At 37.8% G+C, this 144,179-nt stretch overlaps 1 protein-coding gene and 1 long non-coding RNA gene across 3 annotated transcripts; both read left to right on the top strand.

The window, feature by feature from the left end:
- Positions 1-35,420: 35,420 nt before the first annotated feature.
- rell1 (RELT like 1) lies at positions 35,421-119,646 on the top strand. The gene is made up of 8 exons (XM_039751279.1): positions 35,421-35,646; positions 60,865-61,047; positions 76,802-76,876; positions 84,916-84,970; positions 109,962-110,207; positions 111,498-111,651; positions 116,717-116,752; positions 119,196-119,646. The coding sequence occupies exons 1-7, from the start codon at positions 35,607-35,609 to the stop codon at positions 116,738-116,740; spliced, it is 777 nt and encodes a 258-aa protein (XP_039607213.1). The 5' UTR covers positions 35,421-35,606; the 3' UTR covers positions 116,741-116,752; positions 119,196-119,646.
- Positions 119,647-121,916: 2,270 nt separating this feature from the next.
- On the top strand, positions 121,917-140,049 carry LOC120527643. 2 transcript variants are annotated; one of them, XR_005633389.1, is made up of 4 exons: positions 121,917-122,589; positions 136,020-136,335; positions 138,971-139,021; positions 139,158-140,049. It is a non-coding gene; the product is annotated as an uncharacterized LOC120527643 (long non-coding RNA). The 2 variants fall into 2 exon arrangements; XR_005633388.1 differs by having other exon boundaries at positions 121,921-122,589; positions 138,971-140,049.
- Positions 140,050-144,179: the final 4,130 nt, after the last annotated feature.

The following is a 144,179-nucleotide window of genomic DNA, read 5'->3' as shown; positions in this document are numbered from 1 at the left end:
ACAACCACCTCTCATCTATGGTGCCATTCCTTTGACCACTGAGTCTTCTTTATACTGCTTGACCACCTGCCTGCTCCATGTTAGAGTACCACTATGTTGCTGTGGGCTTATTCATACTGATTCCACAAATTAAAATCAATCATCAGTAACAAATTGGTGTCAGTGGATCTTGTTATCCTGAAACTTTCATGATGTGAACATGGGATATAGTTCTTCAGTTTCCAATAAACTATGCTTTAAGAGGAATGCAACAGATACTTATCATTTAGAGCAGTTGTATCAATTGATAGTTACTTCACTGTAATGCAATTAACAGTCAAATCAAATGCAATGTGTGAATTGCATTTTGAAATAGTAATACTTTGATGTTAAGTTATGTCAGTTCTGTGAACAAATGATCTTTGGTTTATGTGTATTGTATTCAAGCAATTGGAAAAGGTTTTTGTTGTTGTTATTGTTGCGAGTTTTGGTTGTAAAGTTTTGAAAAATTAAACCTAGCTTCTAAAACTAGGGGCAAAGCCACTGTAAAAACTGTAAACTGCTGAAGGGCATTGTGTACTGCCCGGAAAAGGAAGGAGGCCAGTGAATAATGAAGGGAGAATTCTCTCATTCATGCGGTGGAAAGTGATGCTATGCAAGTCAAACACTGAAGTACAGAAAAAAAACTCAGACTATTTTGCTTTCCTACTGTTTCAAATGATTACATATTGCATGTTTTTTTAAAGGGGAGTGCATTGCTATTGTTGGTATCTTTCTGGTTTATTTTGCACATGATTATAGGTAATCTAGACAGCAAAGAGGCAGCTTTGTGGTGTCTTTTACTTTAATTCCTAGTAGTGTTATGACTGGATATTTATTCAGATCTGTATGTTAGTATTTACTGTACCTAGAAATAGACCTTATGTCACCCCATGACTGACTGTAAAAACAACAGATAATCTATTCACTTTAATAATTAACATTAATACTGTAAATATAAAAAAGCCAAATGTGGCCTTGAACTAGGGATCGCTTCATTATTTTGTTATCATTCTGAAAGAATGTACACACAATGAATTATAATGTAATAGGCCAGCTTCACTGAATTGTGAGCCATTGCATTGAATATGAAATCCCCCTTTTGTCCTCCATATTATTTGATTTTCATATTTAGCTCTCTGCAATTGTTACTGATATCACCTTTATCCATTCAGATTAAACAATTTCCTGTTAATTCTACACAAGATTACATACCAATATGAAAGTATGACATGTGCTTTATTTCTGTAAAATTTAATTATCTCTAGCAATAAATATATATATTTTTAGATTGCATTATAAAATCAGTCTGATAGGTGTGAAAACCAAAATTACAGAATGCACAAAACCATAAAAATGTAATTATTCAAAGTATAGTACATAGTATATTGATATTACTTCAATAGTCTGTTTTTCAGGTCACATTTATCCACTAGATTATTTCCTGTGTTAAAATACCACCTTGAGCTTTTAATTGCTTATGAATTAATTTATTATTTATGAGTTATTAGACTGTGTTTTTAATAGCCAAAACTGAATTGAAAATGAGCATACTTCCACATTTTAAATAACATTATCTAGGGGTTTGTTTAGTTTTTTTTTTTAATTAACAATAGCCATAGCACTCATAATCATAATGTTTCATGTAATAGTACAGCACAACTTTGATCTCAAATAAATGACTTTATTTGACAATAATCACCTTTCAAATTAAGTATCTGCCAGATCAACACAAGAATGTACACAATTACTGTAAAAAGGTTTTCTCTCCTTACCTCCACCAAGTAAATTTTGCCCACTGTCCTCTGACTCTGACCCCCTTAGGAAATGCAGCTGTCTCCTTTTAAATCAGACTCTGGAATGTTTCTGGTGTCGTAGTAGTGGTTATCCGGTACACTTCTGTGTCATATGGAATACTGGGCAGACTTCCCCTGGCAGTGCCCTTTTTGCAGCACACAAGGACCTCAACAGGGCTGCTCTTCTACACTCCAACTCCCATACAACCCTGCATGAATTCTAACTGGGACCAGCTTGGACGGACAGTGCCACCAGCTGTGTAGGGGAATACCTCTGACATCCATGTTTGCCCAGTTCATTTATTATCTTTTAACCCTGAATGTGATAAGGTTCGGTAACCATCCCGGCCAGGTTGTAGCTCCTTCCATGCTGTCCTTCCAATTATGGCCTCCTGGCTGGTTAAGACATCCCTCTACATGTATATCCCAGTTGGCATGCCATGACACCCATAACATATCATGCAAAAAAGCACTTACTGTAGTTGCCGTGTCCATATATCTGTGACATTAACCTACTGCAAAGTACTTAAAGTAGTCTAATAATGCATGTAATTACATTTTATTATCACTGTCATTTAATATGAGTCACTGTTACCCAAACATTTAATAAACAAAAAAAGGAAAAACGCTCTAACATTTTGTAACTTGTTTGAATCTGCTTTTATTGTCATTGGAGCAAGTTAGTGTTCTTTTTGGATGCCTGAGGTAAGAGGATGGAACTTACTAGGAACAGAGTGATAGTCTATCCCAGTGCGCACTCACCGTTTCACTTTAGTGCTTCCAGCCAACCTTATCTGTACGTTTTTTGGATATTGTAGGAAATCAAACATAAGATGAACATGCAGACCCCACACAAACAATGACTAAGCTAGGATGTGAACCCAATCTTGTGGAGCTGTGAGGCAGCAGGGCTAATAGACTGAGCTAAAATAATATAACACGCTAGAGTAGATGTAAATATTCTAAGCTTTACTGACACACTGATCTGTTTTTGCTATTTATTTGTGTAACAATGAATTTATATTCTTTTAATTTGGTATGTATCATCACCATAGTTAAGAAATTGCGTAGTTGTTAATAATAGCCTTTCTTACATTACTTTGTGTAGTAGATGGCAGCATAGCAAGGCAATTAAATCTGCAGCTTCATAGTTTCAGAGTTCTGGGTTTAAATCCCTTCCTGGTCGCCATCTTCATAGAGTTTGCATTTTTTTCTCCATGTCTCCTTTTCTTCAAATATACAGTACTAGCCAACCCGCGGCGTACTATACGCCGCATAATCAGGCCGGTTTTTTAATGATTTTTAAGCACAGGGAGAAAATTAACATTTGAAAAATCGTAAATGTAATAAATCAGCAAGAAAAGCAACATTGTAACAATGCACGGAATGAACCAACACGCAATCGTCAATGCGGCGCTCAGGCGCGGAGGGTGGAACGGGAGGAGAGGAGAAGGACGTCCACTCCGCTGCCTCGGTCATGCTAGTCTGCTGATTTCTCGTCCAGTATACACTGCCTGCTTATGTGCCCACCTCCAACTCGTCACTCGAGTCGTTGTCGTCTTTGCACAGTCGAGATGCAGCTGTGACTCACGTAGACTTTTCATTGCTCTGTGCGGTTTTGGATGCCTTTCTATATACAATCAACCAAGACACCCGACCACGGTGGTACGGAGGTGGGAGGGCGGTGTGTACAAAGTGCAGGAGCATCTAAGAAGACGCATGTTTGTCGTGAATGCGAATTGCTGTATGTAGCGTGTAAAACAGTTTGCTATGGTGCACGCAGTCGTGCGTCGTAACCAAAAACTCGGTTTTTAAAGACTGGTTACTTCATTGTGTATACGACTGTAGGTGAATGAAAAGATGTAACTCTGGAGAGGGCAACATACAATACAGCGTTTTACACGCTACATACAGCGATTCACATTCGCGACAAATTGTTTTACACGCTGCATACAGCGATTTACATCCGTGACAAATATCAGGCACTAACATGCCTTCCAATGAGGAAGCAGAGCCTGGGGACTCGGAGGTGGGGTCCCCCATCTCTGGGACTGAGGTCACCAAGATAGTTATAAAACTCCTTGGTGGCAGGGCCCCGGGGGTGGATGAGATATGCCCGGAGTTCCTCAAGGCTCTGGATGTTGTAGGACTGTCTTGGGTGACAAATCTCTGCAACATCGCATGGACATCAGGGACAGTGCCTCTGGATTGGCGGACCGGGGTGGTGGTCCCCCTCTTTAAGAAAGGGGATTGGAGGGTGCGTTTCAACTACACAGGGAACACACTCCTCCGCCTCCCTGGAAAAGTCTATTCGGGGGTTCTGGAGAGGAGGTTCCGTCGGATAGTCGAACCTCGGATTCAGGAGGAACAGTACGGTTTTCATCCTGGTCGCGGAACAGTGGACCAGCTCTACACCCATAGCAGGGTCCTGGAGGGTGCATGGGAGTTTGCTCAACCAGTCTACATGTGTTTTGTGGACTTGGAAAAAGTGTTCCTCTGGGAATCCTGTGGTGGTGCTCCGGGAGTATGGGGTACTGGACCCCCTGATAAGGGCAGTTCGGTCCCTGTACAACCGGTGTCAGAGCTTGGTCCGCATTGCCGGCAGTAAGTCAAATCCGTTTCCAAAGAGAGTTGGACTCCACCAGGGCTGCCCTTTGTCACTGATTTAGTTCATAACTTTTATGGACAGAATTTCTAGGCGCAGCCAGGGTGTTGAGGGGGTCCGGTTTGGTGGACCCAGGATTCGGTCACTGCTTTTTGCAGATGATGTTGTCCTGTTTGCTTCATCAGGCCGTGATCTTCAGCTCTCTCTGAATCGATTTACAGCTGAGTGTGAAGCGGCTGGGATAGGAATCAGCACCTCCAAATCCGAGACCATGGCTCTCAGCCGAAAAAGGGTGGAGTGCCCGCTCAGGGTTGGGAGCGAGATCCTGCCCCAGGTGGAGGAGTTCAAGTATCTCGGGGTCTTGTTCACGAGTGAGGGAAGAATGGAGCGTGAGATTGACTGGCGGATCGGTACGGCGTCTGCAGTGATGCAGGCTCTGTATCAGTCTGTCGTGGTGAAAAAGGAGATGAGCTGTAAGGCAAAGCTCTCAATTTACCAGTTGATCTACGTTCCTACTCTCATCTATGGTCATGAGCTATGGGTAGTGACCGAAAGAATGAGATCGCAAATACCAGGGGCTGAAATGAGTTCCCTCTGCAGGGTGTGTGGGCTTTCCCTTAAAGATAGGGTGAGAAGCTCAGTTATCCGGGAGGGGCTCAAAGTAGAGCCGCTGCTCCTCCGCATTGAGAGGAGTCAGATGAGGTGGCGTGGGCATCTGATCAGGATGCCTCCTGGACGCCTCCCTTGCGAGGTGTTCCGGGCATGTACAACCGGGAGGAGGCACCAGGGAAGACCCAGGACAAGCTGGAGGAACTATGTCTCCCGGCTGGCCTGGGAACGCCTCGGAATTCCCCCTGGAAGAGCTAGAAGAAGTGGTCGGTGGAGAGGGAAGTCTGGGCATCTCTGCTCAAGGTGCTGCCCCCGTGACCTGACCTCGGATAAGCAGAAGAGGATGGATGGATGGATGGATGGATGGATGGATTTCTCCATGAATAATCTGATTATAAAAACTGACCAATTCAATCTGAGAGCAGTAGGCTGACACATTAAAAATAATGTGTCTTAAGTTGTCTGATTACTTTTTTATAGTATCAAGTAACCTAACACAATACCTACCTTATTGAAGTAAAAATACCTGTGTTATTATTATTCCAGCAGAACTAGGTTTAAAGCAAGAGGCACACGTACCTTGTCCTTGCAAGGCTCAGTCACACAGCCAGGAAGAAAAGTGTGCATTGTGCAATCTGGTAACAGAAACCTATAAATAAAGCATTAATTTGACTAAAAATATTTATAAAACACAAGAAAATTATCATAGGCATCATGCTTATTTTTGGATTCAAAATGGCCGATTATAAGGTGCAACTCTTTTTTGTACTCCATAAGAGTACTTGATTATTAAGAATCCTTAGTAACACGTTAATAACACCTTAACCTGATTATGTGTGTATGTAAACACACTGAATGAGGAAGTGGTCATTCTAATTTCATTTTAAGGCCCAAATGCTATCCATGGCGTGAATTTTCTCATTTTCTCTGTAACTGGGCAAGAGGTGCCCTCTTGTATTAAATCGAATAAGTTCTTTCTGTTTCAGTTTAAATGTTCTCCCTGTTTTAGTTTTAACTTGTAAGTTGAAACTGGTGTGCTAGGAATAATGGCATGGATTTGTGTGTGTGCATGTGTTTGAGTGTGAATGTTACTAGTGAAAGGCTGGTGTCATGATCAGTGTTGGTTCCTACTTTGACACTAATGCTGCTGAGATAACCTTTGGCTTCCTCACAATCCTGCAAAGGAATAAGGGGGTTCATCAAACAAATGGATAGTTGGATGGAAGGAAGAAAATACATCTCTATATGAAATGTTTGCCAACAGAGCCAAGTAAATTCTTCAAGGATTCTTCAAACGACTCAGTAGGTTTACTATCCTAATTTAGGTTATGATGGAATTCCATAGTCTGCAGAAACATTATTATAGAAGCTGTAGCATTTTACAGTCTTACACTAGATTTTGGCTAAACTGAGTTGGAAGAAATCTGACTGTGTGTGGAAATTTATGGAGTAAATATTCTGACGAGTGGTAGGGGAATTTGACAATTAAATACCAGATCATCAAGTAAACCTAAATCTACAAATGAAAAAGTCTAAAACTGCAGCTATTGCTTATGCTTTAGAAAAAAATGCTACATTATTTTGAACAGACTAATAAGGTAATCAGAACACTAATTTTCCTACCAACAGTCTAATAAAATGTTTACAATCAAATGCCAGGTTTTCTCAGCGACACTCGATCATCCTGTGGGCCAATGACAATAAAACACAATTTAATTCTTAGTTGCAATGTTTCACACCTTTGGTGAAGTGTAGTGTCTCACTGAATCCAACAAATGAGTGTGAGATATTTTATTTATACACTGTTATACCACCCAGCATTTAAAGAAATAACAATTACTACATTTTAAAGCATCCGTTTAAGCAGAGAACAATAATATTGTGGCTCCAGCAGCTCACTTAAGGGGAAACATTACTTTTATGTGGGTAAGTGCTAGAAGACAGAGCTGAAATAATAAACACTAAACTGTAAAAGTAACTTTTATAAAAAATTTCGCCAAAGTACAGTTATCTGCAGTAAATCAAAACTGGCATCTACAGCAAAGAATGGATACTTTTAAGAATAAAACTTGCTTATTATTCTGCATGGTCCTTTAATTACTTGTTCAAAAGAAAGTTAAAGGTAGGCCATACAGTTGTGAAAAAAATAAGTATACCACATGAGATGTTTTTTCTTCTTTAACACATGTGGATATATTGATATTTGATATTCATTTAAATAGTATCTTTAGATAAAGGTATTGTAATTGGAAAAGAAACAACGAAAATCTTCATGCAGAATTCCTTCGGCAATGTTTGAGCAGTGTTTTGTGAGCACCATTTAAGATCAGCATTTCGATAACATTCAGATCTAGACTATAACTTGGCCATTCCAGAACTCTTCATTTCTTTCTTTTCAGTCATTCCTTGGTGGATTTAATGGTATGTTTAGGGTCATTGTCATGTTACAAGGTCCACTTTAAGATGAGCTTCAGTCTCCTGACAGATGGTCTTACATTATCTCAAGCATCCTCTGGTACAATAATGAATTCATAGTAGATTCTATAATGGTGAGCTGCCGAGACCTTAATACTGCAAAGCAGCCGCAAACCATAACATTTCCCCCATCATGTTTTACAGTTGGTATAAGCTTCTTCTGGTCTAATACTGTCTTTGGCTTTGCCAAACATGTCTTTTAGTACTGTGGCCAAATAACTTTGTCTTTTATGCCTCGTCTGTCCAAAACATTCCAGAAGTCCAGGTCTTTGCATAGGTGTTTATAGGCAAATATTTGTCTTCCACTGATGTTCTTTCTAACATTATGGAATACTTTCCATGTAGATTTAATTTGTGAAGTCTCTTTCAAATGGTAGACTCGTGCACTTTCTTAATCAACTGTGGCAAGAGCAACCTGTAAGCCTGTAATGAAAAGCTGGGGTTCTTAGAGCGTTCTTTCAGCATTTTGCAATATGTTCTTGAGCTGATCTTGCTAGGGTGGCCTGGCCTGGACAAATCTTCTCCACTTGTAGATTATATTCTGCATAGTGGAATGGTTGATTTTCAGTTGTTTAGAGATCTTTATCTATTCCTTCCCAGACTCATAGGTATCTATAATTGTCTTCCTGATGGTTTGATAAAACTCTTTCCATCTAGACATGGTGACAGCACACACTTCAACAACAAAGACCAAACTAAACTAAATGTTTGAGGTTTAGATAAAGCCTCCAAAGTCCTCTCTAACAATGTTCTATTAATTTGCAGTTTATTCCAATTTTAGGTATGTACATTATGTACATTACCTGTGTCCTTCTTTTAAGTGGGACAAAGCATATGTGTCCATGCACAGCTACTGTATACCTTTTAATAATTTGTACAGTCCTTCAACTGTAAATTGGACCAATTGGGTTTAATGAGAAATCAAGCAAAATGACACTTTTTATTGGCTAATTAAAAAGATTACAATTTGCAAGATTTTGTGGCAGCTCAGGCCTCTTCTTCAGGCAAAATGTAATCACTGATAATCATAATTGATTACATCTTGCCAGAAGAAGGGGCCTGAGCTGCCATGAAAGCTTGCAAATTGTAATCGTTTTAGTTAGCCAAAAAATTGTGTCATTTTGCTTCTCATTGCATCCATAATGGCTAACGCGGTACAACACCCTATACTATTACCAAGTGGGTTTCAAAAGGAGACTATTAGTTAAGAACACTTTACATTTAATATAAGGTACTTTAACTTAGACTTTTGTTGCTCAAGAATATACTTCTGGTTAAAAATTTTTTTATTTGAGAAGATGGGGCACAAAACAGATGAGGTTTTACTTTTGTACCGCAACACATAGAGGATAATGGAAGAAAGAGTCTTGAATGGTCTGAATTGCAGTATGCTTGGATGGTAAGACTGAAAAAACTGCATCTTTTTTGGATTCTCAGAAATGTACTTACCAGAGTGAATGATTTTATAACAAGTTTAATAAACAATGAAAAAGTCATAAGTTAAATGCATATTTTATATCAACCTATTAATTATATCAGCAGTTTTGGGTGGATTAAAGATGATATGATCAACACAACAGATTGCAACAAAGTATTACAAATTAAAAAAATCTAAATTCTGTCAAATGCCTTCTCTGTTCCTTTCCTATGATTTTGAAATGAATTAAACTGGCACTGTGTACACCTGGATGAATGCTTGCCTTTGAGGAGTTCTAATTTCAACCGTATACTTAGATATGGTGTGAGGGATTCAGCTGTGTTTAATTTGCTAAAATTTTTTCTAATCCTTATATATGAATTGATAACAGAAACTGGAAAAGCATTATAAGGCCTCAGTGACACTGAAATCAGGATTGGATTCATATCTGTGAGTTCCAGATAATTAATATTTTAAACTTATTACCAATAATAAATCAGATTCCTCTTTGCTGAGTTCTGGGAAACACACATGATTTGAAAATAAACTGATCGTGTGATATTTGGTTTGTGATCTTTTTTTTTTTTATATATAACTAGCAGAATACCCGCGCTTCGCAGCGGAGAAGTAGTGTTTTAAAGAAGGTACGAAAAAGAAAAGGAAAAATTTTAAAAATAACGTAACATGATTGTTAATGTAATTGTTTTGTCATTGATATGAGTGTTGTTCTCATATCTATCTATCTATCTATCTATCTATCTATCTATCTATCTATCTATCTATCTATCTATGTTGTTCTCATATCTATCTATCTATATATATATATATAGCAAAATACCCGCGCTTGGCAGCGGAGAAGTAGTGTGTTAAAGAAGGAAAGAGAAAGAAAAGGAAACATTTTGAAAATAACATAACATGATTGTCAATGTAATTGTTTTGTCACTGTTATGAGTGTCGCTGTGATATATATATATATATAGCAAAATACCAGCTTCTTCAGCGATGTCATGTGTTAAAGAAGTTATGAAAAGAAAAGGAAACATTTTAAAAATAATGTAACATGATTGTCAAAGTAATTGTTTTGTGTATTTGGTGGCAGCGTCACGAAGTTGTTTTCGGTAGCTGCATCAGAAAATGTACCACGACGTCTGACACGCCTCCTTTTTAGTGTTTTCTCACAGCTTGGATTGCTGCTGTCATATATATACACACACACACACACACATACATATATATATAATATACATATATATATATACACATACATATCTTCATATCTACATATCTATATACATATGTACACACACAAATTATATGTATGTATGTATGTATGTGTGTGTGTGTGTGTGTGTGTGTGTGTGTGTGTGTGTATATATATATATATATATACACATACATACATATATACACATACATATACTTGTGTGTATGTTTGTATGTGTCTATATGTGTGTGTATAGCTTTGGTCACTGAGTGCAAGGGAAAAATAATGAAATATAGTCTATAAGTTATTAAACAGTAAAACATTAACGTTTTAAGAAGTACAGGTACATTGAGCACTACTGGAGTGGTTGTGGGTAAACTACATTTTAAAGACTGTGTAACAAAACAGGTAAGTAACTAACAGCAGCTAAAATGTATATGGATCATCTCTCGGTAGTAGATCCCTTTTGAAAGGCGCTACACGACGGCTGTGGTATAGAAATTACATTTTCTATGTGAACGTTCAAATTTGTGCCTCTGGTAATGTGCCTTACCGCAATTAAAGAAAATTATTTTTGTGTCCTCTGCCGTGTTAAGAGAGAAAGGCTTTGGTTTGGGATAAAAGGAAAAAAGGTGTAAAGAAAGGAAAGTTGCCTTTTCTTTTATATAGTATAGAGAGATGTGTTCGCTGACGTTATGATCGCCTTTTGGCGACAGTCGCGGTGGGTCTTGTGTAGACTGGTGAGACGTCCCGCCATTAATCGGCTGTGATGGCACTGTGAGTCCTCCACTCATGCGTGTGTTCATAATCCGAGCTGAGGACCTGATAATCGTATACGTGCAAAGAAAGTGTGAATCGCCTTAATATTATTTTGCCGTGGTGTAGAAAAGGGTCCCGTGTTTGCACTTGTCTGGGCTATAGCTCAGGGGGAGGATGAAAAAAATTAAAAGTGCTCACTTTGACTTAAGGCAGAAGCGCAGTCAGCGTCTCAAAGGCCGGCACAGCTATGCACGCTGGCTGCTCGACTTTTGCTGGGCAGGAGACCCCTTTTGTACACACGCTCATGATATCAAAAGTCTCAGCTCTTTGGAGGTAATTCATATATTATATATATAGCAAAATACCCGCGCCTACGCAGCGGAGAAGTAGTGTGTTAAAGAAGTAATGAAAAGAAAAGGAAACATTTTAATAATAACGTAACATGATTGACATTGTCATGAGTGTTGCTATCATATATATTCCTGCCTAAATAAGTCACCCTCGCGTCGCTCTTACTTTTTTACCGTTCATTTAATCATGGCTAGTGGCGGAAAAATTATAAAATGGAAGGAGGATGGCTTTACCAAAACAATTATTGATGGCTTAATCGATTATTCATAAAGCTTGAATTGGTGATCTGTTTTTCTGTGTTAACCTCATATTTTTCATACTTCTTCTCAAACTAAGGTGGTGCGAGGGTAAAATGAATCGGGATGCGCTGATCAATGTAATCGTGTACCAGGAAATCATGCATTGACAAAAGCTCCCTTTGCTTGTAATGCAAAGTGTGATTAAATGCATTATTTTTCAACGCTTATGGAGCACATGCATCAAGCTTCTCAGCTGTGCTTGTGCTAAGAAAAGGAAAGATTTTAAAAATAGCGTAACACGATTGTCAATGTGACCTTTTGTAAGTAGTGCCTGGAGGATTCAGTGTGTTCAAACTCTAGAGACAGCGTGTGTATTAACTTGAGGTAAATGGGAGGGGAGATGATGACGTGACTCCCCACCCGCTTTAACTGTCAATCCCCACAAACACAGTCTCGAATTTGCATAAGCACACCCTTCACCTACAATTTTAACTTAGTTACAAAGTGATCAAAACTCTCGCTTATATCCCGCGTCCTCTCATTAAACTTGTATCCCGCATTACCTGTGGGCATGTGAAACGCCAGCGTAGCCTGTCTATGAACTTAATTTAAAGTTTAGGTTTACACCTTGCTTTCTTTCCGAGGTAGCAGCACTCATGAATATGGTAGTATATGCCACTCGCTCGCTTCTTATTGTTTCGCTGCCTTCTCAATTATATAATGCATGTTTTCTTAAGCGCTTTTTGTAGGTCTTCCTGGTTTTCTACTGCGTTGATAGTCAGTTCACGGATTACGTGGGAGGCGTGATGATGTCACACTAAACTCCGCCCCTACGTCTTTGCAGCTCTACTCCATTACAGTTAATGGAGAAAAATACCTTCCAGTTATGACCATTAGGCATAGAATTTCGAAATGAAACCTGTCCAACTTTTGTAAGTAAGCTGTAAGGAATGAGCCTGCCAAATTTCAGCCTTCTACCTACACGGGAAGTTGGAGAATTAGTGATGAGTGAGTGAGTGAGTGAGTGAGTGAGGGCTTTGCCTTTTATTAGTATAGATTTACTATAACATGTCCTTTACAGGAGTTTGCATGTTCTCCCCATGTCTGCATGGGTTTCCTCCGGGTGCTCCGGTTTCCTCCTGCAGTCCAAATACATGCAGGTTAGGTGCGTTGGCGATTCTAAATTGTCCCTAGTGTTTGCTTGGTGTGCGGGTATGTGTTTGTGTGTGCGCGCCCTGCGGTGGGCTGGCGCCATGCCCGGGGTTTGTTTCCTGCCTTGCGCCCTGTGCTGACTGGGATTGACTCCAGCAGATCCCCGTGGCCCTGTAGTTGGGATATAGCGGTTGGATAATGGATGGATGTTCTTTACATCCATCCACTCATTTGGTTTTTCAGTTCTGGATCAAATCAGTGACCAACATTGAAAAGGGTGCTAGTCCTTATGAGTACACATGCGCACATGGTCACTAACAGTAATTTAGAGTAGCAAATCAACCTAAAATGTATGCATGTCCTTCTGGTGTAGATAGAAAAAAGGACTTCCTGTAGGAAAACTTTAAACAGATTTATTGCATGTTTTAAGTTAGAAGTGAATTATTTATATCTTAAAGCATAATAGAATATGGTAAGAAGAGTGAGGGTGGCTACAGCCCAGTCATTAAAATGACATTTAGTGCTCCAGAACATGCATGAGAAATAATCTATTGAATAAGTCTTCCCTGGCCTCGTCAAATAATTATGTGGGAAGTGACCAGGATTTAACTTAAAATTTTATTTGCTATATTTACCAATTCAATCACCCATCCATCCAACCACCTACAATATTCTATAAACATGAAATTGAATACAGTGTCATAGGCAGCTGAAACTAACCTGGAATGGGAACTCACACACTCATATTGACACTGTCCCAATTTAGATTTGTCAGCCAGCATGCTTTTGGACTGTAAAAGCAAGACTCCACACAAACACTGGGAATATATGTCCACTCCGCATAAAAGAAATCCTTGTTAGGATTTAAACCAATAATAAGACACAGCAATTTGCCTGCCTTATCACTCTGCTGCCTCCTGTTATTTGATACATCATAATTCTTAGCAGTTAGAGTTTGTTCCCCTTTTAATAAATACAAAGGAAAAATCTAAAGAGAAATTAAAAGTATACAACACAAAACAGTCTTGTGTAAAATGCAGCACTGCAAATATTTGTTTTAACTGTTTCGTTCTTAATGAATAAAAGGTAGCATGATTTTAATTATTTTTATTATGTTTGGTGTTAAAGAGTTTTTCAAAACCCACAGATTTGAGATTTCTTGACTGATATATCGAGGAATACTAGAGGTACTGTTCTCAATATGGTGATTTTGTTACACAATTTAACACAGTTAAACAAACACATCACTATTCTTTTTTAACCAATAGTAAAAATATAGGCTCTGAGTTTATGTATGTGTGCCTTGTGGCACCAAAAGACCAATTAAAAACAAAAAAACTACAAACAATACTAAGAACTAATTAAAAAAATAAAGGTGCAAGTCCCTGTTTGACTGCCTGATAATAAATTTTTTGCCATTTGCATTCACTAACAGATCAAACTCATGGCCCTGAGACCCAGGAAAATCCAACTTGACTAAAACAACAACAACATTTATTTATACAGCACATTTTCATACAAAAAATAGCTGAAAGTGCTTTACACACTGAAGAAAAAAAAATAAAAGACAAAATAAGAAATTAAAATAAGACAACATTAGTTAACATAGAAAAGGAGTAAGGTCCGATGGCCAGGATGGACAGAAAAACAGAAAAAAAAAGAACCTTAACAATCAAGACCACTAAAATGAAGCATCAAAATGTCACTTAAGCAATAAGTGCTTCATCAGCAATAATTGATTTCTCGTTAAGAAACTGGGCTGGAACAAAAACCTGTAGCCACTGCGGCTCTCCAGGACAGATATTGCCCACCCCTGGTCTAGATCTTTTGATTTCCTCTGAATTTCCATTACTCTCTTCTGTATTCTGTAATTTAAACTGATTACATTACCAATGGCCATTAGAAAATCAGAATCCTCACCATAGGTTTCATGTATAATGCCTTGCATAGAATTTACACTAAAACATAGCGTACGGACAAAACTAGAAATGTGCATACACAGATATAAAATTCAGATGCATAAAACTGTGTATAAGCAAAGTTCCACACACATTCCCTTTCAAAATCCCAATCAACATGAATTTTAATGCACATGTACGTGCCGTACCCTGCCCACAGCGCAAGTCAGGAACAAACCCTGGATGGGGCACCAGCTCATCACTACTAATGCGCCGCTGTGGCTTCACATGTTTAATTATTAACAACAAATGTTAAATGTAATACACATACTTTAATACATGTTATCATAAAAATGGAATTGAGTATAAATTCTAGTATTCTAACAGCATAAAGCTCCAAGATGATAGATCTTGGAAATGTAAATCAGCTTAGAAGCTAGCCCTCATCATCTGTACATATGCTCTCACTTCTGATTCTTCCATTTGCTATGTCTTCTAACAACGCTAAAGCAGCTATGATAGTTGAAATAGTTTGGCCATTCTGTGTAACATTATATTGTAATAGAATGTTTACAATCAAGGGCCTTAAAAATGTAAATAATGTGCAATTAATTTTGATGTATTTGATAAAATCCGAGTCATGGATGTGAATCTAAAAAAGAAAGGGAGACGACACAGAAACAGTAGCACTGCTTTGACGCTGGGTGCCACCTGTTTGCAAAACTAAACAGAAACATGCGTACGCATGATGTGAGGCTGTTGTGAAAATGTGCATGGCTTTATGCCAACTTTAGTTTTTAAACATCACGACATGAGCGTAGAATAAGATGTAAGCAACATTTCTGTGCGTTCACACCGTTTATACTTGAAGCCCCCTCTCTGTATATCCTATATTGTTTTTTTTACAGTTCACACGTTTGAACTGCTCCTGCACAATTATTTAGCTGGGAGTTCAAAATTATTGTTTCACTCCATAAATATATCATTAGCATTGTATACATTTATCTGAATGTAATGTATTTGTACTAACATAATAGTAATTACTACTAGTAAGTGCACATAATTCTATTTAGAATGTAAACAAAGGGGCTAGTGGCTCTTGGTGGCATCTCTCAGGATGGAAGTTCATTTCTGCTGCCTGGCAGGTTTTTGATGTTTAATTTTTTTTTAATTTCATATCCAAAACATTTGTAGCTTGGAAGAAGAATTCCATAAAGATAGGGTTAAATGAGTTGAGTTTCTAGGAAAAAGCAGGCAGAGACATGTAGCAACAGTAACTACAGCAAGTGTTAAGAAATTGTCATATTTGTTTTGTTATTTTTAGCAAGTCTTTTCATGTTATATTAAAGAATATAAGCCTTTTTAAATTTGTCATGACTGTCTACAAAACAATGTCGGATTCTAGTCATTAATGTACTGTATTTTACTGTACATTTGTTATTAATTGTGACTCCCCACCACCCTTTAATGATTGATAATCTTCTTCCTCTTCTTCGGCTGCTCCTGTTAGGGATTGCCACAGCGGATCATCTTGTTCCATATTTTCCTGTCCTCTGTATCTTGTTCTGTTACACCCATCACCTGTATGTCCTCTCTCACCACATCCATAAACCTTCGCTTAGGCCTTCCTCTTTTCCTCTTGCTTGGCAGCTCTATCTTTAACATCCTTATCCCAATATGCCCAGCATCTCTCCTCTGCACATGTCTAAACCAACGAATTCTCGCCTCTCTGACTTTGTCTCGAAACCGTCCTAGCTAAGCCAACCCTCTAATCCTGTCCATCCTCGTCACACCCATTGCAAATCTTAGCATCTTTAACTCTGCCACTTCCAACTCTGTCTCCTGTTTCTGGTCAGTGCCACTGTCTCCAACCCATATAACATAGCTGGTATCACTATCATCCTGTAGACCTTCCCTTTCATTCTTGCTGATACCCGTCTGTCAGAAATTACTCCTGACACTACTCCCTACATTACTCCACCCATTCCACCCTGCCTGCACTCTCTTTTTCACCTCTCTTCCACAATCTCCATTACTCTGTACTGTTGATCCCAAGTATTTAAACTCAACCTTCACCAACTCTACTCCCTGCATCCTCACCATTTAACTGATCTTCCTCTCATTTACACACATGTATTCTGTCTTGTTCCTACTGACCTTCATTCCTCTCCTTTTTAGGGAATATCTCCACCTTACCAGGGTCTCCTCAACCTGCTCCCTACTCTCGCTACAGATCACAATGTCATCAGCAAACATCATAGTCCAAGGGGACTCCTGTCTAATCTCATCTGTCAACCTGTCCATCACCACTGCAAATAAGAAACGGCTCAGAGTCGATCCCTGATGTAATCCTACCACCACATTAAATGCATTCGTTACTCCTACTGCAGACCTCATCACTGTCACACTTGCCTTGTACATATCCTGTGCAACTCTTACATACAGTACTTCTCTGCCACTCCCGACTTCCTCATACAATACCACAACTTCTCTCAAGGCACCCTGTCATATGCTTTCTCCAGGTCCACAAAGACACAATGCAACTCCTCCTGGCCTTCTCTATACTTCTCCATCAACACCCTCAGAGCAAACATTGCATCTGTGGTTCTCTTTCTTAACATGGAACCATACTGCTGCTCACTAATCATCACCTCCCTTCTAAACCTAGCTTCCACTACTCTTTCCCATAGCTTCATGTTGTGGCTCATCAATTTTATCCCACTGTAGTTACTACAGCTCTGCACATCCCCTTTATTCTTAAAATCAGTATCAGTAAAGTGTGACTGAAAACATTTTCACTACATTTTAACATTCTCAACAGCAGCTGCATGTTCAAGTTTATTTGTCTTTTATTTTTGCTTGTTTTCTATATAGCAAATGAACCTCATGGGCTCAAGAGCTCAGACTCAGTTCTTGAATATCCTCCTACACTGGCTTCATAGACTACACACCGAACACTGCATAAAATGGAAAAAAGAAAGTAAGGTTAATATTATTCACTAAAATATTTGTATGATACTATTTATGACATAGTGAATTCACCAGTTAAGCCAGCTCATTTCACATTATTGCTAACATGGGAATCACTGAGGCAAAGTGTTTATGTTGCTGCCTCACAGTTCTGGGAACAACAGCAACATACCACCCATTTTTATTCTATAGCTATGTGGCAGTAAAATACAGGAAAGATTAGTGCTCTTGATGTAGTAGTATTCATTGTACAGTTGTCCTCTCTTTTCATTTTTGTATTGTAATACTTAGTTTGTCGAATGATAAGGCATTTAATCTAGTTACCCATTATATTTTCCTTGGCTGTTACTGTTACCATATATTCATTCATCCATTTTATATATCCGCTTTAACCTGAGCAGGGTCATAAAAGTAAAGGGGAAATTGAAGGGCAAAAGGTAGGAACAATCCTTAGACAGGGTGTTAGTCCATTGCTGAGTGAACACACAAACACTAGGACCATTTTAGCATTACCGATCCACCTAACCTGCAACTAGAGCACCAGTAGGAAACCCATGTAGGCACGGGTAGAACATGCAAACTCCATGCATGCAGGACCCAGGATGCAAACACTGGTATCCTTAATTGTGAGGCAACAGTGCTACTACTGTGCCATCATGCTGCCTTACATTATGTCCATAATTTTTATTCCAGCAAATACATCTTTTAGTTACTTCATATTATTTGATCAGAGAGGTTAAGCATAGTTTAGCCTATTCAATAATAGGACTGAAAGTCTACATGGAAAAAAACACATTTTGTTAGCATTTTAATGTCCATTAAAACTTTTACTATGTTTGTGTTAGAAGGCAACATTTTCAGATTAGTGGTGATGAATTGTTATTTCTCAAGCAGCATCAACATTTTTTGAAAAAGCATTGGTGAAATGTATGATGTGTTGAGGGTAAAGATGTCACCTTCACATTAAAACATCCAAGAAGAGCCTAACTACTGATCTGTGGTATAAAGGGTGACAGTAAAGGAGGTTTAGAAGTAAAACAAAAAGTAGTCAATGTGAGTCTCTGTTACATTTTTTATCTGTAGCAACCTGAAACAATGTAAAAGCACTATATGCTCTATATGGCAAATTTATTTAATTTGATTGCCATATTGTGCAGGGGTTCTCATAGTGATTTGTCTGTCTTCACTTACAGTAGGATAACCCCTATCCTGACAGCATCAAATACAAGGCAAGAACCAACCCTGTGGTACCTCCATAATAAAGTGCATAATTAAAAGGACTGAATATTCATGTCTTTAGGGTGTGGTAAGAAAACAAGAATATCTTGGGAGAAAAACCCACATCGAAGCAAGAAAAATGTTCAGACACAACAGGGACAGATATCAGACCTGAAATTCAAACCCCCTCATGCAGCTGTAGTCCTGTCGATGTGGGAAAGAGAAATATACACAAAACTTGCATTTCAAGTTACTGTAGCTCAGTTTCTATATTGCTTTATTGTTCATCATACTTTCTAGGATTTGTTTTCAAGTGACAGGTGATAGTTGTTAATTACAGGAGGGAACTGTAACAGAAGATGCTGTTGCCATATCTCAAAACCTGCTTTTCAGGTTGTAGCATGAATCATTTGTGTGGATAACCAGTGCCTGAATTAGAGGCACATAAGTACTGGTATTCTCTGTTTATACGTACATTTGATCAGAGATCATGGTTTGTTATTCATGATGCATTATGCATGCCAGTGTGCTAACAAAGAACAAAAAATAAAGATGTGCCAGTGCTCTGTACCAGCTCAGTTCAAGCCCTGTGGATAAATTATCTATTTAAAAGGGTTTCCATTACCTTTAGGTGAGAAGAGGATTTTGCCTTCCATTGTTGTATTTTTAAGAATTAAACATATTTTCAGTGCCTATTTTCTTCACCTTCTTGTCCCCTTCAAATGCCTGGAAATAAAATTCAATAACATGTTTTACAATTCTCATAAACAAGCTATACCACAAATTCAAAAATAAAGTAACAGCTGAAAATAATACTGTATGTGTCCATCTTCCTTGTAGTAACATTTCTAAATTAGTTTGAGCATTGCCAGTTACCTCTAAATAACACACTGCCATAAGTGGCCATCTGTATTACATTCTGATTTCATAAGAATAATTTATAGTTTTTATATAAGGTGAACAGCATGGATAGTCATTTTAGAACAAACATTTCTATGACTTTGTAGTAGTTTTTTTATTTTTGCTATGATTCAGCAATAGACAGAATGCCAGTGTAGACAAGCCGACTCCTAGGTAGTGTGGTTATTTTTGTAACTGCCACTAGTCTGCACATTTCTCTTATATTATTCTGTACTGTTTTTTGTTTTTTCTTATTCCGTACTTGTTTTTGACGTCACTAAATCTACTTCTACCATTGTTTTTTGCAGTTTTGGACATTTTAATCGTGCCAATATCTTTTGTTTATTCCCACGACATCATCTTGAATTTCATAGACATTGATATTTTCATGCTAGTGGTTGCCAGGTAGTTGTTATGAAGTGACATCCAAGGCTGTGCACCATGTGACATCACAGGTCATTATATGATTTCTGGATTATCTGAGTTTGTGGATACTTCTGAAAATAAAAAATAAAAAATCATGTCTGGGTTTACAGATTTTTGGCAACAACTAGGTTCTGAATGTTGACCACAACATTAGGATTTTTATTTTGGCTTTAAAGCAGGTTACTTTTGGTTTGCTTATGACTCCTGTATCTCCCAGTCTTTCTTCTCTTTGTATTCGTGGCGGGCCTTTTCCTATCTCAACAGTCATTGCATTTTGTTTGAGGTCAAGCCCCTGCAGCAGCACTATGAATACGTTATAACTTTCTGCAGGAAGACCATTAAAAAGAGAATTACGTAGTCCATTCTTGAAGGATTCTGACTATTTACCACACTTGGAACACATCATTTACACTTGCAAAACCACCCTAATTTCAATCTTTCAGCTTCCAAATTGGAACTACTCAAGTCTTACTTAGTTGCATTCTAGGACACCAAACAGCATCAGAAATTGGATTTACCAGGACATGGGAAGGAAATGGGATGATTTTAGGAATGCAAAAAGTGAGTGCATAGGTGAGCTCTTGTACCATATAGAAAGGAACAAATACCTGCTTGGTAAGAGAGAGATGGTGTAATAAAGCTCTTAAATATTTATCTGATTTGCACTTATATACCCATTGTGGGGTTAGTGACTTGAACAATGTTATTTAGAAATGAAATTACTTTAAACTTTTAACTGTTTTTGGTATTCAGTGGCAGGTATTCAAGGGGGAAAAGGCACTGTGCTCTACCAGATATTACTGCCACCTTATAACCCTTGGACTTGGTTTAATAGCTATTTATGGTATCTGCTTGCAGTTGAAAAATTTGACATCGGTTTCACTGGAAATAATGAATTGCCCTGTTGGATGTGTGCAGGTTCCACATATTTTTCCATGGCATTGTACACTACTGAAAGAGCATTATCAAAGATTTATGGTGTATGAATCCACTTGCTGTATTACAAAGATAAATCAGTATTACATATTCTTATAATATGTAAATGGCTGGAACCCCCTAAACATCTTTCTAAATGGTATTAATGTCAAGCCATATATCTTTGACAAAGGTGTATTTCTTCAACAACATAAATGGAAAAGACATAGGAATGGTGACAAAACAATTAACAACTTGCTGCCCCACCAGGATGGTTATTAGACTGACTTCCCCACTTTCCTATCTGACAAAGCGGCACAAAGTTTTTTTTCATTTCTCATCTCATGTATATCTCACTAAACCTTAATTTCTCCTGTTCCTTGACAGTGTCTTTTTTCTAGCTAACACCTATAAAACCCAGCCTAGAGTTTAAGGTGGATACAGAAGTGCCTTGTGCAACTTAATGACTTCTAGCTCACAGAGGTATATTTTGACTCCCGAGCCCTGGGTATGCTTTACATGTAAGGGCATGCAAATTTTTAAGAGCAGGGCCTCATGTGCCTTATCTCACGTTTGCCAGCTATTCTCCCTGAGGAGTTCTAGTAGGCTTCTGCTAATCTTCTAGGGCTTCTACATATTTCTTGTTCTTGCTTCATGTCATTCTTAAAAGTCCCTCATGACAAATTCAAAACTTACTGGCCCTGGTGGTTCCTGTTTTCAAACACCCCTGTACAGAGAGCTTCCTCCCCGAGTGATCCTTTTTGATATTGTCCCTGGCCTGTACCATACTCTTCTTTAAGAACACCTTACAAATGATAAAAGTTTGTTGAAAATGGATGCAGTTAGAAACAAATTCAAACCTCAAGTATGATACCTCATATTTTACTAATATGAATGCCAGATAAAATTGATTTACTTTATTATAGTATAACTTTTGGCAAAGCATACCCGAAAATAATCTATACTAATAAAAGGCAAAGCCCTCACTGACTGACTGACTGACTGACTGACTGACTGACTCACTGACTCATCACTAATTCTCCAACTTCCCGTATAGGGAGAAGGCTGAAATTTGGCAGGCTCATTCCTTACAGCTTCCTTACAAAAGTTGGGAAGGTTTCATTTCGAAATTCTACGCATAATGGTCATAACTGGAAGCTATTTTTCTGCATATACTGTAATGGAGTTGAGCTCGAAAGCCGTGGGGGGCGGAGTTTCTTGTGACATCATCACGCCTCCCACGTAATCACGCAGTACGTAGAAAACCAGGAAGAGCTCCAAAAACCGCTGATGAAAACATACATTATATAATTAAGAAGGCAGTGAAACAATTAGAAGCGAGCGAGTGACATATAAAACCATATTCAGCGGCTCACGTGAACTGACGCAGTGCGCAGACAAAAAGCAACAGTTCCAAAGAGTGCTGAACAAAAACCGAATTACACTGCTATGCTCAAATAAACAAACCACACGCCGTGGCGCAATACCGAGAGGGGATGCACTGAGTATGTATGCGCGCTTCACGATTTATTTTAGCCTCGCATCCCCTTGGTTTGAGACGTATGAAAAAATATGCGGTTAACGCAGAAAGACAGATCACCAATTGAAGCTTTATGAATAATGGATACTTTATTTGTGATCAATGATTGTTTTGGTAAAGGCATACTCAGTGTATTCATTAGATGAACGGTAAAAAAATAAGAGCAAGGGGAGGGTAACTTATTGAGACACGCAGGCAAAACCACAATAGCACGTGGGCTCGATGTACTGTAGTGTGCGTCAACTCGATCTGAATTGCACGATCACATTTGAAAAAATATATCTTTTCAAGTTCTATTTAGTCCATATGTGTCAAACTCAAGGCCCGCAGGCCACATCCGCCGGCGGTAATTATATCCGCCCGCGAGATCATTTTATATATTATTGTTATTAATGGCCCGGGGATATGAAGCGCTGGTAACACAATAAACTACAGATCCCATAATGCAGCGCTTCAGCTGCCTTGCCAACACTTACCGCGTTAATCAAGTCTAGCTTATGATGCTGCAAGTTATTGCGAAGCTAGCCCACACGATGCCAAAGAGAAAAGGTGATTCTGAACATAGAGCCTTTAAAAACCGATGGGAGGCTGAGTATATGTTTACTGACATTGCCGGTAAACCCGTGTGTCTCATTTGTGGAGCTAATGTGGCTGTAATTACAGAATTTAATCTAAGACGGCACTATGAGACAAAACATCAAGATAACCTGAAAGACCTGAATGCAATGCACAAGATACAGAAAGCAGAAGAGTTAAAGAAGAATCTGACACTTCAGCAGACATTTTTACCCGTGCAAAATCACAAAGTGATTTCAAGTGAAGCTACTTTTATGGGAGACACAAATGCACCAGTGCAACTTGCCCCACTTTCCCTGTTGCCAAGTAATGTTGAACCAAGTTGGCACAATGGTGTTCCCAAATACGCACTTTGCTGATAAACTGAGTGCACTGCGCACTGAGTTCGCACGGCGCTTTGGTGACTTTGAAGAACAAAAAAAGAATTTTGAGTTGTTTCGCAACCCATTTGCCGTCGATGTGGAAACTGCACCTGTGCAGATTCAGATGGAGGTGATTGAGCTGCAGTGTAATGGCACACTGAAGGCAAAGTACGATACTGCACGGCCCGCACAGTTTATTCACTCCATTCCCGCAAAAATGCTCCAGCTCCGTCTACATGCGGCTCGAACCTTGTGCATGTTTGGTACCACATATCTGTGTGAGAAGCTCTTCTCAGTCATGAAGACTAACAAAACAGCACACAGGAGTCGCCTCACTGATGAGCACCTGCAGTCCATCCTGAGAATCTCCACAACACAGAACCTCACACCAAACATAAACGAACTTGTTGCCAAAAAAAGATGCCAGGCGTCCAAATCTGATAAAATGACATAAGAGCAAAGACAACTGAATGATTTGATTTGTTATTGCTGAAAAGAACAAATTTTATTTATATTTCCAGGTTTTGTTATGCACCATGTTCATATTTGAATTTGTATAATTTTGACAGGATATATTTTTATGGAGAGCAAAATCTTTTGGGATATTTAAAATTTAAGTTTATTTTTATATAAAATTACATAAGAGTAAAGAAATTTGAATGTTTGTTCTTTTAACGTTTACTTTATTTCTAACTTGTATAATTTAGACAGGATATATTTTATGGAGAGCAAAATATTATAAGTTATTTAAGGTTTGAGTTGATTTATTCCGGAATAATATTCTGTCGACTAAATAAAAATTCCTTCTATTTAAAATTTAAATAGAACTTGAACAGATATGTATATATTTGTTTATATATATGTGTGTGTATTGTTGTTAAAATACCACCACACGTTTATTCACCAACAATATTTACAATAATTGGTCACTCAGACCCAGTCACGTGCACAATACCCCAAACACAGTCCTGGCCACACAATGCCTTTTCTTTGGGCCGCCTACACAGCTCTCCTGAGCTTCGTCCTTCTTCCTCCCGACTCCAGCCTCGAATGAAGGGAGATGACCCCTTTTATACAGGACCCGGATGAGCCCCAGGTGTTCCCGGCATTCCTCCTCTAGCCACGCCCCAGCGTGGCGGAAGTGCCGGCTGTCCTCCCGCAGCTCTCCGGCGCCGCCCCATTCTTCCCCAGCACTTCCTGGTGTGGCAGAAGTGCTCGGGTAACAGGTCCCCAAGGCACTGGGGCGCCTCCTGGCGGTGACCACGGGCCCCTACAGGCCCCCAAAGCAACCAGGAAGGCGACCCCCATGTGATCCAGGGTGGGCGCAGACCCACATCCGGTCCCTCATGGTGTCCCGGCCGGGTCATGGCCCCTGGCATCCCTGACACTGCCCCACAGCCAGCGAAGATCACTCGGGGGAAAGAGCGACCCGTCCTGCGAGGGCAGCGCAGCCCCGAAGCGGGTTATACTCCAGGATAGCCGGGGTCCAGCCCCGCTCTCCAAGCAGGGACAGGGGCGGAGACACAGCCTGAGCACCACCACTTGGTGCTCCCCTGCGCCTCGCACAGGTTGTGCTCCCCCCTCTTACCGGCACCCCGGGCCTCCTCATTCGCACCCTCCGAGGCCTCCGCGCCCCTTTGGTCGGAGTCACTCGCTCCCTTGCAGCCTCCTCCAGCCGTGGTTGCACCCGCGCACCAGCAGAGAGAACCGCTGCCAAGGCACCCTTCCTGTGCCACACACGGGCAGCGTTCCCCCCTCCAATCGGCACCCCGGCACTTGCCTGTTCGACACCCTCTCCGCAGCTTCCGTGTCCCTCTTAACGATGGGATCGTCGGCACCGCCTGCGCTCTCTGCCGCCTCAGGGATTCCCTCTGCCCCGCAGAGGGCGGCCAGCACCCGGACGCGTGCACCCAGCACCACGTCCCAACCTATCGGAGGAACCGGCACCCAGCCTGCCATTCCTTCTATCACTCTGGGACGCCCCGACAGTTTGAGACTCCTTACTGCAAAGAAAGAGCCTCTTTCCCGTCTGCGTCCCTTCAGTGCGGCGGGAGACCGCGGCCGACTCGGGGCGGAGGGCGCTAGGACCCGGGGCACTCAGCAGCCCATATCCAGGCAGCGTCCTCACGGACTCCCCCCTCACCGCACGTGCAGCCCGTTGCGCCAAGCACTCTCCTGTCGGAGGGCTGCTTACTTGAAGCTGATCCTTAACATCACAGCCATGTTCAGCAGACCCTCCTGCATGCTGTACGGAGTCGGTTGTACTCACCGTCTCCACTGTACCTCCCTGGCTGGAGATTCCAGCGTTGCGCCGTCCCGTTGTCGGTAACGTCTTCAGCTCCACGAGCGCCTTCCTCTCCAGTACCAGCACATAAGCCCGGAAGGCACGTAGCATCTGTAATAAATGCTCCGCAGGCTGAAGGCACGCCTCCAGCTCTGCCAGAGCAGCCGGCAAAGACAGGAAGTTAACCGACGCGGAGCCTACCTGTCTGTCAGCCTCCGACGCCGGCCACTTCCTGTGGGCCTTCTCCTCCAGCCCAATCGGGTCTCCCCCCTGCCCGTGATGGACATTCCTTGGTCCTGCCTCTCTGCAGTCATCGGCGGGCACACAAGACACACTGTCCAATCGCGTGCCTATCAGGGGGAGGGACTTCTGGTCCGCGGCCATCTTGCCTCCCATTCTGCGGCGGCGACGTGCTTGCCGGCAGCCTTGCTGTTGCCAGCGCCTCTCGAGCTGCAGCGTCTCCTCCTCCGCAGCCCTCGCAGCAGCCGGAGCCCCGCCGACCAGCATGCGCCTGCCACTGACGTGGGTCCGGGAAGTCCCTGCCTGGAAAGAAGAAAACACGCCCGGCCCCCACGGGCCGGCTGCCACTAGGCAGGGAACTCACCTCCCCGGACTCTTCAAACCGAGGACACCTCCTCGGCGTGGCCTTTCTCGACGCCATGCCGTCCCGGGCGCCTCCAGCAACAGCAACGGACCGCTGCACTCCTGGTAGGCACGCCGCCCGTCCACATCAGGGAAATATGGCCTTCCTGCGGACTCCTGGCGGTCCGTGGGGTTCCTTTACCCCGCGGTACGTGGGTGGGGTACCCTGCTGCGCCGGGCCGTCCACAACAAAATTTTCTAATTCAGGTCCCCTCCTTGAAACAGGCGGAGCATCCTGCCGACTACACCAGATGTGAACCCGGCTCGGACACAGACAGGCGGACATGTTGTTAAAATACCACCACACGTTTATTCACCAACAATATTTACAATAATTGGTCACTCAGACCCAGTCACGTGCACAATACTCCAAACACAGTCCTGGCCACACAATGCCTTTTATACAGGACCCGGATGAGCCCCAGGTGTTGCCGGCATTCCTCCTCTAGCCACGCCCCAGCATGGCGGAAGTGCCAGCTGTCCTCCCGGCAGCTCTCTGGGCACCGTCCTAATACTTCCCCCCAGCACTTCCTGGTGTGGCGGAAGTGCTGGGGTAACAGGTCCCCAAGACATTGGGGCACCTCCTGGCGGTGACCATGGGCCCCTACATGGTGGAGCTTCCATGCCCTGTACCCGTGGCCCCCCAAAGCAACCAGGAAGGCGACCCCCACGTTATCCAGGGTGGGCGCAGACCCACATCCAGTCCCTCATGGCGTCCCGGCCGGGTCATGGCCCCTGGCATCCCTGACAGTATGTATATATATATATATATATATATGTATGTGTGTGTATGTATATGTATGTGTGTATATGTAGATATATATATATGTATGTATATATGTGTGTGTGTATATATATATGTATGTTTGTATGGTTATTTTTATATATTTTAAGCCCTTATAAACTCTCCCACCCTGTTAACATTATTAGAGCCCTCTAGACATGAAATAACACCCTTTAGTCAAACGTTTAAACTGTCCTCCATTACAAGACAGAGATGACAGTTCTTTCTCACAATTAAAAGAAAGCAAACATATCTTATCTTCAAAGGAGCGCCGTCATAAAGGAGCTCCGTCACGAGCAGAGAATGTCAGAGAGAGCGCTCGCAAAGAAAAGCAAACAATCAAAAAATCAATACGTGCTTTTAAGTATACAGAAGCACCGCGATAAAGCGTCATTTTGTAGAGGAGCGTCCGTGTCCTCTGTGCAAACAGCCCCTCTGCTCACACTCCCTCCGTCAGGCAGAGAGAGTGAGAAAGATAGAGAGAAGCAAACAAGCACTGCACGGGAAGCATATCTTATAGCATTGAGGAAGCATGTAACCTAAATTAAAAGACCCATTGTCCGCAGAAAGCGGCAAACCAGCGAAAAATCTGTGATATATATTTAGATGTGCTTACATTTAAAATCCGCGATAGAGTGAAGCCGCGAAAGTCGAAACGCGATATAGCGAGGGATTACTGTATATATATGACAGCAACACTCATCACTCACAACAGTAACAAAACAATTACATTGACAATCATGTTACGTTATTTTCAAAATGTTTCCTTTTCTTTTTCATTGCTTCTTTAACACACTACTTCTCCGCTGCGAAGCGTGGGTATTTTGCTAGTTAATATATAAAGCTGAGAGTGTGTTTGTGAGTTTGTCCATTATGCAAATCCACACCATTGAAGCTATGTTCGCAAAATTTTGCACAGATTGCCCATTTGTAGAGGGGAAGACCATTGACTTTGTTTCGTTCAAAAGTTTTTTTTAAGCTGGGAATTTATTTAGTGATCACTCCTGCACTTTATTCTACCCGGGCAGCAAAGTGTACTTCTGCTAATACAGTACATGCATATAACATATGAATTTTTTTAGAAAAAAAGAAAAATAATGAAGAGTAGAAGAGCTCTTCCAAAAATTTAAATATAACTACTCCTTTATCTCATTCCGCAAGTCAATGTTCACAAATATGCATATAAATTATGATATTATAAACCATTTTCATTATACCATCTCCTCATGTGTGCAAATTAAAAAATATCAAACCGTTACTCACACATTTACTTTACAGGGAGAGACAATCAATTTTTCTAGCATGGCATTCAGACTGGCTAGGCTAAAACAGAAATTCTACCAGGAGGTATTATTCAAGTACAGATTCAACATGAACATGTAGCAGGAGGTGTGATTAATGTTAGTCTTGGCAGAACGCTGAGTGACACTCCAGACGCTTGATTTAATGTGGTTCAGTTTTCAATCCTTCGCCATACTTTAGAACTGTGAAATTCATTTAGTTGTGCTGTTTGAAGATGAATCACTACAACTGAGCTGTGACAGACAAAACAGAACAAACATCATTCGCTGCCAATACAGCTTGTTTTTCAGTTGTGTAGTGGAGGTGGTTTGTGACACTTTCTATGCAAGAATGTCAAGGTTTCCTCAGTGATCCTTTTTTTCTACACCAAGGTAAAAGAAATCCTCATCAGAACCTTTTCTGCAGTAGATACATAATCTGTAAGGGGCGTCCTATTCATAACAAATAGCACAGGTATCTTAATTCGCCCAGCTATCCGTTTCCAATTTTTGGAAACATTACTGTAATGAGTTATCTTGGAGCTGCTGCACTGTGAGGGTGACAGGACTCAGCTTGAAAACATTTAGAATTAGTAGTCACAGGGGGAATTTGCATATTGTATAATGAAAAGATCAAAACACATGTCTGTATTGCAGTGCAAGTTAGAGTTGTGATGAAATGCTGCAGTACGCCTCTTTCTGCCAAATATTAGGGGTATTCACCAATCAATCATCAGTTTCATGTTATATTGAGCTCTGGATTACTGTGAAAGCACTTGAAGTTAAAGCTGGACATGGTGTCAGCTGCCTGCAGAATTATTCGTTATTAAATGTGTTTAATACATTCTGAGGGTGCAGCGGACAGAGCCCATTCTGGCCGTACCAGGTACAAAGCAAACACCAGCACAGTCCACTACAGACCATAACTACACCTCCTTATATGGGCCAGTTTTACAGTCATCATTTAACCTAACCTGTACTGTATTTGGAATGTGAAGGGGAAAAAGCCATACTGTATATATTGTCCATGGAGAGAACAAACAAGCATCCATATAGACAGCATGTGGGTCTGTATACAGGAAATGTGGGGCAGTAACCACTTCACCACCATGCAGAACTATATGAAGAGTATTTGAAAAGGGAAATGGTTACATACAGTCGAAGACATACAAAAGAAAACAACGGAACAAGAACAAGGAACAGGCTAGACAGTAGTTGTAAATAAGCAAAGGCTCAAAACCATGTATAAGAAAACATGAACAAAGGGGTACAGGAAAACCAAAGACAAAAACAAGCAAACTGAGAGCACAAAAGAGAAGTACTACAAGGCAAAGAAATACCAAATGACCCTAAATAAACTTTAAAATATATGAGAACTGCAACATAGAGATCTGTCAGCAATGTAACTTTACAGTATATGCATCACTCTGTCTGTCTCTAAATATGCAGTATCTTTTTTAACAGCTCAGCTTTCTGGGTACACACACTCAGCAGGAGTACAGTAACCATGTTTTCATCCCATACATTTTACAACTATATCCATATTCTATAAGGCAGAAAATAACACACACACACATACACACACACATATTGTCACACATATGCGCATGGGAGGCAGCTAAAGGGCTCGGGTAAGGACAATTCTGAGACATACCAGGATGTGGCAGAGTGCTTTTTCTTCCTTGCCTGCAGGCCATTCCCGGGGGATTCCGCCTGGCTCTCCTGATGTCACTTCCGGGACAGAGCCTATCGAAGGAGACCTTGCCGGCTCCGGCCCCTGTGACGTCACGTCCGGGCTCGAACCAATGGCTGAAGACCTCAATGAGCCCGACCCCTATGATCTCACTTCCTGTCTCCCCCTTTAAAAACCTCACCCTTTTCCCTATACCCTCAGTTCTGTATTGGACTCGGTTTTGTGCACAGCAGTGCTATCATTTGAAAGACAATTTGCAGCCAGGAAAACAAATTATACGGGTGGCTGCCCCAAACCTTGCTTTGTCTTATCGTGGCTTTTGTGACAATATATATCTTGAACTTTTTGTTTTGTTAACAGTAGCGGTGGTTTAATCTAATAGGAGCACACTGTGGCCCTGTATTGTTTTACAATGCCTGTTTGGTGCATCACAGTTTCACATTCACCATAGGTTAGAGGCTTAGGGGTAACACAAAGTCTGGAGAGTCAAGCTGGTGTTATCGTTTGGCTCAAGATGCACATGCATTAATCACTAATGTGAGAGGAACCATTCTCCAAATAATATACATTTTTCTTACATCCACTAATCCAATTTATGGTTGCAGGGGGCCAGAGTGTAAGACAGTATTGGCACAAGTCCATTGCTCATTCACAAACACGCCCACACTGGGCCAATTTAGAATATGCTGTTAAACAAGCACATTTTCACAGATGTAGAGTACCTGGGAAAACATCAAACCAGACACTGGAAGAATATGGACATTCCACAGATTTTAACACAGGACAGTGGATCTGTACAGTTAAGAAAGCATAGTGAGTATTGGGCTGTTTCTGTGTGGTATTGATTTTTTTGAAGCTTTAGAAGCTTTATTTGCAAACTGTTCATTAGATAGATAGATAGATAGATACTTTATTAATCCCAAGGGGAAATTCACAATGGTGACTGGTGTGCTGCTTTTTTAAATTTGAGATTTTGAGAAATATATTGGACTAGAATAAACAGTCTATCACTGATGCAGTTTTGAATTTAGTTTTTTTTTAATGAACCAACATTGTTAGTACACTTAGTGGTGCATGGCGAGGTGATATAACAATATCATATCAGTATAAATTAAGCTATTCCATTACTGGTTATGGATTGCCATAACTGGAGAAAATCTGTACAGTATGATTCACACATTAAAAGCCTGTTTTAATAGTGTAACCTTGGTAGAACAGCAGGACAAGGATGGGAACAAGCTTTAGGCCTAGAAAAGTTTAAATTAAGTTATTTTGTTCCTGTGAATCTGTCTGTATCTTTGTGAAATACAGCTAGTTGTTCAGTCATGTTTAACTACTGTACATGTTTCACCACGGACTGTCAGACTGTTCTGAAAAAATGAACCTGTTCAGTGGCAGCTATCTAGTCCTTTAAAAATCATCCATGTCTAGTTCAGTAGTAGACGTTGTTATCCTGCTTATTTCTGTTCAGTCACTTGTCTAATAGTGTAAAAGCTGTTTTGTGGTTATCTAGCTAGACAGCCCCCAGGTGTCTGTGCTTCTAATTGCCAATTCACAAAAACTCAGCAGCAACCCGTTTTATCCCCACTCTGTCTTGTTTCTGTTTGCTTCTTCATGTGCTTAGCCTACATTCAAGCTGCTTTGTTTCTAATTGTCTTTCTAGATGACAGCCCACAACCAGTTGTCAATTGTCCTGCTTGCTGAGATAACCTGTTCTAACTAATAAGCAGTTCACATTTAGTGACCTTTAATCCAATCCTCATTTCTCACTTCTTCTTTTCCTAGCCCTAAGTATTGGACATTCCCCTATAAAATACTATTTAAAAAGGTATATTCTTATTTTGATACACCAAGCTTTGTGTTTTTTGGCCACTCCAAAGAAACACAAATGACTCATCAAGCATACAAACAATTACTTTTATCCTCTCTGCTGGATTGCAACACCAGGGAATAATCAATAAAAATACATCTGACTTAATTCCCAAGAGTTTATGATACTTTGGTGGTGTAGTGGTGAGAACTGTGTTATGTCATAGCTCCAGGGATATAGGTATGAATCTTGGCCCAGTCAATAATCCTGTGGAGTTTGCACATATTCCCTTTGTCCACCTAGGTGCTCAGTACATACTCTGGTTATAACATAATAGTCACATAATAGTTTAGTAAATATTTTTTTTCAATCCAGTGAACCAGGCATGATGTTAAATTTATAGTACTCAGCATAAATGAATATATCCCTATGAAAATTAATATTTGATTTATGGTTATTTATATATATTTTATAAAAATAAATTCCAGAACTGTTTTTTGTACTGGCAAATCTCATTTGCATCCAACACGCCAGGTTTGCTGGACATTTTTTATGGTACTGGATCTCACTGAAAATATTAATTCTAAAGGGATGATTTTCTGAAAATCTTTTGGGGTGTACCCATTTTTATGGAATAGTGTAAAGCAAGATAAAAAAAAAGAAAGTTTATTCAAATAATTCTGAAACCCAAAAAGCAGAAGAACTAAGCTACCAGGAAGTCATGCACAACATTCAGAAACAGTACCCAATTATATTGTGATGGATGGCCGGGACCCATGCCCAGCCAGATTGCCCCTTTGGCACGGGATCAGGGGAAGCAGCCATGAGATGCACATTACTTCCCCCGGAACACTTGGGTTGCATCGGGCCACAATTAGGTTACACAGGAGCCCCTCCTTGTTGAGCTCTGTGGCCACCGCCAGGGGGAGCTGCAAGGCTTCCAGTTCCTGAGCCCATGTAGGCTGTAACGTTGCCACACCCGGAAGTGCATCCTAATTAGGCCAATTACCACATGGAGTGCTTCCGGGTGGGCTATAAAAGAAGCCTGCAGCCACTAATCAAGGTGCCAGAGTCGGGATGAGAAGGACAAAGCTGCCTGGGAGGAGTGGAGGAAGAGGAGTATTTTTACGGTGTTTTGGGGTTTTTCTGCTGGTGTGTTTTGGGACTGTGCTGTAGTTGAGGGACACGGGGAAAATGTGATCCCCAGCGGAAGAAAAATAAAATCTTTTTGCTGATTTTCACCTGTGCCTCCGGTGTCAGTCTGTGTCGGGTTGGGTGCCTATATAGCATCTTTCACAATATACATATCAAATCTGAAAACAGTCAGACAAAAAAGTAAAAAGTCAAAGACAGGTATCAAAAAAGGAACCAAAAAGATAATCAAAACTCAAAAAATAAAAATGAATCCAAAAATTTAGTACCCATTAACCACAAGAAACAATGTTTAAACCTCTATATGAGGGGAGCTCAAATGCTTGAGAAAAAGCAACATCTTGGTTCCCCCAATCTTTGTCCTCCTGTTCCTCCATCATGTGACTGCTATGGGATGAGCCCTTCTCCATTTCTTACAGGTCATATGGCACTCCATCCAAGGTTGGTTGCTGCCTTGTCCCTGATTCTGTTGAGATAACCTCTGCCACAAACCCCTACCCAAAACCATGAACTGCATTTTGCAAGTTTGAGAATGGTATCTCATTATTGTGCATTTCATACGAGAGTCAATCATGTCATACTATGTCGTTTTATATCTTGTCCAAGAGCTGTTTGGTCCTACTCAGCCACCATGTTAGAGATGCTTAATATAAATAAGTTATAGGAAGGGAAATGGGAAGACAAGAACCTGAAAAAGAGGGTAGAATATATAATGATTAATCTGTAAGGGAGCCGACGTTATTTTTACTAAAAGTTAAAAAATCCTCACTAAATGAAATCTGAATAATGTCAAAGGTCTTACTTTTCTTTTGTTATGTTGGGAAAGAAACATCATCACTAGGGACTCACAAAAAGCTGCATTCTCCAGCAAAGGGAAGATAACCCGAAGTTTAATTAAACACAAAAGATTTGATGACAAAAGTTAGCATTTAATATCTGGAAACAGAAACTCCATAATATTTAATTTGATCCTGTTTACATCTATCTTCACCTCTGAGCTTATTATCATGCAACAGTTGGGGACTCTATACTGTGTGATAACTTACATAGACCATATTTTTCATTCGCCGGTATGTGTTTAGCTATACTGTTCACTCTTACTGTGTTTGCTTTAAGTTACAATATTCATAACTAAACTCCTGTAAGATTGTGTTCCCATCAGATGTAAGTAGAAGCAGGGAATCATATGAGCTGAAGCTGTCTTTTTAAACCAGTTAATTTTCTTAGTTGACCACCTCTGAGAACAAGCAGGGCCTATTACATGGCTTCTGTCAGTGTTCCAGTAATAAGTAGGTAAGGTGGTGACTCTTAATAGACCTTGTATGAGTGTACAGTACAGAATGACCAGGGGTGGCTACTTACTGGTTTGTGCACAATTTTCTTGGTTCTGCCCATCAATTGCCCTATAATGACCTCAGTGAGCACAGAAATTAATAAATGGATTTATTGACTGACGGGTGGATGGATTACTAAAGTTGTTGTGCATTTGAATACCATATTCATTAAAAATATGTACAATAAATGTGAAAATGTTCAAGATGAATTCATTGTATATAATTAATGGTAAACATGTGTTACATTATACATGTAAAAACTTGAGGCTGAAGAAAACTGAAGCACATTTCTCAAAAAAAATAAAAAATAAATCCCACATGCATCAACATTTAATGGCTTCAAGGAGCACTCAGAAAATGTACATTAGACAAACAGAACAGATGCATGCAGCACACAGAATGCACTCATTCTTCAAATTAAATGCTCAATTCATTTACAAAGCTGACTGATAAATTGTTTTAATTCCTAGTCCCGGACTCAGAACAAAACCTACTGTATGATGGGGATGCTAATCCATCGCAAGGCACCCTCGTACACACACCCACAAACACTCACACTGGACCAATAAGGAGTTACAAATAAAGCTAAGTTAGTCATTGCCAAGTTTTAACGTGCATATCTCTTACCGATATGAACCTGCCACATCCACTTACATTTCTCTACTCGTCCCCCAATGGAGCTGTCCCACTTTGGCTTCATGGGATGGGTTTAATAATTGGTGCATTGCCTGTTGTCAGGACTACCGACATCGATCCATTATCTTTATTTAGCTCAGTCTGGTTTTACTTCCCATTTTTGGAAGTCACTTTACTATATGGTCTGAATGTTGCCTCTCAATTGACTCCACTTTCACGGCCGTCGTGCAATTTATAGTATTGTTAATTATCTCCATGACATTTTTAGACCCCTCCTTGGCCTTAACAAAACGACCAGAAATGACGTTTTACCGTTTGACTTCCCTTGTGGAACCACGGGGTACTTGGAGACCCATCTCTGGAAACGCGCCGTAAATGTGCACAGGGCGCCTTTAAGGCTTGGCGGCTGAAGTTGCATGAGGAAGTCTTGAGTTGCGCGTCACTTGCGTGTCAAAGAAATCAGGCGGGAGGGTAATAGAACGCAGTACTGAGAAGTACGAGCGACAGGAAAAAAAGTAGTGGAAAAGTTAGCCTCGCTCCTGGCAAAGGAGAGCGAACTTCATGTCTTCTCATTCGCCGGAACAGACCATTGGCGCGACAGGTAAGAGTGTCAGTTCAGAGAGTTGTAAACGGGCACTTGCCAAAAAAATGTTTCCTACGGGGGACGCGAATATTACAGAGGGAGGTTTCTCATTTTGTATTTGTTAGCCAGACAGGCTGTTGCATGCACCTGGGTTTCCTGTCGCCTCGATTAACCGACTACCCAAATTCATGATCAGAATAAATAAAAGCTATGGCTCCTCAATTTTTCTTTGTAGAGAGGACTTTTGAACTGCTTTGCTCCAATCGATTGCTGCGCGGTTGTCAGTGCATTTCAAAGTAAACGCGGGGGCGCATCAGGGTAGAGGCCACCAGGGCAGGCGAGAAAGGCGTTGGAAATTATAAACCGGTTTGTCCTGCCACTTTCAGGGAATGCGCACCCGTTGGCAGTTTTGTCAGGGTTTCAAACATTCACTAGCATTTTGTGAAGTTGGGCGTAGTGTGCAGAGCGGAATAGGAATTGGTGTTCCCGTCGTTGTATCGACTGTTCGTGACAAGCTTTTGTTTATTATGACGTGAGGATCTCCGGTCTGATGGCTCTCACAATTCTTTTCCTGTCAGGCCGCCTAGTTACTTAACTTGGACAACTTCTCTCTTTTTAAGTGTGCGTTTTATAAAAAAAAAACATTTTGGTTAACAAACTATCCCTTTTAATTGCCGATTGTTTGTTTTAAGTCCTATTTTGGGTGATCAAATCATCGATTTGATCTTTCAGAAAGTTATTCTGATTCTGTATTGCTGTTGTCCTAGTCTTGGGCAGTGCATGATGTGCTACAGTCATGAATGTATTACAATATTAAAGAAATCGTATATTTCCTAAGCCACCCGTGCAACCAGTGTGATCGATACTCATTTGTTTTTCAGTCAAATGGCAAAGTGCTTATGTTAATAAAAACCCTAAATCACTTTGACGCTCGAAAGGAACGGCTATTCATCCAAAACTTTTTTTGTCATGTACTTTGCATAATATTTATACAGTTTTAGCAGTGTGCTTTTAAATTGTTGGAAAGTACAGCATAGTGTGTAAATTGCAAAGCTGCCAGCACTGCCAGTCACTCTGTAATGCTGCAGATAGGCTGTCCACACTACAGCTGTCAAGAATACATTTAAATAATTGAATACTCATCAGATGTACAATGTTAATTAAAACGTTAATCCAATTTCAATATCAGTTGACCCTTTTTACACTACAGTCATTAATAACTTCACGAGGAACTTTCCATTCCCAATTTGATTACAAAACAGAAGAGTGTCAAATTTAACAATGGAAGTATCATTTTTAGAAATAAACACATATATGACGTATATGAGAAATAAGCACTGGTGCACAACAGGAGTGTACTTGATAGGTTTAATGTTAACATGAACTGCACAAATTCAGGATAGGCATGGTCATAAAAAGAAAAACAGATTAACATAGTTGTACTAAGAGGCATAGTAACAACAGGACAATACGCATCAAGCACAGCTTAACAAGAAAACTGTAAATCAGGGTGCAAAGTAACTATAGACGGAGACATTTAAAATTTGTTTAGTAGAAAAAGGCAAGATACTTGTCTTATTGGACCTGGCACTGACCCTGGTCTTCCGAATGAATTTGTATTTCTCACTCACAGAGTGTGGACTTTTCCAAGTCACTTAACCTCACCACTCAACCTGAAGAAAAAATGTATATATGGCTGTCTTTAAGGTGGCTATCACTGTATGTATGATGTACAATAAAGATAATTTACTTATTTGGTCAAAGCATGTTGTACCATATTATGGGGGAGAAAAGAACAAAGAACATTGTTGTTGCAGTTGTGGAGCTGTATCACATTACATACTATGTTTTGTTCTTTTGTATTCATGTTATGTCTAAATTATCTCGATTTAAAAAAAAAAAAAACACAAGCCAAATTCACCAAGGATCTTTCTGTATGGTTACCTCATTTTCAGTTCATTTTTCTTTTTTGTGCACTATATTGTAGGAAATGACTCTGCAAATTACTTTGGCACGCACCACATCACATTATCAAGTCAAAATAAATGTAACCTTTTTTTTTTAATAAGTTTGGCCTTATCATTGTACTCTCCAAAAGTTGTACCCATGACACCCCTGTATTTGTAATGACTGCATTACAGCATATTTCTTTAAACACATTAGGTTTTCTTACAGTTTTTATTTACGTGAAGTCATAAGCATGAGGAGGAATAGAACCACATTACTATGAGAAATATTTTGATGTCTGTTTTAGAGTAAAATTCCAACCATTCCATTTCAGGCCAGAAAAAATAATAAGGCATGTTTGAATTTCTTTTTAAGAATTGTGTTTTCTATTCTTCTGCAATATATATTTTTTTTCCTTTTTGCTCATATATTGCCTTAATATAAACACATGCTAAAGGGTTTATAAAGAAGCATAATTTAATCTGAGTATTTTTTAAGTGAACTATTTGCTCTCCTCCATGTATTCTGTAACCAATTGTTCTCATGTTGTACAGTCTTCATGTATGTTTTTTGCCATTTTAATTAGGGTTTTCTGTAATAATTTCACAAGTTAGCATATAAATATTAAAAGAAGTGTTCACTTTGATCTGTAAAAATAACAAGTAACTTTTTGCACTTTGGAGAAAGGAAAGCTATACCTTAAAGCAGGGGTCTTTTGCTTTTCAAAATCAATTTCATTTCGTGTGTGTTTATGCATTCAGTCTTCTGTGAAAAGAACAATACTGTAGTAAATGTGGGAAATTAATTATTTGAAGCAGAATACTTGCTCAGGGTGGTTTTGCTTTAGATTATAATGCCAGTAGATATTTATTAGAGTTTATATCATCTGTTCCTTATCCAATATACTGTAGTGTAAAAGGGTTTTTGTTTAGTTATTCCTGCCTTGTAGTCCAGACATTTAAGTTTAGTAATATACAAGTTAAGTAATTATTCTTTTGTTCACTGACTGCAGTCAAATAGATTTGAGTTTATGAGTTTTAACTAATGGTGTTCATACTTGTGGTTAATGTTAACTCACTAATAAGTGATTGGTTGCAGGATTTTTATTTTGTATCTAGTGTTTGAGTTTGGGTTTAACAAAAAAAAATAATTCTAGGTAAAAAAAAACCTGTAAACAGTACCAGCATTATGCAGTAACATTAATTATACTTTCTGTAATACCTTGATTGCACAAGTATAGTTTCATAACTAATATTGATGAAGAGCAAAATAAAGCAGCAATTTTAAAAGAATTGTTGAAACTTTGTGTGCTAGTTTTTTTTTTTTTATGTCAACCTACTTTATGATTTTTTTTTTATTTATGCACTGCATAAATCTGCACTGCATATTTTCACTCACATTTTTTATTTCTGTTAAATGAAGCCAAGTTTGATGAGCAGCATTATGTAAACTAACAGCTGGTATCCTTTTTTTTCTTCTGGACAAATTCCATATTTTGAATATACTTGCAGGATTAGCCTAGTTTGTCAGAGTGGCAAAGTAAATGTGGAATAAATTGTTTATAACAAGTTGTTATTATTAAATAAAAATGTATGTGCTTAAGGGCAATCTGAAATATGTTTTGGGATAATACAACAATACGGTGATTAGTAGTACAATGTCCATGGACCCTGCGCTCAGTCTGTGTCAATGTGGAATTTACAGTTTCTTCCTTTCTTTACTTTAACTTTCTCATTTCTCAAAGTTCTTCATGGTAGCTTAAATGAAAACTCTAAATTGGCTCTGTAGGAGTGAGTGTAGATATGTGGATTTGAACATGCGTATGTGTGCGCACACACTTAGAACTATCAAGTAAGTAGTATTGGAGATACATGGATGGGTGGTATAATGGAGGTGAAACTTTTTGCATATTCATTTTAATCGTTTTTCATTCTTGGGTCTCTAGCTTGGCCCACATATACTGGTCAGGCAAACAAGACTTATACTTTGACATTCTTTTTAGAACAATCCTGGGCATTGAAAGGTTTTGGGGAGGCTACTGAAATGCATAAACCTTCAGAGACATGGTACGCTATTAGAGAATTCTGAAATGATGAATATAGTGTTATCCCATGTATTATTTGTAAGCACAAAGAATCTCTAAATCGGCTAATGAGGATGGTGGAAGTTACAGGTAATATTAGATCTATTTGGGTCAGAAATTGTGTATGTAGGGTAAATTAATTATGACAGGAAATGCTATAAGTTCCTGGAGCTTATGTAAGGGTCGGGCTTGAATACCTCATCAGTGTCTAGTGGAATGTTGTGGCAGTGCCTTCTGTCCTGTGCTGTCAAGTGCTACAGCTGTCACTGGATGGTATCAGTAAACTTCAAATTGGCAGTATTCATCAGCTGTCTCCAGGCTTATACCTCTGATTGGACTACAAATTTTTTTTGGTTATAATAATAATTTTGGTCAAAATTTCCATGTAGGAAAATAATTTTACCATAAGATGATGCCTACTTTTTTGCTCCTATCTCCCGTTTGACTTCTGACATGTGAAGACTGGCGGGTAGCAAGTACAGTATATATCATATTGCAAAGGATGCACCTCACTATGCAGCACAAATAGCAAACAGAACAGACACTAGTTTTGCATTCTTCGACTTTCCTGTTGATTTTTTACTGAACTACTTTGTAGGACGACTTACCCGGTGTAGTCTGTATTTTTTCTTTGTCATAGCCTTGTTCCAATTGCCAAAGCAGTGAGGAATTCAACTCTGCAGTATTTCATGGTTTTGTTAAATCTGAAAAGTAAAAGTTTATTCGTTTGTTTTTATTAAAACCCTCTGTTTTAAATTTGAGAGAATGCTAGTCAAGTCTCCATTTTAAAATAGAAGGCATATTAACCACAGTCAAGTAGAGATAGTCCACTTAATAAAGTACTTGCAGTCATGTTCTCTATATGTGTATGCTTTTGAATGAGGTGAGGTTAGGAAACAACGCATTGCCGCACCCACCACATGACAATCCAACTCAGGATCCCAGATAAGGACCTGAATGTAGCCATACAATGGGTGACACCTCAGCACCACACTAGTTGAGATGGAATGGAGCAGTGTGAGGATTTTTTTTTTTTATGGTGGCTGCAGTGCTAATTCTTCCACAAACCCCCAGGCTTTTCCCTGCAGGTTGGAGGGCTTTCTTGCAGGGCTGGATGCAGATTAACATCATACCCAGGACGTTAGCAATTGCAGGTTAAGTGTCTTGCTCAAGGGCCCGTTGAAGTAGAGTCACTTTTGGCATTTACGGGATTCGAACCAGCAACCTTCCGATTGCCAGTGCAAATCCCTAGCCTCAGAGCCACCACTCCGACCCCCCAGTATATATATTTAGATCACCTTCATTTTATTTTTTTTGTTCATCACCTTTCATAATCTGCAGTGTCACTAAAGTAAGAACAATATGTTCAGTTCTTTTGTATTTGTAGTGCATTACTGTAACAAATACCCAAGTTACTTAAATGACAGTGAGTTGAACTTCTGCCCTACTAAAGTTTATCGCCCTGTATGTTTGATGTTAGTTGTATATGCAATATATTTGGAACTCCTAAACTTGTAAATAGCAAAGATATAAAGTGAGAGAATTCTGGAGATGAATATGAATATATATATATATATATATATATATATATATATATATATATATATATATATATATATATTTTATTTATTTATTTATTTAATATAGCATTGAACACAAGGCAGGGGCCAGTTACGGACAGGATGGTAATTTACTGCACATGCTCATGTAGGGTCAGATTATACTTGTCATTTAGCCTAACCTTCCTGTTTTGGGAATGTGGGAGAAAAAACATTACAGAAGTACCTATAGTCAAACAAACACATACAAGGAGGAAAACATACAAATTTCACACAGACCATGACTGGATGCAATAATTGAATCCAGGGCATTGGATTCATGAAACAGAAATGCAAACCTTTGCTCTGTAGTGCCATGCATATACATGTGTGTGACTAGTATTATGTTTTACATTAATGCTTTCAAGTAGGGATGGGAATCGATTAAAAAAAGTAAAGCTAATTAATCGCACAAATGCATGTAATTAATCTAGCATTAAAAGATGTAGTTATAAAACTTAATACATAAATCATGAAGTAAATATACACTGAATCACAAAATTAATGTAGAATCAGCACAAAGGAATTAAAAAAAATAATAATGGCTTAGTTTAATCTTAAACAATAACCTTAAACCTGAACTTTTAACAAAATACTACTTGAGCAAGTACAACCTGAATTTGAATGCCTTCCTCAAAGGCAAGTTGAAAAGAAGGCAATGAGAAAACGAGGCCAATTTATTAATTTTCAAATTGGCATATCATATGAGAAACTGACATGTAAGTAAAAATGACCGAAAAGACTGTTGATTTTGAATGCACTGCTACAGACTGATTTAATTGAAAGAATGCACATCTCTTAAAAGGGCATACATTAAAACTTGTGCTAAAACTCCTCAAGTACTATCCTCAATTGTTCCTCACCATCGTCTACTTGATAATTATTGTCCAAGCAAGTGTTTTTTTCAAATGGTGCACCGTGGAAATAACAACTGTAGTGCCCCTGGGTCCAGACCTGAGAGAAGTACACTTCTCAGGTGGACCAGTCAAGGAGGACTGGACTACGTGAAGAAGCAGACATAAAAACAGCTCTGTGTTTGCCGTTTTGCAGACACATCACTTGGAGCACTTTAGCAGCCAGGAGACATGTCAGGGGTCCATCTGCCTGGGTGCATGTTTGCCAGAGCAAATTCAATATGGGGCTGCTTTTTTTGCCACTCACTGACTTGCCCTTTTTGGACAGTTCAGCATGTCAAAGAGACTTAATACTTTTTGTGGTAGATTAAATTGTGTTGTGTCTTGGGATTTTTTGAGTTAGAAAAAGTGTGCCAGAAAAAAGGTTGGAAAACACTGCTCTACCTGCACATTTGCTCCTGGCACTCTAAAAGAGATCTCCATAACTGCTACCTCTATTAAAAACTGACATTTTGCGTTTCTTGGATGATTATATTGTGTTTTTTGCATAAATCACTGAATATATTGTAAATTTGAATCATGGGTAGGGATAATCATTACAATTCAATTTCATAGAATTTTGTCATTATGTTAGGGCAGTCAGCACTGTAGGCTACCTGGTGGACAGGCAAGTTAATACAGCAGTACTAGAGACTTATTTTGATTTTAGTGCCATTCAAAGATAACTTATTTAGCACTTATGTGATGTGACATTGATTCGATCTTACAGAAACATGAAATGAAAAAAAAGTGTAATTTTTTTACCTTTGCAACTTTTCTTTAGCATTGCACCAGGACTGCCATAAACTCGCCTTTCCATTCCCCTGCATCTATGTCAGTTTGTATAAATCAAGAAAATGATCACCAAGGCTATGTACTGACATGTGGCGTATCATTGTGAACCACGTAATACACAATTTTAAACCTTTAAAAGACTTAACTTTTTTGTATTATTGTTTCGTAATGTTAAACAAAAAAATTACATGAAAATGCCACCCTGACCAAAGCACTGCCTGTGGCGGTTACCTTGTTGTTGTTAAATGTTGTCGCTTCCAGGACCAACCTGTTAAACAGGCCACATTAATCAAATCAATGTGTTAACTTTCACCAGGCCTACTTTAAACACTTCAGACTAAATAGCACAACAAGCACTAATGAAACTTATATGAAACTTACATTCTATTTCATGAAATAATCTGAAAGGGCTTACAGTATATGTCCACAGTAACAGTTGTGTATCTATAGCTATTAGTTTAAAAGCTCATGTTATGATCTGCCACTTACTTGGGTACTCCTGCATTTCCCACATAATTTATTGCTTATTTGATAAGAGCATTGTGTCCAAAGTGCAGATAGTGATGTTTAAAGTTTGTAGGGAGGTACAAGCAGATCTTGTGTTTGTGCAGTTTAGAAGGAGGGGGGGAGGGAGAGGATAAGGATGGGAGCACACAATGAAACACCTGAATTGGAACCTGAGTGCAGCGGGTGACACCTCAGCACCACACTGAAGCAGTGTGAGGTTTTAATGGTTGGCTGTATGTTGCTGGATGTAGATTAACATCATACCCAGGACGAAGCAATTGCAGGTTAAGGTCCTTGCTCGGGGGCCAAACAGAGTAGAGTCTCTTATGGTGTTTACGGGATTTGAAATGGCAACCAGAGGCAACCTTCCAATTGCCGGCGCAGATCTCTAACCTCAGAGCCACCACTCCTTAGAAGGAAAATGCACTCTAATAAATTCTAGGCCCCCTGGAATGAATGGACCCAGAACAACAATGCTGCTAGAGTTTTCATGTACAAGAGCAACACAGTTTTATCAAGAAAGGTCTACCATCCAAAAATGTCCAAATAAGTAATTCTTTCAAGCTTACATCAACTCCAACACTGTCGCCATAACACTGAACTATACACTGAGCACACACCCAACCTATCATTCATGTTTACCATTCACCCATTGATGCCATCAAATACCAATGTATGATCGAATCTACAGAAAGATTTTTCCCTTGCATCGTGTTATGTTTATTTTTAAGACGTGCAATATGTTCTCTGCACATGTGATTCACATTTATATGTTGTGATGGACGGCCGGGAAGCCCCTTCTCTATATGTTCCAGGGGAGCAAGCTTGGGCTGTGCATTACCCCCCCTGGGGTGACTGTGGTGCCTCACATACCCGCACGGCTCCGTGGGAGATTCTTCACAGCCCTGTTGGGATCCAGGGTGGCCACCAGGAGGTGCTGCAGGGGTTCCTGGGCCCACTTGGGCTGTAGTTCAACCACACCCGGAGGTGCAATCGGAGGCAGGTGGTCAAGCACCTGAAGCACTTTCGAGTGAGTTATAAAAGGGGCCAGCAGCCACCTCTCCGGGAGCCTGAGTTGGGAGGATGAGGAAAACGCTTGCCGGGAGGAGTGGTGGTAAAGAGAGTAGTGTGCCTTTTGTTTTGGTTTTGTGCTTTTGGGACTGTACTGTGGCTGAGGGGCACAAGAAGACATGTCCTCCCCCTGAAGAAAAAAATAAATCCTTTTAGTTTAATTTTAACGTGCCTGCATTGTCAGTCTGTGTCAGGTCGGGCGCATATATAGTGCCTTTCTTACAATGTCTAATAGATTTTTTAGGAGGCTTTTCAACTGTAGATGTTTAATCGTAAACTAAAGCTTGCTCTTCATTGGACCAGGTTAAAGAGAGCACCTCTGATGTTTGCAGTTCAAAATCACTGCTGCTATTTTGAGTGTCGCCTTCATTAAGTTTTGGATTGGTTTAGAAATGTGACAATCAGTGAGGTAATTATTACTACAGTTTTAAAGAAAATTTACTCATGGTTGGCTTTAGTGTGACTACAGGGAGACTTACTTTAGCATCAATAGACATGGTCTAAACCCATATTCATAAGTGGAAAAGTTTAGTAGTTTGTACTGTTTTGTTTTAAATGTATGTTGACATCTCATTAAACAAATCTCCACGCAAGTTTTATATCTTTTATGTTACTTAACCCATGCGTTTTGTAGTGATGACTGAGAAAAATTTTTAATCTGAAGTTTTAATGGTGAATGACAAAAAAATTAAAAGCAAATGATGACCAATGCTGTGTAACAGCAAACAATATGAAAAATGTCCATTGAAAAAAATACTTGTATCGCATAATCCATATGTCAGTTATCCAGTCATTTGTTCACAACATGTGAAACACATTCATTTTTAGCTAAATTATTGTTAAACACATACCTCCGAAATAAATCAGCTTATAAACAGGAAGCACAATTCTCATGGGAGTGAGTCTTTGAATTGAAGATCCACTATTCCCCCTAATTAATCGGTCAAGAGTGCTGTCTTAATTCAAAACTTCATTAAAACAGACCCTCCCACATATACAAACAATTGTGAACAGTATCAGTTACAATGCATTTGTCAACCAGTTTTAACCAGTCACTATTGACATGCTGTTTATAGAGTTTGTCTCTGCCCATTGTGACAACATGAATAGCAAATGCTTTTCCTGCACCATCTTTTGTGTCATTTAAGATTTTGATAGCTTCAAATGCTCCTCTTTTTTTTTTTTCTCTTAAAAATGTTTTATACTCATGCTTTGGAATCTTTAGTCAGAGACTTTGCTGCATAGGCAAAATCTAAGAGCTTGTGTAAGATGTAGATTATGCCGGATTTAGTGCTATTAATATAGATTATTGCCAGGATCTTGATTTATTTACTTACCTTCCAACAGCATAAAGTCACAAGTATACTGCAGAGCTTCCTCTGTTTGATTGTCAAGGGCATACTCACAAATTACACGTGTAATGCCACGAAAAATACTTGCTGACACTTTAGTACGCGAGCAATGGTACGAGAATGCAGTTAGACTTATTTTGGGCGCATACACCACGCTAGTGTTTAGATCTGGACGGTGTAGCGTTGGCAAGCTCTGTAAGCCGTGCTGTTTCTTTGAAGGACAGATGATTGGCAGGATGACACCGGACTTCATCTTGTATCCGAATGGTGCCATCTTTTGCCTTTACGCCTGGTGCAGCTGCGTTGTTCTTATATGTGAGTGGACATTTCTTGCGGGGAGGGCTTCTGTTCTTTTTCTCCGATCTGAGTTCATCTCTGTTATAGCGTGTCTTTATTTGAAAACAGCAGAGTCAGATCAGGGAGAGCATGAACGTGACTGAGAGAATAAAACTGCATAAAAAAATGCTAACTTTGACAAGCACTATAAATTTACAGCGGCTGTTACAGACGCAAATCAAATGTATGTTTTTATTGTATAACATTAACAATAATAGGAGCTCTCTACTCAAAACTGTAAACTTGAGAAGCTGCCAGCATTGAACCCAGAACCTCTTGATTGGGACTTAGCAGTTCTTAGCATTGCAATATGCAAGCTGTCACATCAACTGCCTACCATAACCTACTTTCTTTTTTCTTCGGTTATATTCTTGAATAAAAGCGCACTTGTTTTGTTATACTTTTTGTGAAAGTGTTTATTGGCTATTTGGACTTCAGGCATCACACCTTATACACATGTCGTAAAGACGGTCCTTGGGTGTGTGTGGGAACTGTTAACATTTGAATCTGATGATTGTATATAGCGTGGAACTGACCTCTCTGTATTATGCTGTCCTATGCATCTCCTGGAGTTCAAGAGAAATACCAACATGCAGTAACAAGATCAGAACAAATACCAAACGCGGTCACTAACTACAACCGCATGAAGGTATGCAAATAAATATAATGTTGCATTAGTGCAACAATGTTTTCCGAAATGTACAATACAGGTCATAAAATGAATTACAGTAATCCCTCCTCAATCACGGGGGTTGCGTATTTTTATATAATTTAAGCCCTTAGAAACTCTCCCACACTGTTTATAAATATTCTCCGCACAGTTATACAGTAAACCCTTGTTTATCGCGGTTAATCCACTCCAGACAGATAAATGAATTTCCACGAAGTAGGATTCTTTATTTATAAATCTAATATTTTCGTAGTTTGAGCATTGAAAACCTGTTTTCAACCTTCTAAATACGTTTTTAACATTATTAGAGCCCTCTAGACATGAAATAACACCCTTTAGTCAAAAGTTTAAACTGCAGTTGGAGCATTGAAAACCTGTTTTCGACCTTCTAAATATGTTTTTAACATTATTAGAGCCCTCTAGACATGAAATAACACCCTTTAGTCAAAAGTTTAAATTGTGCTCCATGACAAGACAGAAATGACAGTTCTTTCTCACAATTAAAAGAATGCAAACACATCTTCCTCTTCAAAGGAGTGAGAGTCAGGAGCAGAGAATGTCAGAGAGAGAGAGAGAGAAAAGTAAACAATCAAAAATCAATAGGGCTGTTGGGCTTTTAAGCATGCGAAGCTCCGCGATAAAGTGGCTGCAATTTTTTAGAGGAGCGTCCGTATCTTCTAAGCAAACGGCCCCTCAGCTCACACCCCCTCCGTCAGGAGCAGAGAATGTCAGGGAGAGTGAGAGAGACAGAGAAAAGCAAACAATCAAAAATCAATATGGGCTGTTAGAGCTTTTAAGTGTGCGACGCACCACGCAGGAAGCATATCGTATATCATTGAGGAGTTTAATTTAATACGTAATACGTGCTCTGATTGGGTAGCTTCTCAGCCATCCGCCAATAGCGTCCCTTGTATGAAATCACCTGGGCAAACAAACTGAGGAAGCATGTACCATAAATTAAAAGACCCATTGTCCGCAGAAATCCACGAACCAGGCAAAAAATCCGTGATATATATTTAGATATGCTTACATTTAAAATCTGCGATGGAGTGAAACCGTGAAAGTCGAAGCGTGATATAGCGAGGGATCACTGTATTCTAAATGTCATGTATACCTAAGTCTCTCTTTTTTTGTCAGTGACATCATGGATCAGAAGGTGCATACTTTCAGCGTGAGCAGGAGCACTCAAGAATAAAACTGAATAAAAAAAATTCACATCCACAGTCATTCTCAGTCACGCACACCATTCACATCCACATCCACAGTTTTCCCAGTCTTGTTCATGCACAAGATCTGACACGGTTTTCAAATAAAAAGGGGGTGTAACAAAACAAGTTTGTTTGTTATACCACATCTTTATCTGAAAACGGCGTCAGATCCAGGGGGTGTGTGGGAGGTTGAACATGAGTGAGAAAATAAAACTGAAAAAAAAAAAACCTGCTAACTTTAACTCTAAATTTACAGATGTAAATCAAATGTATGCTTTTATTGTATGATATTAACAATAAGAGCAGCTTACTACTGAAAATGGTGAATTTGGAAAGCAGCTGCTATCGAAACCGCGACCTCTTAATTGGAAAGCAGCAGTTCTTAGCATTGCACCACGCAAGCTGTCGTATCAACCACCTACCATAACCTGCTTTCTTTTTTCTTCGTTTAAATTCTTGAATAAAACTGCACTTGTTTTGTTATACTTGTACCTTTTGTGGAAGTGTTTATTTCATATTTGTATTTCAGGCTTCACACCTTATACATTTCATGTCTACATTTTTTCAATTATTACTAAAACATGAAAAACGTTTTTGTGTTAACTACGTTTTACATAGATTGTTGTTGATACGGAACACACATGAATTGTATGTATTCCAAATGATGATGTACTATTTTACCCTATAAAGCTCCAGCACTTCACTATAAGATAAACACAGAGCACTGAGAAACTTATTTGCGAAATGAACTGCAGCGGTGGGCGGGGGGATGGGATACCAGGCTGCTTGCTGCTTATCGACACATTTACAGGACAAAAGACATTGACGGAGAGGTGAGAAAGTTTTTAAGGTGGGTCGGATTTATGAGGTTTCTCGTAGGCTCTGGTAATTCTCGTGTTAAAGGAATGCTCCATCCAGCAATATTTTTTAATGTTACTTAACCCATGTACTTTGTAGTGGTGGCCAAGAAAAATGTCTAATCTAATGTTTTCATGTGGAATGACTATGAAGATGTTCATCACATAACAGAACTGAATGTTCTGTACTGTCCAACGACAAATCATGTGAAAAATGTACATAGGAAAAACAAAATATTTTGTTCCTTGTGTTGCATAATCCAAATGTGTTTTTTATCCAGTTGCTAGCTCAAACAAAACAAATGCATTTCTTCTTATTTTTTATTTTTTTGCTAAAATATTGTTAGTTACTTTTTGAATTACCAGTGCATACATAAACATCTAACCCAAAGACATGGGAGAGATTTCTGAATTGTTGACAGGACTCTTGACCAACAAATGACTGGAGGACGAGGGTCTTTAAGTCAAAAAGTCTCTACTGTAAGTCTTTGGGTTTACTGTTTATGTATGTGCTGATAATTCTGGAAATAGCTAACAGTATTTAAGCAAAGAAAGCATTTATTTTGCATGTTTTGTGTCAGTGACTGGATACAAGACATGTGAATTATGCATCACAATTAATATGAGATGTTTTTCCCATTAATGTTATATGGAACTAGTGACCATTGGATTCTGTTTATGTGATAAATGTCTTTCTCTCCTTTCTGCATGAAAACATGAGATAAAAAGTGTTTCTCAGCCGCCACTACAAAGTACATGGAGTAAGTAACATAATTTTTGGGTGGAGTATTCCTTCGTGCATATTGTACCTGCTAATATGTGCAATTAGATTAAAACAAGATCCACAAGTTTTGCAAAAAAAAAGCAATTAACTTTTAAATTAAATTAAATTTGTTCATTCAACAGTATTCAGATACCTTCTTGAATTGTTTGTGCACTGGGACTGTTTTTTCAGTTAATACTACAGACTGCTAACTGCTATTACTTTAGGGCCATTTGAGCATTTTGTTTTTTGTTTGTAATTTTAACAATGTGACACAAGGCCTTCTCTGATAAAACAACAGCCTTGAGATACAAGTGTAGAGGCTGATTTAAAAGAAATAAAGTTAAATCTTTCCTTCCTAACTATAGTATCTGTTCCTGAATAGGTAAGTGACATTTATGAATTGCTAGATAACTAGCAACTAACTAAGGTCTTTTTGAACAGTATACCTGCTACAGCTAAACATCAAACAACTGATGCCATTGTTAACAATGATATTAATCAGAATGAGATATCAGTTCTACAGACTAGACTAGACTAAAAGGTACCAGAAATGAAAACTGGATGGTACTTTGTATGGCAAATGACCATAGGCCAATTCTGATGGGCATGCTTAGGCTGCTATGATCAACAAATAGGCAGGCTTTAAAAGACACCTGGAGGTGATCTGTGCATCAGTAAGCAGAAGGAACATCCTCAAAAGATAAGATTTAAAGTCTGTCTCTGTCTGACTTCTTTATATAAAATTTGTCCAGTATTTAACTGTCTCCAAGCTCAGGGACTTGCTTCAAGAAGAGAGTTTCAGTTGTGAAAATCTGACACATGGAAGAGATCTGTATTGCATTATCTGGTAGTTATGCATTTCTCTCAGAAACTTCAGAACACAAAAAAATGAGTCCACTAGCCAAAACAAGCTAAAAAAACTGGTAGTTCTACAGATTTAAAATGATGAGGAAAGGAAACACAAGTTCTCTCCACCACATAAATAAAAATTCTTCAGTAGGCCTTGGATCTAGCAGTACACCAGTTCACTGAATGTCAGACACTATATTAAAATACTGCGCATTGTGTAATGCTTTATCTCTATCAAGGTAAGCTTAAAATATTAATAGACAAGTGGAAATAGAATGTAAAATCAAAAACTATCCCCCTGTTCCTTAGCAAAATCAGGAACCAAAAAGAACAGCCAGTTTGGGGCAATATATTTTGTGTCATCTGTCTTTTGTCCTGGTTTTTATGTTTACACAATAGCAATTATTCATTTTTATTATCATTGTGTTTATCCTTACATTGTGTATACTCTTGTAAGACAAGTATGGCCCAGCTACCTTGATTTAAGTTGTTCAGGAGTCCTGATCCACAGAGAGAGGTAAAGAAAATTTGAAAGTAGGAGTATTATTGAAAATCTCAGTATCTAATTAGTTTTGCAAAAAGTTTAATATCCTCTCCCACTTCCCTACATCAGCTCAAGATAGTTAGTGCAAAATATCACCAAAACCTTGCTTTGCCAAAGTCTCTCTCAATTCAAGCCAGGCTCTGTTAAAGAAAATTTAGGTAACTGTGTACTGCTTTGCTTTTAAATAAAGTGAATTGTCTTAGGCCTTGTGAAGCACTTTGTTATTATCCTTCTACCTGTAATAATAAATAATGAAGGAAGAGAGAGACTAAGATGCCATTTTCTGACGTGTTTGAGGTTATACTTGCACGGTTGCACAGAACACAGATAACAGGCCTCTAGACTAAATTATTCCTGACTTTTTTTAAAACTAGGAAACAGAAAAACAGAGGATCTAGAGTTATTCCATTTGACTAATCAGACATTGCAATTGGTTAGTGATTAAATAATAAAATGGTATGCCATGTAAAATATATTTTAAAGAATTTTCACAGTATAAAATAGCTTGCATTTTCTTCTAGATTAATAAAATAATAAGCTAAATGGTTGTTAAATGTATTTTGCTATTGTCTAATTGCATGTAGTTAGGGTCTGAATTATTTTATAACAGTGACTTTATTGTCATTCTTCTTAATGTTGAGGTGATTTTTTAGGCCTTTCTGATTAGTAACTCTCACTACTGCTGTTATCTAGTGTGGGGCATCAAAAAGTCTGTCTCAGTGGAAATGCATCAGTTTACTTGAGCTGGAGCCAGACGTTGGGGAAGCAGTTTTGCACAATAAATATCCTATATCAAAAAAATACATTTGCTGACACTTTGATTCTAAGATAAAATAAAGAGACTGCTTTATCATTTATTCAGCTGCTAAAGATCAGTGTCTTACTAATTGTGGTTACTGAAGGACTGCTATTAAAAAAGTGGTAACTTACTGACAGTGATGGCAAGATTACTGCTACAACAACCCTGTGCAAAAACAAGCTAGAAATAGATTTCCTTTACTTTATAAAAACTACTTGGGGAGGGTGTTACAGGCTAACAATGAAAATTATTAAAGTGATTCAACACTCTGTTTTATTGGCTTTAGATTAACATCTGAACTCATGTCTCTCATCTGAAATATTTTTTTGCACCTTAAAATGTCAGTCCATCCATTTTTCTAAATCTGTAGAATCATGGATAGTTTGGATCTATCCAAGCCAGCATAGGACACAAGACAGTAACAATCCCTGGAAAGGGTGGTAGTTCACTGCATGGAGAATGCACATAAACACACAGGCCAATTAACATCACCAGCCCACCTAACCTGCATGTGTTTATAATGTGGGAGGAAACTGGAGCACCCAGAGGAAACCCACATGTACACGGGGCTATAAAAGATAAATTGTGCAATGTCATATTCTTGTGCAGACATAACAAGATAAGCCATCTTTTCACCCCATTTAAAAACCCATTTTCAAATCCACACTAAAAAAACTGACTCATAGAGAAGGGAGTCTGTTAGCATAGTAAGGGGAACAAGGAAGTAACCAATAGTGCAGAAACCCACACAAGAACTTAGTTTAGTTTTGTAGCTCTAATTTAGTTTAATTGTTTTTTTTCTACATGTCACAAAGAAAGCAGAACTCCTTTATTCCACCCTTAGCTTTTGTAAAAGAAGCTAAATATATAATGCATAGATATAGTAATCACACGATATATAACTCAATAAAAAGTAATGAATAAACAATGTAGTAGTCCAGCATTAATTTAATGGTATAGTTGGGCATGTTTCAGCATACTTAAGATTTTAGAGCTCATCTAACTGCAAAGTCCAATAATTTCTTGCTATCTTGGTGATGAATATTGTCACATTATTCACAAGGATATGGGAGAAATTACTACTGTAGTTTTTAAGCCAGTTACAAACGTAATCCAACCAGTAGGAAAATTGCGGCAGCCAGAATCATACAGACATGCAGATGTGGTAATTTACAGGAGGACTGGCACATGCTCAGGGACAGAGTAATACAGTGTAGCAATACCCTACCTCATAGACTTCTTTTGACTGTATGAAAAAACCATCATATTGTGAAACAAGTAAAACTTTGTGGAATACTCTTTCAATACTGAAAAAAAAAACTGAATTGTAATTAAGCATCTGTGAATAAAGAAACTAACAAACTACAATACTATGATGCACATCCCTCCCAGTTATATATTGCAAATGACTTTTCAAATATAATTATCCCTTGCAATTTGTGGGTGTTACATATGCAGGAGCCTTGGAAATATGAAAATCTGGAAATACAATTTGGGCCCATGATTAATGCATATTTCAAGTTTATTGCACTAAATAAGATACAAAAAGTTGCAAGAAGTGTGACATAGAATTATCACTGTGCAAGCAAATCATATGTGTGAGGCTGTCTGCCAAGACAGTGATGTCCCCCAGACAAACTGTATAGTCCAGCGGTTCTTTAGTGAACTGTAACTTTACAATATGTAACTTTTTATAATGACATTTTGTGTATATTTATGGTAATAAGTGACAAAAATGTGTATTACAGATATAACATAAATCCAACAAATCACGCACAAAGCGGAAACCAATCACAACACAGTCCAGTATTGTAAATGATGGTGTAGTTTTGAAGTAAAATCCCCTGTGAGCAGCGTTCTGAAAATGATATAAAGTTTTGTCTTACCATGATACCAATGTATGTGAAGATCGGTAGAAGCTGGGAGTGCTCCTTGACAAAGATGCTTTCCAAAGAAGATGAAATCACTTAAACAAGTTGGCACAGGACAAGAACATAAAGCCAGAGAAAACTGTAAAGCGATGGCTTTAATTGTAGTCCAGTTCTGCCGTGAATTGTTGAAACAGAAAGGCCCCACCAATTGCAACCCTGTCGGCTTCTTATGGCTCACTTCTAAAACTAGTGACATTACTTTTCAGCCAGCAGCCCTCAGGACTACCACTGAAGCTGCCTAATGGAGCAGTACTCTTGAGGTTCTTGGAATTTGCAATCCATTTAAGTTGTGCTGCTACTTAAAACTCACAAGGGCCGACCTGTATTCTCCTTTGTTTTACAGCTGTCGTTGTCCTTTGACAAACCAAGGATAAAAACAATCACAGCAAGCTGCAGTGTAGCTCCACAGAAAACTCCCTGGAGTCTGCTTTCTCATTGGATAGAAACATGTCAGCATAATCTTCAAAAATGGAAATTATCCAGCCGGAAATAATGTTTCAAGAAGTGATGTGAGCATATGGCCATGCTAGATGGTAATTTGAAGAGCTCTGTAACATCATTCCATCTTCCAGAGTAATACAAAATGTATTAGAGATTTTGAAGGTTTTTATGTTAATTATATCATATATTATATTTCATGTTTATATTTTAATGTGTTCGCCCTATAGCTGTGGGTCCTGCAATAAATGACTTGTCTGCCTTTTGTACTCTGGCAGCAGTGCTTCCCCTACAAAGTTAGCTGTTTTCTCTTTAGTTATATCCAGTCCTTGACTCTCATGGTTAATGATGCAGTTAGTATGCGTGTTGGGATGAAACCATAAAATATGATTTTTTTTTTTTTTTTTGCAGGTTATTGTCTAATTTGCATTTAAAGGAACAGTCACCAGTGATCTTGAAGGGCAACAACTCTAGAATTTAACACAGTTTTGATATAATTTCACTGTGTTTCTTTGAAATGAGAATAGTTTCTATGACTATGAGAATTTTTATGTTTCTCCTTTCAAATATTAATGTGGGATGGTATAGTGGTTAGTTCTGAAAATTAATTAATTAATTAATTGCTTAAAATGTACTAGGATATTTTTTTTTCTCTATTAATTTCTTAATTGTAAAACTGAGAAAAATAATACACTACCCTAGGTATTTAGTGTCCTCAATGGAAGAGAACATTTCATAGTGTTTTGCAATACTATACCAATAAAATATTTCCGTTAACATCCATCCATTTTCCAACCAGTTGAATCCGAACATAGGGTCAGGGGGTCTGCCAGAGAGAATCCCAGCCGCCAACACAGGGTGCAAGGCAGGAACCAATGCCAGGGCGCCAACCCACCGCAGGACACACACACACACTATAAGCACGCACTAGGGCGAATTTAGAATCGCCAATCCACCTAACCTGCATGTCTTTGGACTGTGGAAGGAAACTGGAGTACCCAGAGGAAACCCACACAGACACGGGGAGAACATGCAAACTCCACGCAGGGAGGACCCGGGAAGCGAACCTGGGTCTCCTAACTGCGAGGCAGCAGCGCTACCACTGCGCCACCGTGCTGCCCTTCCGTTAACATTATGTTGTGTTTTTATAATAGCATCGCTAAACATGTGCATTTAGGATTGCTGTTAAATTCCAGGTGCTTTTTTAAAGTAGATAGATGAGAGGAAAATAAATCCAAACACCATATGTCAAAATTTTGAAAACTCTTTTGAAATCATAAAGTCTTGTAGAGGCAATAACAAGAGACATCATTATGAGCACCATTGGGTTTAACTGTAATTTGTGAATTAGCTCAGGGAAGCATTTTTTTTATTCATCTGTTTGTACTATACACATTAATATCAGTAAACATCAGCATTGTTTATTTGTTTCTTTGCTGATGGCACACTGTCTTTCCTTCCTTTAGCTTACATAATTATTTTACTGTTCTGTCTGAGTTGGTTAAGAATGTTTTAGGTCTTGAGAATCTATATCATTCTTCTATTCTTCCAAAATGTTTTTTTTTCTGCATCATACTCTTCTTGATTGTTAATGGCACATTAAAGTTGTTACATACAGTATGTACACATTGACAAGTATGAACTTAACTGGTATGCAGGTACGCATGCGGAATAAAAATCATGAATACTTAATGTCATTTGTGTCACTATGGCTTCTTTGCCTTTGCATACCAGACAATCAGGTCATAAACACCTCCTATCACGTCTACACATACTACTTTGCAAAGAATTGGCAAAAATGAGCCAGAGCAGAAAAAGAGTTTTTTTCTGAAAGTGGCTCCAAGATGTGCCGTGGGCTGAAGCAAATGATGAGTGCATGGAAATGTGCTGCATGTTTCTGACAAAACAAGTGCATTTTGCAAAGGCTCAAAGGATTTCAATCCTCCTTTGTTTGACAAACATGACAAAAGCAAGGAGTACTTGAATTGTGGTACAAGCTATTCTAATAAACAAGCTAGTCATGAAGAACTATCCAGGCTCCCACTGGATAGATGGAGAAACAAGCAGAATGAAGAACAATTGTAAGCTATGTGTAATATATTTCTAATCACCTTTCAATCAATCAGTCAATCAACATTTATTTATATAGCACATATTCATACAAAAAAATTAGCTCAAAGTGCTTTACAAAATAAATAGAAAAATAGAAGACACAATAAAAAATAAACATAAGTCAACATTAATTAACATAGAATAAGTAAGGTCCGATGGCCAGGGTGGACAGAAAAAACAAAAAATAAAAACTCCAAAAGCTGGAGAAAAAAAATAAAATCTGTAGGGTTCCAGACCACAAGACCGCCCAGTCCCCTCTGGGCAATCTACCTAACATAAGTCAAACAGTCCTCTTTGTATTTAGGGTTTTCATGGAAGGACCTGATGATGATGGTCATGTAGACTTCTGGCTTTCAGTCCATCAATGTTGGTGCATCATGATGCTTTGAGTAGGTGGTGGTGGCGCAGGCCGCCACCACAAAGAAACCGGAAAAAGAAACAGAAGAGAGAGTTGGGGTCAGTATGGATTTTAGAGCCACTGTGAATAGTTATTATGAAGAATTGAACATACAGAGTATCAGGATTAAGTTAAAGTGAAGTTATGAGAAGGCCATGTTAAAGTAATGTGTTTTCAGCAGTGTTTTAAAGTGCTCTACTGTATTTGCCTGGCGAATTCCTATTGGCAGGCTATTCCAGATTTTAGGTGCATAACAGCAGAAGGCCGCCTCACCACTTCTTTTAAGTTTAGCTTTTGGAATTATAAGGAGATACTCAATTGAGGATCTGAGGTTACGATTTGGAATATAATGTGTCAGGCATTCCAATATATAAGATGGAGCGCGATTATTTAAGTCTTTATAAACCATAAGCAGTATTTTAAAGTCAATCCTGAATGACACAGGCAACCAGTGTAGTGACATCAAAACTGGAGAAATGTGTTCAGATTTTCTTTTCCCAGTTAGGATTCTAGCAGCTGCATTCTGCACTAGTTGCAAACGATTTGTGTCTTTTTTGGGTAGTCCTGAGAGGAGAGCGTTACAGTAATCTAGTCTACTGAAAACAAAAGCGTGAATTAATTTCTCAGCATCTTTCAATGATATAAGAGGTCTAACTTTTGCTATGTTTCTTAAGTGATAAAATGCTGTCCTAGTGGTCTGATGAATATGTGATTTAAAATTCAGATTACAGTCAACGGTTACCCCTAAGTTTTTTACTTCCGTCTTAACTTTTAATCCTAGTGCATCAAGTTTATTTCTGATAACCTCATTGAAACCATTATTGCCAATTACTAAGATTTCAGTTTTCTCTTTATTTAGTTTGAGAAAATTACTATTCATCCATTCATTCAGAAATACCAGTAAGACATTGTGTTAGTGTATCGAAAGAGTCGGAGTCATCAGGTGCTCTTGATAAATACAGCTGTGTGTCATCAGCATAGCTGTGGTAACTCGCGTTGTAACCTGAGATAATCTGACCTAACGGAAGCATGTAGATTGAGAAAAGCAGCGGACCCAGGATAGAGCCTTGTGGAACACCATATCGAATATCATGTGTCTTTGAGATGTGATTACCACAACTCACAAAGAATTTTCTACCTGCCAGGTAGGATTCAAACCAATTTAAGACACTGCCAGAGAGGCCCACCCATTGACTAAGGCGATTTCTAAAAATATTGTGATCGATGGTGTCAAATGCAGCACTCAGATCTAAGAGGATGAGAACAGATAAATGGCCTCTGTCTGCATTTACTCGCAAGTCATTTACTACTTTAATGAGTGCAGTTTCTGTACTGTGATTTGTTCTGAAGCCTGACTGAAAAAAATTTCATAAAGCTAAACACACACATCCTATGTCTTCCTTTGCTGAGGACATTTCTTTACTGGAGCGGCTAGGAGTAAATGTCCGAGGTACATGTAATTCATATTAAGGGGGAACACGGATCATGCAGACCATTGCGCACACTATCAGTGGGGAGTTAAGAGCCAGGTTGGAGTCTGTTGAATTTTGAGCACTGTTTTTTGTTGGATCTGAGGGCATAGCTAAAACCAAGCGGGAGATTGTTAACATTATGTCTGTGTCCAGCAATGGAGAGTTTACAATAGACTTCCTCGGACTGATTGAACTCGGTACTGACCGAACTGAGCAGGCCATAACTGATGGACTTGTGAGGCTTACCAAGATGCAGGCTTGGATGACTGGATGACAAAGTTGGTCACTGTGTGCCCTGACTTTGATGCTGTCAACACTGATATGTACAGTGGCATTGTGCCAAAACTATGGCAACTGACTGTGGTGGCAGACCCTCTTTTGTACATTTTGCGCACCGCACACACACTGGAGAACGGCTCAGAGTCCGCTGATGACAATGTTCTTTACTGTGAGACCTTTACTTGCTCTGTGTTAAGCTACTGCAGTTTTATTTACAACAAGGTGGAACAAAATAGCATGGCTGTGCTAAGGACGTTGTGTGAAGAATTTGGGATCTCCTTTGTCAAACTGGGTAGGTTTCATAATATCAGATGGTCTGCATGGTGGCATGAGACATTGTTAAAAATATCAAGACTATTGCCCGTCATTCAAATGCAACTCTCCACAAGTGATAGCAGTGACGTTTTCAGTGTTTTCTGGTGAACATGCTTGACATTGGCAACATTTTGAAGACAACATCTATTAGGTTTTAGAAGGAATAGCTGACTATTGGAGAATGTAAGGATGAACTCATGGTAACCATGGAGAGTTCACTCTTCTGCTTGATGGTGAAGGCCACTACAGGATCACACACTGTTCCTAACCCTGATGCTGACAGGGACAAGACAAACTTATTCAGGAGGTTAATTGAAGAATTTGAAATCAGATATGACTCCCTCAAGTCGTGATCATTTCTTAGTATTTGATCCATCAACTTTGCCTCAGGAAAAGCAAGACCGCCATAGTTTGCACCATTCTTCAAAAACATGATGCCACCTTGCAACTTGACAGAGTGACCACAGTGAAAGAATGGATGCGCATAAAGCAAGCAGGAAAACGCTTTGCAGCATCCTCTGTGTGTGACTTTTTTTTTGTTCTTTATTTCGCCTTATACAATTTCTTGTATTAGGAATTTGTTAGTTTTCGCATAGCCCTTGGGGTCAGAGCGCACGGTCAGCCATTGTACAGCACCCCTGGAGCAATTGCAGGTTAAGGGCCTCGCTCAAGGGCCCAGCAGAGTAGGATCTCTTTTGGCAGTGACGGGGATTCAAACCGGCAACCTTCGGGATACCAGCACAGATCCTTAGCCTCAGATACTTGGTCCACATAATAAATAGAAGCAGTCTAAATGCTTACTCCAATATCATCAATGTGGTTAAACTGTCTCTTACGCTGCCTTTGAGCAGTGCAGCCAGTGAGAGGGGATTCTCACATCTAAACATAATAAAAAACAAGTACAGATCTTGTCTGTCAAATCATTGCCTCACAGCCCTGATACACATTCACCTCTCATAGAAGACCACAAAGACATTTGACCCAATGCCAGCTGTTGACCTGTGGATGGAGACTGCTAAGAGGAGGCTCAACCAGGAACAGGGAGGTGCATCTGCACCATCTTCATCATCCATAATGCAGGAAGCTGAGTTAGAGGACTGTGAGGTAGACACCGAGGAGGACAGCGAGGAAGACTGCATTTACTAAGACCTCACTACATATAGGGTGAGTACCAAACTACATCTCCTGGTACTCACCTGAGTAACTCACTGAATAAGTTACGTGCACCCCTGCACACTGACTAACTTATCACAGGAGTAATTCTAATTCTGAAATGGTAAAATGGTAAAAGAACAGATTAAATCTTAAAGGAAAGTTCTGTTCTTCACTTCCGTGATTCTCGGAAAAACTCGGATGAATGTGTGCACTCAGATTACATTAATGAAATCAAAACATGAGGACTAACACATGTGAACTTTAGATAACAGTAAATTTAAATGTTGCTGTTAAACTAGAATGTGTCTTTAAATTGTGGCCTTTTTAAATTTGATAATGGATATTAGAAAATATGCCTGCTTTTCAGGGGTATGTGTATAACACAGCTATTCTTAAAATTAATTCATGATATGTACAGTGCTTACTAACATTTTTTAAGGAAGGTAAAGCCTGCATTTTGAAGTTTTGCTTTCTAGAGTTGCGTGCAATATTTATTACTGTGATCTTTATTAAGCTGTAACTTTACTGAGTGACCTTATAGATGCTTTGTGGCTTTATCAATGTTTGATACTCTTGACTGTCATGCATGTTACGTTGTTAAGGGTCTGTGGTTAGGTGAAGATATTTATTAGAGACTATTCAATGAAAAGTCGGTCAATATGTATGTTTTATAATATTACAAATACCACTACTGTTATATAATGCTTTACATTTCTGCCATTCCCACAATGAATTTTGCAGATTAAGTTAAATTATAATGCATTGCACTACGCAGTCAAATAAAACAGTGAACAATGTTATTGTTGCTGTTGTTTATAATTTTCTTTCATAAATTTTATTATATTTTTTGTTTCACCTACAGGAAATCAGACTTCTTCCAGTAATGGGAACACTGCGCATACTGCATTTGTACTTGTTCCAGTGTTTTTTGTAATGGGTCTTTTGGGAATCTTCATTTGTCATGTGTTGAAGAAAAAAGGATATCGCTGCACAACAGATGCTGAGTCAGAGGAAAAAATCCAAGAGGAAAAGGCTGTTAGCTTTGGTAAGAACTAGTTTTGTTTTATGCATGTGGGTAGAATAGAGAAGGCAAAGTGAGTCAGTATTTGTAATTAATCTTAGTAAAGTAAAACATTGCCTTGGGCATAATGAGTACATATCCATTAGTTATACTCTACTATCTACATTATCTGTTGAATAAACTAATATTTGTTTGTAAGAAATATACTAGAATTTTTGTATGCAATACCAGTACCAGTGAAATTTTAGGATGCTCTATACCAGCAACCTGTGGTCTGATGATTTGCCAGGGGTCAGCTAAGACCATTGGAAATATGGGTTTTGTCTATTCTGATGTGTAAAACTTGTTATTGTACCAATTTTTTCCATTGGTAGTTACTAATTTTTTACTATAATTGTCATTCGAGGATAGATGTCGCAGACATTTGAATCAGAATAATTTCAAACGTTTAATTGTCGTAACTTTATTATATTTAACTGTTTACCTTACTGTACATCGAATGGTGTGAATGCAGGGATTTACGCACTTCTTCTTCCATTTCCAACAACATATCTTTGCGAAACAGGGTTTTCCAGCTTGTTGGTTATCAAGTCTAAATACAGAAGTAGACTTGTTGCAGAAGATGATCTTCGTTGTGCTCTTGCAAAGACTGCCCGAGAATTTCTGATATGGTGAGAAAGAAGCAGCCTCAACCTTCACACTGACGTTGGCTTTTTATGTGAACTGTCGCAACAATTTTGTAGCAATGTAGTTTACTGTTGTTTTAAGATTGTTATCCATTCTGTGCCATGCTTTTCACATTTTCACATAAGTATACAACATGAATACGGTGAATACAGTTCAATACACAATGAAGAAAAACAAATAAATGTAAGTCATAAAGACAAAATTTTGTTTATTTGTAATTAGAAATACATTTTTTACAATATATAATTATATATTGTTTTTGATATTAATCACTACGCTTTAATTATGTTCAATTTGTAACAATGAAAATACATCCTGCATAACATATATTTACATTACGATTCATAACAGTAGTAAAATTACAGTTATGAAGTAGCAAGCATGGGAAATTGTATTAAAGGGCCGCGGCACTAGAAAGGTTGAGAAACGCTGCTCTATACCTTTCAGTAAAAACAGCAAAAACAAAAATCCCATTCAAAGACTTTTTATTAAAGCACTTTCATTTGCTGAAGGGAACAATATTGTGCCCTTTTCTGTAATACAATATAAAATATATAAATAGTAACAGTTACAACAGCTTTAAAATTCTCTATTATCTAGAATGAATTTTCTGTGTGCAGTTCTGTGTATTATGCAGACCAAAAATTTAAAATTTGAAGAGTTATATTTAAAGTCACATGCATACATACACACCCACAATGTCAAACCTGCTTTAGGGTTGTAGGGCTCGAAGCACTAAAGCGGGATTTGAGTGTTGCTTACCCTGTTGTCTCTATTAACTTGTTTACTTTAATCATCAACATTCAGGTTTGTTCCTGAATGACACAGAGGTAAAGAATAACATTACAGCAGAACAAACGTCTTCATAATTCAAAATGTAATTTGCCTTCTTGCAGTTTAAAAGAAAAACAAAAGACAATTTCCCTTTGGGATTAATAAAGTGTGTCAATCAATCAATCAATCAAATACCGTTATCATCAAAGTGAAAAAGTGTGATATATGAAAGAATTGAGAGTCTTTTCATAGTCATGTTAAATGTCATAGAAAATATATTACAATTACAAACAGCCTCTGGTTTCTTTTTAAAATATTCCCACATTTAGCACATCTACAGATTGAATTACAAGTGTTATGTTGATCTCTGCATGATTCTCATTTATACACATTTTTCTTAGATATATTTCACAATAGGCAGAATATACAGTATTAGTGTATCACAGCTGAAACAATGTTAAATATTTAGCACATAATGATTACATGTTCTAGGATTAAAGGGTTGAAGCAATTACAGCAGTGTCCAGTTTTTAGTGCTACTGATTTCTTGAGGTCATATTTTAGTATTTGTGTATTGGAAGGGTTTATTTTTCAGTTCTTCTTTTTGCTAATTTATTGTTTAAAAGGGTTAACTCATTATTTCAGTTCACTTCAGTTTTTTTTTGTATGTTGCTACTCACCAAATATTGGCTCAGAGTGCTGTAACAAGTTCACAAGTAAAATACAATTACAAACTTTACAAATTATTATTTACAAAATGTAAGCTCATGAAGATATATTTAAACACACAGTAAAAAGTAAAAGCAGCTTTAAACATAAGTGGAACCTAACAATATCTGTCCATTAATATTATCATTGAACTATGGCCAGTCAGCAACAGAGGAGAGGGAAACAAAAACTCCTGGAGAAAATAAACCTATATGGAGTCCACTGTCAGTTATAACAAACAACTTCAGACACTGTCAGAGCCCAGGGGACCTAGGCCAACTGGCCATCTACTCCCTTCTGGGCATTGTAAAGTATAAGTCTGTGCTGGGATGTTTTAATATGATGACAGAATCATTCTGACACTGAGCAGCAGCACTGGGAAGATAAACAGAATAGAGGAGGGTTAGTATTGGTTCATAATTATTGTATTAATTATGTTTATGTAAATGACTAACAAACAGAGATACAATAAGCACAGTTAATCAGCAGCTCTAATCAGAGTATGCTAAACTAAACTAGTGTGTCTTCAGCCTAGACCAAAAAGCTGACACCTAAAGGACATCTCTTTTAGTATATGAACAGGCAGATCATTCCACAACTATGGGTTTTAAAGTTAAAAAGTCAACCACCAAATGTTACTTTGTTTGTCCATTAGAATCTTTAGTAGGCCAGCATTTTGAGATCTTAATGTGTACTCTGGTTTGTAGGTAATGATAAGTCCAGACAAGTAAGCAGGGCCTTGGCCATTTTAAGGCATTATATGTAAGAATGAGAATTTTGAAATCAGCCCTAATCTGGAAGCCAGAGTAAGGACCTAAGAACAGGAGTTACAGTTAGAGTTTGTACTTTCTACGTCTTGTAATGAATCAGCATTTTGAGTTAACTCAACACAGCTAGTGAATATCATATCAGTATATTTCTAAATACACTAAATACGTTAATTTCTCTGTGTCCTTCTTATTTAGAAGCAGCTTAATTTTCCAGTATTTTTAAGCTGGAACAAGCAGGTTTTCAATTGTTTTGTCATGTATGTTTTAAAAGACATGCTGGTGTCAAAGAAAATGCCAAAGCTGTGTATTGATATTCAGTAAAACTAATATTTAGACTATCCATCCATCCATCCATTATCCAACCCGCTATATCCTAAATACAGGGTCACGGGGCGCAAGGCAGGAAACAAATCCCGGGCCGGGCACCAGCCCACCGCAGGGTGCGCACACACACACACCTACCCACACACCAAGCACACACTAGGGACAATTTAGAAACGCCAGTGCACCTAACCTGCATGTCTTTGGACTGTGGGAGGAAACCGGAGTACCTGGAGGAAACCCATGCAGACTCCGTGAGAACATGCAAACTCCATGCAGGGAGGACCGGGGAAGAAAAACCCGGGTCTCCTAACTGCAAGGCAACAACGCTTTAAAAAAAAATTAACAGAATATAGATAGATGCCTGTGTAAAGTTTGTCAGGTAACACCTAAGTGATGAAGTAGACCATTGGAACATTTTCTCAGTTTCTGAACACTTGCTCTGGATAGATGAGATGAAAGTGTAGCTTTTAGGTCCAATTCCAAACATCATGTTTTTGAAAAACCAAAAGCATCTAGTTACCAGTTGTAAGATATGATGGAAGAAGTATTAAGGTTTGGGGCTGCTTTTCTGTCTGAGGGCCTAGCCACCTTACTACCGTAAGTCAATGTAGTTTATACTATACCAGACATTACTTGAGGGGAATGTGAGGTCATCTATATAAACGTAAATAAATGCGATGAAACTGAATTATAAGTAAACCTTCTTGTAATGGAGCAACCCAAAACATTAATGGAAATGCAAAAAGAACTATTCAAGAAGATTATGGAATAGGCAAATCAAAGCCTATAGCCTAACCCTTAAAAATGATGCTGGAGTACTTCAAACAAGCAGGGCTCCAGACTGTGACTAAAATGGTTGCATTGCAACCAAAAATAATCTTTGGCGATTATCATTTATACTTAGTTCGGCAGTGGCAATCAAAATCATTGAAACTTTAAAGTAATTATATTGTAACAGATGCAAAAGGCCATTTTTTTATTGTTGAGTGTACGTGCTATTAATATGCAGGTATGTGTCTGTACACTGGGGGTGATGTGTCTAGTTTATACTTGACATGCCTGTGGCAGGCTGCATCAATATCTTGTTGGGGACATAGGCTACACAACAAAAATGGTGTCATACTTGGAGATGCAAAAATGTTCCCAGTAGACTCCCGATACGGACCTCCAGAGCTCCACTCCATTGAGGAGGTTGTCGTTTTTTATTATACATCATTGATAGGACTTAATTTACACTATGATTAAGATTAGGGTTGGGGGAGGGTCATCTGATTCAAGTCAACTAAACCAAGAAACAAAAACCTGCAATGCAATTGGTTATTAAGCGGAGCTACTGAACTACGGAGCTGCATCATTGTTTGATTTGTATCTTTTGATTTAACGCATGCTCCATGCAAAATGCTATCCTGTCTGTTTTTAACTTGCGCACAACGGTGTCATGCGTTTTAAGGTTGCAGGTTTTTGTCTTTTTACTGGGGTGCTATGTGATTGATTTCTGAGAGTAAACTTTGATAAAATACCACTTGTTAGTTGTTACTTCACTCATTTTGGTATGCAGGGTACAGGTTTTGTTTTGTTACCAATAAATTATTCAACGGGAGCTCATCAACAAAGAAACATGGAATAACAGATTTAGTAAAATATTAATAATAATAAAATTATAATTAGTGATTCATAGCTTAACAACCAAGAACTCTGTACAAAGGCATTTAAAGGACAAATTGTTAAATGTACTAATCCACTTTCATGCCATACATGGTGTCTTGCTCTTAAACATTTACTCAGATAGTTTTTTTCTGAGGGGAAATATATAATATAATTTCCACGAAAAAGGCTTTGTTGTTGAACTCAAATTGTTCAAAATGTATTTTAAGAGACTAGTCAGTCTTTTGCGTCAATTTCATATTTAATGTGTCTCTCCATTCATTGGAGGGGACACTCATTTCCATAGCTGAGCATTTGTCACTGAAATGCTCTTTTTACAAAATGAACACTAGATGGCTAAAATTAAGCTAAACCTATTTAAAAAGACTGGAAGGAACAGTTGTTTCTAGCTAGAGTAGAGCCATAGAAATGCCTGTCGCCTGTGTTCTGCTTACAAAATGAATTGAGAACACCTAAAATTCTTAAAAATGTATTTGATATTTAAAATGTCTGTTAAATAACTTTCATGTCTACTGTGGCCTTCTCTCCCATCTTCTGGGGGATTGTCATTTTCATGACTGGAACATAGCTGTAGAAATTTGTGTCTCTTTGCCTGCTACTTGCATGATGAATACTGAAAATAATTTAAAAAGATTAAAGGACATTTGCTATGTCCCTTCCATGTCTGCTGTGCCCAACATCCCATCCATATAAGGGGATGTTTATTTCCTGGGCCAGGCTTTTGCCATAGAAATGGGTGGCCCCTGTCTTCTGCTTTCAAAATGAACACTGCACAGCTGATGATTAAGAAAAAGTCTTATGACTACAGCAGATATTTAAAACAAACTACTTTAGCACCAAAAGCAAGCATGAGATAAGAGTAATCAGTGTGGAATTATCCTGTTTTATACACACAGCAACTGCCGTGAAGACCCAACATTGGTTGTCCCACATTTACTGGGTACATTCTGGTTTTCTGCACTTGGATCACAAAATAACACCTGTGCATCACCATATGGAATACCTGGCTGCAAACTCAAAAACACTCACTTTAAAGGGAGAGCATAGCACAGAAAACTGAGAAGTTTCCTTGTGTGGCATGGCTATAATTTATAATAATTGCTGAAAACTTTGTTTGGAAAATAAAATTATCATTATTGCATCTGGCCTAAAATAAAAGAAAAATGTACATTTTCATGTGATATTTGAATCTACTGTCCCAGGAAGAAAGCTCCAAAGCTGAATGAGAGATCCATAGTGAGACACTGGATTAGACAGAAACCTAATCTCGGCTAACCATAACTGTCTTGCAGGATAATTTGACCCAAGCTTTCATAATAAACAGCATACTGCATGAGTATGAAACTAAGATCATGGAGGGCTGCAGGTTTTCATTCATCCATTAATGCTGCTAAAGGAAGATGCTTTTTTCCCCTTATTTAAATGGACTTGCTTTTTAAGATTCAGTTCTCTTAATTATCTTTTTTTGCTCTTTCTTAAAAAAAAAACAAACACCCAAACAGTGATATACAAGGTTATCTAATAGATGACCAATTAACTTTTGCCTCCATCATGTGAAATTTGCTTCAATAAAATATTTTAAAAGAACAAATGCAGAAGAAAATGCAGATCTGCTATGGTCCACACAATATTTGGATGGTGATCTCAGAAAGAAAAAAAACACAATCAGCTGTTTTGGAAATATTTGGTGAGATGGAATAAGAACACCAACAAAACATAGAATTAAAAAATGTGTTTCATTAACATCAAGAATTGGCTTATAATTAAGAAACTGGCTGGATCTAGATGGGTTGCACTCTGGGAACTACGTTTGAGACCCATCAGTTAGCTGTTCATCTTTTGACTTGCCTTGCATGTTTTTATTGTTTGGTCATTTTACCAAGGAATAAAGAAACAAGGGTCCTAAGTCCTAAAAATCAAGTGAGTTAAATTTAAGGCAAGAGAAGTATGCTGTATTAGCATCAGTAATTAGTTACTAATTAAGGAAATGACTTTCAAAAAAACCTGCAGACACTGCGACCCTCCAGGATCTGTATTTGACACAACTGGCCTAGAGTGTTAGAATTAAGAACCTGTTTTTTTTACAGAAGATAGGAAGTTAGTACGGTTAAACCAGTTGGAGAATATTTAAATCAAGTTTACTGCAGAATAAATGACACTGCATTTAGAGATCAAAGATGAAAGTGAACTGTAAAATTGAAATTTGTTATTACTTATAATGAACTATGATTGTCAGGTGGCGAAATATCATCTATTTGAATATTTTGCAGTTATACAAAACTTCACTTGTGATTTATTTTTAAAAAGCATAGGTTTAAAATTAACTGCTAACCTTATGGTATTTAAAATGTAACAAATGTATAAAATTTATAATTAAATGTCTAAACTTTTTTAGAATATCTAGTAGGTAACACATAATTTAAGTAGTGATCAGTGTTGGAAAAAAGTGAATATTCTTTTAAAGGTTGAATTTATAACTAAAAACTCTTCTCTTCCATTGCAGTCAATACTGTACTGCAGATCAAATAAACTATTGATTTTTGTAGGGCAACAGTTCATATTTTAAGGTTTCCACATCATGACCTTTGAGATGTTACACAGTAGTTACCACTACTTTTAAATAGTGAGATTTTTCTGTTTTACTCATGAAGTGGTTTGGATTGTTTAGAGGTAATTTATAAAATAAATGTTATTTAATCACTTATAAATGAACATTTTATTTATTTTCATTTATTACTATTGTGTTTCATTTGTTTATTTATTTTACTTGAAAATAATTTTTATTCAAAATATAAATTCACCAAAATCTTACATTTAGATAGATACTTTATTAATCTCAAGGGGAAATTCACACAATTCAGCAGCAGTACACTGATACATAACGAAACAATATTAAATTAAATAGTAATAAAATGAAAAATGAAAAAATAAATAAATAAAATTAATGTTAGCATTTACTCCCCCGGGTGGAATTGAAGAGTCGCATAGTGTGGGGGAGGAACGATCTCCTCAGTCTGTCAGTGGAGCAAGACAGTGACAAAGTCTGTCACTGAAGCTACTCCTCTGCCTGGAGATGACACTGTTGAGTGGATGCAGTGGATTATTCATGATTGACAGGAGTTTGCTTAATGCCCGTCGCTCTGCCACAGATGTTAAACTGTCCAACTTTAATCCTACAATACAGCCTGCCTTCTTAACAAGTTTGTCCAGGCGTGAGGCGTCTTTCATCTTTATGCTGCCACCCCAGCACACCACTGCGTAGAAGAGGGCACTTGCCACAACCGTCTGGTAGAACATCTGCAGCATCTTACTGCAGATGTTGAAGGATGCCAACCTTCTCAGAAAGTATAGTCTGCTCTGACCTTTCTTACATAGAGCATCAGTATTGGCAGTCCAGTCCAATTTGTCATCCAGCTGCACTCCCAGATATTTATAGGTCTGCACCCTCTGCACACAGTCACCTCTGATGATCACAGGGTCCATGAGGGGCCTTGGCCTCCTAAAATCCACCACCAGCTCCTTGGTCTTGCTGGTGTTAAGGTGTAAGTGGTTTGAGTCGCACCATTTAACAAAGTCTTTGATTAACTTTCTGTACTCCTCCTCCTGCCCACCCTGATGCAGCCCACAATAGCAGTGTCATCAGCTAACTTTTGCACGTGGCAGGACTCAGTCATATTGGAAGTCTGATGTATATAGATTGAACAGGACCGAGAAAGTACAGTCCCCTCGGCGCCCTGTATTGCTGAACACAATGTCAGACCTGCAGTTCCCAAGACGCACATATTGAGGTCTGTCTGTAAGATAGTCCACAATCCATGCCACCAGGTGTGAGTCTACTCCCATCTCAGTCAGCTTGTCTCTAAGGAGCAGAGGTTGGATGGTGTTGAAGGCGCTAGAGAAGTCCAAAACATAATTCTTACAGCACCACTGCCTCTGTCCAGGTGGGAGAGGGATCGTGTAGCATATAGATGATGGCATCCTCCGCTCCCACCTTCTCCTGGTATGCGAACTGCAGAGGGTCGAGGGCGTGGCGGACCTGTGGCCTCAGGTGGTGAAGCAGCAGCCGCTCCATGGTCTTCATCAGATGTGACGTCAGAGCAACAGGCCGGAAGTCATTCAGCTCACTAGGACGTGATACCTTTGGGACAGGGTGATACAAGATGTTTTCCAAAGCCTTGGGACTCTCCCTGTTCCAGGCTCAGGTTGAAGATGCGCTGTAGAGGACTCCCCAGTTCCAACGCACAGGCCTTCAGCAGTCATGGCGATACACCATCTGGACCCGCTGCTTTGCTGGCACAAAGTCTTTTCAGCTCTCTGCTCACATGGGCTGCTGTAATTGTGGGTGGGGATGTCTCACCTATGCTGGTATCAGCAGAAGGATGGTTGGAGGATGCAGTACTCGAGGTGAGAGTGGGTTACTGTGATCAAACCTATTAAAGAAGTTGTTCATTTGGTTTGCTCTCTCCACGCCTGTCTCGATGGCGGCACCCGCTCGAGCTGCAGCCAGTGATAATCTTCATCCCATCCCACACTTCCTTCATGCTGTTGTTCTGCAACTTCTGCTCCAGCTTTCTCCTGTACTGCTCTTTCGCCCTGAGCTGGACTCGAGTTCCTTCTGCACGCTTGAGCTCATGCTGATCACCACCTTTAAAAGCCCTTTTCTTCTGGTTCAAAAGGCCCTTGATGTCACTTGTAACCCATGGCTTGTTGTTAGCATAGCAGCATACTGTTCTTACTGGAACTACAATGTCCATACAGAAGTTGATGTAATCAGTTGTGCATTCAACAGCCTCTTCAATGTTCTCACTATGTGACCCAAGCAATATATCCCAGTCTGTAGTTCCAAAGCAGTCTCTCAGAGCCTCTCTGCCTCAGGGACCACTTCCTGAATGAGCGTGTAGTTGTAGGTAGCCCTCACTCTTGGTTTGTATTGAGGCTGCAGCAGAACCAGGTTATGATCTGCTTTCCCAAGCGCAGGCAGCGGGGTGGCGCTGTATGCGTCTTTAACGCTTGCATACAGTAGGTCGATAGTCCTGTTTCCCGAGTGTTACAATCCACATACTGGGAGAAGGCAGGTAATGTTTTGTCCAGCGTTACATGGTTAAAGTCTCCAGCGATTAGCACAAGTGCCTCAGGATGCTGTGTTTGTAACTTAGCAACTGCAGAATGGATGATGTCACTCGCCATCTCCGCGTTCGCTTGAGGGGGGATGTAAACAATAACAACAATCACGTGTCCAAACTCTCTGGGCAAGTAATAGGGACGCAGACTTACGGCCAACAGTTCATGTCCCTGCAGCAATTGGAGATTTTAACGTTTACATGTCCTGAGTTGCACCACTTTGTATTGACATAGAGAGCAAGTCCTCCTCCTTTCTTCTTTCCGCAGGTACTTGCGTCTCTGTCCTCTCTAACTGTGCTATACCCGGTAGCTCCACGTTAGCATCTGGGATGGTAGTTGTTAACCACGTTTCATTAAAACACAGCAAGCTGCATTCTCTATAGGTTCTGATATTTTTCACCAGCACAGCCAGTTCGTCAATCTTATTTGGTAGTGAGTTCACATTTCCCAGGATCACAGAAGGCACAGACGGTTTATAACGCCATTTTCTCTCAAGTTGTCTCGATTTAATCTTATCTTTTATCTTTGCGCTCGGCTGCCCGATATCGTCTTCTTACCTCGTCAGGTAAATAAGGAACCACACCGACATAAGCATTTCTTCTCAGTGCTTTAAGCTAACTACTTGAATAGGCGATTCTCGGAGTGTAAAAATCCATGTCAAGTAGTAAAATAGTAAAAAGTGTCCAGGGAGCAATTCCACATAAAAGAAAGTGGTAGAAGTGATCAGTGAAATAGAGAATATTTAATGTTACTTTGCGAGCTTTTCTTCTTATCGAATACAGTCTGAGTTTTTTTTATTTCTAAAAGCAAAAAATTGACAGGCTATGAAGACATTCACCCCGGAAAGCAATTTCAGGCAGCTGCTGCCTAACCTGATCTGTTAACAGAAAAGAACAGGTGGTGTTGATTGTAAAGGAAGAATTTGTAGCAAACAATAGGTTTTCTATATATGGAGCATCTCAGGGGATAGAAAATAATGATATACTGTTAGAAAAGTTGACAAATATTTTTGGTTTCTCAGTTGGTTGTAATTTATGGCAGTCTCTCCATCTAATTATAATTCTAAGAATATAAAGTACTGTAAATGAACCCCAGACCTTTATGTTTCTTTGAATTTACACCAAGAAATCAATGTTAGTGACACATGAAGACCAATATAAAAATATACTGAAAGATAAAGCTGGCAGCTTTTTTTTTTAAGGCTCACTTTCAGTATTTCATGATTAATATTTATGCACCTATTTCTGATATTGTTTCAGAAATGGATCATGTGTGGTAAGTGAAGATGTCCTTAAATCTTGTTAAAAATTCCATTTCCAATTCTAAGAATTTGATTTAAGACAAGAATTAAGAATAGAAAATGTGAATTTTCTTAGTGTAACTAAAGCCCTTTCACACTATACACCAAAATATTTTAAGTTCTACACAACACATTTTCTCACTAAGTTTTAGATTAATTGAAAGCGAGACTTTGTAATAAATAGCATTCAAAACTGAAGCCTTAAGAAAAATCTGGATAAGATATTAAACTTGATGGACTGAATGGTCTCCTCTCTTTTGTCAAATTTCTTATGTTGTTATATGCAATATTGAATTTGTTTGCAAAATTGAAATATTTCTTGTATGTGGCTCTACATATTTTCATAATCTTCCTTCACATCGTGTGTGTTGATTACAGTCTGGAAAGTTGTCAAATGTTAACAACAAATTATAACCCAGATTTAAAAAAAGAGGTCATATGCGTGGTTAGAGTCATAGAATTAATATATTTTTCTCACAGTCAGACTGGATGCTAAGATTGGGGCAGGGTGCTAAGAGCTACCTAGAGGGATAGTAAACTTTGCAGAATATGCTGGTCTTCTGCACAGGCTCTGTAAAATTGTTTTTAGGGTAGAGAATTTGGAAGCTTTACATGGAATTTAATCAGTGAATTCACAGGCCTAGGAGGGAGTGCCCACTTTGTCAAAGAATAGACTGTGAATTAGCAAAGGGACTTCAAGGAGTAAGCCATCCAGATGGAGCTGTATGAGTTGCTTCGAGGAGGAATCTCCCTGCACTAAGTAGAAGGATGAGGAGCATTGTGGCATGTGGAAGTGTGTAATTGTTGGTTTGGCAGGTGGTCACAAGGTCCAGGCAATAGAAGGAAGTTTATTTGACTGCTCATGTTTTGTGTACGACAATAAATATGTCCAACTTACTCAAATATAAATTAAAAGTTACTTACACCTCTTTCACACAACCACATTACACCACAGGTTGTAACTCCAGATATTGCGAAAGCTGCCACCTGGGGTTACTAGATGTTTATCCCAAGTTATAATTAACTTTCACTTGTAAAATGAATAATGTCAAAATTTACAGTATGAATATAAAAAGTTCTGCATACATTCAGACACCTTTCACCAGTTTATCAGTTCAGAGTTTGTTGTAGCATAAAATATTGATTGTCAACACTTACTGAAAATGCATTTTCTACAGTTTGCAAGTGTGTATTTTCAAATCAGTTGTCCATATATTTATAAATGTGTTCTTCTGGTGAATAGACTGGTACCAGCATAAAAGGACTACTTACTGCCAGGCTTGAAATTATATTTTATTTTATTCATAATAGCAAATTTTTTAATGTTTTTTTTGGGAAAGAAATTTAGTTTATAATTTAAGTATTGAATACTTTCAACATTTTAGCAATAAATGGGACTACAAAATATACAGAATTCTTAGAAAAGGAAATAGAAGCTTTTATCAACAATATTTTTTCATGAAGTTTTCACCTTTTAAACTATTTAAATCCTCCCTGTACCTATGGACAGCGTTAATGAGATGCTTAATCATTTAAAGATTACTGGGTTATTGAAGTACTTTTAAGATTAGAAAAGGGTAAAATAAAAAATCACCCGGGTAACATTTACTGAGCAGCGCTCAGTGGATATCATACACCCATAGCAAATATTTTTCAGAAATCATTGTATATGGGGAAAAAATTCTAAAAGACTGCCAATTTTTTACCATTATACTGTATAAAACAGTGATTGGTTGACTAAAATAAATATAGGCTTAACTTGTACAGTACTGCAAGAAAAGTATCTGCAAAAAATGTAAATTGTAGATGTGTTGGCAAAAGGAGATTATGTATACTAGAATGCCAAAATTATACAAGAAATCAACAAAGCACTTAATCACGACTGCATAAAAACTCCTTTATATTGATTGTTAAATACATTTTTGATAATGTACCTCTAGAGAGGTTAGTAATCAAATTGCTGGAAGTGGATATTCAAGGTGCAGGTAAAATTAGCATAAACACAGAAAGCTTTAGGCTAGGGCGTGGGGATTTTGTACATGATTGAATGGTTTTAAAAGTGGGTTTCTTCAGGGATATGTGTCTGATTGTGCTGCAAAAGCAATTGAAATGGCTGCAGTAATGTTTGGGTACATTGCTAGATGTATAGAGTTCCTGTAAACTAAGGTTATTTGTAAGCTAAATAATACACCCATGAGGTATCGCCTGGGGTAGTAAATGCAAATGGTCTCAAAATCTCTAGTAGCGCTACAGAAAGTCCAGTGAAGAGCTATTACACAAATTGCATAATTGCAGAAATAAAAGATATGAGCATTGAGAAGATATTTACAGAATTTAATGATTTAGTTCAGAAAGATGTGGTGACATGATTAAACTCCTCGAAGGCATACATACAGTTTGAATGAGTTCCTAAACAGGTGTATGCTTTTTTTTTTTTTTTTTCCTTGCCTTACTCAATAAGTGATCACGCATGTGTGTACTGCTAAATTTAGATGAATAGGAATTAAAAAGTCATGATCTGCTGAATGAACTGCATCCACTAAAACTTCACATGTTTGGACCAGTAAATAGTTTGTGGCAGGGACATGGGTTACATTTGACATAATGAATGTAATTTATTCAGATTGATTATTTTAATAGTTGACCATTTATTACAATTATTTAAACATACATATAGCACATATTAATCATTAATTTGCTGCTGTTATAGCTTTGTTTGTCACTTAATTGAAAGAGCAAGAATTAAGAAGAGAACACACCTTCAATGTACACAAGGATAATTTGTAGTTACTATTCAGTGTAGCAGTATGGTGTTGACAATGAGATGAAACTTAGCTTCCTGGAGGAAATCTTTCTGCATAAAGAAAGAACAAGAACATATACACCAGCAATCCAAATGGCTAGATAAGAAAATAACATTCGGTTTACTCTGGCAATTAAAGTAGCATTGCTGTTATGTGTGAGGACAAGAGAAAAACAATCAAATTATTTTCATAAGGGTACCTGCAGAAATTATGAGGTTGTGAAAATGTAGAATTTTATACAGCAAGAATAAGCTACTGTCTCTGTCTGATTTCTCAGTTAGTAGTATATATCATTAGAAGTTTTATATTTTAAGATTTACATTTTTCAGTGTTCCCAACAGATTCCAGTCTACAATCACTTTATTTTTACTGCAAGGAGAATCCATCAGTTACACTAAAGTTTGCTTTCCAGGTAAAATATCTGAAATGAAAGTGGTTAGGACTAACATTTGTACTGCATTTACTTAAGAGATGTTTCTGAAATCCTTAATCACCCTTGAGAATGTGAAGAATCCATTGACTTGCCTGTCAAGAGACCAACCATGTGCACTTGAAACATGTACCCTCTATGTGTAGGTCCCACACAAGTGACGGGTCTGTGTTAGAGAGATATAGTATTTCAATGTCTTATATCAGTATACTTCAATTAGATTAGACTAGATACACTTTAATAATCAGAAGGGGAAATTTAGATTGCAGCGTTTCGTAGATACACTGAAGAAAGTATATACATTTTTATTTATACATTATGGTTCATGCATAATAAAATACAGTCCTGAAATTTACTAGATACCACATTCAACATTTTTTTTTTTTGGACAGTGTTCATATAATTTTTCTGTACTGGTATAAGAGGAGTGATATCAACTGCCAATGTTAGTATAGTTGCATAGATTTTAAACAAGAAACATTTTGATGCAAAATGCCTCAATTGTGGTTAAGTTGAGCATTTGGGTTCGTTTTGGTTTTCACAATAGTATAAAAAGGAATTATATTAATAACACAAATATAGTATTCCAGCGCATAGAAAAAAGGGGTCATTGTAAAGTGTAATTGAAATTTTTGAATTTCTCCACTTAGTGTCAAATGATTTCACACACAGTGCTAACCTAATTTTTATATTTTACTGTCTTGTCTTCACACATCACTTCTGGGAACACCCTGGATGTGTTATTTTTTTTTTGGAAATCTACTGTCATCATCATTGGTGAAACACAGCCTTCTGTAAGATCATAAAGAAGAGGGTTTTTATTTTTAAATAGAGAAAAAGCCCCTTGATGACCTCATTGTATTCTCCCTTTCAATAAGCATATCCAGTGGGCATCCTGATTCTTGTTGCCAGTGCATTGATCAAGGATTTTTGCAAAAAAAATTGCAAGACCCAGCCACTGGACAGTAACACAACATTGTGTATAGGAGAGTGCCTACTTCCAGCAAAAAAAAAATGCTTGTACGTTTAAATTGTGTTAGCAATATATTGTCATTAAGAATATATGCATTTTGGCAAAATGTTATTATTTAACGTTTAATTCAATGAAAAGTTTTGTTTGGAATTGTTTAATACTGATCTCTTGAATGAATGTATTTGATTTAATTTTTGTCTGTCATTGCTTTTTATTCTGCAGAGCCAAATGATACTTTGAATGACAGTAATACTGACACAGTGGGCCACATTGTGCATTTCATCATGAAAAATGAAGGTATGTGAGCTGCTGTCATTCAAAACAGCTATTTATTGAATAGTGTAGACACCATATTTGTGAATTAGATTATTTGTACTCACTTAAATCTCAAGTAGTTTTTTCAGCTAATTACATTACAAGTATATTACAGTCTTTTGTCAGAATTTGTCTCTAGTGAGCTATTATGTCTACATCTGTAACTTCTGATTTTCTCCTTGTTGTTGCGTGAACCCATTTCCAGATTATGTTTTAATCTTCTTCATTCATTTTGTTTCTCATCTAATACGTTTGTCTTTAAGTTATGCATGTCAAATTTTTCTTCACTTGGAAAGCTAACTCTTCCCATTTTATATCTTTATGATTTCATCCCATTGTAGTGTTGTTGATGTTTGTACCAGAAGTGTTTTTTGATTGCCTTTTTACATTTTCAGTCTTCCATGCTATATAGTAACTGTCCAGATATTTGAGATTTTCAAACCATTTCAGCTGTTAACCATGAACCAGAAACTTTGCTGTTCTACCTCTTCACTTGAAATGGAATTGCTTTTGCTTTGATTGCATTCATCATAATTGTTTGGAACAGTGTCAGAGACAACTGGCTCAAAGGGCAAAAATACTCCTAAATTTAACAAATTTGTTTCTTAAAAAACAAGGATGGATGCAAGCATTGGTTCCAAAATTATATGTAATATTAGTAATAGTTCAGTCTAATGTTATGCTTTTTACCACTTCTCCCTCTCGTACCTGACTGATTGTGTAAACACTTGCATTATATTATAATTATAAAGTAATTTATACTTTGTTGTATGACCATTTAAGGGTCGGCTATATAATCCGTATAGACCGTGTACAGCAGAAATATATGCCACAGTATGTACAGTATTTTGCTTTATCATTTTTCCTGGTATAGATTGGATTTTAATGATTATATAAATTATGTTGCCAGCATTGTTGCAAAACATAATTTAGGAATTTTTCCTGTTAACCCGTTTCAAAGTTTCAAACTTTACCATATTTTAAATCTTGTTATGTAATTCTGAATGATCTCTCTGTATGAAAATCTGATAGGTTCAGAATTATTGTTCTTGTGATTTTAAATTAGACATCTATTTATGACACATCTAGAGTCGCAAGAGAAAGGTATTACTGGAGCCCACATCCTGAAATGCCACTCTTGACACGCCTATTAATGTTAGTTTCCCAAATGTCATCATTATCATAGCTTGAACTGCAGTCAATTTATTGATCAAAGAAAAAAGGTCAGGGTGAGAGACTTGCAGATAGAGTAAGACAACTCTTCCCCACCCTTCCTACATGGCTGTAGTTAAGTAATTGCATGTGGTGTGCTTAGGAATAGGTGTGTCAAGTGGCTAGGCATGTCAAGAATGACATTGTAGGTTCTGCAGACTTCAGTTACACTCTGTTTCGGAAAGGTTTAACTGAAGCATGTATCCATCAACATTGCTCTTGACATGCCTATTGATGTCAGTTGTGACATTCGGGAGTCTTATTTATTAAACTTTGCGTGGATTTGAGTGTGAAAATATGCTTATGCTAAAAAAATGGGAAAATGTGTATGTCAAACATAAATCTGATTTATAACACCCAGTGTACACACATTTCAACGCAATTTATATGTCACAATCATTTTGTGAGTGTGCCTCTAACTCTGCCCGTTTGCCACCCTGAAACAATCTTACGTGGACTATGCTAATCAACCTTTTACATATGCAGTCAGAACACTGCAATTCTTCATTGGCTAGTGAAGTAGCCTCCTTTGTGACGCATTTTGCTGTGCTTTGCAACTATGTGTGCCATAACCATGCCTGGCACTGTAGTGCCCCTCTTCTGCACTCTGGGAGTCAGAAAGGCGTAAGGCACCAGCGTCTGAGTAATTATCCATTATCAGCTGGCACATGTAACAACACAATTGCTGTTACAGTGAATTGTGTAGGCCTTATGAAAACACAATAGTTCAGCCAGTTACCTTACTAACAAGCCAGCTATCATGTACAGTACCATAAGCAAGTCATCTTACAAAGCTACGAGTACTTTACCTCACTATAAATTAATCATTTTGAGCAAGGGTACCGAGACATAACATTTGTTGGTGTTATCTTGGCATCATAGATGACTTGCTCTTTTTGAAATGTAGCTGTTTACAGTTACCAAAAGCAGCTTTGTACTCTCTAGGTGCTCTTTTTACAATATGAGTTCAGTAAAGTGCTCTGATTATGTTAGGAAAACCAAACACTCTTGCAAATTGCCTTTTTATTAAACCTACCTGTTATGTATTATATATTTATACTCACACCAAAGGAATACTGAATGTAGCACCTCATCGTTCAGTTTATGGCTTCCAGCACAGCGGGCATGATGGGGTGAAACTTGGCAGAGATATTCCTGAATTGTCAGAAAGTTCCCTGAAAAGTAGACCCAAAAAAGAAGAATACCCAAAAAAAACTTTTCAGTTCAAAACCGCACAACTCGTCCTATTAAAACTGAAATAAAATTGAGTCTGTACATCATATTTATCACTTAAGGTATAATATGTTAATAACATCAATGCACTTTTTAGTAACAACTTGGTGATGTGATTCCTTAGTTGCATGAATTATCAAGCTGGTTTTTATCTGCTTACTTTATCAAGGGTGTCATCACTTCCCAGTTTCTCTGAAATGTTGCATATGGATGGGTCAGAGTTAGTGCTAGGCGGTATGATCAAAATTCTGTATCATGGTATTTTTTCAAATTGTACCGGTTTCACTGTATTCAACGGTATTTCTTTTCCATGCATGAGTTAACCACATTTTCCACTGCAATTACTGCAGTAGACTGGCTAAGAATAACCTATTCCACTTTCATGAGAATTGTACATTTTACAAAAAAACATTTTAATATGCACAAAAGTATTAATACAGGTTTGCATGGCCCCATAAAGTGATAGTTTTCAAGGAGGGGGGCACTAATGAGGCACTAATAAAGAGAAGGAATCACATTGCATGACAGTTACAGTGAAAATATAGAACCTTTTTATTGAACAAATTTTGCAAACAACTTAAACTAAAATGTTGACAACATATTGTCAGCCATCCAAAGAGGCATTTAGACTTAGTAAAATATCCAGAGGTGCTTTTCAAAAGTTGTATTGCACTGAACATGTCTTAGAAAAGGAATAAATAGTAAATATTTTTTATAAACCACCTACATTTTCTGTTAATGTTAACAATCTCTGTCCACTGACACGTTAAATTGACTTTTTAAACAACTTTACCATCATTAAACTGCATAATATTTAAACTAATAAATAATAACAATAAAATAAATAATAGTGCAACTTCCAGTAATAATACTATTACTTCAAAACTTCAAAATGCGATTGCACGACCGCGAGGAGTTGATTGGGGTTCTCTATTGCTTCATCGACTTACTGCGGCATGTGAATAAGGCGCTGTGTCCACGGAGACATATATTTATGGGCCAGCAGGATAGGGGGAAGCAAAAAAGAAAAGATAGAACACAAGGAGGTTAAAGAAGGAAGAAGGCAGTCATGGGAGATGATACAGACACCAGGAAGATGAAGGCAACACGAGCTGGGGCTCCATGAGGGAGCACAGGCTGAGGCGATCTAGGGGCTGGTTCATCTCACTGACTAAGCGTGTAGAGTGAGGCGAGCGAAATGTAAGACCTCCCAATTGATCTGAGGAGCAACTGAGTGAGCGCGAAGGAAAACGGGAGGTGTGCTGACCTCGGACGGTCTGGCTGCGCAGTGTGGCGGCAGCCAAGACAGGAGTTGGTAGAAAGTAGTTTATGCTGCAAAGGCTCCGCCAGCAACGCCCATAAAGGATGAGCCGTGGAGACAGAAGGTGCTGTGCTGCAATCGGGCGAGGAGAGAGACTGCATTTTAACCTCTATTTTAACGGATTTATTTATTATGGCTTTTATCCCCACGTTTAACTGGTTTTATGAATTTGCTATTTATTTGGGTACTGTATTTTTCTGAACACTGCACAATGGACACTTTTGGTTTTACTTTTGACTTTTTTTAACAAAAGCATTTGAACACTTTCCACCATCCCCTGGCTTCAATGAGATTTGTCAGCTCATCTCGGTCATAACTATTGACAGTGTTGCTTCAAAAAATATCCCTTGTGGGAAGAGGGCGTCTGTAGGGGACCGGCATCATCACACTATTACACAGTTACAAGGTACATTACACAGTATTTGAAAAAAAAATAAAAACAAGTACAGTACCAGTAGTATAGAAACAGTATTCACACATTTGAACATAACGGTCCACATCCGAACTTTTAAAACCAAAGTATCTTCAGACAACAGATACTGCACCTTTTTTCGTCAAAAATTCTTCTGTGTCATCATGTTCAACTTTATCGTCTGCTACAGCTTCCGTTTAGGAATGTTCTCTGTCCATTTTCACTGCTCAATACCTCCACTAACGCATGTACTCTGTTGCATGCCAGTTTAGCGGTGCAGCAGTGAAAAAGGTCCCCCCTTAAACAGTTTCCCACTGCGCCACGTTCCCAACGTTGTTTAGGCTATTTAAACCGGTGTTCTGGTATAAGGAAAATCAATATCATAACAAAAATAAAAAATGGTTTTTGGTATGAACCGGTATACCGCTAAGCACTAGTCAGAGTTGTTGTAAACATACACAGTTTCTCTCACCATGTTTTCATTTACAAATCTCGACCTAGGAAGGGAAAGCTGCATACACACATTTCAAGCCTCTTTCTGTGTGTATGCATTTTTTATAAATCTGACCCCCTGATGTCATTTAGAACATTCCTATTGTTGTCCTTATCAGAACTCAAATTAATAATCGTTAATTTTTTGTTTAAAGAAGATGATGGACTTGCAGGTAGAGTAGGGTAACCTTTCCTCAACCCCAATTTAAAACATATCCGTAATTAAGTAATTGTAGCTTTACAGTGGGTATGGTACAAGAATGTGTATTGTACATGCTGAGTGGGTGTGTTTAGAATGACTTAACTGACTGGGCATGTCATGAGTAGCATCGTAGATACTGTGGACTGCAGCTACACTTTATGGAATTACAGTGTACATTTGTAAATATAAATACCCCAAGAAATGGGAAAGGCTACATTATAATATTAGCAGAGACAGGAACATGCAATAAAATTGTTGAAAAGAAGGGTGCTTCATTAGTTGTTCAAAAATTATTTGGATTTAAAAAGCTGGACAATGAACAGAAAACAGTTACCTTCTTATTATGTCAGGTGATGATTTTTGCCAGTGATAGTAATCCACCTAAAGATGCAATGTGCATGCAAAGTATGGGGCCTAATGGAAGTACTAGAGTCATGGGGAATAAGTACTTACTGTATTTGCACAAAGTAGCTAAGGCACTTTACTTTTCTAAAACTGTTTTCTATAGAGTCATGATGTGACTTCTGGTTATATTTAGCCATTTGTTGGTCACAAATTATCCTGGTCATTGTAACCAAGGCTCTCTGGGTCTGGTGTTGGTCTCTGGTACGTATGCTGTTACTGCTGGTACGGAGTACCACATACCAATCTTCAAGTATCTGTATCCTCGCACTAAGTTTGTATAAAGCCGTGTTTCTCACCCACTGGGTTGTGCCACTGGTAGGTCCTGGGTTCCCATTGTTGGTTTGCGAGCAGGTCACCTAAACGATCACCAATGCTGTGCGATAAGTTTCCCTGTTTCTATGTAACTTTATTTCACCAATGGGCATTCCTTATCCCATTTGTTTCATAAAAAGGGGTGGTTTGCAATTACTGCTAGTGGGTCATCAATTAATTTTAAAAAGGCAAAACTGGGTAGAAGGACCGTAAAGGATGTGAAACACTGGTGTAAGGAAAGCAGTGTGGACTGAATGCATAAGAATTACCCATGTGGAGCAGTGGCAATCAAAATAAACCTTTAAAGTGCACTCCAAGAGTCAGAAAACATATAAAACCCTGTGAAATAATATTGATAATAAAAAATGTAATACTGCAGCTGGTTTTGGCAATTTCTGGAACATTATCAACCAGTTGTTTTCCTATTGCCCTTGGCCAGAATTACAAATTGCCTCGATTCTGTCGGCCATAAATCAGAACATGACCATATTTTGTTTAAGGACATTTCAGTATATACAAATTTTCGCAATATTTGTCACTGTGTGCATTTTTCGACATCACTTTTGTCAGCATTGTTTTGTCTTGTATGCTTTTGTTGTGCCACAATTTGAATACTTGGAGTTATTAATGTAATGGTTGTTCATTTTTTTAAACTTATTTTTGTAATATTTTATGAAATATTAAGTATTACATATAATAAAGTTTGTAAGGAATTTATTTCAAGTACATATTTACTTATTTAATACATTCATAAATTTGTTTTATTTCTTAAAAATAAATGTTCTTTGAATATTTGACTTCTGCTTCAGTTCAATGTGAAATTTCAAAAATCTTAAAGAAACAACGCAGTAGCTAACTCACAGTTAAGAACCTAATAGTTAACTCCAGGACAATTACAATACACTATACCATCAGCAAAGTAACTATAGTTATGTACCATAACTGTTCAAGAGCTCACTCTGTCATCTGCTGAAAAGTAAAAGTTAGATTGGCCCAAAGTAGAAGTTAGTGCTGGTTGCATTTTGATTATCCCATGCAATTAAAGAGTTTCATTGTGCTCTGTATAAATGGCAGTATGACTCTATGACATTAAAAATATTTGAAACTTCCTACAAACCTTACCTAGCTAGATTTCACACTGCTGGCAGTTTTGGGAGGGGTTGCTAAAATAATAAAAGGTGGGGTTGGGCACTTACAGGCATCAGTCGAATGATCACATTCCTACTTGTGTTTACTGATGCTTAACCTCTTTGGTAAAAGTTTATGAATTAGTTAGTTTAGCTAAAATGTTATGTTAGCATGGCTGACAGTAATGAAGATTAATAATGAACTTGTCCATATAGAATATTCCTGAAATGCCCACTGTTTTGCTGATGGTAGTAAAGGTTCACCTCTGTAATATTTTCCTATGAAGAAGTACAGTAGAACTTTCTATATTGAAATTTTGCACCTGTTTCATTCAAATGTATATGAAATATGTTTGTGTTTTTTTTAACCACATAAAATGTAACAAAGATGAATCTATACTCACAATTTTGTTCCATTTTCTGCTATTTGTGAGACTAAGAAAAATCCCTAATCTGTAAAATGTTTTGTATTTCTCAAAATTCCCGTAACTGTTTACAAAATGTTGCTAGATTTCAGTCATTGAGGGAAAAATGCCCCTTAAAAGAAAATTCTTTTCTACCGTGTCCTGTAACGGTACTTATTTGACCCTTAATATTCTGTAGACCTTACTCTACATTCTCACCTTCTCCTTTTTTTCCTTTTGGGTTCATGCAGTTTTCTTCATCTTCTAATCATCCTGATGGTCATCTCACTTTGCAAGATGGTTACCACCCAGAGATGACTCCATGGCAGTCATTCAACTTATTATCACACATATTTTCATATGTACATGTGTCTGCCCCACACACACAATGACGTGTGTTACTCATTACATAACGTTTCCATAGTGGAGTGCAAGACACTACTTTCCTGAACATTTGTGTTTTTTTAGCAAGTTCCTTTTAATTTTTGATTTTGTCCTCCCTCAATCAGTGTAGTGATTTGTTTTACTCTATCATTTTATGTTATTTTGTCTTTTTAACTCTCTGTTGTTTTGATTGCTATGTAAGAGGTACAGTGTTTTAGGTGGGTGCTCATATCTTTCTAGGATAAGTTGAGTAAAGCAAGCCCTGCAGGTTCATCTATAAGGATTCCTTAATCTGTTCTTTTTTTGGCTACCAGGACAGTATGTTGGGTAATTTATGATCTGCTTTTTTTTTTTTGCCACATAAAAATTTCACTATTTAGCAGCATGTCGTATTTACACATACTCTGCATTATTGTGACCAATATTGCCCTCCTGGTTGAGAAATAATTAACATTTTTATTGAACACAATATATTCTTCTTTCAATATGCTAATAATAATTTATTATTTATTTAAAGCTAATTCTGAAGCCTTAAAAGCTATGGTCCTTGACACCAGCATAGATGCCGAAAGGTAAGACCATCAATTTAATTATTTTTTAATTTTGAGGTGCAATATTTATTTAAAAATGTATATATTCATTATCAGACCAAATCATATAGTTTATTTCTCAATTCATTGTGAAATTTGTATTATTATTGTGGAGTTTTACCTTTATTTATTGAGAAAGTTACTTAATTTATTGATTATATATTTCTTCATTTATTAGTCTCTGAAAGCCTGATAGAAAGCATAGCAAGATGTTCAAAGTGATCAAAAATCATTTACACACATATGCATTTATTCAATTCACTTTAGTTTATTCTTATTAAGCACACTTACTTCTATGATCAAAGCATAGTATACGGTAATTAAAGTTATAATATGAAAAAATGTGGCATATGTCAACAAAAGCAATACAATGCAGTACAAGTGCCAATGTGGATGAGAAATTAAAATGTAATTATAAGAGAGTAAAATGAAACAATATCAGCAGCAGTTCTATGAAAAAATTATTTAAATGCGGAGACTGAGAAGTACAGTTTCTGTGCTGTCAGTATGCAAAATTTGTTCCATAGTTTAAGTAGCTTATTCTGCTAAAGGTAGTGTTTTTTTCTAGTTTTAAGATATTTTTCAGTTTTTGTTTTTATTTACTTTCAGATTTTTTATAATTCACTAGTTTTAGACATTATTTAGTTTTTCACTTTTTTTTATTTTATTTTGCAATTTAGTGTTTAGCACTTTTTTGTTATTGCTTTGCGCCCTCCCTATCCATAACCAATCATCTGGGCTAGGGGGAGGAGCAAAAGCTTTAGATTGGTCAAAAAATGTTATCTCCGGTTTTTGACAAATCTTGACATTTCCACCCCGATACTGAAAACATCAATATCTCGATGATGGGTGTGTGTGTCTGTGTGTCACAGTTTATTGAGGATGGTCTAGTGCTAAAACGACTGGATGGAAAAATACCAAACTTGAAACTTAAGCCTGTAATGAGATGACAATGTACTGATTAGTCTTTGAGCCAAATCGTGCAAGAGAAAGAGACACTCTAGAGGAACCCTCAAATACCATAATTCTGCAATTAATTTTGAATTTTTCTGGTCAATACCTATTGAAGTGACCTAATTTAAGATTAGAATGATCAGCATCAGAGTGGTAAATGATTACTGAAATGTTATAAAATAGTTTGAGTAATTGGTCCCTAGGGTGCAAAGCCTACTGGCGCTCACGTCCGAGTTTTTTCTTTGTTTTACTTACCCAAAAATGTCCACAAAGACACAGTTTTACAAATCTAAAAACACATTTTTCTTTGTATTTGCCAAATTCTATATTGCCTACAAGTCAATTTAAAACGTGAATACATATATGTTTAAGGAAATGTCTTTCTAATTTCAAAAACACTTTTTGTTTTAGTTGTGGGATTTCCTTGGACCAGTAAGATCACTGGACATATATATTCACTTCTGTTATATTCATTCATAATATTTGATGATGCTATGAAAACAGTAAAGTGCTCTGATTATGTTAGGAAAACCAGACTTTGAAAGTGTACTTTTTTCAGAGAATTCTAACTTTGGTTATTTTTTAAAATACTGCTGAAAGCGGTTATTAAACTGTGTTAATGACAGTAAAACCAGACAAAACAGATGAAAGTTTTGCCATGTAAGTAGCACATTTCTGCAAGCATATTTTCATTTTACAGCAACATCTCTGGTCATTTACTGAATGAGCAACATATAATTAACATTTTAACCATGTATTATCTCTGTATTGCAAGTTCCTTACAGCTACATGTAGGCTACAAATACTACAGGAAGTCTTCCCATTGGGCAGAATGCTACGAGCTGTACCACTAGGCAACCTGTTTCAAAATATTATCTATGGCAAATAACTGTATTAAAAGTAAACTGTTATATTTTTATATGGGTCCTCTTTAATAAATACATGTTGTGTGAGAAGAAAAATTGATTGATGGATGTTAATCAGTCAATTTATTATCGATATTACCTTTGGAAATGCTAGTAATGAATAAAAAATTAGTAAGAAAAAAATCAGTAAAATGCCCACCCAAGGACACAAAATAAATGTAGGAAAATTGTGTAATAATGTAAGAAGAAGAATTGAATGATCGATGTAAATCGATTAAATAATTTCAGTTTTGCCATTTGTAATTTCAGTAATTTGATTAAATAATTTAATGAGGCTTCCACTTTGTTTGTCTTTCTTTTCGCAGTAGAAAGGGTTTATGTCTGTTAGACTTACAGTATACTAAGATAACTGAAACATGCTCATTCTAAAGAAACAGATACAAAAATAATAATACAATTTATTGATGAACACAAAAATTATAGAAATTTAATAACTTAATGTAATAACATAGAATAAGACAGGATAATCTCCTTGGGATTAATAAAGTATCTATCTATCTCTATCTATTATGCACAAGCATAAATGTCTTGGAAGTTCAAGAATTCAAGAATACAAAAAGTATTATTGTTGTCATTTATACTTTCTCATTTTCATTTAGTTGTAGTTTTCAGACAGTTTTTTTTCCATTTCATTAATGTAGTTATTTTTTTTGTTAATAACATGTTTTGTTTTTGTTAATGAGAAAAATACTGGCTGTAGTACTTCCTATAGTTGTCCTATTCATTTTAAGAATATTAAGAAGACCTTAAACCCTGAAGTATAAATGGTGCATAAACACAAAAATGTTGCATACACCCGTTTCCACGCTCACTTTGAGATGTATAAAAACTAAACTTGGGGTAAAGACATGCACATTTTTACAGTAGTCCCGTACCTTGCGTTTGTACTTTTCTGCTTGGTTTTGCAAACTGGCAACACCCAGCGTCGAAGTAATCCTACTGTCTAAGTGTTGTTTCCCTTTCTTTTTCGTATTCACATCCATGATGTGGGCATAATCAAATACACTGAAATAACAAATTTAATTCACTTGATTGAAATCATTCTGTAACAATATAATGTTGCATGGAATGGCCAAACAATTCCAACTGCCATGGCTGCTTTAGCATTGTTAGAAGACATTGCAAATGGAAGAATTAGAAGAGAGAGCATATTTATAGATGATTATGACTGGCTTCTAAGTCGATTTCGATTTCTAATAGCTATTCTCTTGGAGCTGTGTTCTGAACTGGTTCCAGCTTTACAAAGGCAGACTTTGAGGAATTGCGCTCTACGTGCTCCTTTGCAAGCTTTGAACATTCGAGTTTTTAGCCACAGGTGCTTTTCAATGTGAACTTGCTGACTAATTGGGTATTTCATAAACATCTCTGAGTCGCACCATGCTAGCTGTATAGGATGGTATTGTTCACTTGTCATGCAGACAGTTAAGATTTTCTTACACTGGTTGAACTAGGAAACATCAAAGTGCAATTCACAGCAACATCCATTTTTCCAAATGTAATCAGAGAGGTCAACTGCACAAACATTGATATTGCAACGGCACCGGACAAGTTACATCAGAATGAGCTGGCATTACATCATCTATAGCAGGAGATCCTATAAAAATGACAACTCCTCACAGTCGCACGTGCTTTCTTGAATTAGTGTGGCTAAAGGCAAGCAGTCTTTTTAAGGATAGCAAGTCACCTCAAAGAGCCATGTATAAAGCAGAGAATCGATCAGTTGTGGTGATTGGTGCTGACACCACACTATAAGGCACTTTCAGAGAAGTAATTTGCATTTGTGAATAGAAAGCATTTTCATTCTATTAATGTGCTGCTATATAGTGCACAGAAAGTGTGTCGCATTCTGCAAGCATGTGCCATGCTGCGTAATGTGGCACACAATCGTGGCTTGCCCGTACCTGCAGAGATATGCTATGATGAACCCAACCCTGACCCACCAAACGATTAGCATTACAACTTTGTTTGAATGTAATTAGCAGAATGTAAAAACCGGTAATCAGACACAGCATTTATTTTTTTAACCAATTCACTTAATTTGTGGTCCGCATCACATAATACAACCCTTACATACCTTAGTTCATTGGCCACATCATTTACAGCACCCACTATTGCATTATGTGTCTCCAGAACAGCATCCATCAGCACACAGTCAGGTGGTCACCCAGCAGTTTCCAAGGCAGAGGTGTGTGCACTGACAGAGACTGAAGATGTGCTGGGCAGAGCAGCACCTTGAGTCACATCCTTGGCATGGGGGTCAGATCTTGTATTATTGTCTGAAACAGAATAAACAGATGGTGTGCTGCAACTCACTTTTCACATCGACTTTGATATCTGACCACTTGCTTTTTATTTTGGGCACTGTGTGACTTTTTGAACTTCAACTTTTGAGTGTCTCCGCCATGCTGTATCACCCTTTTGTTGCTTATACCACTGCTTAAGCCAACAAATAGTACTTTTTTTCCTTGCCTCCACTTTGCATCTGCTAAAATTCTTCTTTTTTCTATCTGCCTTTGCCATTGTCTTTTAACCAAACACTGAATGGAAGGAGCTATTTATATTAATTTGCATATTTAAATATGCAAAATTCTGGGATGAGTCAGTGTGGGGCTGTAGGTGCATGCATATGCATTAAATTTCACATTAATTGGATTTATAAAGGGGAAGTGTGTGGAACTTGGCATACGCACACTTTTATGCATCTGGATTTTTCTGTGTGTACCATTTTGTCTGTACGTGAGGCCCCTGCGCCTTTAGAGCACAAGGAATGCACTGGAGTTTAATAAGTACTGTAAGATATAGAGGAGCTAAACCTTTTATGACCTAAACTTAATTAACTTGCTGACCTACAGTTAAGAACTGCTGTCACAAGGTCATACTTCCTTGGTGTAGGTGTGACCCTTGCCGTTATATTTTTAAAGTAACTGCACAGTAGTAAGTAAATTGTTAAAACATAAAGCATTACACTAGTCATTTCTGTTTGAGACAAAGTAAATTGTTTTTCAAGATTCTGAAGCTTCAAAAGCCACCTTGATTTTGTAATGTGTATACTCTAGAGAGAGGAAGTTTTAGAAGTCTCAGAAATGTAATGAAGGAAAGTTTAACCTTTGTCAGAGGTAACACCTAAATTAGAGATGGGTTCCATGAAATTCAAGCCATTTATTAGTGTTTAGTTTTAACGTAATGTTCACAGAATTATCACCCCTGGGTGTTAGTATTAAAATGAACTATAATTTTCTGTTTTTGGAGTAGAAACCTGAGGTACAGCTTATCTAACTGAGGACAGGAATGAGGGAGTATTATTTTCAGACTTCTGCACATATTGAAAATGATTTGATCAATACTTGGTAAACAAAATAAGAATAGTAAAGCTATATACCTTGACATGTGTGTAATTTATTGCATTACATGTAATGCTGGAAGTGGTTTCTATTTACTTACAGACACATTTCGACATGGTGCTCCATGTTACTGAATGTATCGGCAAATGTCTCTCGGGCGATGGCAGCAATTTCATATTGGATGTTTTCCTTCAAATCTTCCACAGTGCGAGGCTTGTTCCAACGGGCTTTTCCTTTGAGCATACCCCAAAGGAAGAAGTCTGGTGGTATCAGATCCGGCTCTGTGTGACACATTGCTCCATTTTGCTGGAAGTAACCTTCTGTTAACTCATGATCATCCAGTTGATTCTGACATCAAGATTTTCTGACATTGCTTAAATGAATTGGTGACCCAATAGGTTCGCGCAATAAAGATGTGCTGCTCAATACTGTACACCACCATCCTGATGAAAAGTCGAGTGACTAAGTGAAGTAGTACGGGTGGTATTCACCCAGAAGTTGCAAAGGAAGGTTAAATGTCTCAACAGCTGTCTGGCGCCTACCTCATTGCTCTAACGCAGGGGAGTCCCGACTTGTTTGCTTCATCCTAGCGGGAGTTATTACAGAATATTTGGGGTCTTCTTTCGAGTGAATCACCCTGTAGCATTTAAAGCAACACTTGAGTTTGAAAGAATATAATGGTGGCATTTTCTTGTACAGAATGAGATTAAAATATCATTAAAACAGTGTCTTAGCCACAACAAGTATGACTACCAGTCTGAATTTCTCATTAAGACAATTTTTATTTTAAAATTCAAGTTGTCTGATTACAGTTTTATAGAAAACTTTAGACAGAAATGTTATATCAAGAATTGGTCTTCAATTCTGAAGAACATTTTGGATAAGATTCAAATGTCTAGAGGTGTACCAAAGGCTACTTTGTAAGCTTTATTTTTGAAATCAGCTATTATATCTGTTCTATCATCAATTGAAAATTACAGAACAAGGCGGTGAAAAGAAAGGCATGATATATATAAATATTTTTACTTGTAGTTGACAGTAGCAGAAGGTAATTTCTGAACTTGAGAATAAATCACAGCACAATCTATACTGTAAATAATAAAGTAGGTTGTTCGTTGCCAAATTTTAGTATAAAACAAAAGATCTCCTTTGCTTATGGTGGAGACTGTCAACTGCTAAAAATTTTAGAACTTTCTAAATTCTGAAAATAAATCTCATTTGTGTCAGAATATAATATGAAATTAGGAATTTCACAGTTAGCAAGTTCTGTCGGTTTATTGTGTTCATAAGAATTTCTTAACATCACTTTAAAATCATTTTTTTTTTTCCCCCTTCTGATTCACTGGTATGAGAAAACTCCCACATATGATATAACGTTGAACTCATCTTGATGTGTACTTATGTAAGACAAATTATTAACCATATTTTGTGCATGAAGTTATACCCATATGAAAAACAATTAAACAAAAAAAAAAAGGTGTCTTAAAAAATGAAGTTGTGCAAGTGGTTATCAACCAACTCCAGGGTTCACCCCCAATGCAGTACAGAGAGTCAAAGTTACTTCTTTTCAGATAAATGAAAAAAATTAATTTAATACAGGCATGTGAAGTTCTTTTTATGAGATTTCAAGGTTGATAATCATGAATATAATATTTTCAGCATCTGATTCTTCACCAGTGGTTTAGAAAACCAGAAGGTTAAAAATGACAAATTTCAAATATAAGGGTATTGTTTTAGACAATTTCAAAGTCGGTGGTTATGAACATGGTGTCATTTTTTTGAGATCAATGGGACCTCTGTAGGAAGGTATCTATATATAAATATAATTCACTAAGGCAAGACAACCATGGAAAGCACGCCGGAAGGGGTGTGGATTCACTAAGCCGCCGACAAGTGAGACACCTATGGCGCACGCTGGAAGGAGCCACGCCCACCAACTCCAAGACCATTGGATACGACGACAACTCACAGAGCCACGCCCACCAACTCGGACGCGACGAGGTCACATGCAGCTCCGATCCACGTTGACTGTTCATAGAGGCATGTTTCTCGCGGAGGTGAATCGCCATACGCGGCGTGTAAAACTGTTTGCTAGGGGTTTCCCATGGGATCCTTAAAACGTTCCTTTACAACTGAGGTTAAAACACAATGAAGTGAGCAGTCTTTAAAAAGAGTTTTCGGTTACGACGCACGACCGCGTGCACTATAGCAAACTGTTTTACACGCTACATACAGCAATTCGCATCCGCGACATATATGCGTCTTCTTAGATACTCCTGCACTTTGTACACACCCCCCTCCCACCGTGGTCGGGTGTCTTGGTGGATTATATATAGAAAGGCAGCCAAAACCGCACAGTGCAATGAAAGGTCTACATGAGTCACAGGTGCATCTGGACTGTACAAAGACGACAACGACTCCAGTGACGAGTTGGAGGTGGGCACATGAGCAGGCAGTGTATACTGAAAGAGAAATCAGCAGACTAGCATGACGGAGGGAGCGGAGTGGATGTCCTTCTCCTCTCCTCCCGTTCCACCCTGAGCGCCGCACGGACGATTGTGTGTTGGTTCGATCCGTGCATTGGTTAAAACCCAATGAAGGAAGCAGTCTTTAAAAACCAATAAGCCCTGTGCCTCTGTTTCATTACCGTCTCACCTGCTTCACCAATGCAGGCCCCGCAACAGGCGATGACGCCGCCGGGCAGCCAACTGGGTAACCAAAGTCTTTGGGTTCAGGGGGGAGTATGGTTACAAAGCTGAAACTTAAAGGAATTGACGGAAGGGCACCAACAGGTGTGGAGCCTTTCGCTTCATTTGACTCAACACAGGAAACCTCACCCGGCCCGGACACGGACAGGATTGACAGATTGATAGCTCTTTCTCGATTCTGTGGGTGGTGGTGCATGGCAGTTCTTAGTTGGTGGAGCGATTTGGCTGGTTATTTCCAAAACGAACGAGACTCCCCTGCTAAATAGTTACACGACCCAACAGCGGTCGGCGTCCAAATTCTTAGAGGGACAAGTGGCTTTCAGCCACTTGAGATTGAGCATTAATAGGTCTGTGATGCCCTTGTATGTCCGGTACTGCACGCGCGCTACACTGAATGGATCAACGTGTGTCTACCCAGTGCGGGGAGGTGTGGGTAAGCCGTTGAACCCCATTCGTGATGGAGACCATGGCTTCCAATTGTTCCCCACGAACGAGAAATTCCCAGTGCGTGCGGGTCATACGCTCGCACTGATTACATCCCTGCCCTTTGTAAAGCCCCCCATGGTCGGGTGACTTGGTGGATTATATATAAAAAGAAAGCAGCCGGAACCGAAAAGAACAATGAAAAATCAACGTGGAAACCGACTGAGGCGGTGTTTGGAAAATTAACAGTCAACGTGACTCACAGGTGCGTGTGGACTGTACACAGACGAAAGCGACTCGGGTAGGGAGTTGGGGGCGGGCACATAAGCGGGCAGTGCGTACTGAACGAGCGCCGTTCAAGCCCGTCCTTCGCTTTGGAAGGAGAAAGCGCGATGGTGCTCCTCCGGTTTTCAGTCACGGACAATTGTATGTTGGTTCATAGTGTGCATTGTTGCAATGTTACTTTTCTTGGTGGTTTATTAAATTACGGATTTTTCAAATGTTTATTTTTTCCTCTGTGCTTAAAAATCATTTAAAAAGCGGCCTGATTATACGGCGTATGCTACACCGCGGGTTGGCTAGTATTCAATATTCCAGATATCTGATGCAACTATTCTAATTTATTATGTTCTTCTACCTCATTAGGTATATCATTACATTTCTTACAAACACCCCATATTAGGGTGGCTTATGCAAATTCAGACTTTTTTTATGTAAAAACCCACTTAATTTGCACAGTTGGATATTCATAGATAGGGATTCTTAACATTGAAAAGTATGGAATCACCGATTTTCAGCACTTTGTTGTTGGCATTAACAGACAAGCTTCTATGTACAAAATATCTATTCTGAATCAAAATGCCTGACCTAATGTGTAAAATATATATTTTCTGAAGAGTTGGATCCCTTTTTTTCACTGTGACCCATTTACTTTGTGGTTCTGGTTGTGCTCCTGGAAAATTGGAAAAATCTGATTTTAATGACAGCTGGAGGGCCTGATGTTTATCAGATCTGGAGAACTAATTGGTGGCTGTTTAACTTGTGCATCTTTCTCGTATAGATCAATATATACTTGTTGGTCCTATCAACCATTTTAAATGTACTCTATTTAATATGCGTACCCTTTGTACCCACTGGGTGGCAGTATTTCCCTTCTGATTAATATGCAAAATTTTTTCCCTTCTTTGTACCCTTGACATTAGTGGAACTGTTTAATTTTTGCATATAATATAGTTCTTTTGAGTGTTGCTTAACAATGTGTTTTTGTACAGTTAAAAGATCACTATCTCTTTTTAAAGGTAGAAAAGGTTTGGACGTTTGGATAGATAATGATGTACTAAACTGAAAATATAAATTGTTATATTTAATTCCAGTCACAGAAAGCCACTGGAACCTTCAGACCAGTGCAGGTATTTGCTGATAATACAACGGTCATCACAAACTACATATAGGAATGAAGTTGTATATGTAGTTCAGGGAGACAAAAACTTTCATTGTTCTTAGTGAAAAATGCGCAACTGTGTGTTAACTTTCAAAAATGCCTAATCAAATACAGAATGAATTTTTTTGCTGTATTTAACTGGTGACATTGTTGTGTTCTATGGCAACTTTAACCCAGATTGAAAAGACAATAAAAGGATTATGGTTCATGCATGAATGATTTGTCCTGCCATCACTTTTGTTCAAGCTGTTCCAGACTATCTCATTCTAAAACCAATGACGTATTACAGTCACATATTGGTTATGCTACCACACTATTGCAACCCATACAGAGGAGGTTCAAAAGAAAATTTTACCACAAGTAGTATGTTTCATTAACAACTAGAGTAGTCTGATTGTTTTACTGCTTCTTAATAAGACCTTATATGTCCAATATCATAAATGTTGTTTAACATTTTTCATATTTTTTACATTATTAAGTTTCTGTTCTCTGTTTTTCTATTCCACCTTGATTGGTGCTTTGTATTTTAACTGTATTCTGTTTCTGTTTTTTACTTAATTATGAGCTGCTAGGAATAAATTTCAAGTACTGATTACATATGTCCTTGAAAACGCAATCTTGGGCTAAAATACTTGTACATGCCAATGGATTCAATGGAAAAGAACCTTTTGTAGACGACCTCTTATGACAAAATAATCTAGAGTAGTTTGGAAAGGAAAATAGAGAAATACTGTCCCCATTTAGCTACTTTATGTACATGTAATATAAAAAGTGGCACTCTCAATATAGAGCATAGATGGCAATGCTTACATTTACTTTTACATTTATTTGCTCAACAGATGCCTTTATCCAAAGTGACTTACTTAATTTTGTTGAACTCTTTTGTATCATCACTCTGGGGGTCTGTTTGGAAACAGCTGTTACAGAATAAGATTACAAATTGACAGCCACAAGTAAAGAGCTCAGACCGAAAATACAAATGAGTAGCAATTTCAAGGTTATAAAAGCAAACAGCTAATATCAGTTAGACAGAAATTTATTGAACAAGAGATTCTTCAAATGCTTTTAAACACATTGAGGGACTCGGAATTCTACATGAAGGTGGGCAGCTTATTCCAATAGCTAGGAGATACACATGAAAAGAGTCAGGACTGAAATTTAATACCACACAGAATTGGCATAACCAGACACTGTTTGTCAGCAGACCCAAGTAGTCTAGAAGGAGCAAAGGACCTCAGTAGTGTCTCTATGTATATAAATGCTGAGCCATTGACTACTCTGTGGGTGAGCATTAAGGATTTGAACTTAATATGTGCCGGTACATTGAGCACAGACGTGCCTCTGCATTTTAAATCATCTGCAGTGGCTTGATGACACATGCTGCTACTCCTGCCGGGAGAGAGTTGTAGTAGTCGAAATGTGACAAATGTGAGAATAAATCCTGGATCAAGAGGTTGTTCTGCATACAGAGTTAGGTAGATCTTGGGGATATTGTATAGAGTGAATCTGCAAGACCAAGAAACTGTAGCAACATGGTTCTTGAGACATCTAATCATCAATCACCACAACAAGGTTGCACACCGACTTGGTGGCTCTTCGTGGTAATGAACGAAGCTGAACAGACAGACCAGCCAAGCTGACCAGGAGGAGGATTTCCTTTACAGTGAGACATGCAGATATTCTAGCTGGTACCATGTGGTCTTGTGGAGTGTAAAACAAGTACAGGTGTGAATCTTCATCAAAGCGTAGATAAGAAAAGCATAGGACTCGATGTAATTTGGTTATTTATTTTTATATCTGCTTTAATTCCACAAATATATCTCTTGATGTCCTTTGTGGACACAGTGTAGAGCATATTGCTCACCTTTTAATATGTTTACTTTTCACTAAACACAACACCAAAAATGAGAAATGACTCATTTCAATTTGTATATATTATTGTTTTAATGTGACTGTGTACAAAATACATCTTTTACATTTGAGGTTGAAAGTATTCCCATCTCTCCAGTAGTACAATAAAATAGTTTGGTCTTTTTTTTTACTAGTAAATTAACTAGTGGGACAGCACCACCAATACATCTGCGTAGAGTGATCTTATAAGCTAGTAAAGGAGACAGGGAGCATGTCCTCTCATCCACTAATAGAATCTAATTAAAATTAAAAACCATACCCTTTTAACTTCTTGTGAAAGAGTTATAGGGGACTCAACATTTCATCTCATGACACCACTTCTGCAATCAGTCTGTTTTTCTGTTAAGGTGAATTTTTTGTTTCTTCAGAACATTCAATAAATATATTTTACATAATAAATATTGATGTATCACCTGCTAAAGAGATTGTTAAGCTGAGAATACAACTATAAACTAATGAATATGAAATGAGAAAACACCCCTTAAGAACTTCTCACAATGAAGATTTCTGGGAATGACAGACAATAACTAAATTAAAGCTAAACATTTAGCCTAATTTGTGTTGCCATCAGAACAGTTGATCATTCTTCACGCAACATTTAAACTTCTTTCTATAAAGAGCAGATCAGACATGTTTTATGTGATGTTAGTGTCTTTTATCTATTTACCAATGGACACATATAACTGTTACAAGATATATCTGACTGATAAAGTGGAAAACAGTTGACCAGGTGGTTGGTGAGCAATTTTTAGCTTTGTTGGAGTTACTCACTGGACCAGGAGTGTCAAACTTTCATCCTGGAAGGCCACAATGGGTGCACGTTTTCATTCCAGCCATTTTTTTTTTCAGAGTATGGACCATACTCTGTTATTGTCTTGTATTAAATTGGCTTGCAATTTAATTGTTTAATTTTTTTCTTTAACCATCAGCCACATAATAAACAGTTACAAATTGAACCAACAGATGACTAGGCTAACTTAAAACCCATTTGCCACCGAGTCCTTTATGAAATGAAATATTTGACAAGGGAAAAAAATGAACATCTGAGAAATACTGATCTCTGGTCTGCAAAGCATTTGGATGGTAATCTCAGAAAAATACAGTATCAGATTTAGAAATGACTGGTGTGGCAGAGTGAACACCTAACAAGCCATAGAATTAGATATAAGATTAGACATAAGATGCCATGGTTTGTGTTACAAATCCATGTGTTTACAAGGGGTTTCATATGGTACCTTTTTTTGAGTTACAAAGCATCTTCACATTTGCAGGAATCATTGTGTCCTTTCCCTTCTATTGAGTGCTACAGACAACTGTACAAAAGAAAAGTATGAGAAGCTGAGCAGACCAATACCTTTTCCTTCTTTAATGCAACTAATCCATTCACAGCCGGCACATCTTGGGCCACTTCTGGCTTTTCTAGTTGTCCCGCAGTAATGGAGAAGATAAGTGAGGCAGAAGACATGGAGATCCAGCAAGGGAGTTCAACTCCTAGTCAGTCCTCGTTTTCTTAGACCACCATAGCCACACATATTCTTTTTGTTCTCAATTTGCAGGGCCAGTATAATATTGATGATTTTTATCCTTCTTAGCTGTACATTTACTGTTTTGCTGTCACAGTGTTTTGTTAAAGAAAGAACAAATACCACAAACATAAAGAATACAGTAAGTTTTCTTTTTTGAAAATTTAAGTGTACACTGCATAATACATTAGCTGTATATGATTATAATGGGAGCCCATAACCCAGGGGTGGGCAAAGTCATTCCTGGAGGGCCGCAGTGGCCCCGGGTTTTTGTTCCAACCCAGTTGCTTAATTAGAAAACAATTCTTGCCAATAATTACATTTCATGGCTTGTTAGTGCTTTAACTCTGCTATGTCAAGTCATTCTCATATCCTATATTTTTTTTTCCATTCTAAGGATATCCTCCAAATACTTTGAAGTGTAATATGGATGGGTAATTCTCAATCCTTCACTTTTTTCTCTTCTCTTTCCTTCCAAGTATTTAATTAAATGAAATAGTGCACGATAAATATACACAGATGTAAAGGGTAACAAATAAAATGGATAACTGCTGTTTTCTTTTGTCATTTGCATTTTATTGCTAATAAGGAGCAATTAAAAACCAATAATGCAGCTGTTTAAGACTTAAATAAGCAATAAGGGTTCAAAATCTTAATGAGGGAGATGCTGTAACTAAAATGAAGCAGAAGTGTTTCTAGAACAATACGGGATTCTTATTAAGCAATTGGGTTGGAACAAAACCTGCAGCCACTGCGGCCCTCCAGGAATGACTTTGCCCACCCCTGCCATAACCATTCCTGTTATTGAGTTACTACTAAAAGTAAAATATCTTTTTAGAGTATGTTTTGATAACTCTTATTAACAATTGAAGTGTTTGTATTCATTTTAATGGAATCTGATTTTATTTTATGGTAAATGGCAGTGAATGTTGGGATTTGCAAAAGCATTGTTTTTTTATTTATGAGTTTGATTTGTGGTGGGTTTTTCAGGAATTCATTAATCTCATAAACAGGAGGTGATAGTAGTTTAATATTTAAAATCTTCAACTTATGGCGATTACTTGTAATTCATAAGCTGTTAATTTATTTTTTTTCTTACATCTCTGTTTTATCTTAAGTCCAAAATCAATAAAGGTATCCATGCAGCCTTGTTCATTTTATGTAGAGGGAACCATAATGATGACATAGCAGGACTTTATGAGGAGGCGTACTCTCAGAAAATTATTATATGTTTTGCAATGAATGGAATGAAAAAATTCTATGCCTGCCTCAGAGCAGTAACCGTGGTTTGGTTTTGACAGGTAGTGTATTAGTGACTTGTTTTGCTACTCGTGAAGTATGAGATAATGCTTATTATATGCTTCATGCTTTTTCCATGAAAGCACACTCGATTTTGGTCAAACTAGAAAAATAACATAGTAACATTTAACATAAGATGGATAGCATGGAGGCACAGTGCTGGTGCTGCCACCTTGCAGTAAGGAAACCTGCATTCTTCCTGTGTGAGTTTACATGTTCTGTCTATTTTCTCCCCATGTCTGTGAGGGATTTATCAGGTGCTCAGGTTTCATCCTACTTTTCAAAGACTTGCAGTTTTGTTGGTGACTCTAAATTGGCCCAAGTGTGTGTCTTCAACCTATGATAGTCTGGCACCTTGTCCACGGTTTGTTCCTGCCTTGTGCTCTACGCTAACTGGGATAGGTTTTAACCCCCACTGTCACCTTAGCTTGGATCAAGCGGGTTAGAAAATGACGTTACATTTAACATAAAATCATAAGAAAATCTTTGCGGATAATAGATCATTCCACCTAGAATCATCACGTCCTATTCTCCTAATATTTTATAAAATGTTGTTTATTAAATCTCCAAATTACATCAATAGAGTACAGTTATTGGATACTTGTATATATGATCTTTTATGTGGAAAAAGTACTTGTGCTACCTTAGAATATAGGCATAGCCAGCGTCTAGCTGGAACCAATATTCTCTTTTGCTTTCATCTAAGAATATAAATTTATAGCGTAAAGCTAGCGGTTGTCGCGTTCTTTTCTCTTCTGTCTTCTGCAGATTAAATCTATTACTCCAGTGGTTCTCAAATTCAGCCCAAGGGACCCAATGTGGCTATAGATTTTTTTGACAATCAGTGAGTCATCTTCACTCTAATCTTATTAACTGGTCTTTCTTCTCTTCTTTTTTCTGTATTCAGAAAAGTACAGCAGCAGAATTTTAAATTTATGAGAAATTAGCAAACATTCGCATTTTTGCTATAGCTTTAAATGCTACTCTACTCTGTTGGGTTTATTCCTATTAATTCCTCCTATAATTGTATCATAATAATTAACAACAAGCAGAGCAGACACCTGGCTAACAACACTTATTGCTGAAAGGCTGCAGCTACTTCATCATCAGATCCACCAGAATGCTTATTGCTAAATAGGGTATCTAACCAGAACAACTGGAAGAGCAGAATGAAAATCATCTTGATGAAAAAACACTAAATTATCTCCATTTAATGTACATACTGTATGTCCTCATTACATTATAGTAAAATTTACCAAGCTTATATTTGTAATTTCTACATTAATAACTAAACAGAGAAACTTGGAAACAACAGCTTCCAAGTTTCCAACAGTTTGCCTAGAAGTCCAGTTAAAAGAGAAACTGGTTAACTGGAAAACCTGCATCCACATTGGGTCCTAAGGCAAAGTTTGAGAACTACTGTATTATTTCTTACATATTGCTATCTACAGCAAATTAAACATTTCAGCTGATACTTGCATTTGCATGATCAGCACATCATTATGTGCTATTTGTAGATTTTTTCACATGTCTGTTGAGCTCATTGCAACTATCCAACAACTGTTCATTAAATGAGAATTAACCCTTACATTTCTGTCCCTCTCACTTCAGGAAAACCTTGACTTTTCCTTCTTCATAGTATCTTCTTTGAGTTTAGTGTAGCCTAACTCTCTTGCCACTGCAACATGTCTCTCATGTACTGCGATGGTTTACAAAGTGATTCTGTCTGTAGCAGATTTAGTTCCTTTGTTGCCATTAAATAAAAAAAATAAATAAGACACTCAAATTTACAGTAGCACATAATTTATAGTGTATAGTGTAAGTGTAAATTTGATATTTTTATAATAAAACTATAGACCACCAGTGTGATCATAATTGTAATTTTTTTACCTGAAACAAAATCTAATTTTAAAAAAGTAGTTTTCAGCATTTGTCTAACAAAACATATACATATATTTTCACACATTGATTCAATAAATTGATATTGGCGGTTAAACTCTGCTTAAATGTAAACACGGTTATTATTTTCAATCTTTTTAATTAAACTATAGCTATTTTTACTGTTAAAATAAATAAATGTAAGTATTTTTACATATTTTTTGTTTGTTTGCTTTTTACAGTGTACCAGCTAGATATTCTTAATTTTTGAGGTGTAATTATAAATATGGATCACCATTTTAATTTTTCAGTACTCTTTCTAAAACTTACACTGTACTACACACACAAATAATAAATACAGTACAAACGCTTAAAAAAACAAATCTATCAATATTTTAGAAGATGCTTATAAAGAAGATATGAGGCTAGCATATTTAATGAGTTTATAAACAAAATAGAGAAAATTTTGCTGTTAAGCTAACAAGCCTATTGTTTACTATGCAGCAATTTCAAATTTTTCTTTATCTTTTCTTTTTCTAAGTGGAAATGTGTGCTGCTGTACTAAACATCAGCTGAAGCTTGCTCACCGTCCAAACTCAGACAAGCAGTGTCTATTTTAATTGCAGGTCAAAATATAAAGGTTTGAATTCATAAAACTAGCTCTTGCCATTTGTCTAATGCCACAGGTTGACTCCATTGATTGCTTTCTCTCAGTTTATTACTCCACGTATGGGCTAGCTCAACTGTCATAATACCTTGTGTAAAGGAACAATACAGCTAAATTACTGTAAAGCTTAGAGAAGCAAATGATGAAAATTTGTTTTTTGTGATCATCCAATTTACTGATTGAATCTTTTGTAGTGTAAAATTGCCGATTTCAGATTAGTGGCCAATCAACTGTAGCATCACTAGTTATGGCACAACAAAGAATTATTGATGCGAGTAATGCACTTAAATACTAAGCTTGGTAGGAAATCAGAGGTAAGCTTAGTGTGCACATAAATCTATATGTCATCTTCTCTGGTCTCCATCTGAGACCAGAGAATCACCCCTTGTAGCAAGGACAGATAGACAACAGATGCAGGCTGCAGCTTGCCTTTTAGGTAAGACTGAAGCCATTCCAAAGCTACATCTGCAAGGCCTTAATAAGACTGTAGATGTTGAATGAGAACAGAATGGCACCCTGCAGCAAGTGCTGCTAAATGAGCATGTTTATATAATGAACTTTGACCATATGGACAAAGTCGTCTTTGACCCCATACTTCCTTACCCAAGTATGTGTAGTTTCTGCATATTATTTATAACTCTGCATCTATTTTTCATAAATAATATGTTAAACATTTTTCATTCATCACTAAACAGGTAAATAACAATTTATTATTATGTCAAAGGTCAAAATGTGTATCTGTTTGTTTCTAAAGTGTATTTCAGTAAGTAACAAATAAAATGCCTAAGAAGGAAATACATGACAGCCATAAAAAATTAAGCCATGTGTTTTATGTACAGAAAGGATGGCACGAACAATTTTAATTTTATACCTTACAGTAGTGCAATATCAAATAATGGCAATATATCAATCAATCAACAACAGAATGGACATTTATTTGAAACAATACTATTATACTATCAGCCTAAACAACTGATCAACAGAATGAGTAACATTATTATATAATTGAAATACACAATCTGACAGCTAAAATAACTACTTCTGCCTCTTGCAATTATGTCAGTAGCTGGAAACTATGGATGTGTGGCCTTTGCAAATATACTTTCCACATTTAATACAAGCTGTGCTTATTTTGCAGTCCTGTTTTGCTGGGCAGAAATTGCAGCTCCTCCTCTTCATTCCCTTTGGAGTGGCTTCATGGGTAACTTGAGCTTAGTGACGGTCAGACTTTTTTTTAACTCTGCAGTGGATGGTCCACGGGGAATGTGCTGCAGTCTTCCAATGACAAGAATCACTAACACTCCTTCGTGCTCCTTCAAAAACATTCTCCTCCAGTTCTGTTGCTTGCTTTTCAGATGGAGTTTAGTTGACTGAACTGACCCTCTAATGTACTCCTTTCTAATCCTGCTTATCCTCATCACACCCAATGCAAATCTTAACATCTTGAACTTTGCCACCTCCACCTCTATCTCCTGTTTTTCAGTCAGTGCCACTATTTCCAACCCATATAACATAGCTGGTCTCACTATCTTCCTTCCCTTTCACTCTTGCTGATACCCGACTGTCACAAATTACTCCATTCCACCCTGCCTGCACTTCAACCATTTTCTCATACAACTCATCATACGCCTTTTCTTTAACCTTCACCACCTCTCTCTTTACATTGCACCTTATCTCCTTGTACTCTTGTCTACTTTCTGCTTCTCTCTGACTATCACACTTCTTCGCCATCCTCTTCCTCTGTATACTCTCCTGTACTTCTCCATTCCACCACCAGGTTTCCTTTTCCTCCTTCCTCTGTGTAGATGTCACACCAAGAACCCTTCTTGCTGTCAGCCTTATTACATCTGCATAGTTGCCCCAGCTGTCTGGTAACTCTTCATTGCCACCCAGTGCCTGTCTTATCTCCTCCCTAAACTCAACCTTGCAGTCTTCCTTTTTCAACTTCCACCATGTGATCCTTGGCTCTGCCCTCATGCTTCTCCTCTTTCTTGATCTCCAATGTCATCCTACAGATCACCATCCTATGCTGCCTAACTATACTTTCCCCTGCCACCACTTTGCAGTGTTCAGTCTCCTTCAGATTGGCCCTCCTGCATAGGAGGATATAATCTGCCTCTCTGCATCTTGCTCCACTCTTGTGTGTTAACCTTTGTTCCTCACTCTTCTTAAAATATGTATTCACCACAGCCATGTCCATCTTTTTTGAAAAAATCCACTATCATCTGACCTTCTTCATTCCTCTCCTGACACCATACCTACCCATCACCCACTCGTCTCATCTGTTCCCTTCACCAACATGTCCATTGAAATCCACTCCAATCACCACTTTCTGTCCCTTGAGTACACTGTCCACTTCAAACAACTCACTCCAAAAATCTTCTTTCTCATCAATCGCACACTTTTTTTTGACTTAACCACAATTGGCCAAAACCCCAACCATCCACCACCAGTAAATCTAATGAATATTTTTTTCAGAAATGTGTAGCATCTGAACATAAATATGAAGTTTGCTAATATTTATATTTTTTTTTTACAGTTTGTGTGTCTTTAGACTTTAGGCTAAAATTTAACCCAAACAGGATGTAAGGGTTAATTTCCCACCCTCCCAGTTAGCGGGTTAAACTTTTTTCTAATCCACCATGGGAAGGAAAAAATATATTTTAAAAAATGGATTAATGAATGATTACGGTTAGCACAATCCTCTGAAAAAGAAAAAAGTAATAATAATGAGGTTTAATACTTATGGAGATGAGATGGTGTTAAATTTACACATTTCTGGGTGTATATGCCACCCCTACCTTTTTTTTTTGTCTCAATGTCAGTTTACCACTGTAGTTATAAGGATTCTGCCATCCATTTTTATATCTGCTAAAGGAAATTCATAGTCAAGGGACCAGAGAGGACTCTAGACAGGGAGCAATTCTCAAAGTATTTCTTCACAGTGCTGCCACAAATCAGAAATCTAGTTTTGTTTATATTGTTGACTTTGGCACAGCCAAATTCACTCACATTCAGAGTTAACATAAATATAGATAGCACAATTAAACATGTGCTTTTTGGAATTTGAAGTTTTTTAAAAATTAATTTAAATCTTGAAATTCTTCAATCATTCACAATTAGTTTTATTTGTTTAAGAAGCAAAGAGCACTGATGCCACCTCCACATCTGCATTTTTTACATTTATATAATTACAAGCAATATTTTAATTCAGTATTTAATTGCTCTTCTGTACTTTAAATTTAAAATCTTTGTTGAGGTCCTGTACTGCAGTTTAAATTTAAATGCATTTCAGAGACAACTGTTTTGATATTTTTATCCTAAGGTAATTGCTGCCCTCAGATGTGATGTGTTTTAGTGGGGAAAGCGGAGGCATGAATGTCACACTACAGTTATAAAAGTCTCCCTGAATCAGCACTTCTGTTAGAACAGACAAAACAGCAGTGTGATTGACAGGGTTTCTTATTTAGACTCCAGGAAAAAAACAAGATGACATTTACAAGGTAAACTAGCAGCTACTAACATAACTATGAGTAAACACTCAGGAAACATTTTAGCACCAGTTCACATTTTCCTTGTGTGTATGTGCATGCATTTTATTTGAGCCTGGCAACAGCCATTTCGATTAAAAGGAAGAATGAATTGGCTAACATTTTCTTCTTATGACAATCCCTTGTGACCTTCCTCTAATTTAACAGAGTACATCAGAATAATTTTGCATCACATCATATTACAACCTTTTCCACTTTATTCATATTCAGAAAATGGAGAGCATGGATCACTTTAAAAAAATTACAGAATTTCTTTTGAATTGTGATTGGCCAGGTAGGAAAGAAAGGGGTTCTATTTAAGCATTACTTGAGAAATATCTTACATGAAAGTGTTACAGTAACCTTGTATTTTGTATGTTCATGTTAAAATGTATTTTGTATATAGAATAAAGAAATTCTTATTTGCATGCCTAACCTAGACTCATATGATACCATCAGCAAACACAATACTCATGCATAGCAGCTTGTGTTATCCAGCTGTACAAGGATGTTGTAAGGCTTAAGGTATATGGCACCTTCTGTGAACCGGTTGCAGTGATATGCAAACTGGAGGTGGTACAAGCAGGAATATCCTATTTAAGGTATCTCAGTACCAGTCTCTTAAAGCATTTCTTTACAGTGGTACCACTGGTCAACTGTGACCTTCAGTTTGTTTGGTTTTCTTTGGTACAGGGTTGTTTAATCTATTTGACGCAAACATGGACCGTAGAGTATCTTAGTTGAGGTATTTAAAATATCTTTAAAATGCCAACTAATTGGTCACTACATATTTTTAGTCTTAAGTCAGATACATTATAGATATTGACTCTCTTAAAATTCTTCTTGCATTATCCAAAGAAATTGAGCAGGCTGAATTATGCAGTGCTGTGGGTACTTCTATGGGAGAGTCTTAATCATTTTTAGCCCCATTTTGATCACAATGATCAAGTTCAGCTGGAAGGAAAAGTGTGGATGCAAGTTGGATTATGCTTTAATTCATAACCTGTAAACATTTGTATATCTTAACACATTTCCTTAAAATGACAAATTCTGCTGTATTTAGTTTCCAGTTTGTACTGCTGGTGACTGTGATTTTTCAATGAATCCAGCATTAATAATGTTTAAGTGGTTCCCTGCTAAATGGAAGTTTGACTCTATATATGTTTAGAATGCAGTATATGCAGTTGCCAACACAAAAGAAGTATTTCACTGAAGTGTTATTAATCAAAACGAATATTCAAGGAATTGTGTAACAGTCATGCACCTTTATTTGTAGGCAGTAATTCTTTGAGGAAACAACAATGACAAGTTTAAGTTCAAACTTATTGTCATGTCAACATTCTACAATTAAGTTCTTTCATTCATATCTTGAGCAAACTAATAGCTGTAGCACAATCTGCTGCAAATATATAAGTAAGCAACAAGAGCATTTGAAAAGCAAGATAAACATTATTATATATGCCAGTTTTATTAAGGGACTTCATTTGGTGCTAGAGGCAACACTAAGATGAGTGAGAATTCAAGGCACAGTGTGCAGACGGAAGCAAAATTGGTGCCAAATGCAGACGGTAAACATCCTCTAATTATGAAGAAAATCCTGACACTATAACCCTTTTCTGAGTGACCCCTCACGGATCAGTGCCTGGGCTACTGCTTTTTTCTTTTTTTTGAAATATCTCAATACAAATAACAATCTAGTTATGTTTTTGAATGATTTTAAATTAGGTGGAATGCACTATAGTTAGCAAAATTAGTAAAGGCTTACCTGGCCTGCCCTCAGATCTACTCCTAGTAGTTTATATGAAGTACATTTGTTATGCCTATTAGTACTGTTTGTTTTTATTGTTAGTAGTTAGTTATTTATTTATTGTTATATATTTCAGATTATTCTTATTTATTCAGTTATGTATTTATTTATTTATCCATTTACTGTATAGTATAGTATAGTATCATTTTTTCCTCTCTTGCACTTGTCCTGTTTTTATATATATATATATATATATATATATATATATATGTATGTATGTTGCACCGCTGAACATTTTTTCATGCACTGTATACTGCAGTCAGTGGTGTGTTCTTGCTCCTATTTTATTCAGTGCTTGCATGGACTGTGTGTTGGGCAGGGTCGTGGGGTTCAGCAGCATCTGTTGGTAAAGAAAGATTCACTGATCTTGACTTTGCTGACAATGCTGTGCTCTTCACGGGCCAGTGAGTGTCCTGGACAAAAACCAAGATCCAGGCCTTTAATGACCCCTTAAGCACAGCCATCAGAACTCTGTCTTTGGACAGAATGTTGACCGTGTCAAGAGATATACCTACCTTGGCAGTGACTTTGATGTCTCTGAAAACTCTACCTATGATGTCAGTAGACTAACTAGCAGAGCAGGTGGATCATGAGGTCACTAGAAAGGGGTGTGTGACAATATCTTTGCAAGAGGATGAAGATCCAAGGCTTTAGAGTCCTGGTGCTTCCTGTTTTGCTATATGGTTGTGAGACATGGACGCTACCAGTGACCTGAGATGAAGACTGGACTCCTTTGGTACTGTGTCTCTTCAGAGAAGCATTAGCTACCACTTGTTTGACTTTGTGTTGAATGATCAGTTGCACACGGAGTGCTGGATGAGGCACATTACCTGCATTGTGAGGTAGTGTCATTTACAGCACTTACAGCCATGTAACGCAATTACCCAAGGGTGATCTGGCTCACAGGATTCTCATTGCTAGAGATCCAAGTGGCTGGACAAGGTCAAGGTCATCTGGCGGTAGCAGATAGATGGTCATTTCCAGAGGGTGGGGCTGGACTGCTTGTCTGCCTGTAGTGTCTTCAACTGGGACCCCGAGGTGTTTCATCATATGGTGGGTGTAGCAACACACTCAACCAAGTGTATGCTCCCCAACCTGACCTGACTGTATGCCGCAATATTGTGTATGGATGGTATGATAATAAAGCCATCTGATTTAATATAAATGAATGCAAAGTGGGTTTGAAAATAAGTGAATAAGGGAGGAGCAAAAAGGGGCCCTGCAGCACTGGAGTGCCCAGTGACTTTAAAACCAAATAGCGGTGGAGCTACCTTTTAAATATTTTACTCATTAACCTGTTGACTTCAGTACACTGGTTTGCAGATATTCTGACTAAAAGAATCAATACTTTAAACTTTGGAAAACATCAGATTTTACTAGATTATTACTAGTTAAAGTTTTCTTGACATTAAAATAGAAATCCATTTATTTTCAACTGCAGTGTTATAGGAAAGTGAGTGATAAATTATCAAAACTGAATACAGAAGTCATTTCATAAGTTTACTGGTTTATAGGGTCATTATTTTCATATATACAGAGTACACTGAAATTTTTACTTGCAAGTGTTAATATGCAACACATTGCTACTCTCTGGCATGCATGATTATTAAAAATAACTACCTTAACTCAAAACTCATTTCCATGAGGGATGTGGATGACTAGAAAATGTATTGCTATTGCAAAATCAGAGCTGCAATCACTCTTTGTAGATTATTATATACATGCTTGTGGATAGCCAGCCTCATGACATAAAATGCAATATTTCTCAGCCTGTCTTGGTTAGTAGCTGACTATGGTATATTTGTTTGCCTCTTTTATATCAACTACACATTTCTTCTTTCCAGCTTAATTTTACAGGTTGGACTATAGGGTGGTCCAGATCTAATTATGTAATTTTCATTACACTATAACTTATTAAGTTTATTACATAGAAATTCACCCGAAAAATCCCAGACCATCGAGAAGTGTGTGAACTGACGACATGAAGAATCGTCTTTGCGCCGAACTGGAAATCAAAAAGTCATCCAGACGATCTGCATCTGTATGATTAGATCTGGACCACCATGTATCTATTAATCTATCTAATCTGTCTATCACATAGCAATGCTTTTACGCAGATTTTTTGTAATTTAGGATCAAAGAAAATTGGAGAAAGAGAGACACCACCCTCCTTTGAGATAGCCATTTATTCCAGCAATTACAGAGAAACTCAACAGCTATACTATGTGAACCCTCTAATGGAGGCAACAGATTGAACAGAGCACTGGCAGATTATCTCCATGGATCAAGTTTCAGTTTTCACAGCAGGCGTGCGATTCATGCAGATTTTTCAACTTGCAAAGATCAACTTCCTATTCGAAGTAACTTCACAAAATTACTAAAATCTCAAAGCTCTATACAGACAAAAAAACAAATATTACTTTCAGACAAGCCCTTTTAGTCATTCATATTTTTTAATTGCCTTGCATTGTGAAAACACTTTTCATCCAGTTTTGCGTAATGTAGACCTTAATGGTTTTTGAAAATTGCATTTATTTGTTTATTTTTTTCTTTTCATTTTCACAGTCCGACATCCCCAGCTACTCCTGGTACACCAATTAGCCCTACAACCCCAGTATCTCCCAGTCCTGGAGTCAGCCCTACTAAGCATACTTGCCATGGGAATCACCTACATACAGTTGGAGGGGTTGCAGAGAAAAACGTGTGCTCGCGCTGCAGCCACAAACGGTGGGCTATAGTGAAACCAATCACAAGAACTAAGGAGCCTAAAAAGAGCCGTCCTGGGCAAGTTACACTACTTACTGTTGGGAGGTAAGACATTTTATTTCTTACTCTTGTACAGTATGTCCAAAATCAACTTTTAATATGCCTTTGAGGGATTATTTTATATTAACCCCAATTTTTGCTCTCTCAAAGTATGAATAGGGATTTGAATGAAGTTGTAGGGTGGAGTTTTTTTTTTCCTTGTTATGCTTTTTTATAATGTGTGCATTGTAATAAAACTTTGACATTTATAAAATACAGTTAAAAAAAATGTTGTTTTATTTCACCTAACGGAGCATATTCCCTGACAAACTCCCTGCATCTCATACCCTTTTCAGTAACCCACTTTTAGTCTTGATCACCAAATAGAGAATCAGCTCTCTGTATAGATGCACATTTAGTTATATGACTTCAAATTCATACACAGCTCAACTACCTAAGAATAAGGTAATGTGTTATATATTATTTATTTGGTTGACTTTTGTGACTATGCTAATGAGAGGCCTTAAGAAAAAGTCTTAGTAGGCATCCATGGAATATGCTTTGACAATACAATTTTTGCTTCTTCCAGCTGTTACTAAACATATTTAATGAACATCATTAAGATATTTGGGGACACTCGCATTGAAGTATTTTTAATACAGTGATATGTTTTAAATAATTTATCATTGGCATATAATACAATAAAAACAGATGCATTGGTTTACAAAGTGATATTTTATAGTTTTATAAAAAAAAAAAAAAAAGAAAAAAATAACAGATTTAAATTGAATTCCAAATATTACAATATCGTCTTTAAAAACCTCCAAGCTCTATTTGGGTAACCATTTTGAAAACAGTATTGCAGTTTACTCATTTGTAATGGTATAATGTGTGCAAAAAATAAAGTTTATGTGAAAAGAGAAATTTACAGCGTAATATTGAAAAGATAAGAGCCATTTTTTTAGTTGCCACATCTGAAGACAAGACATTGTGCAAACATGCACCTTTACTTGGGAAAGGGCGCCTCAACTCTGTCAAGTGCATATTCAGTGATTGGTGGAATTTACACAACATTGAAAGTGTTGCATTATACTCGGTAGCCTGAGTTGAAGATGTTCTCTAAAACTGACAATTTTGGACAAAGAAATGCATGTCATGTTACTGCAGGAAAACTTTTTAAAGTGTTTTCAGTCATTGACTGTAGTTGTTATTTGGTTTTAGCAATTAAGGCATTGTGTGTCATTTACATGAAGTACTGTACATTACCAGGAGATCAGAACAATTGTGTTATCTGTATTTAAGTACTTTCAGAAAAGTCTGTTTATTACTTTACAAAGATATTTTTTTTTAATTTAGATTCAGAGTCACAAAAGTAGATCAGAAATCACACCCAAAGGAACGGAAAAATTTGCTTTCTGAATCAGAGGATGCAAAAGCAGCTACAAATGGAGAAGTTCCAGGATCACCAGCAAAAGTTGAGCCAAACAGCAGAACTGCCTCAGAGTCACAGGTGGGTTAGACTAAATATTAAAAACCCTAAGAAAACCTTTCAGTTAGTACTTGGACTAGTATGTTAAATAGACCCAGTTTGATTTCAAAGTGTTGTGCGTGCATGCCACCTCTTTTAGTCCTTTGCCTCTTACATTTCATAGTCACTGCACTGCAGGCATGCTTGGTTTCAGCAAACGTTTTAACAAAATGTGACAGTTTCTCTACATTCCAGTTCAAGAGAGAATTATACATAGTTTAGAATAGATTTGTTGATTACCCTTGTGTATAATAACTTTTGCATACAAATTGTCAAAAGCTTTTTAGATTACTGTATTTGGTTGAAAGTTCCTGCACTAAGCAATATGATATACTGTATGCATTACCTATATTAGTACATCCATAGGATATGTGTGTGAATGTGTGTTGTATAGAATAGTGTGCATCCCCTACACACTTACAGAGGGACACACCTCCATGTTGCAAGTTATATATTTTTATTTACAGTATTGTACTATTTTAATCAACATTCAATATAGCAGTTGTGATTTCAGCAAAAAAAAACAGGAGCGATTTCCAGGTGTATGGTGCCTTACACTAGAGGAACGTGGGAGAATTAGAACATGTGCTTTGCTTATGATTGTGTGCATCTTTCCACAGGACTGAGTTTATTTACTATCAGTCTGATCACTTGGTAATATCGGTCACAAAACAATCTGGAATCAAGATGCATGCATTCCTAACTGGTGCATTGTGTGTGTGTGTGTGTGTGTGTGTGTGTGTGTGTGTAGTGTCCTTAAGTACCTTCTGTTCAGAAATATTAAATCAATTTAATATAAAAAATAAAAAATTATAAACACGAACTTTTTTCATAGCCAGCTCATCCAGGAATAACTTGCATCTACTGCCCATTGCTGCAATTGATTTGAATGCAATTATTATGTGCTTTGTAAAATTCCTTCTGACTGAAAAGCTTCTATTTATAGTACCAAACCTGCAAGTCCAGGAGAACATCCAAAGAGTGATGGTGTGAACAATTGTAAACTTAAGGACCCTTTTGGCTAACCTGTCATACAATCAGTCAATCCCTGACTGACTTTTGAAGTGTGACTAAAAAGGATCACTAGTAGAGCTTTGTGAAAACATCTTGGTGTAGTATGTCAATGACTAGGAGTCACAAAATTAATTAGGCACTGACCAAGAAATATGCAATAAATATTTACTAAATAAATTTACCAAGGGGGTATTGAATTAACACACTCTCCCCCTTGAAAGATATCCACAATATCTAAAGATTACCAACTTCCAGATTTGAAATATGTGGTACCATTAAATGAAAAATGAGAAACAATAAGCATTATGTCAGTCCATTTATATTTTATATTAAATCCAGTAGGAGAGTAAATTTGATTTAAAGAGCCAAACATCAACTCATATTCTAATGTCAGGTCATGGTGAGCTAGTGCATAGCTCAAAAGCAACATTCACATACACAAAGAATAGAATAGATAGATAGTTTGTAGAGCATGGACCATTTTTAAAAGCTAACAGTTAGTGCTGCTGAATGGTATTGGTTCCTAGTCCCCTCACTGTCAGTGTGGAAATTTTGCATTACTGTGGGTGGTTCTAACTTAATACAATATTTCAACCTCTTTGTTGGTTTTGTGTTTATTTCTGGAGATTTTAGTACATGTAGGGTTCGCATTACAGATACAAGGTTCTCTCTTGGGCGAATGTTTTTGTAACTTGCAAGAAAAAAGTAAAAACAGAGCCAGACATTTTACATAATTTTGAATATTCTGTTGATTTATCCTAGACACCAGACTATTTTGCATTTTGAAAGGAGGTTTGTTTTTTCCATTATCTACAGCCATCCTTAATGGTGTACATAGATATGTAATCTCTGTTAAAAGTTTAAAATGCCTTCCATTTTCCAAACATTGCTATTTATTTTTGCTTTGATTATATACCTATAATTTCTTGCTTTTATGTTAATGTCTTTTACATAGTTAATTGTGAATTTTTCATGACATATCATGACCATATTATCATATTAATACATTACCTTAATACACTTCTTTCTTATACAGAAATATACATTCTGTATATATATATATATATATATATATATATATATATATATTTATTTATTTATTTTTTTTTTTTTCTTTTCCTCAGACATTTAAGCCTTTATTTTCACTTTAAGCATAGTTTTCATTATCCAGTTATATAGTTTTTTTTGTACTCTCCACTGAGCAGTGCAGTGATTGACTTGAATCCTACATTTAATTTATCACAGAACAATGTGGTGCTTTTGTATTTCTAATATTTCTGTCAGTGCTGTACCTTTGTTGTATGTGCAGCTTGTAATGAAGTGCATGCCTCTTAGAAACAACAGGTAAGCAACATTTCTTAACTGCTTGGCCTAAAGAGTGTACTACTGTCTAACTTTTAGAAGTTGATAGCTGCCTAAGAGGAGAGAGAATTGGAAATGTAACGGTGAATTATTTCGAAGAACAAATCAATGTGATCTTTTTTGTGAATTATTTTGTATTCAGTGATTTTGATGAGCTTAATTTTTAGTTTCCTGAGCTGCTACTTGATTAAATTGCTTTCAGAATACATATATTTTTTCAAAGTCAGCAATTGTATTCTTCTATAACTCATGCCATATTTTGTTAAAATAAGAAATAGAATATCATGCAACTCAAACAATGCAATGTAATATTTATATGTGTGATAAGTGGTCTGTGGAATTGTGCTGGTTTTGTAAATGAATAATAATATCTCGAGCATGTAGGCTCCAATTTAGGGCAGGTGTACGCAATTGGAGGGCTTGGCTGATCGCAAGTATACGTGCAAATGTGAGCGGATCAGTCAGGTGCTGCATTCATACCGTGGAGTAGGTGGAGAGTCACAGCTGTGCCCAATAAAGCCAATATAAGAGGGAGTCTGCATGGCAGAGGGGAGGACAGAGAAAAAAATATAAGAACATAGAAAGATGGAGAGAATGGATGTTAAAAGAAAGAAGGACAGAGACGGCAGTATTGGGAGATGCCAGCGTACGAGAGGATGTAGGTAGTCAACCGGATTAGAGTTACCTAAAAAGGAGCGTATGGATGACACTCGAGGGGGAGCTGAAAAGGGCCACTCCAACTGCGCATTTTGGAGTAGTTGGAGTTGCCCAATGCTCACTTTCGCATAAAGCCAAGTAGTGGCAGTGAGAGTTGGAGGAGTGAGGCTGCTTGGAGCCCATTGGACAGCAGGAACCTGAGCCTGTGATAGAAGGTTGTTTTTGTCTGTCAGAAGGATGTCTCCACTGGCTGCACGATGCCATGCGGGGTAAGCAGGGGAGATGTCGGATTTTAGAAGGATGCACTGGGGCTCGTTAGTTTTTAAAGGTCTGCTTCCTGCTGTGATTTTAACCTCATTTTAATGTATTTATTTATTAGATTTGAAATATGTTAACCTCCACAATTTTTTCATTATACAGTATTTGATTATTTATTTAATGATTTGACGCACTGCTCTGTAGAACACCTTTGACATTTTGATTGGATTTTTAATAAACCTTTGATATTTGGATTGGATTTTTAATAAAAGCACTTGTCACCTTTGTACCATCCCTTTGCTTGTAATCCTCATTTGCATTGCTTACCTCGGTTCATGACTATCAATAGTTTGGGTTCAGGAGGCTCCCAAACACAACAGGAAGCATTGATCCTCAGTGCCCATCCTGTGACATCTCAAGTTCATAGCTCGTCAGAAAGTCAGTTCAGAAGAATCGAAGCTCACATCCACGATGACAGCAGCAAATCCTCAATTGAAAAATCCACACACAAACTACTCAGGACACTGTTTTTAGTTGTTTTCTTATTAGGCAATACTACTGCCTCTCAACTCAAGGCATTAAATTGTGTGTTTTCCTGGCATCCCAATTTCCTTGGACATCCCAATGTTATGCCATTAGGCTAATTGATGATGGTAAATGTTCTTAGTGTATGTGTAAATGTCTGTCATGGACTGTTGACTCATTTGTTTCCACTTAGCACACAAAGCTGTTGAGTCTTCACCCCTTGCAACATTGTGATGGAAAAACACATTCAAGCATCATGTAACAGTCATGTGCATTAAGGAACTTAGGAAACTAACTGGAAAGTTGCTACAGTTTACATATTTTAGTAACTTCATCAAAGTGCCAGTTACCACATTTTTGTAATTAAATATTTCTGTAACAGAAAGTCATATTTGAAAATAATAGGGTCAGTAGAATGTAATTCCATGTGTTAATAGGCTACATTAAATCCATGCACCTTAATATAGCTTTACAATGCCATGCACTTAAAAAGTGGCCCAATACAATTATGGTGGCTCAAAAGCTTTCCCAGAGAGAAGATTCCAATTTAAGTGACATAAAAATGGGATTGATTGATGTATTGTTAGTTGTTTGTTGTGGAGGGCCTGTGACTCATTGTAGTTCAGACTTCTTAAACATAAGATTTTTGAGAAATACACAGTACCTGAAGATTTAAAATCTGCTTAGGTCTCAAGATAAAATTGTTTCCTGACTTGGAACATGATGGAGAGCAGGTCTGGAGCTCTGCTGATAAATTATAGTTTCAGAAATATTGAGTCATTACCTTGTGCACATAATGAAGCCATGCTGGAGCATTGACAAACGATTTCTTGAATTAAGGCACAGTTAAAGAGAACAGTGAAGAAATGTATATCGTCATTTGGGTATAAGCAAGTGTTTATAAATTACGATTAGCTTTCATAACAATTAATCGGCATCTCAAGTTTGAATGCCGAACTCCAGACAGGTACATATACTGTATTATAATAATTTTGCAATATTTTTGAATCATTTTGTAAATATATTTGAATAAAGCAATTGCTTATTGTCTCAAGGCTTCTGAAATAATTTACTTTAAAGCAATCTCAAACATTATCTCTAGATCACTGCAAAATAAGTGAAGTTAATTTGTGTAATTTGCTGTGACCTAACCTCCCTTTTAATATAAACATTTTTAAGGTACTAGAAACTAATTTTCATTAAGTACTGTTTTCTTTTCTTTGATTTCTAGGAGTTCACCGCTCCAGAACAGTGACTTCCTTTTCAGGTATGTCTTGGTTTGTAATTTTTGTTAAGATGTTTCTTTAAGTTTGCTTTGCAAAATAAGTTTTATCATTTTTCATCATAAAAATGCAAGATAATTGAAAACTGTTATTGTTGATAGGGCTGCATAGTAGTTTGGTACCGCATCTCCCTAACTCACTGTATTACTCTATGATTCATACTGGCTGACTTCTCTATAGTTCATGTACATCAGCATTACAGTAAATACACTAAGTATTGAAAGTTTTGTTCTGTTATGTAAATTAGAGTATTGGATATTAGTAAGTGTTATTAAAATGGTTGTAAAGCCTGTAACAAAGGCGATGTATAGCGCCCGACCCGACACCAAGGCACGTGTATAAAATAAAGAAAGTTTTATTTTTCTTCAGCTGGAGAGCACATCTTTCCCGTGTCCCCCAGCCACAACACAATCCATAAACACCACACACTTCTTCTCCTGCACCACCACTCCTCCCGGCAACCTTGTCCTCCTCCACCCGAATCTGACCCCTGAGTGGTGGTTGTTGGCCCCTTTTATTTATTCCAGGTGTGGAGAAACTAATGCCCAGAAGGGTCCAGCAGCTCCTGCTGGCGGCCATCCAACGTCCAGGGGGAGGTATTGCCCTGTCCAGGGCTGCTCCCTCTGAATATATAGTGAAGTGGTGTCCTGGCTGGGCAGGGGACACGGCCGTCTGCCACAAGCCTTATACTTTTATTAAAACTTTTAGAATCTCCATTTCAGCCCTGTAAGGTTGCAGTCTCAGAGTGTAAGCTTAATTGCCTTCAATGCGGAGTATGCCTTTTGTGCCCAATGTTGTATTCATTTTCTTTGAGGACTCCAATCTGTTTGCACAGGCTAAAACATGACATTAGGTTGGTGTAATGTGGCTCGATGTGAATTAATTTAGTCCTCTGTGAATTTCCAAACCTGTCTTAACACTTTTTTATGGGAAAATATACACGTTTAAGAGTCAAACCCAGAAAAGCTAGATGAAAGATGAGGATTTTTCTTGCATTTTCAGCATATGTTAAGAGTTTACAGACTTAAATTCCTCCACCTTGAACATTTCAGAAGCCTCCAAAACATACTGTATTACTGGCAGTTATTTTCTTGCACTTAAAGCAGTAGGGAGAATAACCACAAAATTTTTATTCTTTCAAACGTTGCATGGATTGCCCAAATATGCAGTTTGTAGTAATCATGGGGATGACAAAAAAAATGAAGCTTAAAAATACAATTGACAAAAACATTGAAAGAAATGTTCGATTGAACAACATAAAAACAATTGTAAACTTCTAATAATAACAAGAATACATGGTCAAAATTCACTTTATTCCTGCTTATTACCTGTTTTAGTTCAAAAGACTGCACTTTCCTGTAAAACTGCATTTTGCAATGACCATCAACAAAAGCTAAAGTTAGTAAGTAAAGAAGGAATTGACATATAGTAGAAATGTTTAAATTATGTACAATTGTATATAGCATATCCAATAGTGAGGAGCAGCAGTGAACTATTAATATTAGCCCGTTTTTTTTTTTTTTATAAAAGAAAAAATTATGAACACAGAAAATGATTTGGTTAGTAAAATAGTACTTCTGATATATCTGATGGCACTTTAACCAAAGTCCACTGTCTTATAGAATTTCCCGGGTGAAGCTGGGTAACAAAGCCAGTAAATTTATAAGTATAAGAGCCTGGGAAAAGTAATGTGCATGTTGGAATTATGCACAAATTCCTCACAGTACTGAATTGTGCAATATTATTAGTTTGGTAGCTACAATGATCGTCTCACACTTGTAAGAAAAATGACATCACCTGCCTCAGTTAGTTAGATGTTGACAAGTCAGTGTAAGAAGGTGGCTGGCAAGAGTATGTTGTTTCAACAATATATTGAGATTAAGATTCTTCTGAAGAATGCAGTCTCTAACTGAAACTCCAGCACAACTTGATCGTGCATATGCAGAGCACTAGCAGTGTACGACTATGGGTAATGCATTTAAAGGAAGAAATGCTGACTTTGTATCAGCTCCTTAGTGAGTCCTCAAGAACTACCAAGAGCCTCAACCACAGTACCAAGACCAACAATGCAGAAATTAGTGAGCCTGTTAGAGAGAAATAGTATGGGACAATTTGAGAAATTAGGCTGTTTAGAAATGGCTGTAAAGGAAGGGATTTTCAGACATGTAGAGCAGTGAAAACGATGTAGTGATTGCGATGGTGATTTTATAGAAAAGTAAATAAATGACCTTGATTGACAGTCATTTCAGGTTCATGTATTTATTGGACTGTAAAATGAACATGCTCATTACCCTTATATAGAGTGCATAAGTAGTAAAATAAATAAATAGGCCCTATGCCTTCTGAACAAAGAAGAATGACAGAATTTAATACAACGTCTCAAATTCCATGCAGACAAATATGACGTGTTATGTTTTGTTTTGACAGGATTTATTTCACTACTAAGAAGATGACCTTTCTTTTCAGAGATGAAGGAAATGGACACAAGCCTATATAAAAAAAAAAATAAAGCCCTTAAGTAAATTTCTGTACATTTCTATCTTTTTTTATTACTGGCAAGCATTTTCTGCTTGAGAAGACACTTCTGAAGACTAATTCAGCCATACCAATAAAGGGAACAACTGTCTATCATCAGATAAATACTATGCATTTTAAGGATACGGACTAAGCACCAAAGAACGGTGAGCATGTTTTAGTGCTCAAATTCAGAGATTCGGCGCTCTCGATGCCATTACACTGTGTAATGCAGAAGATGTGCAATATCATGTGCAGAGATGATCCATGCCATGTATTATTTTAAACTGTCTGTCTGTTCAGTAATGAGCAAAAGTGGATTTCGTGGTTTTCATCAGTGTGCTAATATAAAAAGTGGCTGGGATAAAAAAGATGTTACTTAATGCCAAACTATAATTTGTATTGTCTTTAATTATTATTGTTTCAAGCCACCTGCCAATCCTGCATTTATCCAGTGTTGCCGCTTAGTTTGCTGTCTTGACCAGCAGCCAAATCTTGTGAACTTTAAGTGGGAGAATATTGAAAAGTTATTTTCTATGATTTAGGTAATGTTAACAGAAATTATTGTCAATTATTAAGTAACTGTTTCAGAATTATTTATGTAAATAAATATTTGTATTTAGGTAATATGTTTTTGCTTCTTCTGTCCAAAATATTTTTCCACTACTCATTTTATAACCCTAAATTAATTGGAGCAGTTAAACCTTTTCCTCTCAACCTCATCTTGCCTTTGTTTACTTTAAGTCTTCCTGCTTTTTATTTTATTCACCAAATTGAATAAATTGTCTGAAAGTAAAATTCTTTCATATAAGGTCTCTATTCTGTATAAAGTGTTTTCTTCTAGGGTGTTTAAAAAATATTTACAGTTTTAAAGAGTTTACATATTGTATGTAATATAGTCAGCATAGGTAGATTTGTAATTATAGATTTGTCTTATTGTATGTATTTTTGTTGTTGGTAGAATTACATTTTTAGATTTCAAATAAAATGCATTGTAACAGGTTTTCTTTAGCACTTTCCTATCAGTATACTTTATATTAGTCAAATATTTTGTATAAAGATGCGTATTTTTATTTCTTTCTGTTTGAAAGAAAATCTGAAACATTAGGTTAACATTATATAAGAACATTTCTGTAATAGTTATGTTTGGCAGCTCTTTGGCAGTGGTGGTATTGTGTCTTTTACTGTAATAACATTTATCACAAAATATTTCTGTTCCAGATAATATACATTTGTAAATGAAAAAAGATAGTCAAATGTATTTTAATTTGTTTACATATAATGTTTTTTTTTTTTTTTTTGCCTTGAATTAATTAAAAGGCCCCATACCCCCTTCCATTTGGGAGTCTGAATTCATTCCATGGTATAAAAGTTAGTTTAAACGCGCTGTTGCACAGGACACCATCATAGTGCGTGTGTGTTGATGTCGCATCAGTTATATTTTAATGAGTAATGAAACAAGCAAGATTTTCACTGTCATTCTGATGCAATTAAATTACAAAATTGTAAAATGCAAAAAACATTTGGTTTCTTTTAGTTGCTCAAACAGGTCACAGATGTTTCTCCTCTACCAGTTTTTGTTTGTTTTTTTAGATTTGGATACATTTTTACCCACTGGGAAAATAAGAAATGTTTTAATGAAGGGACCATTCAGTTCATCTGGATACCTAACATATTCCTACATCTTTTTTTTCTTTTATTAAAAGCTGCTGGGGTTCCCCTTCAACTAAAAAAATCCTGTAGTTTTATTCCCAGTTCCCACAATGCCTTGTGTAAAGAAGTGCATTCTTGTTTCTCTCTGTAATTTACAGGAGTGTTGGACACTATCTTTTTAGTGCTTCAGTTTACGACCTGATAATTCCACATCGTGCACACACCTCAAAAGGGAGGATAAAAGGGCAAAACACTTGAATATCTGAGGGAAAAATCAGCCCTTGATTTTTTTTTATACTCTTTTAATGCTTCTTGTTGAGTTCTTAGATCTTCAGTTGTGCCCAGGTAGCCTCATAGAGATACAGAGTGTGCCATGTGAAGTAGGAACCAGATGCAAAAACATTCTGATAGACTACCTGCGGCAGGGCTGCTGGAATGGCTTTCTATCACCCTATTCAAATGGTGTTTAATAACATTAGTCTAATAAATGATGTAGCTGTTCTTTGTGGTTTGCTTCTATCTGGAAGTGGAGTATTCAGGTTAAAGTCTATGACGAGAGAGCATATTGTTCCCCACTGACAGCTTTGTCTGTTTGGGCGTTTACTCTCGAAAGAGCCACGTCTTACATTGTAGATTATTCTCATTTAGCAACTGTCATTATGTATCTAAAAGAAGCTGAACACTTTTATTTGTATATGTAAATGCAAGCTAAATCTGCATGTGTTTGTATAACCAGTTGAAGCATAAATCAAATGGCTTATGCATTGCTATTATTTTTTTTAAAGCTTATCATAAACAGAGTTCAAAATTGCCCAGGTATCTGCTGCGTTTGTTGTTAACTTGTCATTATGAGGATCCAATGAAAGGAACAGACTCCACAGACAAGGGTACATTTATAAGAGAGAATTCCAAACTTGTAACTATGCCAAAAATACAAATAAAATTGGATTTTTTTTTATTAATGTAAACCTCACAGGACACCTTTTTTTCTAAATGTAGAATAAGAAAAGAAAAAAGAATAACCAGCTCATTAAACAATGAGATCAATTAGAGAGAAAATGGCTTTGCTGACTGTGAAACTGATTGGAACAAAAACCAGCAGCCGCAGGGGTCCCAAGGGCTAGAATTGGAAAGCACTGGTATAGTCTACTATTTTATTCCCTTTTTAAACTGCTTATGTAAAGCAGGATTATGTCAGTGTGTCTATTAAAACTGTAAGGAGTTGACATGTGCCCTATGATTACAGTCCACTTCCCATGATAGCCTCTGCTTTCTCTCAAAATAGCTGCATGTAAAACTATACATCAAAGCAAAACTTTTTTAAAAAATGTGATCTCTGTTTATCCATATTTTGTTTCAATTTTAATGATCTAAATGGATGTCAGTAGACTTGGTACTGCATATTGTAGCATGTAAAGTAATGTATGGTATAGAAGGTTAAAAACTGACACCTTTGTTAGTTGTTATATTATTTCACAACAAACTGTATCCTGTTGTCTTTTATGTATCGAGAAATGTAGGGAGAAGGTGGTTGTCTGGCTGAAGGATCTGATCTGGTATCCGGAAGGTTGTCGGGTTGAATCCCAGCAGTACCAGAAGAAATACTACTCAGGTGGGCCCTTGAGCAAGGCCCTTCACCCTGCAATTTCTCCAGGTATGCTGTACAAATACCCCAAGCCTCTCCTCTCGTCTCTGTGTGTCCCTAGGGAGTAGGTAAAAATGACAAAATTCCCAATGCAAGAAATTGTATATGACAAATACAGTAAATTATCATTAAATGTATTGTATAGGCAGAGGTAAAGTTCAGTACCCCTAATTCTAGTGAAATAAAAAGTGATCATGCAACCACAGGCCTTTTATTTACTTTCTCTGGGGTGATCATCCTGCATACACCACATTCTCATACCCACTTGATCTGATTCAAAGTTGCAAACTGTGATGGGGTGTGAAGGCAGGAAATATCCCTGCAGGGTCTACTCACACACATTTACTAGGCAGATTTGAATTTTCCAGTTAGTGTTCCTAACCCTTTGGAGTTGGGCATAGGGGGAACATTTGGACTCCGTATGTACAATGTGTTGGTGTGGACACCAGTAAAATAATAGATAAAATGATATTTAAGCTGAAGAGGAAGCCACTGCAATTTGCTTTAATAAGATCAAGTAGATTATTTTTGCAGTGTCTTGATCAATATGCACCCTGTGTGGAAAGACAGGATCAGCCTGACCTGAGGAGCCAAGTGAAGCGTATCTGTCACCAAACTTGTATTATCCCACACCGACAGACTATTGTCTGTAAATGTTTGCTCATGTTGTTGACCATTTTCTGGTTTATGAATTAGTCTTGCATGTGTCTGTTTGCTGAGTTCTAGGATGGAAGAGCGTGATTCCCCCCTGACACCCACCATCCCCCTATATATCCACCATTGGTACACACATTGATTTTTCAGAGTAAAGAACTCTATAGTCTTAATGCAGGATAGGAAAAGAACAAGGGAGGACTTTTCAAGACAAGAACAGTCCATAAATTTTACAGTTTTAACACTGTGGTCCAGCTGTTCTGTGCTGGGTAAGAATGTACATCAGGTGACTCTGATTTGTGTTTTCTACTAAATAAAAGGAAGTTTTCAATATTAATACATTCTTGCTTATGGTTCATCGTGTGGTGGTTGCAACAATGAGCTGCATCATTGTGTGCTCCCAACGTTATCCTATTCTTCCTTTTTTATTATGGTGCTGGAGAGTGGCATGTCTTGCATTTTGGTAGGATATGTAGGTAAAAACTTGACTGCACTACTAGTACCACCACTAATGTAGCGCATCCTCCAATTTTTTTTAGTTAAATAAGATGTATGCCAGCTATGTAACATCAGTCATGTGCTAAATCAGACAAGTACGCATTGTTTGAAAGAGACAGATGTTAAATTCAACATAATAAGACACTCAAGGTATGGGAAAGAAATTATGCATCATTAATAGGGACCTTCAGAACTCAATTGGATGTTATTTTGGAGGAATTAAGTAGATAGGACTGGCAAACTTTATTGGGCTAAGTGGCCTGTTCTCATTTAAATCTTTCTGAAGTTCTAAATAATTTATCCCAGGTTTGCCACTTCAATTATACAGAACTTGAATTTCAGCTCAGGACTGCTGGTATTGAACCTGCTGTTTAAAACAGTGGTCTCCAGCTCTGAATCTGGAGGGCCACAGTGGCTGCAGGTTTTTATTCTGACCCCTTTCTTAATTGTTGACCAATTTTTGCTGCTAATTAACTCCTTGTCCTTTCATTTTAATTAAATTGATTTTTAAGATTTGTTCCCCTGAATTTCTTCATTGTTCCTCTGAATTGCTTCATTTCTTTCAGAAATGAAATGTGAAGTGAGGGAGCCAAGAGAAAGCCAACTAAGTCAGGGCCTCACACTCCAACCAGTTGCTTAATTAGGTGCAGAGTCTTGTTAATTCCATGGCCTGTTGCTGCTCTCATTGTGTAATAGCATACATTTCCAAAATTGTTGATTTTCTCTTTTCTAAGAGCACTGTTAAAATGTTTTGTAGACCTGAGCAGATCAATGTTCCTGAGATTTTGATCTTTTTTTTTTCTTTTCAGACATTGTATGATGGACACGGTTTGCTGGTCATATTTTGGCTCGTTTTGTATCTCATTATTGGGAAAAAAACAATTATTGGGTCTGAGTCTTCAAGAGCAAGTCAATTAACATTAGTTCAGAAGAAGTTAATTAGCAGCCAAAACAGGTCTCTAATTAAGGAAAGGGTTAGAATGAAAACCTGCAGCCACTGTAACCCTCCAGGACCGGAGTTTAAAAATCTGGCTTGGCTTAACGAAATAAAGTTATGCTGCTCTTTCAAGACAAAACGTTTTTCGGTATTTCCACATTTATACCATTCTGAGGTAGTGCAAAAAATAAAAATCTATGATTTGTGTTTGTTTCGAAAGAGTGACAGTTTTTGAGCAGTCAGCTGTGGGTTGTAAACACTTTAATTTGTGTCACATGTGACTGAGAAAATTACACATGACACCAAAAAAAGCAATCGCTTTTTAATGTTGCACTGCACTAAAGAAGTGGAGACTTTGCATTCATCTGAATCTCAATGATGTCACCACGCTTTTCCATTCAAGCATCTCTCTATTTTCTTACTGGCTCTTCTGTACCTCTAGCTAGTCTACAAATTGCCAAAATGAGTTTCCTCATATGTTCATTCCAAAACAACATTTATTTATTGCTTCAAAAAGTCCACATTGACATTGTGACTCAGCTCTTTGAAGCACAAGGCAGATCACTCTGGTGATATGATCTTAAATGCATAAATAGAAGCAGTGTGTGTGTATGTGTTGTTGGAGGGACGTAGTAGTCTTTGTCACAGCGGATTCTGACCCAAAGAAAACTTGGTCTCAGGTCAAATCTATTTGAATACCCCTGATGTAATGATTAGTTCTGCTGCCTCATAGCTGCAGCATCTTGGGTTCTAATCCTGCACCCAGCTGGTGTCTACTATATAAAACAAAAAGTAGAATCTCTTATATATTTATCTTCTGGTTCGTTCTGCTTCCTCTTTAAAACTGGTCCCCATCCGCCCCCACCCCGCCCAACACAGCACACACGGCATTTCTCGATTCCTATTCCTCCTTTTCCAAACCCATCGCCACACTGCCTGCAGCCTCCCATACACCCCCACGCTGCTTTTCTCGATTCCTATTCCTCCTTCGGACTACCGCGTTCCCTGCTCCTCTCTCATGACCCCATTGGTGTCACGTCACCGCCCCATATCTAGCCTGACTGCGTGACCTTTCACTTCGGCCATGTATGTGCCTGGGAGTCTTTTCCATAGCCTGCTACAGGAAGGTACTTTCTCGACCATTGGCATTGGTTTCGCTCCTTGCTATTTTTGTTATACTGCAACGGTTGTTTCCTAAGCCTTTGTTATAAAATGAACGACAGTATCTTCTCTGTCGACTGGTTTTTGTACAACAACATCTCTATTCCGGGATCCGGCAACTGCCTGTTCCTATCAGTGGGTTATTTCTTGACACAAACGGATGATGAAGGCAATGCACTCTCACTACGACATAGGGCAGTAGATTTTGTTGCATCATATTGGGACAGATTTGGAGACGTTCTTCCTGTTGTTCTTTCCAACACAAGTCGAGTTATCACAGCAAGTCATGAGTAATATCAATACATGGCGACATCTGGAGTTTATGGTGGTGAAAATGAAATTCAAGCTCTTTCCGAGATTCTCCATGCTACCATCGTCATTTACTTCAAACATGACCCCAACATCCCACCTTGCATTACGTTTGCAAAGATTTGCGTTAATCTAAAACAACCAGCCTTCAGCCACGGTCAGTTGTATGTGGCTTTTTCTAGGGTTGGATCTTTTGACTCATTAGCTGTTGTCTTCAGCAAAACACCTATTCACAACTGCTTCTTTCAATAAGTATTTCTTTCTTCTTGATTTCTGAATTCCTTTCTCACCGTTTTCCGTTCCTGTTCTTACACTGCCGTATGCTACTGCGGGCATCGGCTAGTTATTATAAAATGGAGTTTGTTTGTTCTTTCCTGTGGATTTTCCTCTGATGCTTCCTCAATAACATGCAGGTTATGTTCATTAATGACACTGAATTAGTTATAGCGATGGTCAGTATGGGAGTGTGCAAGAGCGAGCACAGGAATGGACTGCCATCCATCTTGTGTCTAGAGCTGCTCCCTGCCACTGTGAACTGAATAGACCAGGTTTGTTGTTGTTATGTTATCTATTTCTATAGAATACTAAGGGTTGTGTCAAGCGATTACTGCGGTGCTACAGCCTTGATCTGTGTCTTGTTTGAAAGCTTAAGACATGATGCACACTAATATATGGCTGATGTCAACCTCCATGAAGGTGTCAGGGTTTGTGTCTTTCTTATTGGAAACTGATCAACAAGGTGACAAAAAGAGCAGCAACATGTGCTGAGCATGAGGCAAATTGAAGTGGCCGATTATGTAACAGGAACAAGAAGAATGACAGCCCCACACTTAGCTCTGTGCAATCTGCTGGTACTAATAAAATGTAGCTAATGGCAACATTCATCCATTATCCAACCCGCTATACACAGAGCGCAAGGCAGGAAACCCACCCCGGGCAGGGCGCCACATCCACAACTTTATTGGGTGTGACATAAATCAGGGTATTTATGTCAAGTTTCTCCTGTTTATGTCAAGTTTCTTGGATGTTTTCTCCGTTTCACCGTGCACAATAGCTACTCTTCCTCTTGACTGAGGCACATGTTCTTGCTTTACATTGTAGAATGTGGTCTCCATAACCAACCAAATGATTCTTGGCCTACTGACTTTCAACCTCCCCTTGAAGGCCCACTTTTGGGCCTGTTCAGGCTTTCCACCCTGTACTTTCCTTAGGATTTCGTCAGCTTATACTGACCCAGCCAGCAGCCAATTGTGGTTTTTATAAAGCCTTTAGGACTTTTAGGTTTCTTGCACTCTACTTTAAAATTGTATTCTTTTCTATTCCATTTACATTTTCCTGCTGATCACTCAAATCCATCAAGCCCTAAGACTCTTGAACCATACTATTAGATTAGCACTGCTGCTTTGCAAGTTCTCCATCCTATATTGGAACCCCACACCCATTGGCACCTTCATCACATGTTTTGGGTTTTCCTCTGGGTGTTTCCTGATGACTGTGAGTGCATGCATAACTTGGCCCTGTGATGGACTTGTGCACCATCAAGTGTTAGCTAATGCCTGATGCTACTAGGCTTCCAAGAGCCTAAATTGGATTAAAGCAGTTTGCAAACATCATGGTAGCTATTCTGCTTATTTCTTTTTATGTGTGTGTTAAAGTAAACATTTCATTGGGCTGCTGTGCATGAAAAAAAAATGGAAGCAACTGGAACTCAGATCTGCCTTTTGTCTATCTGCACTGTGAATGTGCTGTTCAATCATATGAGTCAAATGAGACTTGACAAGCACAACGCAGAGAGGAACACGGCTTGGGAAGCCGTTATGTTGATATAGTCCGCCCAGTTTGTCACACGTTCTTTTTTAGGAAAGGCACTAGTAAGATAAAGACTGATTGATCATTGTCCATATGTACACCTCTCTCAGGCTGACGTTGACACAGTTCCCCTTCAGTTTTGTCGTGCTCAGAATCATAAAGGTCGCAGATGAATTCCAGTTTTAAAGTGGCTGTATTCACTCTTATAAATCAGGAGAGGCATTTATCGACCTTCTGAAATATTTTATCTTTCAAGTTTTTGTGTCGCTTGCCTGACCTTTTAAAGGGAGCTATGAATTATGAATCAATGACCTATAAGGATAGCACCCTTGGTGTCTTTTTTTTGTGTGAAGTTCAAAGAAAAAGAAAATGAAATAAATCAGGGTGTTAATGTCAAGTTTCTCCTACATATAAATTCACAGAAATCCAGTCAGGTTGCGCCCCTCTAATCTCGTCATCACGTCGGTAATACACTGCTTTGACAGAGCCTTAGCCTGCTGAATCAACAAGCGCAGGAAATATGGGTAAGTTGACAGAATTAATATATCATAATAATGGTGTCAGGGGACAAATGTTTTTTTTTTTTTTTGGTTCTAAGACAAACCAAATTATGTCACAAAATAGGGATCTGTTTTTAATAAAGGGATATTGGAGGACCCATTGTATTTCCTGTTTTGTATTTTTCTATTACTTTAATAAAAGTACATTATAAAACTCATATTGTATTACATTACCTAACATCCTCACACCCACTTTATCTAATTCAGTGGGGTGGATGGCCCACCCTGTCCAGAGCAATAATCTAACAGACTACAAGTCTTTGGGGATGTTGGGTGAACCAAGAAGGACATGCAAAGCACACACAGCACAAATCGCCATCAGGGTCAATTATTCTAAAAATAAAAATAGATGGAAACTACAAGGAAACTTCTAGACTTCTCCATGGCCTGTATGATCTGTGAATTGAGAGAAGCAGCATGGTGGCGCAGGGTTGAGTGCTGCTGCCTCTTAGATTTCTGTGTAGCGTTTCCACCTTCGCACCAAACCCATGCAAGTTTTCTTCATGTATTACAATTTCCTCCCACATACATTGTGCAGCTATAAACTGGTGGCATATCAGTGATTGTGAGATTGTGACACATGAGTATGTAATGGATTGTCTTGCATTTGCATGTGCAGAATTACACTATAGTTTAAGGTTATTTTCAGTCTGCAACTTAATGGTCATTTTACCCTATAAACAAGAATTATTTTTAGATAGATAGATACTTTATTAATCCCAAGGGGAAATTCACATACTTATAAAGAACAATATTAAATTAAAGAGTGATAACAATGAAGGTATAACAGACAGACAATAACTTTGTATAATTTTAACATTTCAACCACCCCCCCCCCCCCCCAGTGAAATTGAAGAGTCGCATAGTGTGGAGGAGGGACGATCTCCTCAGTCTGACAGTGGAACAGGACAGTGACAGCAGTCTGTCGCTGAAGCTGCTCCTCTGTCTGGAGATGATACTGTTCAGTGGATGCAGTGGATTCTCCATGATTGACAGGAGCCTGCTCAGCGCCCGTCGCTCTGCCACGGATGTCAAACTGTCCAGCTCCATGCCTACAATACAGCCTGCCTTCCTCACCAGTTTGTCCAGGCGTGAGGTGTCCCTCTTCCTTATGCTGCCTCCACAGCATAGAAGAGGGCGCTTGCCACAGCTGTCTGATAGAACATCTGCAGCATCTTATTGCAGATGTTCAAAGACGCCAGCCTTCTAAGGAAGTATAGTCGGCCCTGTCCTCTCTCGCACAGAGCATCAGTATTGGCAGTCCAGTCCAATTTATCATTTATCAGTTCCTTGGTCTTGCTGGTGTTCAGGTGTAGGTGGTTTGAGTTGCACCATTTAACAAAGTCCTTGATTAGGTTCCTATACTCCTCCTCCTGCCCACTCCTGATATAGCCCACAATAGCAGTGTCGTCAGCGAACATTTGCACGTGGCAGGACTCCGAGTTGTATTGGAAGTCTGATGTATATAGGCTGAACAAGACCAGAGAAAGTACAGTCTCCTGCGGCACTTCTGTGTTGCTGACTACAATGTCAGACCTGCAGTTCCCGAGACGCACATACTGAGGTCTGTCTGTAAAATAGTCCACAATCCATGCCACCAGTTGTGAATCTACTCCCATCTCTGTCAGCTTGTCCCTAAGAAGCAGAGGTTAGATGATGTTGAAGGCGCTAGAGAAGTCCAGAAACATGTATTGTGTATTGTCATCTGCTCCGTGGTGGTCTGTTATGTGAACTATTTTTAATTGCTTTCTGTAAAAAGGAAGGTCCTGTTCTACTTGTAAATGTAATGCTTCTTCAAATCACATCAATTTGTTTCTCTTGCATGTTACTTAAGGGGCCTATGAATGATTCAATAAGAACTGGGCACTTCCAAAATCATATTACACAGTAATAATATGTGTCATATGATCTTGTAGAGTTACCCTTCATTTCTACTCAGACTTGTACGCAATGCCATGTTTGTCCTTGACCGTGATATGCTTCTGTTGTGCTAAACTGAAATAAAAATAAACAGCAAAGCTTAAGGCCATGTCATGAGAACTAGTTCTGTGACCCTGAATGGCATGCGTTCGTGTTTAAAATGCAGGCTTTATTCCTGAGCTCCACAGACACAGGGCTTCCCAGTGTTGAATCGCAAACAGTCAGGTCAGCAATTGTCTGCTCAGTTTATGTTGGCAATTAAGATGTGCGGCAGGACTAAAACATGACCAGCATTCAGGATCTGTGCACACTGAAGGACCTAGTAATCCGCCTGTTCAAATCCATGAAAAGACGCAGTGGTGAATGAAATCCATTTCCCTTGGCTTTGAATGATCTTGTAATCTAACTTGTAATCTTGTGCTGCTAAGCATTGCCCCCTTATTTGTTTGGTGAAATGTCTTCTGGTGAAGATGTCTGTGAATGGCGCAGCATGGTGTCAAGTAACACTGAATGATGTCACCCAAAATGACTGTGCTTACAGCTTAGCCTCGGCATTCCCTCATTTTCTACTAATATATCTGTATTATAAATTCGGTATTAACAGCGTAAGAGGATATTTATGCTATAACATTCTCACACCTGCCTGACCCAGTTCAGGGTTTCAGGGGTCTGCAGCCTGTCCTGTTATCACTGCACACAAGGCAAGAAACTGCAGGTTCATTCACACCGTTTACCAGTTAAGCTAACCTGCACACCATTAGGGAGTACTTGGAAAAACAAAGTGACAGGGATACAGGGAGACCATGTGAACCCCACTAAGGCGACAAGCAGAAGGCAGATTCAAAACCAGAGTGCGGGATCTGCAAGACGGAAACACTACCCACTGTGCCACCCTGCATTCCACTTACATAACATTCTAAGAACCACTTAAGCCAAATTGGTGTTGTAGGTCATCAGAGCCTATCTTGGCAGCAGAGGGTGGAAGGAAGGAGACAGCCCTGAACAGACTATTGCACTTCATCCACACACCACACAGATAATTCAAATGTGGCATAGCGAGTACAGTAGTATGTTCTAAAGACAATCCATAAAAATCAGCAGGGAGACTCAAGGTTATGGAGATTTGCCAAATAATATAACATGCTATCTTTGTGGATATGGGGGGGGAAATCTGTGTTGGCAGCAAATGGGTGCGGAGTTGGCACCCAGGGCACTTGATAGATTGATATGTTAGCGCTGCCCACTGTACTTGGAGCTCATTCACTGCAAATATCTATAGTAATGCAGAAAATCAGATGGAGCAAATCATTGTCATGACACTAAATATAAAGGGTGGTACACAAAAAAGCAGGCCTGCACACAATAAGAACCCCGGCTCTGGTTTTAGCAGCAGCAAACAGTCGAGTGAAGCTGGCAGAACTCTTGTTAGCACTGTTACAATGTTTGTGTACTTACTGGAGAAGAGACGTGGTGTATTCATTGGATCAGCATACTTCCTCAAGTCAACACATAAAGCATTCTAGAGACGCTATCCTGTTGGAAGTACTCCCATGAAATGCACAATCCAGCAAATGGTGAAAAAGTGCAGAGCACCAAAACAAAGAAACCCTTCAGTCCGTAACCCACAGGCTATCAGCAATCGATTGTACAAAGAAATCCCCATAAATAGACATGGAGATTATCAGAGATTGGCTTCAGCAGACCCCCGTGACCCTGTAGTTAGGATATAGCAGGTTGGATGATGGATGATGGATGGATGGATGGATTATCAGAACACAGCAGCACCTGTCCCAAGATTTCATTAAAGGGTAGGCTTGTCATGAGTCAGCCTATTATTTTGAAATATAAATTGACTTTAAAAAACATCATTTTAGAATTCCAGTCATACCAGTGCAAATAGGATCACTAGGCTTTTTTTTCTCATCCAATTTCAATGCATTTTTGTTATTACTAATTGAAATCCACTTATAAATTGGGAAAATAAACTAACTACTGAGCTTTTGATGATATGTATAAGATACCAGCCCATCCCAAGACACAAACAGCCAAATAACATCTGCTATTATTTTGGCAATTAACACAAGATACCAGCAAACCGGTTACCATTTTTACAATGGCTATTGCATTCTGCATGAAATGAGAATTTCTAAAGCACTGTCCCATAAGTACTACTTGCCCCGTGTTTTAAACATGCCTGATTCGCGCATTTCCAGTCTCAGAATCTATGAGTGAATCTGTCTGTAATATACCTAGTATTATAATATTATCTCTATTATAAAAGGAAATCCTGAGACGAGACTTTCTCGGAATAATCTCAACTCCCGCTAGAGATAATTTCAGGTCCCGTGAGACGAGACTTTTTGCCAAGAGATTTTGACAAGTCCCGTCCTCCTCTCAAACATTTACAACCACGGGTCACAATCCAATCACTTCTCATCTGTGTGATTTCTATTGTCAGACACAGTTCCTGCACTCTCAGCTGCAAGCGGGGTCGGAAATAAAAGACAAAGAGTAGAAGACAAAGTAGAATGTCATAAAGAGGTTCAAAAACATTGGCACGTTAGAGATTATTAAAGTACTAAAAGTCAAAAGTCTCAAAAAACTGATAGTAAAGATCGCATTAGCGCTAACAAATGGAAATTATTACTCTGTGAAATAATGGAACAGCAAAAAATAGATCAAATATATGGACATAGGTGATATGACAGAATTATGTAGATATTGTTTGGCTTTAAAGTTTAAGTTGGAGACTTGTAAGTTGTCTAATTCGTGTTGCCATCAGGGAAAAGTAGTGTTTCTTCCCAATGAAGAGGCCTATCTGTGAGAATTAAGATTTGTTGTTTGGTCTATCTATCTATCATATAGTGTCTTTCCTATATATCTATATATCACACTTTGTAATCTTGTAACTAAAACATAAGTAATAAGACATTTATAATTTGCTACTAACACTCACCTACACTGATTCTTTTTTTGGTACTCACATGTGACACTTGGTGCCACTGCTCTACTGCCAAGTTGTTTGCCTGCCTATGGAAAAGTCATCTCTGGTAAAGGAGCACTGAAATCATTGGGTATAAGGGTCTTTTCATCAGATCGGCCAGCCCAGCAACAACTCGGCCATGGAATGACAAGTAGGGGGAGATGGCTTGTTGGCCGAGGTCTCCAGGACTCTGAACAAATCTATATTCTCTTAGGTGATATAATCTACTCTTACATTTTGCTCTGTACTTGTACTATTACTTTTTTACTATTGTATTGTATTCCTAGTGGCAATGATAGACTGGCCATCTAAATCAGTGAAGAAGATTACTTGGGTTCTGTTTTGTGTATTGTATTGTATTTACCCCATTTTTTGACACCCACTGCATGCCCAGCCTACCTGGAAGGGGTGTCTCTCTGAAATGCCTTTCCCAAGATTTCTTCTATTTTTTCCCCCACAAGGTTTTTTTGGGGAGTTTTATTTACTTGTCTTCTTAGGGGGTTCAATGCGTTGGTCATCTGTCAAAAAAACTGGGTCTGTTAAAGCCCATTGTGACACTCCTTGTGTGATTTTGGGCTATACAATAAATAAATAGTTTTTGTGAGCTGGAGGTTTGTGAATGTCCTTGACTTGTCCAAATCCTTGACTGAGTGGTGTTAGATTTTGCAGTATATTTCCTGGTTGTAGGGGTAGCAAACCCATTGATATAGTCAGTACAGGTACTGGCAGGGTTTTCTCTTGCCACTGGGGCATCACCAAAATTTTCAGTGCCTACATCAGTCTCATTTTGCAGTTCCTTTTGCTAATAAAACCAACCGCTTGTTAATTGACACATCATTCATGTGTATTTTGCTGTGTTCATGTTTCCCTCCGACAGGACTTTACTTACGTATAAGTGCCAAATTCAGTAAAGTACTAGTTGATTGTCTCCTTTTAATGTGTGATGTTATGAGTGGTTGTTATTGCCAAAATTTATTTCCAGTTTTATTTTCCAAAACTTGTTAGGTACACAAATGCAGTAAAATCACTATTCATATATATTCTTCCATATACTTAAAAGTTAATGTAATAATGTTAATTTTGCTATATAAGTTTAAAGTTAACTGATATTTTAATCAAGTGAGATGTATATTAAAATGCATGTGTGCCATATAGTATCCTTTTCATAAAAAAAAGATACTGCAAAAGCATAGCTACAAAATGATGAGCCAGTAAGCAAAATGAGTAGGCATGGATTTACCGTGGCAGCACGCCTGCAGCAGATAGGTGTATTGCTGGTCATGTCACTGTATACTCAATGATTGGTGGGCACTTTTTTGAGTGTCACCTGGGTATACAGTATATGTGTGTTACTTTATGTACAATACTAGCTGTGCTAGGAAGGATTGAACTCTATTGTAAGTAATTAAAGTATTCATTGCATATGTTTCTGTTATATGCCATTTGGAGTGGGAATCGTAAGAGCAATGCTAATGTTTGAAATATGTCATCTATTTGAATGACAAATGCAATTCATTTTATTACTAAAACTGTTTGTGATGCACCATCTGTTGGAATGACAGAGGCATAGCAACTTGACAGAGAGGCACAGAGACAAACGCTTATCCTTTTATTAAGGAAAATGGAGCATCTTATATGTTAGTACAAGTGTGTTTTTTTATTTAAGATATGCTCATACCAAAAGCTGAGATAATGCTGGTCATTTTAAATGTTTGCTATTAATTTAAATTGATTTAAATAGAAAAAAATGTTTTAGATATGTACACTGAAGTACCACAGAAACATTCCTGACTCTCTTTGAATCCACACTGCGGTGAGAGCTGGATCTGTAGTCCACCTCCTTAGGTGACAGAGCTCAGATGGGACTGTTTTAAGCATATTCTTCTTCTTCTTTCCACTGCTCCTGTTAGGGGTTGCCACAGCAGATCATCTTGTTCCAGATCCTCCTGTCTTCTACATCTTGCTCTGACACACCCATCGCCTGCATGTCCTCTCTCACCACATTCATAAATCTTTTCTTAGGCCTTCCCCTTTTCCTCTTCCCAGGTGGCTCTATCCTTAGCATCCTTCTCCCAGTATACCTAATAATTAATTTTTTGTCACTTTCTGTGGTTGTTTCATTATTTGTTACTTTTAAAAAAAATTTATTTTGTGCTTTGATTTTTCATTTGTTTCTCTCTTCTTTTCTTGTTCATTTTTGCCCTTCTGTGTCACACTATACCTTTTCCATTGTTCCCTTGTTATGGGTAATATTTTAAAAAATCTGCATTTTGCTCTCAAAAGCTGCTGTGCACTTGACGAGTATATTCGATCACACACAGATTAAGCTGAAAGTGATAAAAAGCTGCAGTCTATGATGACATTAAGATGGACCTAGCAAGAGGTTTTATTTTTATTATAAATGCTGAAGTCCCTCCCAGATATAGAGACAGTAGCAGCAAGTAAGAGGTACTATGAGGCAAAGCTGCACTGTTTTTAATTATTCTTTGTGTGTTGATCACAAAAACAAGCTTTCATTTTTAGGGAATTCAGAGCTTACATGGGCACATTAAAACTAACAATACTGTACTGCAAAACTAATTTTTGCTGCTTGGTCTTTGTGTTTCAGGAAGGATATAGCAAGAAGGTCCAGAGCTGCTGGAGTATTCATGGATCACAGGGTGGCAGCTATGGCGGAAAAAAAGATGAAGGAGCTGTGTTTGAGTCGGAGTTTGTTCGATTTGACTTATCCTTATACAGTATTACACACTTTTTTGAAAACAGATTATTAATTATAAACCAAAGCAGAAAATTATAGACTCAACACTTGCCTACAAGGTGCATTGTCTTTTCAGGGTAAGGCATGCAAAAGTCATGGTGCAGAACATGAAAAGGAACAAGAGCTTTCGGGAACTGATCTTCAAAAACGGGATTTTGTGTGACAGGTATGGAAGAGAAAAAATTATATATTAGCGTAAATAGCCATAAAAGTAATTAACAGCTTCTGAAGCATTAGATTTAGCATAAAATAGAATGTCAAACAAATATTTAAATAAAATTAGTCATATTGCATTATTTTTAAGCTTGAAGCAAAATTACCAATATTGGAAAAGGAAGGACAGAATAGAAAGAGAATGCCGCACAGAAACTACCGAGGACATGTACACCTGTTGTTCGAAGGTTAGGAAGCTGAGGAACAATACCAAAGACATAATATAGATAAATCGTCCTGGTAAGCACGTGAGAAGCCAGCTGGAATAGTGAGTCAGCAGAAACAGCAAAAGGCATTGCTACTAACAAGGTCAAGATGGTGTAATACATGAAAAATAAAATTAGTATATTTATGTACTAGCATAAATAAATATAGAAAAATATATTAGCATTAACCTTAGTGCAGAAATTAATGTGAGTCAGGCATGCCAATGATTAAATAAAGGTACATGCCATATTTCTTTTTAATTAAAGCTTAGCTTCAGCTACCAAATATGAAATATCTTGAAAACCAAGGAAGGGGAAATGATAAGAGAATGCCCAAAAGTGGAAAAGGGAACATCTGCTCAGCCTAGGCCAATCATAATAAGCAAAACAGAAACTAAAGATGGACAATAGACAGTAAAAATACCGGAGTCCAGCTGCAGGTGGAAGTCAGAAGATAATAAAGATTCCCATGAGAACTTGAGGTATCGGCCGGATAGGTGCAGAGGGGAGTCAGAGAAAAACAGCAAATAAGCTAATTGAGCGATATCGGAGTGATAAGAAATTACTATATAAGTTTTGAGTTCTGAACTGTTTGGGGCTTAATCTGATTTGGCCGAATTGGGTTGAGTCCGTGTTATTGTTTTATTGCAATAAAGCTGTAAACTCTGTTTGCCTATTCTGAGTCCTAATAGCCTTCATTTCAGGTAAAAGCCTTTTGGTGACAATTTTTCGCCACAACACAGGAAGGACTTTTTAAAGCAAATTAAAAATGTTTGATATAAGATACACACATTTCTAGGGCACATGTTTTTAAATCACAGTAGAAAGTATTTCTGGTTGCAGTCAATACAACAAAATTATCTCTTTTAATAGGACCAAAATGAAAAATAACAAGTAGTCTAAAAACATAATCTGCTTAATGTCATACATACATAAATAAATAAATAAAGTCCTACCAACTGTTTTAACACTGTGTGGCCCAGTAGTTCTGAGTTGGGTGAAGAGTACATCTCATAAGCTGATTTCTCTTAATTAACTTGAACTTCTGCACATGAATCTATTCTTGTTGATCACGTGTGGTGAGGTGAGGTGTGGTGCTTCTCACAGGGCGGGAGCTGCCTGACAGCTCAGGCGATGTTACTGCTTGTGGTAGTTTAGAAGCTGTACCTGCACAAAGAATTAAGCAGCTGGTTGAGTTTTTCTGTAAGCTAGGTGCCATTGGTTCACAGCTGGCTGCCAATAGTTACCACAGTGCAAATGTCCAGATTGTAATGGATTGTGGTGTGTCCCTACCACTCCATCACAAAATACTTGCTGTAGTTGGCAGGATCTGCACTGTGGTTGGGTGGAATGTTGTAAGGTGCAGTGCTACTCGCCCAGCTGACTTCACCAAGACACACACCACTTGCAGCAGCTTAGAGGTTGTTCCTGCACACAGAAGAAGGTACGATTCTCTCTTGCACAATGTATTAATGAGCTCCTTCTGAAACCAAGGTGTAATCGGTTCATGGCTGGCAACTTGCATTTACCACAGTGCAAATGTCCAGAGTGGAATGGATTGTGGTATGTCCTAACCACTCACAAAAGAACACTTGGCATAGTCGACAGGATTTGCACTCTGGATGTAGTTGGCTTGGCTTGCTTTGTAGGCAGATGCAAACCAAATATGTAATGAGGTGTGGTGCTGCACGCAGGGTTGGGGCTGCCTGAGAGCTAAGCTGACATCACCAGGAAGTGCATACCTTCCATTAGGTTAGTTGTTCCTGCCCGTGGAAGTGAATACTCAGAGCTTTATGGAGCAGCAAGTTAGAAGGAGGATTTTTTGAAAGCACTAAACTTAGCCAGAGACAGCTGGAAAGTTTAGAACAAGATGTGCAGTGGATATCAAAAATCACTATTTTTGATGTTTCATCACAATCATAAAATGGCATAACAATCCCAAACCCACCTAATCCAGTTCAGTTTTGCGAGATGGCCACAGCCTAACCTGGAAGTATTGAACCCAAGTTCATCATAGGCTCTCTCAGACCTTTTTTACTCCCTAATAAGATTTTATAATAGAAAAGCAAAATAATATGTTAATAAAATAAAAGGGGCATGTTTTGGTTGCTTAAGGCTGTTCATGTTTTATTTAATACTTTGTTGGAGGACAGTCTGCTTTGATTATAGCAGCTGGCCTGTTTGGCATCATTGCTATCAAATTAACACATTTTACAATTTCTTCCCCTTCCCTTTAAGAAAGGTCTAAGTTCAAATTTGTAGAGATATCCAGCGCACAGCCCTCTTTAGATGTCTTTGCAAATTTTCTACAGGATTGAGGTTTGATCCACTCCATTATTGGGTGACCATTGATGTTTCTTTTATTAACCACTTTTCTTACAGACTGAAGAACAGAAAAAGCACACATGTGAAGCTTACAGTCCAAGACCACACGTGAGGTGTTTTTTCAACTGTGGGGAACTTAGTGTTTTCCACTGCATGCTTTGTCATTTTCTTTCTAGTTTATACTGGAAACGCCATGTTTCTATGTCACCCGTATTTACCCTTTTAACCCGGTGTTCATCTGCAGAAAAACCAGTCACATTTCAAGCCGCCGCCGTTTCTGTTCATCTGTCAAGAATCAAGGCACACAGGCGACACTACATGGCTGACCCGGGAGTTAACTCTTCTAACTGTACATGAAATTGAAGAGTGGGGAGGTGTTGCTAACCCCCCCTTGCAGTTTCATGCATGTTATAGAAATGTATATTTAATCAAAGAGTGGGAGGGTTGAGTTTTGTGTGTGTTGTACATGGGTGTATAAAATTGAAGAGTGGAGGCAGTGTCCCTTGGAGCTTCATGTACATTTGTTAAATGACTGGCCAGTTAAAAAAAGGAGTAAATTCCAGGACGAAATGCATAAAAATTGGATGTCTGGTCACCCTAATAAGATGTCATTGATTTTTTTGTTAACTCTTTGTGAATTATGGCCATCTCTGCACTATAAACCAATAAATGATTAGGGAAATCCTGCTGGAGCAGCTGAATTTATTTACATTGGTCAGATAAAGGCAAATTCCCTTTACTGAAGACTTGTTAAATATGATTGGTTAAATACTGCTGTTTTAGGTATCCTCTTCCACCTAAATTGGGACCGGAGTTACGAAGATTTAAAAAAATGGATGTAGGAATTGTGAAATTCAACAAGGTAAGGTAAGTTTCTACTCACTCCTGTATTGCCTTTTGTTTTATATACTTGAAAATAACAGGCTCTTAGTTTGCTTTTTTCTGTTTTACTTGTAATAGTTTATTGCATCTATTTCACATAATCCTCCCCTCTCCTATAATATAAGCTGTTTATTTATTTATGCTTAAGCAAAGGATTACACATTGCTTCCTCACAGACCTGAGAGCTTTGTTTCGATTCCTGGCCCAATCTTTTTCTATATGGTGTTTCATGTTCTCATTATGTCTGTATAGGTGCTCTGGTTTTCTCTAACATTACAGTATGTAAAAGTGTCATTCCTGTCTTGCACCTGATGTTTGCTGGGATTGACTACAGCTTCCATACTGCCTTGCCCTGGATAAGTGGATTAAGAAAATGGATTGATGGATTCTACAGATGTTTAGGTTAGGTTAACTGGTGACTCTGTTTGTTAAGAATAGGGTTTTGGAGAGTGTGCCGACTATAATTCAAATTTTTTTATTATGAAAATATATTTTTTCTTTTAATCATTGCTTTGTTAACATTTTCATTTTTGTTGTGGGCACCGGCAGTTCAGATGTTTTGTTAATGTTGCTGCCTTTTGTTGTTAGTAATGGTGCCTGGTTGGAGGAGTTGCAATGAATGATGTCTGCAAGCCATCATAGGGAGACTAGTCAGAATTGAAGAAAGGATGACTGGAGCCAAATACTTGCTCCAGTTTTAATTTGACCTCAGACTGAGTCCAAAGTTTTTTTTTTCAGCACAACAATGACCCAAAACATATAGCCAGAACAATGCTGGAGTTAATTTGGAACAGGACTTGATACTGTTCTTGAGTGACCCAGCCAAAACTCAGACTCAAACCACATAGACCATCTGTAGGAAGACCTGAAGATGGCAGTTTACAGACGCTTACCATTCTATTTAATGTGGCGTTAGAGGAAGAATGGGCTAAACTGGCCAAATTCGGGGGGTGCAAAACTTGTACAGACTTAACCAAGACAACTTAAAGCTTTTCCAAAGGGGTTTCAACAAAGTACTGAATTAAGGGTCTGTATACTGGCATGACTGAAAGATTTCAGTTTTGAAGTATGGGGTATTGAGTATAGATTGATTGGCAAAACGTCAAATTTTCCCATTTAACACTGAATGAAGGGGTCTGAATGGTTTCTGAATTAACTGTCAAGTGCATTATACTGTACAAGGTTTAAACCTTAGCTAAATTTGTGAAAATGCAAAGGTGGTACAGTTGTACCACTACTACCTCACAGGCTACCAACACTAGGTTGTAATCCTGGCCTTCATTTCCCTGTGATGTTGCATTGTGATTTTTTTTGCTGTACAAAAAAGGTCATTTGCAGTTGATATTAAGGATACAGTATGTGGCAGAGATACCTGAACTGTAGCTGCGACAAAAACAGTATGTGACATTAATCTAGCTAGAATGAAGAGCGGGAGATATCACCAAAGACCTTATTGAAAGACCCTGAAAAGGCCCATTTTAGTCAATTATGTGGTGTAAAGTGAGTGCCTGTCTAAGAATAATTATCTCCATCTGAACACACAAACACTCTGTTTCTAAAAGAAAAAAAACAATTTAATAAAGAAAACAGATGAAAAAATAACTGAATTACCCAAAAATGTACTGGTGCTCAGAGGGACATGAGATAGATGTACAAAGAAAGACAAAAGTCCAAAAATAGTCTTTGTAGAAGCCCCACAAAAAGTGAATTCCCAAAAGCTGTCAGCTTTCCTATATTCTCCATGCATATGTACTTTTTTGCTCGGTTTCGCAAACTGGCGGCACCGAGTGTCAAAGCAGTGCTACTGTTTCTGTGTTGTTTATCTTTCTTTTTCATATACACATCCATAACACAGGCATTATCAAATACACCGAAGTTAACTGCATATCGTTTACAAATTTAATTGGCTTGATTGTAATCCATCAGTAACAATATAATGGTGCACGGAATGGCCATAGCTATATATATGGCGATAGAAGACATCACAAATGGATAAATTAGAAGACAGTGCATATTTATAGATTATGACAACTGGCTCCTAAGTCGATTTCGATTTCTAAGGGCATGAGAAATTGTGCTTTACGTGCTCCTTTGCAAGTTCTGTCCACCTTCGGATTTTTAGCCACAGAAGCTTTTCAATGTGAACTTGCTGACTGATCGGGTAATTCACAAACATCACTGAGTTGCTCCATGCCAGCTGTACAGAATGGTATTATCTGATTGTCATTCAGATAGATAAGATTTCCTACAATGTGGTTGAACTGGGAAACATTAAAGCGCAATTTGCAGCAACGTCTGGTTTTTCAAATGTAATTGGAGCGATCAACTACACGCACATTGCTATTGCAACGACCCTGAACAAGTTACATTAGTGTTTCCCAACCTCGGTCCTGGCGGCACACTGTGGCTGCAGTTTTTTGTTCCAACCAGATTCCTAATCACCTGATAACACAGATCTCATTTAATTAATTAGCTGGTATTATTTTTCTTTTATTCTACATTCAGAAAAGCACAGCAGCATGATTTTTACATGTATAAGACATTTAGAAACATTTCTGTTTTTGCTATAGATTTAAATGCTTGACTCTCTTTTCTTGATTTCATTATATTCTGCCCTTTCTCTTTGCAGTTTTTCCCCTTCGTTGTATCTTATTAATGACAATAAAAGATGAGCAGAGCAGACACGCAGGCAAACAACACTGAATAATCAAAGGCTGCAACTACTTTAGCATCAGACCCACTAATTAGTAAATAACGGATTAGTTAAACAATCAGAAAACCTAGAAAAGTAGAATGAAAATCAAGATGAAAATATTGTTAAAAAGAAAAAAATACATTATTCCTATATAACTGCTTGGTACATTTTAATATATATATATTTACCAAACAGTTTTCTAATTTCTACTATATTGTTCCCAAAACACAGAACTTGGGAAATAACAAATCACTTACTTAGCCCAAGGGTCCAATTAAAAACAGAAGCTGGTTGGAACAAAAACCTGCAGTCACAGTGTGCCCCCAGGACCGAGGTTGTGAAACACTGAGTTACATCAGCCATGGAAGAACCAAAAGAATGAGCTGGCATTACACCACATATACCTGGAGAGCCTATAAAAGCTGCAACTGGTGCTTTTTCCAACTAGTGTGGCAAAAGGCAAGCAATCCTCAAAGAGCCATATAAAGCACAGAGAATCGATCCGTTGTGGCGCTTGGCGCCAATGCTACACTATAAAGGTGCCTTCAGAGAATTAATTTACTTATGTAAATAGAAAGAATTTCCAAACTATTAATGTGCTGCTCCACAGTCCACAGAAAGTTACAACTTTGAATGTAATTAGCAGAATATGAAAACTGATAATCAGATGCATTTATTTTTTAACCAATTCATTTGATTTGTTGTCTATATCACACAATATACCCCTTATATTCCATAGTTCATTGGCCACATCTCTTACAGCATCCATTATAGCATTTTGTGACTCCAGAACAGCGTCCATCAGCACACAGCCAGATGGTCACCCAGCGGTTTCTAAAGCAGCAGTGTGTGAGCAGCCAGTGCCTGAAGATGTGCTGGGCACAGCAGCACCATTACCACTGGAGTCGCGTCCTCAGCACGGGAGTTAGCTTTTGTAATATTGACAGAAACAGAATAAACAGATGGTGGGCAGCAACTTATGTTTCATGTCGACTTTGATATCTCACCGCTTCTTTTTTATGTTGGGCACTGTGCAACTTTCTGGACTTGAACTTTTGAGTGTATCAGTCCATCAACTTCCTTTTGTTGTTATACCACTAATTAGGCCAATAAATAGTGCATTTTTCCTTGCCTGCACTTTGCATTCGGTGAATTTTTTTTCCACATGCTTTTACCATTGTCTTTTAACAAAATAATGAACAGAAGGGGCTATTTATATTGATTTGCATATTCAAACATGCAAATTCTGGGAGGAGTCAGGATGAGGCTGTAGGCACATGCACACGCATTAAATTTTACGTTTATTGGGATTCATAAAAGGGAAGTTTGTGGAACTTGGCGCATGCACAGTTTTATGCATCTGAATTTTTTTTGTGCATTCACACATTTCCAGTTTTGTCTGTACGCCATGCATTATACATGAGGCCCCAGGAGATCAAAGCCAAAGATTATAGGAGAATGGAATACATCAAAACCAACAAGGCAATCAAAACTAATAAACTGAAAGGTCAAAACAAATGTGAAGGTTAAAGTCAGAAAGAGGTTGTCACCAAAATACCGATCAATCAAGGACTTTGTTAAAAGGTCTGACTCAAACCACCTACAACTGAACACCAGCAAAACCAAAGAGCTGATGGTGGATTTTAGGAGGCCCAGGCCCCTCATGGAGACCCCGTGATCTTTAGAAGA

The sequence above is a fragment of the Polypterus senegalus genome, chromosome 4 (genome assembly GCF_016835505.1).
Source record: "Polypterus senegalus isolate Bchr_013 chromosome 4, ASM1683550v1, whole genome shotgun sequence".
Lineage (NCBI taxonomy): Eukaryota > Metazoa > Chordata > Cladistia > Polypteriformes > Polypteridae > Polypterus > Polypterus senegalus.
The sequence above is the reverse complement of the archived record's forward strand: the minus strand, read 5'-3'. Positions and strand labels throughout refer to the sequence as shown.

Coding starts and splice junctions, on each gene's coding strand:
- rell1 (XM_039751279.1), top strand. CDS start 35,607: ATGTCTTCTCATTCGCCGGAACAGACCATTGGCGCGACAG. Junction 84,971..109,961: donor ACCAGCATAGATGCCGAAAG/GTAAGACCATCA, acceptor TCATTTTCACAG/TCCGACATCCCCAGCTACTC. Junction 110,208..111,497: donor ACACTACTTACTGTTGGGAG/GTAAGACATTTT, acceptor TTTTTAATTTAG/ATTCAGAGTCACAAAAGTAG.